The sequence below is a fragment of the Cervus elaphus genome, chromosome 33 (assembly GCF_910594005.1).
Source record: "Cervus elaphus chromosome 33, mCerEla1.1, whole genome shotgun sequence".
Taxonomy (NCBI): Eukaryota; Metazoa; Chordata; class Mammalia; order Artiodactyla; family Cervidae; genus Cervus; species Cervus elaphus.
Window position 1 is genome coordinate 11,698,127 of NC_057847.1, and position 144,179 is coordinate 11,842,305.

Genomic DNA, 144,179 nt, shown 5'->3' on the forward strand with positions numbered 1-144,179 from the left:
AGCCCCAAAATATAAAGTCTGATTAGTTACCCTTTATTTCCAGATCATAATGACCCAAAACATTCAGAGTTGGAGCAAACACATCTATAAAAGCCATTAGCTCCTGAACAAGCCCTATTCCATACTACTATCAATCATGTTTACCAGTAAGTGTCAGCTGCTCAGCTGTGTCTGACTCTGCAACCCCATGGACTGTGGCCCACCAGACTCCTCTGTCCATGGGATTTCCCAGGCAAGAATACCGGAATGGGTTGCCATTTCCTACTCCTGGGTATCTTCCCCACCTAGGGATTGAACCTGTGTCTCCTGCATTGGCAGTCAGATTCTTCACCACTGTGCCACCCAGGCAGCCCCAAGACTTCTTTAAGAAGTGTCATTTTACAACTGTATGAAGTGACAGATTTATCTAAGATTATTTTGAAGCTGTTTGTTGTTGTTGTTGTTTTTACTTTTGAGTGGTTTCCTTATCTTACTGGGCTTTGGAATCAGTTTCTTTTCAGGGGTGTAACATTACAGCTTGCTGACCCTCAGTGAGCTTTCTTTCTGGTTTAGAGAATTCTTCAATGGAAGTGTCCAAAATCTCTTTGTCTTAGGCTTTCCAAAGATTCTGTCTCCAGGTTTTCTCCAGGTCACGGCACATTTAGACTGGGGGGTCTCTGGGCGTGCTGGCCCTCAGATGCTCCCTAAAGGCACTGGTGTTTCTTTTGAATTCCAAGGCCAGGACGTATTTTCAGCTCAGGACTCATTTTAAGCCCAGGGCGGGTGCGAGCCTCTGGCTGGGCTGGGGCATCCGGCAGATGGTGGCACTTCCGCTGATGGCTCAGCGGCGTCACGTGTGCTGTGATGACGTCTAGCTTGGCCGACAGACACACCAAGGCCGAGAGCAGCTGGTTCCCTTCCGGTGCTCTGCTGACCTCGCGGATGCCATGGCGTCAAGGCTTCCTGACGTCCGCGGGAGTCCATCCTGACGCCTGAGGGTCACCTCCTGTCTTTTCCACCTTCTGCTCCTCACCAGTGTTCACATCCATGCTAATCTTGTTTCCACTTTATTTTTCCAAAGGTGGCTGCTTTTTCTTTCTCTTCCTGTCCACAACCTTCTGAAGCTGGAGAGATTTAATTCTGTCCTCCCGGGTCTGCAGTATGAAATTCATATCCTCCCTGGCCAGGGCACCCCAGCCGATGCTGCGCTGGGTTATTCAGCCTTGCCTTCACAGGTAAAGGCCTCTTCTTCAGCCTGGAGCCCCTCCTTGGCACTTGGGGGCTGCAGTCATTCTGAAATCAGTTCTGTGCTTTGGGCATCAGCTCCATCGTCAGGAGCAGCTGTCACATTCAAAGCAGAGGGGTGGCACAGTTAGAAAGGTGGCAGAGAAAGATCTTTGTGGACTCCAGCCAGGAAGAGTCCTTTGCCAAGACTGGAAGCATCAAAGAGGTTCCAGAACAGTCTATCGATGTGCGAGCACAGAGTCCTTGCGTTGGGGTGGGGAAGAGGGAAGGTGCAAAACCACTCAGAGAACACTTCTCATTTTTCTGCATCCTGTGTGCTAAGTCGCCTCACTCGCATCTGACTCTTTGTGACCCTTTGGACTGTAGACCGCCAGGCTCCTCTGTCCATGAAATTCTCCAGGCAAGTTTACTGGAGTGGGTTGCCATGCCCTCCTCCAGGGGGTCTTCCTGACCCTGGGATAGAACCCACATCTCCTGTGGCTCCTGAATTCCAGGAGGATTCTTTATTGTTCTTCTGCATTGGGACACTTCCAGACGGGAAAGTTGACCCAGGATGTCACAAAAGAGCAAGGCCCGATCTCTTAAAAACCCTGAATTTAAGAGGGGAGAGGGGAGGGCCCTGGTCAAGGCCCTCCCGGTCAGTGGAGAAAGAGTTCTAGCTAAACGTTTATTTTTAGAGTAGTCTTTGTATCAGTTCGGTTCAATTATCAGTTCAGTCGCTCAGTCGTGTCTGACTCTGCTACCCCATGGACTGCAGGACACCAGGCCTCTCTGTCCATCACCAACTCCTGGAATTTACTCAAACTCATGTCCATTGAGTCGGTGATTTACTTTAAAGTATCTTTTGTTTTTCTTCCCCTTCTTCTCCTCCTCATTCAGGATCTCTCCTTCCCAACATCTATGTGGTTTGCTTCCTTGCTTTCTGCAGATCTTTGCTCCAATATCACTGAGTACTTCTTTGACTATCTCATTTAAAATTTCACATCCTTACCAGCCCTCTGCTATCTCTTTCCTGCTTTGTTTTTCTTCTCACCACTTACGATCCTCTGATAGACTATATATTTTACTTACTTTTCTGCTGTTGTCTTTTCAACTGGATTATAAATTCCATAAAGACAAGACTTTTGTCTCTTTTGTTCTATCCTGTAACTCCAGCACCTAATACTCAAGTATCAAGTATTAGACATAGTAGATATGCAGTGAATATTTGTAAAAATAAATGAATGAATAAATAAACTGTAATCATTTACTTCACTCTGACCTCTTTCTTAAGTGCCACACTTTTTACTCTGGAAATCAGCATTATAGTCCATCTCTTGCCTGGATCAGCTAACACCCTTCTAGTTTCTTGCCTTCTAGGCTTTCTTCTTTTTACATTTATTCTCTATACTATCTCTTGAGAAATTATTTTAAAGTCCAAATCTTATCCTGTCATGCACTAATTTATGGTTTTCCAGTGGACTTCACCACTCTTAGAAGAAAAACCTACATTTTAAGAAGAATCAGATCAGCTTTCCTCATCTCACTTTGCTATCTCAGGTCTAACACTCCAAGTCTTCACTCTGACCATCCTAAACTACTTTGACTTCCTCTAACTCATCACTTTCTTTTGATCATCACCTATATTCTGCTTGACACACTCTTCTCACAATCCACACTATTAGCCTAACTCTCATATAGTCTTCAGTGTCAGATGCTCTTGCCCTGGGAAACTTTCCCTGAAGGACAAAAAAGCCAGTTGTTCCTGATAAGTACTTCCTTAGTACTGGCATTTTCTCAAGGCAGTTGTCACATGTAATTTAAATTGATTATTCCTCTGTGCCCTTTGTTGGGGGTCTCAGTGCCATGCAGATGGTCATCTCATTTGTTTCTTTCACATCCAGATCCCTGGAGCTTAGCATGGTGCTTAGCTTATGGTATGCATTTGTTATTTGTTGCAAGTAAAAGAGAGAAAGAATGAATTTAAAAAGTGTGGAAAGGGAGGAGGTGGGGGAATTACACTTTATTCTGTATTTAAAAGGAAACTAGCTTAGATTGCCAATGGAGATAAATGTTCTTAAAAATTTAAATTGAATAATAAAAACACATTTAGGATCCAGCAGAAAATGTTTCAGTGTTATCTTTAAATCACTCTCTTATTTTATTTAACCCAATATGCTTCCCAGGCCATAAAAGTTTCTAAATAAATATCTAGTAAATAACACACTTCCCAAGTCTGGTTCCAAATTGGGAAAGGAGTACATCGAGGCTGTGTATTGTCACCCTGCTTATTTAACTTCTATGCAGAGTACATCATGCAAAATGCTGGGCTGATGAAGCCCGAGCTGGAATCAAGATTGCCGGGAGAAATATCAACAACCTCAGATATGCAGATGACACCGTCCTAATGGCAGAAAGTAAAGAGGAACTAAAGATCCTCTTGATGAATGTGAAAGAGGAGACTGAAAAAGCTGGCTTCAAATTCAATATTCAAAAGACATGGCATCCAGTCCTATCACTTCATGGCAAATAGATGGGAAAAAATGGAGTCAGTGATGGATTTTATTTTCTTGGGCTCCAAAATCACTGGACAGTGACTGCAGCCATGAAATTAAAAGATGCTTGCTCCTTGGAAGAAAAGCTCTGACCCTAGACAGTGTATTAAAAAGCAGAGACATAATTTTGCTGACAAACATCTGTCTAGTCAAAGCTATAGTTCTTCCAGTAGCCATGTATGGATGTGAGAGTTGCACCCTAAAGAAGGCTGAGTGCTGAAGCAATCACTCCTAAAGGAAATCAACCCTGAATATTCATTGGAAGAACTGATGCTAAAACTCCAACGCTTTGGCTGCCTTATGCGAAGAGCCAACTCATGGGAAAAGACCCTGATGCTGGAAATGACTGATGGCAGGAGAAGGGAGTGACAGGGGATGAGATAATTGGATAACATCACCGACTCAGTGGATATGGGTTTGAGCAAACTCGGGGAGATACTGAAGGACAGGGAAGCCTGGCGTGCTGTAGTCCTTTGGGTCACAGGTAGTTGGACCCAACTTAGGAACTGAACAACATCAACAAAAAATAACACACAAGACTATTTTTTTTTTTCCAGCCAGATAAGATATAATCTGTGTGAATGTGCACAGAATGTTCGTTTAGTAAATTTTTACTCTATTTTAGTGAGAGCATTTAGAATGCTCTCCAGGCCAGGACCTGGTTCACCCAGCCCTGTTCACCATGAAAATGACAGTGACTCCATGGAACGAATGGGATGGGAGACCTCTCAGAAGTCATTTCCATGTGATGGATTTTTAATCAAGTACTTCTAAGCTAATCATAATTTATTATGGACATATTCCTCAAAATAGCTATTAAATTGTTCCATCTTCAAACAACACCAACCCTCAGGCAATCAAGTTCCACAAATTATCAGAAGTATTAAATGTTTTCAGTTGTTGTAACACTACCTATTCAAAAGTTTCCAAGTTGCCTAATACTTCTAATCTTTCCAAACTTCTTGAACCACCCAAACTACAAAGTGATTAACTTCCCTGTCATTTTTCCTAACTTTGATCAAATTTTTCTGCGCTTGCCTTTCAAGGGTCCTGAGACAATAATCAAATTCAATCTGCTTGGACCTAGAAGTTTGCTGTAGAGAGGGCCAGGTGGACCCTCAGACATTCACAGCCCAGTAAAGACATTCACAGCCCAATAAAAGGATTCTCTGTCCATTCATCTCAAATCTGCAACAATAACCACTCTGAAACAAAGCTGGAAATGTAGGTGAAGAAAAAGGGTGGAATCAATCTGAGCTTGAAACTGCTGCAAACATCATGTGTACTGATTTTTCCTTGCCGAGGTATTATTACCATCTTTCAGAGCTCTGCTAAGGATTTGGAATCCATCTCTTTGCTGACTCTACCACATGTTATCATTCTCCGCAGACCATGAGCTAATGCTGCAGGATAGTCCACCATCTGGTCTCTTTGCAGGACTAAACTCCATCTTCATGCTTAAGATAAGAATGCTAAAGAGGAGCTCCTATTAAGTAGAACTTAAGTACAACTTTCTCTTTCATACCATATTGGCAAAATTAAACACACACTGAAAAAACCAAGCAATAATAACAACAAACTTTAAAAAATCACAGGAAAAAAATTTACATATGAATATTTTATTCCTTGTTTGTTTCATTGTGTTTGTTTTTTTGGTCAAATATGGCATCATCCACTAAATGGACATGAGTTTGAGCAAACTCCAGGAGGTAGTGAAAGACAGGTAAGCCTGGTGTGCTGCAGTCTATGGGCTCAAAAACATTGGACACAACTGAGCGACTGAGCAACAACAAATGCTCAACTCACATTTTAGTGTAACACTTTACTTGTTGTTCTGCTTACATAAGGTATCTATAACAATCATTCCCTAACTGAATAAAGGAGTAAAATGTAGGAGAGAGGACTTAATAAGTGTTAACCTAAGAAAATGAGAGCTTGTCAAATATGATTTAAAGCCAGATATTGGTTATTAATTCTGTGTGGTAAGTCACTTCAGTCATGTCTGGTTCTTTGTGACCCTATGGACTATATCCCATCAGGTTCCTCTATCCATGGGATTCTCCAGACAAGAATACTGGAGTGGGTTGCCATACCCCCAGGGGATCGTCCCAATTTTCTGCTTTAACTGCAACAATGAAAATGATTCAATAATAGGTTAGATGTTAATTAACCACAGAACTGTCAATTTACTGCAATGATGATTCCTAGAAATATGAAATGAACAAGTCTTGGTATGTTAAAGTGAGGTCTGAAAAGTAAGACAAATGAATGTGAAATTAAAATATGGCATAACTTGGAAAAGGAATTGATTGAAGTAAGATTTTGAGATGGAAAAAGTATTGAGCAAGTTTGTTATGTATGCGCCAGCATCCTGGCTCACTTAGGAGTGAAATAGAAGAAAGGAGAAAGAGTTGTTAAGAAAATGGGTAGTTGAAATAATAAATAGGCTTCCCAGGTGGCTCAGGGGTAAAGAATACACCTGCCAATGCAAGAGACGCAGAAGACACGGGTTCTGTCTCTGTGTTGGGAAGATTTCCTGAGGAGGAAATGGCAACCCACTCCAGTATTATGGCCTGGGAAATTCTACGGACAGAGGAGCCTGGTCCGCTACAACCCACGGGGTCGCCAAAGGGTCAGACATGACTGAGTGATTGAGCATGCACACACAATTTAAAAAAAGGCAAACCCTATTTTATATTCACAATTTGATTATTATTATTGAATCTCTTCTCATTCTTCAGTTAATAAGTAATCCTTTATAATGAGTGTGTTTCAAGTGGTGCCAAACAATAGTCCTTGTCTTTATGTTCACAGCTTTTGGATAACAAATAAAAGTACTCTAACTGAGTTAAGCTAAGAGAACAGTGAAAAGAGCAGGAGTCAAATTAATAATTAGTAAACAACTGTTGTATTTTCCTCAAGTTCATTTGAGTCAAAACCATCATGTTTTGATTTATGAATTGAACTTTCACAGTAGTTTGAAAAGACAAGGTGATGGGAAAACTTGAGCGAAGAATAAAGTAAAAGTTATAAGGGACAGAGAATAACACTTTCTTGAGTGTATGCTTTTATATAATTTTGACATTTGAAAGCTCTAATTTTAGTTCAATATATAGGCCATTCATATTTAAAGCTATTAATGTTAAGCTTAGTTTTAAATTTCTACAAAATTTAAATATAAATTAATATAAATGGGAAAGGAAAAAAGTAACTCAAAAACTGAAAGAACACTGAATCAAAAGGACCTAATTGCATTTCAATTGAATATCATAACCACACTACAGGGACAAATAAACAAACTCAACTAGATGCTGCCTATTTGAAACTCAAAATATAGGAGAAAATAAGTAAGCTTTCCTAATAAGTGTATTAGGAAGTAAGAACACCATACAAAATTTAAAAAAATATGAAACAAAAAGTTGCTTGTGATGTGATCAATAAAATTAATAAAACTCTAGTCAGGATAATTAAGAAAAGAAAAAAAAGATACTGAAAAGAAACCAACTACTCATATTAAGAATGAGAAAGCTGATAGTACTACAGATGTTACAATTATTAAAAAGATAAGAAGGTGATATTATGAAAAATTTATGTCAGCAAATTTGAGAATTTATATTAAGCAAATAATATGAAAAGCACAAATCAAAATGTTTATTCAAGACAAAAACAGGTAACCCAAATGTCATAGGTTTATTTTAAAATATTTAGTTACAGTTAAAATCATTACAGAAATGTTTGCAGTTAAAGTTTATTTCTAGAAAAGCAGTGAATTCTAATAGCAAAGAGGAAAGTAATATTTATGCTACTCTGTTTCACTGAGAAAAATACACAGGATGAAATATTTCCCAACTCATTCTATGAAGCTAGTGTTACTATGATCCTAAAACCAGATCAAGATAATACACAAATAAAAAATAGCAAACATATACCTTGTGAATATGTGCAAAAAATTTTAACAAAATGATAGCAAATTGAATCTGACAATACTTTTAACTGTATAATATACGGACCACCTGGGTTTTAACCAAAGAATGAAAAGTTTTAGAGTTTGGAAATCAATCAGTAGAGTTAACAATATTAACACAGTAGAAAAAAAGAAAAAAACACATAATTATTACAACAGATGTAGAAAAAGCATATGGCAATATGCAAATCTAGTCCTGACTAAAAACTTTCAGCTTGGTTGAAATAGAAGAGAACTTTCTCAACCTGATGAATGGCTTCTATGGAAAATCTACAGCTAAACTTACACTTAGTGAAAAAAAAATCTGATTACATTGCCCCTAAGATAAGCAAGAGAGAAACACAGTTCCATCTCATTGCTTGTATTCAGCCTTGTGTGGAAGGTTCTAGATAGTGAAGTAAGGTAAGAAAACTAAAGGAAAAGCATATAGTTTGGAAAATAAAAACTGGAACTACTGTTTAAGCACAGTGCAGAATATCAGATAAATATACTAAAATTAATTTTATTCTATATGCTAGCAAGATTAATTGAAAATTGCAATGTAAGCAAAAGCAATATGTAATGGCACTAAAATATAAAATGGTGGTGTGGTTTAGTCACTAAGTCATGTCCGACTCTTTGCAAGCCCATGGACTATAACCTGCCAGGCTTCTCTGTCCATGGGATTCTCCAGGTAAGAATACTGGAGTAGGTTGCCACTTCCTTCTCCAGGAAAATATAAAATACTTAAGGGCAAATCTAAAAACATGTATAAGGCCTGTGTACAGTCAATATAACAAAACTGATAAAAGATTTCTAAGAAAATCTAAATAAATGAAGATATATGCCTGTTTACAAATTGGATCACACAGTAATGTTGAGATGCCAGTTCTCCCAAAAAGCTATAGATTTAAAGCAGTTTCAGTCAAAATTATAGCAGATTTTCTGTCATAGAAACTGGCAATGTCATTTGAAGTTTTATACAAAACTACAAATGATCTAGAGCAGACAAAACAACTTGAAAAAAGATTAAACTTAAATGTCCAGGGATATGACTTTAGGACTTATTATAAGTTATAGTAGGCAATATAGTATGGTGATGGTGTGAGGATAAGCAAATTGGTGAAATAGAATCCCAATTATAGAAATAGACATACATGTAAATAGTTAACTGATGTTCATCAAAGGTATAAAGTCAATTTCACAAAGAAAGAATATAATTCTTATACTGTACAGGAATAATTGGATATCCATTTATAAAGAAAACAAGCTTTGATACATATTATTCAAGTACTGGGATTAAGTAAGAACTTGCTGATGCATACTAATGCTAAAGGGATGTTCCCACAGATACCATATTGATTCCTTTAATTACTTAGTTAATGTTTATCTGTAAGTTCCTTCACTAGATTCGGATCTTTTCTTTTTCCTTCCTTCAAAGCTTATTGAGATAGAACTGATCCACAGGACTATATGAATTTAATGTATACAACATATAGATTTGACTACATACCTCACAAAAAGATTATCAAAATAGGTTTAGTGAACATTTAGCATCTCATATAGATACAAAAGTAAAGAAATAGAACATTTTTTTCCTTTGTGATAAGAACATTAAGGATTTACTCTCTTAATGACTTCATATATAACTTATAACACTGTTGATTATATTTATCATCTTGTACATTACATTGTTGTGCTTATTTATAACTGGAAGCTTGTACACTTTGACTGCCATCCTCCTACTGTGCTTCCCCACAACCCATCTCTGCTAGCTACAAATCTGATCTCATTTTTTTCTAAGTTTGTTTGCCTTTGAAGTATAATTGACCTACACTATGTTAGTTCTTGTTATAAAACATAGAGATTCGGTATTGTTATATATTTAAAAATGGTCACCATATTGGTCTATTTGCCATCCATCACCGTACAAAGATATTACATAATTATTGCCTGTATTCCCCACACTATGCATTTTATAGCTGTAATTCATTTATTTTGCAATTGGAAGTTTGTACCTCTTAATCTCTTTCACCAATTTCTTTCTCTTTCTCTCTATATAAAATACATATCTTTCTTTATATACAGAAATAAACTCAAATGATGCATAGAGCTAAATGTAACATCAAAGATCATAAATTCACTTGAAGAAAATGAGATAGAATTTTTTGATTCTGTGTTGGGTACAGGTTTCTTTTGTATCAAAGAAATAACTGATAAATGGAATATCATTAAAATTAAGAACTTTGGGTCTTTGAACAACACTGATGAGGAGTTGAAAAGTCACACATGGGGAGAAAATATTTGTAAATCATTCATCTAATAAGAACCTTTTATCTAGAACATATATAGAACTCTCAAAGGTCAATAATAAGACAAGCAACAACCATGTTAAAAAAGCAAAAGATTTGAACACTTTGTCAAAGGATATATATAGATTGGCACAAACATGTGAAAAGATGTTCAACATCATTTGTCACTGGAGAAACAGAAATTAGAGCAATGAGATAAATCTGCACATGTATTAGAAAGTCAAAAATTAAAGTGTAGATAAGATGTTGAAATGTTGATAGTGTATAACAACTAAAACTCTCATACATGGTTGGCATAAATGTAAAATAACACAACTGCTTTGAGAAACAATACTTCAGTTTTTTGAATTAAAAATACCATAGTTATTTCATTCTTAGCTATTTACTCAATGTAAATAAAAGCATATGTTTATACTTGTTCATGAATGTTATTTTTAATAATCCTAAACTAGAAACAATCCATATTTCCAACAACAGATCAATGGATAACAAATTATAGAATTTGGCATACAATGGAATAGTACTCAGTAATAAAAAGCAGTGAATTATTGAGCCACTTAGCAGTCTTGATGGATATCAAAATAATCATACTGGGTAAAAGAAGCCAGACTAAAAAACTATATAATATATGATTTCACTTGTATTAAATTCTATAAAATGCAAATTCACCTACAGTGACATAGAGTAAATAAATGATTTTCCAGGATGGAGGGGCTGGGGAGGTGCAGAGAGAGGGGTTACAAAGAGATCTAAAGAAATTTTGGGGGTGATTGCTTATTATCTTAATTTTGATAATAGTTTCATAAGTATATACATATATCAAATCTTATCAATTTTAAACTTTAAACATAAGCATTTTATTGTATGTCTATTATTCCTAATTAAAGTTGTTAAAAAAGAAAAAGAGAAGATGACTACACACAGGTGTAGAAAATGGCAGAGGCTGGTGAGAGTGATCAACAGACAATGGATTTCTTACAAGAGAGAATGTGGATAACATTCAGTTCAGTTCAGTGGCTCAGTTGTGTCCGACTCTTTGCGACCCCATGAATCGCAGCACCCCAGGCCTGCCTGTCCATCACCAACTCCTGGAGTCTACCTAAACTCATGTCCATTTAGTCGGTGATGCCATCCAACCATCTCATCCTCTGTTGTCCCCTTCTCCTCCCGCCTTCAATCTTTCCCAGCATCAGGGTCTGTTCAAATGAGTCAGCTCTTCACATCAGGTGGCCAAAGTACTGGAGTTTCAGCTTCAGCATCAGTCCTTCCAATGAACACCCAGGACTGATTTCCTTTAGGATGGACTGGCTGGATCTCCTTGCAGTCCAAGGGACTCTCAGGACTCTTCTCCAACACCACAGTTCAAAAGCATCAATTCTTTGGCTCTCAGCTTTCTTTATAGTCCAACTTGGTGGCTCAGACGGTAAAGCGTCTGCCTACAATGTGGGAGACCTGGGTTCGATTCCTGGGTCAGAAAGATTCCCTGGAGAAGGAAATGGCAACCCACTCCAGTACTCTTGCCTGGAAAATCCCATGGATAAGGAGCCTGGTAGGCTACAGTCCATGGGGTCACAAAGAGTCGGACACGACTGAGTGACTTCACTTCACTTCACTTCTCACATCCACACATGACTGCTGGAAAAACCACAGCCTTGACTAAACATACCTTTGTTGACAAAGTAATGTCTCTGCTTTTAAATATGCTGTCTAGGTTGGCCATAACTTTCCTTCCAAGGAGTAAGTGTCTTTTAATTTCATGTCTGCAATCACCACCTGCAGTGATTTTGGAGCCCCGCAAAACAAAGTCAGCCACTGTTTCCACTGTTTCCCCATCTATTTGCCATGAAGTGAATGGTCCAGGTGCCATGATCTTAGTTTTCTGAATGTTGAGCTTTAAGCCAACTTTTTCACTCTCCTCTTTCACTTTCATTAAGAGGCTCTTTAGTTCTTCTTCACTTTCTGCCATAAGGGTGGTGTCATCTGCATATCTGAGGTTATTGATATTTTTCCCAGAAATCTTGATTCCAGCTTGTGCTTCCTCCAGCCCAGTGTTTCTCATGATGTAATCTGCATATAAGTTAAATAAGCAGGGTGACAATATATAGCCTTGACATACTCCTTTTCCTATTTGGAACCAGTCTGTTGTTCCATGTCCAGTTCCAACTGTTGCTTCCTGACCTGCATACAGTTATTCATACATTAAACAAAGTTAAGTACACGGTGCCCTGGGGACAGGATCATACATTGACTAGGGAGAGATACCCTCCCATGGACACTCTGCTTTGGAGGGCTCACATAAGCAAACACACAATAAACAAATGTATATGTTTATAATATGAAAGCCTAAGAAGAAGTTAGATCGTTCCCTAACAGTTTTTATTGAAAGAATTCATTTTAAAATTCTAATTAATATAAAAACTTAATGACTTAAAAAGAAAAGACTTTTATGGCGTTTAGGCAACCTGCACTGTCTCCAGGAATAATACCCCAAGAACTGTCCTCACTTGAGGCACCAGCCACACATCTGGAGACCCCAGGGCCACCTTCACTTTGGACCAACTTGACTACAAGTTCAGGTGTTCCCAGAACCACACTGAGGTTTGAGAATTTGCTAGATAGCTCACAGAATGTGAGCAAGCACTATACTTACAATTATACTATTTTTTTAAGTTAAAGTACATAAATTTGAACTAACTGAAAAAAGAGACACACAGGTCAAATCTGGGAGGGTGTTGACCATGAAGTTCCTGTTGTCCCCATGGACGGTGTGACGGTGCGATGGTGTTGCAGTGTGATGCTGCTTAGAGTATTTCAATCAGAAAAGTTCAGTCTAGTCTTTGGTGTACAGACTCTTAACTGAAGCTCACATACCACCCATATGGGTGATCCTTTAGACTCCAGTGCACCCTTCATTCCAGAGGTTTAGCCAATATCTTTAGTGTCCAGTTTTCTCTTGAAAGTCTAAACTCATATGGTGTGGTCTAAAGCCCCCTTCATGAATTACATTGTTGGGCTGTCTGGTGACCAAAGCCTCTGATAACAAAGATGTGCTTATCAGCAACGCATTCTTGTAGCTTGAAATCACTTCCCAGTAGCTAAGGAAGAAGACCAGACCTCCTTTTGGATAAAGTTAATTCTTCACTACAGTAAGGAATGCATGGACTTCTGTCACTTAGGATTCAGTACTTGGTACCATGGCAAAGCAACCCAAACAATGCTTACTCTGAGCACCCACAGTCTATGAAATAAAGCCATTCTGACCCCTAGGAACTTCTTCTGCTTCCCTTGCCCAATGTTCAGAAACTAAAGTCAATCCAGTCCTAATCCTGTGAAAATTTTAGTTTGTGTGAGGCTGAAGTTGGGAACTGTCAATGCTTACAAGTGCCCAGAGGATTTGAGTGATAGAACTGCTCACACAAGAGAAAAGACAAATTAACGCATCATATGCTTCCATTAAAAGAGCATCATTACCATAGATTCTTGCCTAATGAGGCATACTTTCCCAATGGTGCTAATATCTATTTTATTTTGCTTTTCTTTTTGTTCCATCTGTGGTTTTGGAGACACTTGCAAATTAGCATGATATTCATGGGTATTGCTCATGATAATGAAGGGATACTGTGTAATTTTAAACAACTGACATATTACTTTTTTGCAATATTAAACATATTATTTTTACTTTTTTCTGGGACCTGCATGCATGCTAAATCACTGCAGTTGTGTCTGACTCTTGCCACCCTATGGACTGCAGCCCTCCAGGCTCTTCTGTCCATGGAATTTTCAAGGCAAGAGTACTAGAGTGGGATGCCATTGGTATCTCCAGGGGATCTTCCCTACCCAGGGATCAAACCTGCGTCTCTACATCTCCTGCATCAACAAGCAGATTCTTTACCACTAGAGTCACTAAAAAGCCCCTTTCTAGGACCTAGCCAAAGCATAATAGAAATGTATTAGTTCTTTGAATTGGCAACTAGATGGACATTAAGTAGCATAACAGTATTTAATTAACAAAGTTTTATGACAAATTTAGCTTGACGTAAATAATTTTGATTCACATTTTTTCTATTTGCTGACTATAATAGTATTTGCCTCTAATTTCTAATAGATAATTTAAAATAATTTAGAAAAACAACGTTTTGGAAAAATACATAAGTATAATTTAGTCATTTTGATGTTTTATATTTGCTTTTTTAATAGTTTCATTTTTACATATTTTTAAGATTACCATATAATAACATTATGCTAAAATGAAAATAAATAAAAGCAAATGCTCTGGACTAAATGTATGCACATTTATTATATTTTTATTTTATCTTTTCTCCAAAAATTTCGGGTCATCAACAGAATGCCTACATGCAGAGTAATAATCAATTCCAGTCATCTTTGGTATTATTTTGACTTTCAAGATATACAAATAATACAATATGCAAATAAAGCAATATAATATGCAAATAAAATAATATAAAAACAAAGAAAAAAAGAAAGCTGAGAGCTGAAGAATTGATGCTTTTCAACTATGAGGTTGGAGAAGACTCTTGAGAGTCCCTTGGACTGCAAGGAGATGAAAACAGTCCATCCTAAAGGAAATCAGTCTTGAATATTCATTGGAAGGATTGATGCTGAAGCTGAAACTCCAATACTTTGGCTACCTGATGATAAGAAGTGACTCATTGGAAAAGACCCTGATGCTGGGAAAGATTGAAGGTGGGAGGAGAAAGGGATGACAGAGGATGAGATGGCTGGATGGCATCGCCGACTTGATGGACATGAGTCTGAGTAAGCTCTGGAAGTTGGTGATGGACAGGGAAGCCTGGCATGCTGCAGTCCATGGGATCACAAAGAGTTGGACATGACTGAGCGACTGAACTGAATTGAACTGAATATACAGATCACTGTACATGCATGCTCAGTCGTGTCTGACTCTTTATGACCCCGTGGACTGTAACCCTCTGGTATTTCTCAGGCAAGAATACTGGAGTGAGTTGCCACTTCCTTTTCCAGCGGATCTTTTCAACCCAGGGATAGAATCTGTGTCTCTTGCATTTCCTGCGTTGGCAGATTGATTCTTTACCACTGAGCCACCAGGGAAGCCCCAAACCATAGCTTTACACATATTTCTTTAAATATATTTTTGTGAATGTATATTTGTTAGGCACAGGGATAAGTCATAATTTATTTGCAGTTCGTTACTTGGTTTATAATCTTTAAATGTTTAACCATATGCTACATGGACCTCTGTTCATTCACATGTCTGCTGTGTTGTTCTGTGCTCAGTCACTTCAGTTTGTGTCCAACTCTCTGTGACCCTATGGACTATAGTCCCCCAGGCTTTTCTGTCCATTGGATACTTGGATGGGTTGCCATGCCCTCCTCCAGGGGATCTTCCCAACCCAGGGATCAAACTCGGATCTCTTAAGTCTCCTGCATTGCAGGCAGATTCTTTACTCCTGAGCCACTGGGGAAGCCCCATTCTCATGCTTAGTGAAATCACTCAGTTGTATCCAACTCTTTGTGACCCCATGGACTGCAGCCTACCAGGCTCCTCTATCTATGGGATTTTCCAGGCAAGAATACTGGAGTGGGTTGCCATTTCCCTTTCCAGGAGATCTTCCCAACCCAGGGATTGAACCCGGGTCTCCCTCATTGTAAGCAGACACTTTACCGTCTGAGCTACCAGGGAAGTCTCATGCTTAGGGCTCCACAGATGAGAACATAAGTGTCCAAGAAATGCCATAAGGAGACTTAGTGTCTGAAGATACAAAGAGCAGAGTGATTTGTGGGGTTATTATAGAATAGTTGAGATTTGTGTGTGTGTGTGTGTGTGTGTGTGTCTGTATGCAAAACAACTTGGAGGCCTCCAGGAGATATGTCTTCAAGAAAATCTGACAATTTTGTTGAAAAACTGACCAATTGAAAGGGCACATTATTATTATTATTATTTTGTCAAAAATATGAAGGCAGTTTAGAAACTGAAAAATATACAATGCTCACTAGGAAGCCATGGATCAAATTTTTAATATAGTGATTTTGAGCAACTGATAGAATAAGGAGATTACTTCTATCACATTGATATCTAAATGCACATGACAATTTAAATCAGTAATTTAGATGAACCTCTCACACTCTGAAAACAATTCTTTTGAATCTCATCCTAGATTCTTCTTAGTTTCTTTTGGCCTCTATTTCTCATCCTAATGTTCTAGTTTTTAATTTTGTACACTCTCTAGCAAATAAACAGAGGTGAGGGAGCCTTTTGACTAATCTTAGTAAAATATCTCATTTTTGTGATACATTTTGTGACACATTACTCTTGAAGAGATGGAAAATCAATGAAGAGTGAAAAAGTAAAACTGCAGTGGTGGATAATTAAGTATTCTGGACAAAATCACAATCTCTCCCTCTTTCAGATTTCTTCCTTAATCTTTAGAATAGATCCTTATGGTGCCTGTGATAAATACCAGTGCAGGTTTAGTTTTACTTTAATTTGAAGTTAGACTATTTATTTCTTATGTTTTGTTTTGGTTTTATAATCAAGTCTTCACATTATTAAAAGCATGAGGGTATGCATACCCTATATAATATGTATTAGAAGCAAATGCATACACATGAAGATATAGATTTGATTTTGTGTGTGGCAGCTGGTTGGTAATATAAGAGTTCAAGAGAAGTAATATATCCATCAAGCCATATCTCTTTGAATGGTATTAGTTGTATGTGATATATGGAAGTGAAAGTGAAAGTGTTAGTCACTTAGCCATCTCCAACTCTTTGTGACCCCATGGGCTGCAGCCCGCCAGGCTCCTCTGTCCATGGGATTCTGCAGGCAAGAATACTGGGTTGGATTGCCATTTCCTTCTCCAGGGAATCTTCCTAACCCAGGGATCGAACCTGGGTCTCCTGCATTGCAGGTGGATTCTTTACTGCCTAAGCCACCAGGGAAGCCCTTGATATATGGAAAGAGCGCTACAAAAGCATTATAGGTGCATAAGCTTCTTTATATGAGAAAACTGAACTTTCCAGTTCTTGAGAGAAATTAGAACAAAAACAGAAGGGAAGAGGATTACAGAAATTGAGAAGAGGTCATGATTATTTTTCATAACTTCTAGAAATATCAGGACATGGATAAAATGTGAACAGCAACTTTGGCAGGTTTTTTTTTTCTTAGATATACAAAAGAATATTGTACAGAGAAAAAGCAAGTAAACATAAGTGACTTCAAATTTAATTTTGAGCTTAGGCAAAATTTTTGAAATTCAAAATAAATATCTCCATTGGATAAAAAATTAGTATCTGTGGTTTTGCAGTTCAGTTCGCTGATTCCTACCAATGTTTTCAGCATTATATTAATAAATACAAGAGATTTAGAAAAACTCCTTAACATTCAGTTTTGCTAAGTTATTTTGCATAATGTGTTAACATTAGTTATGTCTTTTTAAACATGAAATTAAATTTTAAATCAGTATTATTTTTGACTATGTTTGTACTGCAACTCATACCAATTATGAATGTAAGGAGATAAGGTACATATATATTTAAATACAGTGGTTCACAACAGGTTTAAGTCATATAATAATAATAAGCAAAATTATAGAAATAATGCCAAGTGACTGAGCTTATTATGTCAGAAAGCTGAAACACACCTATATACATTCATTTCTACTGAACATTCAGAAATTCAGTCTTATGATTATGTAATCTAATCTTATTTGTATTTTGAAAAGAATTTGTCCCATCAGATTTTACCAGGTTAACAAAAGCCATGGTTCAAAGCACCATTCACCATAAGTTGTCAGAATCCCTGGGCTGGAAAGCTCTCTGTGATAATGTATTTTAGTATATTAGGCACATTTTTCAGGGAGAGTACTGTAGATTTGAGGGTTCCTTATGAATCAGTCATTATTAAAGACTCAGAAATTCCAAGGTGCTCCAGTAGTTAGAATTCCCAGCTTCCATTGCAAGAGGCATGGTTGGAGAACTAAGATCTGACAATGTAGTATGACCAAAAAAAGGAAAAAAAAACAAAACCTCATTCTATTGAAACTATTGCTGAGATACATGCCATTTTTAAAATATGGAAATTTCATAATGTTTTCCACATACCTCTCAGTTAATTTTTAGGCCTGAATACATTTCTAACAAGTAACTCATTTAAAGAAAGTAAATTTTTTTTGAAATAACTTTTTTATCCAAAGAAAGAATATGTTAGATATAATGAAAACGTGCCTTTCAGAAAAGAAGCAGATGGTTTTTATTGCTGGGAAAATTCGTGAAACTATATTAATGACCACATGTTTCACATTGAAAATCACCTCCTTAAGATATTCTTTTTCACAAATGTGTATAGAATAGCTCTGTAGCAGGCAGCAAAATAGACTACCAGAGATGTCATATACAAATTTCCAGAACCTGTTGATATGTTGGTTTCCATGACAAAGGAATTAAACAAGCAGATGGAATTCAGGCTGCTAATCAGTTGACTCTGAAATAAGGTGATTATCCTGGATTATCTGCATGGGCCCAAGGTAATCACATGGGTTCTGAAATGCAAAAAAGGGAAGCAAAAGATTTAATGTCACAGCGATACCATATGAAGAAACTCCACCAGCTACTGCTGGCTTTGAAGATGAAGGGAAACCACAAATCAAGTAATGTAGGCAGCCTCTAGAAACTGGGAAGGGCAAGGAAACTTTTTCCTCTAGAGACTCCTGAGATGAATGAAAGCTGTTCTTGATTTTAGCCTGTGAGATCCATTTTCAACTCCTAATCTCCATAACTGCAACCTAATAAATGTGTGGTTTTTTTTAAGTCATTACGTTTGTCATTTGTTATAGCAGCAATACAAAACTAATACAATCTACATGTTGTTGTTCAGTAGACAAGTTGTGTCTGACTCTTTGTGATCCCATGGACTGCCAGCCTTTCCTATCCTTCCCTATCTCTCAGAGTTTGATCAAATTCATGTCCATTGAGTTGGTGATGCTATCTAACCTTCTCTTCCTCTGCTGCCCCTTTCTCTTTTTTTGTCATCAATCTTTCCCAGCATCAGGGTCTTTTCCAATGAGTTGATTCTTGGCATCAGGTGGCCAAAGTACTGGAGCTTCAGCTTTGGCATCAATCCTTCCAATGAATAATCAGGATTGATTTCCTTTAGGACTGACTGGTTTGATCTCCTTGCTGTCCAAGGGACTCTCAAGAGTCTTCTCCTGCACCATAATTCAAAAGCATCAGTTCTTCAGTGCTCAGCCTACTTTACTGTCCAACTCTCACATCTGTACATGACTACTGAAAAAACCATAGTTTTGGCTATATGAACCTTTGTTTACAATGTGATGTCTCTGCTATCTGTGGTCTAGTTTTGTCATAGGTTTCCATCAATATAAAAGACTGTGGCTTTGCCTACCAGGACATTATCATCCTAGGTTTTGATGTTACAAGAATAAGTGGAGGGAATGACAATTTTCTTTAATCACAAAATAAACTAAATATTCTCTATACCTGTGAAGATTAAATCAGTTACCTCAAATTAAAATTTATGAGCTAAGAGAAAGAGACAAAAATGGCAAGTAATCAATATCACTTCAGAAATCCTTTAATTTATTAACTAACAGGAGTGCTACACTTAGTGCTCTTGCTTAATAGTATGGTGGATTTTGGCAAAGGGGCTTTAGTAAACATGGAAAGAAGGCTTAACTTTTAATGAAAAATAAATCTTGCTGTTACCTCCCAACTGGACAGAGATATGCTATTGTGGCACTTGCAATTTGTTTACAATTTTCATGATGCTTCTGTTTGCCAAATATAACATTATTATGATGATAATTACCACTACTACTACTTTAATGCCTCAATTACCCATAGAAAGTTGTGTTTTTTCCTTTGAGTTTTTTTTTTTTTTTATATCAAAGTCAATAGCACCACTAAAGGTTGTAAAATTCTCCAATTAACTTATTTAAAACTAAGTGGTTTATTTTGGAGCAGTGCACATATTTTTGAAACATTCTAAAACCATAGCAAGACAAAGAAAACCATACAAGGTCCTCCCCACCCATTGGTCATCATCACCAAAGACTGAATTTTTAACTGACACTATGAATGGAAATATGTTAACTTTTCATTCTTTTATCCAGAAGTCATGACTACCACTGCCAATGTGTAATACGTGTTCTGACCACTGTACTCTTGACCTCATATGGCACCTGTCCTCAAATGAAGTGGAAGCATTTACAAGGGAACTAGAAATGGTGTGTGTCATCAGGTTGTGACAGCCAGAGACTATTTTTTTGGAGGGGGAAATGTTGCTTATCCACAAAAAAGCATACCCTTTGCTATTGCAGAATTATTTCTTAAATTTTTTCACATAAAAATTAGGACATAGTGAGACTACCTTTCCAATGAGTTGGATATATTTGTATATGGATCAATTTTTATACCCATACGCCCAAAAAAACAATTTACCAACCCCTCCTGAGAAATGCACCTCAAACAATACTTTTCTAATGAGATATAGTTTAAAAATTTGCATTTTTCTCTTTACAGAAAGCCACTTGGTCTAAGCATACTAGAACTGGCCTTTAGTTTTATACTACTTTTTCATAAAGGGTGAGAATTGAAGAACATTCATGTATATTCTCTTGATTTGATGATATAGCCAGTCATTACCACTCCATATCCTTTATTGTCAAGATGTTAATGAGTTTGGTTAAACTTTTTCTTTCTATTCTATTCTCACAGCCATATTGTATTTTTCTGTATAAAGTCATATATACTAACTTCTAGTCAAGTTCAATGAACTATAATGAAAAATACTAAGAAAAAAATAGATTAGAGAAAACCAGCTTCTGTGGGGCTATACTAGTGAATATGAGAATAAATTAAATGCAACTTTCCAAAAAGTTGAAAAAAAAATATAGTATCAGAGTTTGAGGTCTACAATGAAAGAAATTATATATATATATATATAGCATAAAATATGCATCACTTTTCTTTCATCAACCCATCTCTTCCCAGTGTCAATAAAATTACATAGATTTATACCTTTCTAACCCTAACTTCACTTTAGTGCTAGCTAGACTCATATTCTTACACTTACCATACATAAGAAGAAAGATTAAAAGAAATGTGTTCACTTTTATTGAGGGACAATTCAGAAAGAGTCTCAACCGGTGACAGATAATTCAATTCAAAGTTAGAAAGGAAAATATAATGATCAAGAAACTGGCAGTGGTCCACAGGAAAAGATTGTTCATGAGCCGACAGGACTGGAACATTTAAAGAGATGGAAGCTGTGGGTGGAAAGCCACTGCCTACATTAAATAAAGTGGGTTTTGGCACTGCTTTAAACTTGATGTCGAATTCCCTGTCTGTACACTTTTGTCTTCCCAGACAGTCAGTTTCACTGAGGGCAGCAGGGTAAGGTGGGGGCAGGGAAGCCAGTTGCAGCAATCTTCTCTGGACTTGCCAGCTCCCTGGAGGGGATTGTTAACAGCCCAGCTGAGTCTCATCACAGCCGTGGAAAAAAGCCCTCAGTCAATAGTCTGGTCCTGGGAACAAAGTCCTGAGAGACTCAAAACGCCTATTACACTAAAAGTTTTTCTTTGTTTTGTATACTCTGAGTTGACACTTTATGGCTCTTTAAATTCATACTTTTAAAATTATTTTCTTGAAATCGATATGTACTCCATTTAATGTTGACATGTTATTGAAAAAAATGATGTTCACAAACAGGGGTCTGATAATTTCTTGTCACTGAAAATTTGCACATTATGGATTGAATTTCTTATTCCCAAAGGACATGGGGCACTTTAGACCATATCTAGGTATTAAAAACTTTGCAAGAAATGTTTTCTGGGTAGTAATAGATCTTGGGAAATAGGAGAACTGGGATGTGTGTCTTAAAATATCTGCCTTCATTTCAGAATAAAATGCTAATGTTTATTTCCTTTAACATTTAGTGAAAATGCTCAGTATAATGAGTAGCATACTTCATGCTTATAAAATTTGAGATCCTACATTACTATTTAGTTGCATTTGTTTCTACCGGTTAGAGCCCCTTAAGTTCCCCGTTACCACAAAACTCCAGGCAAAAGAACTTCTTTGTCTTTCAGTTTTCAAATTCTAAAATAGAATTTATTCTGATTCATATATAAAATGGAGATGTCTTAAAATATATGTTTCTGTGAAAAATAACCTTAAGTGAACACATCAACACATATATTTTCCTGATATCACACCAGCTATTGCTTTTTATTTTAAAATTATCTTTTTGGGGCATAGTAAAAGGAAAAGGAGAAAGACTAAAAAAAAGAGAGAGAGAGAAAAGAGGGTAAGAAAATAAGGTGAACCTGGTACATTGAATCCTGCTTCTGCTGGAGATGTGTATAAACCTGTTCATTATTTTTCATGTCCCATATCATTTTCTCCAAGTTTTCCAAACAAAATAATAGAGATAATTTGCACTAACTTCAAATGGCACCACTTTTACATTATTGTGCTCTAAGTTGTGTACAATTACATGTTTAGAGTTTGGAGTCCATGGGTGGAGCTAAGAACTCCAGAGACTGAATAGCAATAGAGAAGGAAAGCAGAAAGATTCACAAAACAAATTTCACAAGGTTGCCTTGTTCCAGATCTGTACATCTTCTTCTTCTTAGGCACTTATGGCTACTGCATTTTGGAGGGATACAGAAACTTAACTAAAAATCATGATTTTTTTTTTTTTCCTGAGAAAGTCATGCAGAATCTGGACAGTTTAGCTTATCTAGAAAGTTGTCGAGTTTTAATCCATCAAAGTGTCAGATGTTATTAAGCAATTTACTCGGTGCAGTAATCAGGATAGATTCCCTTTGGTTGCAAAACAAAGAGTCACCACACTTGAGTGGTTTAAAAGAGCAGAAATCTATTTATTTTTCATGCTGCATGTGTTATCCAGGTTGGCAATGGAAAAGAGGCCCATTGAAGTTTCTCAGAAGACTACCTTGATCAAGGCATTGTCATCGGAAGGTGAGATTTCAGGTTTAGTCATGGTAGGATCAAAGAATGCGTATAATTGAATGTCTTAAGTGCTTCCTCTCAGGAATGACACATCACTTTCATTTACATTCCATTGACCAAAACAAGTCCCACAGCAATGCATAATTTAGAGTGAATCTTTGTGGAATGAGAGAAGAACCAGAAATCTCTGGGAATAGTAGTAGTATTTATCAGAGTTTGCTTTTTTTTTTGATCAGCAAGTATTATGTTCACTCTCTTTTCCACTTGTAGAACTTACACATGATCACCTCAAAAATGAAAATCCAAAAGTCTATTCTAGTCATGGTATGAATCTTAAAATCCAGATCTCTGAATAATGTGTATTAGTTTATTCATCAGGTCATAACGTGGCTTCCCTTGATCTGGAGAATAGTGAGCTAAAAGGAGCTAAAATGCATCACCTTTCTAACCAGATACACACACAATGTGCAATGATAGACAAAACAAAACAAAACAAAAAAACAAAAAACTGACTCCCATTCAGAAAGAGGAAGAATGAGGGACTTTCTACAGACTCTGGCTCACAGCAATTCTAAAATTCCAATAGGAAGATATTATGAGGCTCCCTTCCCTGGGGGTATGGAATGTTCCTTGTTTATGCCCTGATTCTTCTGTTCCTTAGGAAGAGCTTCTTTGTTCGCTGTTTTTCAAGTCACTAGCTACACCCTCTGGGAGAGTAGTCTTTTTCCATTATATTTCTTGGCCACATCTGAAATGGACACTGGGGAATATGCATTTCTGCTTTCTTAACTAATTTCCGGCCTATATATGGTTGGGTGCCCAAAGAGCATTTAAAGTCTAGAAGAGGAACAGACTCCTTAGAAACTCAGTAAGATTATTATCTTTAGTCAGCTTCTTGGGCCAGTAACCAGACCAATGACATTTTTTTAAGACATAGTTCCCAGAATGCTAAATTATTTTGTTTTTTCTTCCATGTTCTTTTTCTCTCACTCTCTCTCTTTGGTGTCAAGTGCTGTGAGACCCTGGAATCTAATAAAACTTTTTTCCTAACTAAAAGGACTTAGGAACTTGATACTCCTAATTTGCTACTGGCCCAGAGGTAATTTAATCAATTGAAAGGTTTTAATGGATTTTTTCACAAAATATTTCTCAACCTTATCTTTCATAGTTTGGGAAGGAAAAATAGTTTCTGGACTCATTCTATTCCTTTTTTTCTCTGTTTTGGAAACTGGCTAGTCCTTTTCTGAGTTCATTTGTTTCTTGCAATTTATTGCCAAACCGTCCAGTGGTAACCAAAACACACAACCAACATTTTGCTTTCCAATATAGTCCCCTAGAGCTGCAAGTGCATTGGGAACATGATCTACCTTTCATGTTATTATAGGTCTAAGCAAATGTTTCACCATGCACAAATCTCCATCATTTCAGTTTCCAGTACTTCTTCCCACCACCAGCTATTGGGTTCCTCAGACCAGTAATACATATTTTAGGTTTTTATTAGGGAACTAGCATGCTTTAGGTGCAGCTGTAATATTCATCATGATGATTAATTGGTCACAAATAACCCCAAAACTTCAATGGTTAAAAGCAACCGAGGCGAGGAGCAGTTGCTTTTCTATAGACCAGCAATTAACAACTAGAATTTGAAACTAAAGAAAAAATAGTATTTACAATAGCACCAAAATGAAAAATGAAGCAATTATATGTCTACAAAATACATGTGGAATACTTCCGGTTATTGATGAAAGAAACCAATAATATTGGGTACATGGAAAAGAAAGATATTCCCGTGTCCATGAATTGGAAAATTCAACAAAGTTAAGATGTCAGTTCTTCCCAGTTTGATCTAAAGATAAACATAATCACAATCAAAATGCCCACAAGCTTTTTCGTAGGTGTAAAAAAATATTCTAAAATTTATGTTGAAAGGCAAAAGGATTAGAAGAGCTTACACAATTCTACAATAGAAGAATAAAGTTGGAATACTCTGAAAACCAGATTTATTATAAAGCAACCAGAATCAAAACAGCCTGGTATTGACAAAAAATAGACATGTTGACTAATAGTACAGACTAGAAAGGTCAAAAGTAGACCTGCACAGATATAGTTAACTGATTTTTGACAAAAATTCAAAGGCATTTCAGTGGAGATATGATGGTCTTTTCAACAAATAGTGTTAAAATAATTGGATGCTCTTATGCAAAAATATGACCCTACATGTAGATCTCACATGTTACACAAAATCAACTCAAAATGAACCAAAAATATAATGTAAAATACATATAGTGTTAGTCACTCAGTCATGCCCGACTCTTTGCGACCCCATGGGTTGCAGCCTCCCCCCAGCCTCCTCTGTCCAAGGGATTTTCCAGGCAAGGACACTGGTGTGGTTTGCCTATTCCTTCTCCAGGGGATTTCCTGATCCAGGGATAGAACCCAGGTCCCCTGAACTGCAGACAGATTCTCTACAAACTGAGCTACCAGGGAAGCCCATAATGTAAAATACAATGCTATAAAATGGAGGAGAAAATCTGCATGACCTTTTTATTTGGTGATGAATTTTCAGATACAACACCAAAATTACTATTCATGAAAGGAAAAATAAAGCACTAAAAACTTAAGTTCTTAAAACTAAGAACTTTTCTCTGTGAAAGATACTGTTAAGGATGTAAAGAGATAAGCCACAGGCTGAGAGACAATATTTGCAAATCACATATTCAATAAAAGACTTGAGTCCAGAGTAGACAAAGCACTCAAAAAACAACAAATTTGTTTCATACTTATGCTACATGTCAATGGAGATTGATAGGGGGTTTGCTCACCATGGTCACTCTTGGAATCAGACTGATGGACCCTCTGCTGTCATATTAACAGGGGATAAGTGACAAGTTTCCCCTTGTCAGCTGAAAAGAATATGAAGAAGCAGACAACTTTTAAGTATTCTCACTGGTAATTGGAATGCCAGTCTTTCATGGATTAAAGAAAATAACATGACCTGAGATGTGCCCTTAGAAGAAAACTTCCAGAAGAAAAAAAAACTGGAAATGTTGTTGAATGCTAGTAAATATTCCAAATCGAGTTATTGACATTCACACAGATAGTTGAGAGGTCATTTAGATGATACTTACTGAATACTGTGTAAGTAAAATTAGATATTTAATTGTATAAGGAGCTAGTTACTTCCAATATTTGCAGGAAATTGAACATCTAAAGCATTAAACTTTCATTTTAAAGTGTTGGATTGTAATTTAATCTCTAGGTATATATTTTAGCAAATTATAAAACCTTTAAGAAGACAGAGAAAGATGAAAGAAAACAAATATGCATTTTGAAAGTGAACTTATACAACAAGGGTCATTAGAAACAAAACAAATTTAGAGGAATGTCTAATACAGCCATGTAAACCTTGGTGGTTTCCTCTAGGGTTGCTGAATTCTTCAGTTCAATTAGACATCTCTAGTGAACTTAAAGACAATGAAAACATAAGAAGACCACATGAGGGGTTTCCAGAATCAAAGGAAAACCATCATATTCAACCAAGTTATAGAAGTTCTTATGTTCAAAGAGCTTCATTTGAGAAATACAAATTATATAAAATTCACTCATTTCCATAGATTTTTTAAATAAAAAATTAATCTACTATCAAAAACCACTGTCATTTAAATAGGTCAGTACCTCTAAATATTTATGCAAGCTTTGGTGGTCTTACTTCTTTGAGGTCTTTCCAAATTTCAGTTAAATTCAGTACAGAAGTAGATAATGAAAACTTTTCTCTTTCAACAAGGAGTATAAACATATCATTGGAATAAAATACATTCAGTTCAGTTCAGTTGCTCAGTCGTGTCCAACTCTTTGCGACCCCATGAACTGCAGCACACCAGGCCTCCCTGTCCATCATCAACTCCCAGTGTTTACCCAAACTCATGTCCATTGAGTTGGTGATGCCATCCAGCCATCTCATCCTCTGTCATCCCCTTCTCCTCCTGTCCTCAATCTTTCCCAGCATCAGGGTCTTTTCCAATGAGTCAGCTCTTCGCATCGGGTGGTCAAAGTATTGGAGTTTCAGCTTCAACATCAGTCCTTCCAATGAACACCCAGGGCTGATCTCCTTTAGGATGGACTGGTTGGATCTCCTTGCAGTCCAAGGGACTCTCAAGAGTCTTCTCCAACACCACAGTTCAAAAGCTTCAATTCTTCGGCTCTCAGCTTTCTTTATAGTCCAACACTCACATCCATACATGACCAATGGAAAAACCATAGCCTTGACTAGAGGGACCTTTGTTGACAAAGTAATGTCTCTGCTTTTTAATATGCTGTCTATGTTGGTCATAACTTTCCTTCCAAGGAGTAAGTGTCTTAATTTCATGGCTGCAATCACCATCTGCCGTGATTTTGGAGCCCCCAAAAATAAAGGCAGCCACTGTTTCCACTCTTTCCCCATCTATTTGCCATGAAGTGACTGGACCGGGTGCCATGATCTTAGTTTTCTGAATGTTGGGGTTTTAGCCAACTTTTTCACTTTCCTCTTTCACTTTCATTAAGAGGCTCTTCAGTTCTGCACTTTCTGCCATAAGAGTGGTATTATCTGCATATCTGAGGTTATTGATATTTCTCCTGGCAATTTTGATTCCACCTTGTGCTTCTTCCAGCCCAGCATTTCTCATGATGTACTCTGCATATAAGCTAAATAAGCAGGGTGACAGTATACAGCCTTGATGTATTCCTTTTCCTATTTGGAGCCAGTCTGTTTTTCCATGTCCAGTTCTAACTATTGCTTCCTGACCTGCAAATAGGTTTCTCAAGAGGCAGGTCAGGTGGTCTGCTTTTTCCATCTCTTTCAGAATTTTACAGTTTATTGTGATCCACACAGTCAAAGTCAATAAAGCATAGTCAATAAAGCAGAAATATATGTTTTTCTGGAACTCTCTTGCCTTTTTGATGATCCAGCAGATGTTGGCAATTTGATCTCTGGTTCCTCTGCCTTTCTAAAACCAGCTTGAACATCTGGAAGTTCTTGGTTCATGTATTGCTGAAGCCTGGCTTGGAGAATTTTGAGCATTACTTTACTAGCATGTGAGATGAGTACAGTTGTGTGGTAGTTTGAGCATTCTTTGGCATTGCCTTTCTTTGGGATTGAAATGAAAACTGACCTTTTCCAGTCTTGTGGCCACTGATGAGTTTTCCAAATTTGCTGACATATTGAGTGCAGCACTTTCACAGCATCATCCTTTAGGATTTGAAATAGTTCAACTGGAATTCCATCACCTCCACTAGCTTTTTTCGTAGTGATACTTCCTAAGGCCCACTTGACTTCACATTCCAGGATGTCTGGCTCTAGGTGAGTGATCACACCATCACATAATCACCATGACCCAGTGATTATCTGGTTCGTGAAGAATAATTAAATGCCTAGTGTCCGATGGGCCAAATGGAGTGGTCAGGAAGTATGCCTCTCCAGCTTTGTGAACTTAACTAATGAAAGAAAGCAAGTTCAATGTATATTGTAGCTAAGCACAAATTTAGAAAAAAAAAAAGTCACTAATTGCTAATCAAATTGGTGTTTGTTTTTCCATCTTAGTGCTATCACGAAGCCCAAGCAAGCACTACATAAAATGGTTTTTTTCTCACAATAATCAGCTTTTTAATTTTGTTTTTATGATTAATTCTATCACAAATCATTGGCCTGAAAAGAACTGACAAGACATTTCCATAGATCTCAGTTAAAAAAAAAAAAAAAAAAAAGCAGATTAAAGAAACCCCAGTTAAATCTGAAAAAGAATATTCAAGTATGTGGTCTCTGAGTGATAAATTGTGGGAACTAGGACAAATGACAGCTCAGAATTATAAAATATATGCTCTTTGAAAAAAATTACATATTAAACATTGCCTTGGATATTCAAAGTATTTCAGGGTTTAAAAGACTCATAAGCCAATTTGCCTACAGAGCATTGTTGCTTATTAGTTTTTAAAATGAATTTTTAAGAAATGAATATTGTTTTTAGTTCACTAATTTTGTGTTTGGTCCAATACATTGCATGTTGCCATTTTCTCTCCTATTAACTCTTAAAGTGATAATAAAAGAGAAATATCCTCATACATTGGGCTTCCCAGGTGGTGCTAGTGATAAAGAACCTTCCTGCTAATGCAGGAGACATAAGAGACACGGGTTTGACCCCTGGGTCATGAAGATCCTCTGCAGGAGGGCATGCAACCCATTCTGGTGTTCTTGTCTGGAGAACAGGAGAATCTCTGGGCAAAAGGAGCCTGGCAAGGCACAGGGCATAGGATCACAATTGGACACAACTGAAGCAGCTTAGCACACAAATCCCCACATGTTTCCACAATACATGTTACTATATTGGGTTTCTTTTTATACTATAGCCAATTCTTTCTTTTTTTTATAGCCAATTTTCTTAAAATTGAAAAAAAAAAAACCCAATAGCATCTATCTCAAAGAATTTTGATGAGACTTGCATATCATATATATATATACATATATATATATATGCACTATATATATATACACACACACACACATATATATATATACATAGTTGTTCACTTGCTAAGTTGTGTTTGACTCTTCGCAACCCCATGGACTCCAGCATTCCAGGCTTCTTTGTCCTTCACTATATCCCAGAGTTTGCTCAAACTCATGTCCGTTGAATCAGTGATGCCACCCATCTATCTCATCCTCTGTCTCCCCCTTCTCCTCCTGCCCTCAATTTTTTTCCAGCATCAGGGTCTTTTTCAATGAGTTGACTCTTCAGGCCAGATGGTCAAAGCATTGGCACTTCAGCTTCAGCATCAGTCCTTCCAATGAATATTCAGAGTTGATTTCCTTTACAATTGACTGATTTGATCTCCTTGCTGTCCAAGAAACTCTCAAGAGTCTTCTCCAGCACCGCAATATGAAAGCATCAATTCTTCGGCACTCAGTTTTCTTTATGGTGCAACTCTCACATCCATACATGACTACTGGAAAAACTATAGCTTTGACAATATGGACATTTGTTGGCAAGTCTTATATCTGCTTTTTAATACATTGTCTAGTTTTATCATAGCTTTTCTTCCAAGGAGCAAGTGTCTTTTTAATTTTATGGTTGCAGCCACCATCCCCAGTGATTTTGGAGCCCAAGAAGATAGAATCTGCCACTGTTTCCACTTTTTCCCTTTCTGTTTGCATGAAGTCATGGGACTGGATGTCATGATGTTAGGTTTTTGAATGTTGAGTTTTAAGTCAACTTTTTCACTATCCTCTTTCCCCCTCATCAAGAAACTTTTTAATTTCTCTTTACTTTCTGACATTAGAGTGGTATCATCTGCATATCTGAGGTTGTTGATATTTCTCCTAGCAGTCTTGATTCTGGCTTGTGATTGATCCAGCCTGGCATTTCTCATGATGTACTCTGTGTGTAAGTTAAATAAGCAGGGTGACAGTATGCAGCCTTGATGTACTCCTTTTCCAATTTGGAACCAGTCCAGTGTTCTATGTCCAGGTCTAATTGTTGCCTCTTGACTTGCATGCAGGTTTCTCAGAAGAGAGGTAAGGTGGTCTGGCATTCCCATATCTTTAAGAATTTTTTATGGTTTGTTGTGATCCACACAGCCAAAGGCTTTAGCATAGTCAATGAAGCAGAAGTAGATATTTCCCTGGAATGCCCTTGCTTTTTATATGATCCAATGAAAGTTGGTAATTTGATCTCTGGTTCCTCTGACTTTTTTAAATCCAGCTTGTACATCTGGAAATTCTCCATTCATGTACTGCTGAAGCTTATCTTGAAGGATTTTGAGCATTAATTTGCTAGTGTGTGAAATGAATACAGTTGTGTGGTAGTTTGAGTATTTTTTGGCATTGCCTTTCTTTGGGATTGGAATGAAAACTGACCTTCTTCAGTCCTATGGCCACTGCTGAATTTTCCAGATTAGCTGGCATATTGAGTGCAGCACTTTAACAGCATCATCCTTTAGAATTTGAAATAGCTCAGCTGGAATTCCATCACCTCCACTATCTTTGATTGTAGTAATGCTTCCTAAGACTCCCCTGATTTCACACTTCAGAATGTCTGGCTCTAGGTGAGTGATTGTCCAGGTCATTAAAACTTTTTTTTATACAGTCCGTGTATTCCTGCCACTTCATAATCTTTTCTGCTTCTGTTAGGTACTTGCCATTTCTGTCCTTTATTGTGCTCATCCTTGAATGAAATGTTCCCGTGGTATCTCCAATTTTCTTGAAGAGAGATATTCTTTCCCATTCTGTTGTTTTCCTCTATTTCTTTGCACTGTTCACTCAAGCAGGTTTTCTTATCTCTCTTTGCTGTTCTGCATTCAACTCTTTCTCCTTCCTCTTTCACTTCTCTTCTTTTCTTGAGGATTTGTGAGGCCTCCTCAGGCCTCTTTCTTTTGTTCTGGGATGGTTTTGGTCCTCGCCTCTTGGGCAATGTTATGAACCTCTGATTCTATTCATCTTATCTACTGTGTAATCATAACAGATTTAATTTAGGTCATACTTAAATGGCCTAGTGGTTGGTTTTCATTACTTTCTTTAATTTATGCTTGAATTTTGCAATAAGGTTTTATACACACACACACACACACACACACACACACACAAAGTAGGCCCTTAATAAATAGTTAAAATAAAGCCTGGATAACTGTCTGTCATTGTTATTAAATGTGTTGTCTGATATTCAAGAAATTGTAACCATTTATTTTCCATCTTTCTATCCATACCTCCTTTGTACTGATGGTTCAATCTAGTACAAATCAACTTCTAAAACACTTTAGGAATGCTTTCTCTCCAGGCCTTTTGTTTTTAATACTAATTCATTAACTTATGGCTGCGCTGGGCCTTCTCTCTAGTTGCAGCAAGTGGCTGCTCTCTAGTGCAGTGCCCGGGCTTCTCACTGCGGTGTCTTTCTCTTGTCAGGGAACAGGGATTCTGGGGCCTGCAGGCTTTGGTAGTTGCGGCACATGGGCTCAGCAGTTGCAGGTCCTGGGCTCTAGAGCATAGATCCAATATTTCTGGCACACAGGCTTAGTTGCTCCATGGCATGTGGGATCTTTCTGGATCAGGGATTGAACCCCTGTCTCCTGCATTGATAAGTAGATTCTTTACTATGAGCCAGAGAAGCCCATTCAGGTCTTGTTATTATGTCAATTGGCATTGTTATTCTCTTAACTGTCATCCTTTTACTCAAACTATGATCCCTCTGGCAATGCATTTCTCACCGATTTGCATGCATCCAAGAATTATACACTACCCAGAGGTAAGATCAACTTCACAGGTTGTTATAAGCTGCCTTAGAAAGCAGTGACATCTTCCTTTGAGTTTATAGGGCATTTACTATATTCTTGAAATTTAGAATGGTCTGATTAGAGCATCTGTCAGGCTAAATAGGTGACTTTAATATCAGCTGTGTAAAAATCAAAATTCCAGTCTGTTGGCAAATATCTTTTGAAGGATTGTGGGCACAACTTAGTAACTTTACTCCCTGCTCAGTTCTGATTATCTGCTGGTTTCAAAATTGACTTTGTCTTAGTATTCTTTCTCATCTTCTTCCATAGATATAATCATAGTATAGCTACAGTAACATTCAAGTTTTTTTTTTTTTTTTGAGTAACATATTCTATGGGAAAACTAGTTGCAGAGTAATTTCTCAAAAGATTGTTCTTTTGTACCTATACCTTCCACCTATCAGATAAGTATGGTTTCCTTTTATCCCAGTAAGAGGAGATAAGGTAAATTTTCATCCATTTTATTTTATACACACATGGTAAGTTGCTTCAGTCATGTCCAGTTCTTTGCGACCCTATGGACTGTAGCCCGCCAGGCTTCTGTGTCTGTGGGATTTCCCAGGCAAGAATACTGGAGTGGGTTGTCATTTCCTCTTCCAGGGCATCTTCCTATTCCAGGGATCAAAGCTGCATCTCTTATGTCTCCTGCATTGGCAGGTGGGTTCTTAATCACTATCACCACCTGGAAGTCAGAGGAAGAAAAGTGAGGTTTCTACTAGAGCCGGTGATTTTGGGGCAAAATCTATTCTTACACATTGATACCTCTGCTGTCTATTTAAGCAACCATGTTACAATTTGTGATCCCAACCCTCTGTTGCCTCAGGGATCCAGAAGCAGCCATCCTTAAGCTGGCTACTAGCCTTAGCCATGGACTATTGACACAGTGTAAGTGTACTAATCCAATCAGGTCCTTCTTAAAACTCTAAATCAGACTATAGAAATGATTTACCAATTAAGAAAAGGGGCTAAACTTGAAAAAATGCTATGCATGTGGGCTGAGCACATACATAGATGAAACTAAAATGATGAGAAATCAGAGAAAATTGGTTGTGAGAAATGCATTCAGAGAAAAACCTGCAGCTCATGAGAGAAACAAGTTGTCGCTAAGATTCCCTGTGTCCTTAACACCATTCTGAATCCCAGTAGAGTCCTTCCCCTTGCATCTCTAACAACTTCAAGGAGTTTATTTTTTGACAACAGTATGTATAGATCATTGTATAAGGGATAATATGCCTCGGTATGGACAGCAGATAGTGTGAATAAATTATACTAATTTTTGCTATCTGAAGGAAATGAAGACCAAGAACAAATTTCATAATGATGCATTATTTAGCACAGAATGTATTAGATTTTTTTGGAATGGCTTAGAAATAAAATGGTTTATCATGTAGGAGACTTATGTTTGCTAAGGAAAGTATGTTTACTTAAGGAAAGTATGAATAAACGCCATAGCAAAGCTCTCCCATGAAAAATGTTTTATTTATTTTTGAATGATAGCTTTATACATAGCATGCATCTATAATTGTTAACTTTACCTAAAGAAACTTGAGGCCAAGCTGGAATGTATTAGTTTGCTGTTTCATGTAATAAATTGCCACTAACTTAATGGCTTAAAACAATGTGCATTTATTAGTTCAGGTTTTTCAGATACAGTCTGGTCTGGTGTGTCTGGGTTCTTTGCTCAGATTGTCACAATGCTGACATCAAGATGTTGGCTGGTTGAGTTCTTAGCTGGAGGCTCAGTGGAAATATTACTTCCAAGCTCATTCTCGGCCCTTGCAATTCAAGGGTTGAGGTCTTCATTCCTTTGCCATCAACAGAGAAATGCTCTCAGTCCTAGAGGTCACCCACATTCTTTGTCAAGCGGCCTCTTCCATCTTCAGACCAGCAATGGTGTGCAGATCATTCTTGGGTTTTGAATTTCTGACTTCTTCTTCTGTAACTAGCCTCAGAAAGTTGTTATTTATTATTTTTTTTAACTTGGCTACACCACACAGCTTGTGGGATCTTAGTTTCCCAATGATGGACTGGACCCTCTCCCTCAGCAGAGAAAGCATAGGGTTCTAACCATTGGACTGGCACAGAATTCCTGGAAAATTCTAGGCTTGTTAAAGATCCTTTGTGATTAGATCAAGCTTACCTCAACAATCTCTTTTAGAGTCTAGGTGTCTCAGTCTTAAAGAATCAGCCTGAATGCAGGAGACGTGGCAAAAGCCGGGAGTTTGATTACGGGTTGGGAGTATCCCCTGGAGAAGGAAATGGCACCCCACTCCAGTACTCTTGCCTGGAAAAATCCCATGGACTGAGGAGCATGGTGGGCTACAGTCCATGTGGTCACAGAGAGTCAGACATGGCTGATCGACTAACACTTTTTACTTATGGATTGAAGAAGAAAGTACAAGAAATTCTTAGTCTACACATTCTTATTTCACTGTTAAGGAAATTGTGATCCAAAAAGACTGTGATTTTCCCAAGATGATACAGTCATTTGATGGCAGAATTGAGACTACAGTTTCTATCTCTGATCTCAGAACTTTGTTTCTCCTGCTACCCTTACGATGACTGACATCCTTGTTGTCTCTTATACCATTTCCCCAACTGGACTCCAAGTACAAGAGTGAGAATCTGTTTAGTCCCTTCTTCTGCCTTGAAAAAAATCAAAGAAGTAGCCACCGTAAACCAAATTAAAAACCGAGTCTATTTAAAATAAAAATAAAAAGAACAGCATGACTAAAAATGTGTCTGATTATGATGGCTAGGCATAACAAGAAATATCCAGGACTTGAGTCAAGAACACAGAATACAAGTCTTTGGCCCTGCCACTGACTAACTTTGGACACAGAGACTGGCACTTAACCGCATGAACAATTATGAAAGTATGAAGGAAAGATGAAAGATTAAATATGATATTAAGCTTCAGAATAAAACTTTTAACAATAGGCTTAATTTTATGCTTAACTCTGAGGTATTTATCTTAATATACTTCGTGTTGTTTTGCCACACATTGGTGACAGCTAGAATTCATCCTCAGAGATCTCTTTAGTTGGCAAACTGCTTTCTTGCTCAGAATCAACCTTATTGCATTGACTCTGATTTGCAGAAGATGATAGCCAGCAGTGTTGGAATTATTCATGTGGACTATGGGCAGGGATTTTGGTATCTGGACTCAAGCTTGAAAAATCTGAGCCAAGGAAAACCCTTCATCAAAATCAAAGGACTCTAGATTTATTATTTTTTTTTATTTAATAGAGCTCTCAAGTATAAAACAAAGAATATTTGTTGCTACAAAAGACCTATTTCATCATAGTTATAAAGGATACTCCCTTAAATGAAAAGCTTTACTTTAAGAAACATTCAAATGATCATTCAGAATGCTCCTCAAACCAGCTCTAGAATCTTGGGCTGGGGAGAATCATGGAGATCATTTATTGTAAACTGATCCTTTTACAGGTGAGGAAACTGAGAACCACAGTTTAATTTATGGATGAAAGTCTTGAAAATCCAGGAAACCTCCCTCAGGTTTAATGTATTTTCTGTCACATCATGCAAAATTTCATGTACATATACTTTCATTTGTGGATCTGAAAATAACCTGTATTTTAGGATTGAGGAACTGAAATATTAAAATCATTCTACCCCAAGAAATTCTGTTTAAATTATTTCCATTATTATCAATCTAGAAATTAGTTTAGCTGTTTTAAAATGTATATATCTATAAAATAATTGTATTCTTCAGGTTTCTCTACATAAGTGTTTTTCAGACTTAATTGCACATTGAAATCAACCTGGGAGCTTCAAGAAATACAGATGCTTGCTTCTCACTTTCAGAGATTTTTATTTATTTAATCTAAGTTGCAATTTGGGAGGGATCTTCTAAAGGTTCCCTAAGTGATTCTAGCTAAAAGTGAACCACTGCAAGATCAACAAAGTAGACAGTTGGTAGCAAGGATCTAGGCCTTCAGGTGATACAATTCTGATGTCTTTCTTCTGTCTGTTGTGAGTTCCTTTATTAATTGATTAGAATGTTACACGGAGAACTGGCCCATTTTGCCTTTACTTTTTTTGTTTGTATTTTGCTCCTACTTTTACAAACACTTTTGTCTACTGAGAGTCTAAGTATTTGCTAAATACTGATAATATAATTACAAATAACACATATTCCCTGTCCTTAACGAGCTTCCTGTCCTGGTAGGGTCAGATTAGGAGGGAATCATGTTACTGAAGATTATACGACACATGAAAAAGTGTCAAGACAAGGCATGCATGGCTGATTTTGCCCACTGACATTATTCATCTATAGTAATAGTTGTGCATGGAGCATTCTATGAGGACATACATAGTTCATCTGAATGCAGGATATCATTTTGTGATGAACAATTAAAACAGTTCTTGGATAGGACTGCTGGTTTTCCAAATTCACTCAAATAACATGGATGAAGAATAGACACCTTCTTCCCTCATCATGCTGAAAGCGTGTGTGAATTTGTATGAGTCAATGAGTCAACTGGCATTAAAGAACAGTCAATGCAGTTCAAGAAAAACACTTCTGCTGATCCCTGAACACACCCCATTCATTCATGCTTCCCTCCAGCAGCTTGAATACTTCTCTCCAACAACATAACCAGGCAGATTCCTGCCAGCCTTTGGGGTGGATCTAGAAGGTGTATAAACAGTAATGAGGAACAGATGAAAAACCTTGTTTTCATAAATGACTTAGAGTAATTTAAAATATGATGTCTATGCTACTGAAAGGAATCAAAGAAACAATTTCACTTTGAAGCACAGAATCTATTTTTTTATTGTATTATACTATATGTATGTAAGAGGCAAAGCTTAAAAAATACTTGAAAAAATAACACAATCAACTAGCAATAAATCAAAAATGTATTTTCTCTTTTTGGTGTATCTAATAGGAGCTATTGGGGCTTCCCTGGTGGCTCAGCAGTAAAGAATCTGTCTGCAATGCAGGAGAGGCAGGAAATACCAGTTCGATCCTGGGGTTGGGAAGATGCCCTGGAAGAGGCCATGGCAACCCACTCCAGTATTCTTGCCAGGAAAATTCCATGGACTGAGGAGCCTGTGGGGTTGCAGTCCATGGGGACCCAGCATCACACACAACCAAGCGTGCATTCACAGTATGAACTATTACATATCAACTTCACATACAAGCTTGGGTTTAAAGAATAAATCTGCATATGATGGGGATTTACCAAAATTAAGATGAAAATTTTTGGAAACGGTACTAGATTAAGTGCTCTGAAGTTAGAAATAATCTTAACTGTTAGTATAGCATCTGGCAGATTTATTTGTTGAATGAATGAGGAGATATCTTCAGTTTGTAAGTTCAATGTGTATTTGCCATTTTTCTCATTTGAAAGTGCTCAGAATCTGGTTTGAGACTTATACAAAGTCTGCTTCAATGATATTAGCAGTAAAATTAGTAATTAAAACTAGTAATACGTCTTTATTGAATTATAGGACACATTGAACTGAACATTTTATGACCAACAGATAATCTTAAATTCAATGAATACTAATAAAATAAAAATATAAAATAAAATTTTGTATCTCTTGTGATAGTTAAATTCATATTTGCTCTTTAATATTATATATGCATTGGATTTATATATCAATCTCCAAAAACTTGATTATGGTTGGATATTAACTATATAGTTTGTGAATACATATTCTCGGTCAGTGGCCTCTAATTTTTTGAGCTCAAAGTTGGCAGTAATCATTGCAGATTGTATAAACCACTTAAAATGATGCCTTTTCTTTTTTTGTCTGACTGGTAACTTAGCCAACTATACTCAAGTTTTACCATTCAAAATTAAAATCAGATGCTTTCTCAAGAGTGTAGTAAAGCATTGCCCAGAGAATTCCTACTACTTCTCTCCAGTCACATTAAGTATAATGTTCTATCACTGTGGAGCTTACTAGTATCAAGAAGATGTTAAAAATATCTTTTCCTGAATTTAAATAAGATCACCCTAAATCTCAGCTTCACTGTTAGAGATAGGGAGAGTTCAGCTCCCTTAAATATTTCATTTTTGTGTTTATGGTAAAAATATATATTTATAAATATATATATCAGCAATACATTTCAATTAATGATAAATAAAAAGAGCTAGAAGTTCTACATCATTTTTCTTGGCTTCCAACTAGTCATTCAAAAACATTAATATGTACATGGGTGAGAAAATTGGCATTTTTGGAGCCAAATTTTACTTGATCAAGATGTATTCATGTAGACCAAAGGTATAAAACTGAAAAAAAAAGGCATTTAATTATTTCACTGTATCAAATTAATCAATTTCCTTCTTTACAGAATCAGTTCATTTTGTTTTTTATCCCATGAAAATTCACTAAACATGAATTATATGACGGGCCCAGTGACTGACTCTAGGTATTCAGTAGTGACAAAAGTGGCCATGCTGCCTGCTGTTACCATGAAGTATTGAGGGAAGACAGATGTTCTTCGGATTATGGCACCAATTTTTATTTAATATATAACAATGATAAGTGGTATGTAGAAATCGCATATTCAGCTACCAGAGCATATAATATGAGGGTCTTGACCTGCTCTGTGGTGGTTGAGAATTCTTACCCCAAAAAGTAAAATTTGACCTGAATACCTATTCTTCAAACTTGAGACAATACCCTATGCAGAGAGAGGAGTTCTAGCAAAGGTCCTGCAGTGGGACAGAGCATGACATTTTTAGAAAGTGAGAAAATGCTAGTGAGGCTGGAACAAAAGTCAAGGGTGGATGGTGTAAGATGAACCTGCAGATGTAGGTGATTGTGAAACCACGTAAGGTATTGTGTGCAACATGAAGGCTGTAAGTCTGTTCTCCACAGGCTGAAAAGCTATTGAGGAGTTTCTAAGCAAAGAAGAGAACAGTGATGAAATTTTAACTTTGAAAACATGCTTTGATGGTAGTTTGATGAAAGAACTGTATTGGAATAAGAATGAATGTGAAGATACCAATCGTTAGGCAATTCAGAAATCAAGTCTTGGGCAAATGGAGGCCTGTACCAAAGTGGTGAAAGGCAGGTTAAATAAGTATGAATCCATTTAAGATATATTTAAAGACTGAATCTAAATAATTCATTGAATATGGAAGTAAGGGAAAAAACTACATTAAGTTTCAAATTTATATGACTAGAATATGGATTATCAATTGAATTGAGATAGAAAACAACAGAAGAGAAACAGGTAGTTGTTTCTGTAGAGGGGAATTTACTTTGTTATTCATTCATTTGTATAGTTTTGTTTTGGTAGGGAGAAATCAGGGATTTGGTTTTGGCTATGTTGAGTTTGAGGTGCATCTAGGATATGAGGAGCTATATGGTTTTTCATTATAGTTCTATACTATACACTTTTCTCCTGCTGTCTGAAAGTAGAACATTCCTATGAAAGCTTTTATAAGCTGAAATGGCATAAAGCAAAGACACAATTACCTTAGGACATGTCTTGCTAATGGATGCACACAACAAATTGAGATAAAGCACAGATGCTCCCAAGAGCAGTTCAAAGTTGTGGTGTCTTAATGCTGAGGTGCTGAGTGTAGATCCTGGGGAAGGAGGTTGGCACTGCCACTCATTGCTCAGAGTGTAGGCTGCCTTGGTAACTGGCTCGCTGTAATACCAATGCTGAACACTGTTTTCACTTTTCACCTTTTTTTAAAGTAAAAGTAAAAATCCTCTTTCTTTTGGTTAGCAAAAGAAGGTACTAACATAGGTTTGGGAGACCTGTGTATCTAATCACCAGTTGACTAGATCAATAAATGAAATCTGTAGATATAGATGAGAGTGTAGAATAAGAAGTCTTACAGTCTAGGCATGACGAACTCTAATAATGGGTTGAGGAGGCTGAGAGTTGATCTGAGTTGGGAGTATAACCAAAAGGGTGCTGTTATAGGCAAAGGAAAGAGAATGCTTGAAGGAGGAGCTGACTAAAAGACACAGTTGAGAGGTTACAGTGACAATGATTTTTTTTAAATTGAAGGTTATTTCAATATAAAATCTGGCCAATAACTCAGAAGTCTGGAGAAGAAAGTCTGACCGATCAATTTAACAATGTAGATGTCCTTGGGGGTGAGGATAGTTTTGCTTTTGTTTTTTAGGTTGATGGAGTATACTTAAGGATTTTATGTTCTAGTAAGAGGGATCCAAGTGAGAAAGAGTGTCAACTATATTAGAATATTTCTATGTATCTATTTTGTGTCCACAGTGCATTTTTAATCGGAATATGATTGCTCTACAATTTTATATTAGTCTCTGCTATACAACAATGGGAATCAGCCATGAGTTGCTAATTTGCTTTAGTCTTGTCTGACACTTTGCTACTCTATGCACTGGGGCCCTCCAGGCTCCTCTGTCCATGGCATTCTCCAAGCAAGTACATTGGAGTGGTTTGCCATGCCATATGTGTACATATATCCTCTTCCTCTCGAGCCTCCTTGTTACCCCTTCCATATCATCCCTCTAAGTCAGTGGCTGTATAGCACAGACAACTCAGGAGTTCAATTTGGTGTTCACTGTACTTTTCCATTTCCCTTCCCAAGGAGACAGCCAGGCCTTGGCAATCCCTTTCCCCAGGGGAAAGTTTATTCTGCCTTTTAGAATATTGTTTTCCCTAAAGCTCCTTGAAAGGATCATTTTATAGGGGTAGAAAGTTGATGGGAGGGGCTCTATCTACTATATCAAGGGGAAGGAGGGTGAGAAAGGCTCTCAAAGCTTGTAGGGGTCTTATCAAGAGCTCCTCAAGCATTCATAGTGGAATTTGTGTGGGTAGGAGCTGACGTCTTGAGAGTCCTGTGACTGTTGCCAGAAAATTATGGGAATGAGCCAACAGATGATTTGGCAATTATTGTCGAGGATAAGAATGCTGTATGCTAATTGCTTGCTTGTTGTTTTATCTCCCCAGAAGCAAAAGTTACCATGTTCAGCTTGTAGATTCAGTATTGTCTGAAAGCATTCTTAATTATCTTAAAGGACCTTTCTTCATCTTTTGTGAAGTTCATCTGTTATTTTTCATCAGCTTTTTTCACAGTAAACTTTTAGTTTGATTATTGAACATATTTTTTTCTCCCATTTGTGTTACTTCTGTCTAGTCAGGATTTTATGGTTTATACTAGATGTGTACTCAAAGATTTAGCTATTTGTTTTTCAGTTCAGTTCAGTCACTCAGTCCTGACTCTTTGCGACCCCATGAATCGCAGCATGCCAGGCCTCCCTGTCTATCACCAACTCCCGGATTTTACCCAAACCCATGTCCATCAAGTCAGTGATACCATCCAACCATCTCATCCTCTGTCGTCCCCTTCTCCTCCTGCCCCCAATTCTTCCCAGCATCAGGGTCTTTTCAAATGAGTCAGCTCTTTGCATCAGGTGGCCAAAGTATTGGAGTTTCAGCTTCAACATCAGTCCTTCCAATGAACACCCAGGACTGATCTCCTTTAGGATGGACTGGTTGGATCTCCTTGCAGTCCAAGGGACTCTCAAGAGTCTTCTCCAACTTCACAGTTCAAAAGCATCAATTCTTTGGTGCTCAGCTTTCTTCACCGTCCAACTCTCACATCCATGCATGACTACTGGAAAAACCATAGCCTTGACTAGATGGACCTTTGTTGACAAAGTGATGTCTCTGCTTTTTAATATGCTGTCTATGTTGGTCATAACTTTCCTTCCAAGGAGTAAGTGAAGTTACTCAGTCGTGTCCAACTCTTTGTGAGCCTGTGGACTGTAGCCCTCCAGGCTCCTCCATCCATGGAATTTTCTAGGTAAGAGTACTGGAATGGGTTGCATTTCCTTCTCCAGGGGATCTTCCTAACCTAGGGATCGAACCTGGGTCTCCTGCATTGTGGGCAGATGCTTTACCATCTGAGCCACCAGGGAATCCTTTCCAAGGAGTAAGTGTCTTTTAATTTCATGGCTGCAATCACCATCTGCAGTGATTTTGGAGCCTAGAAAAATAAAATCAGCCACTGTTTCCACTGTTTCCCCATATGTTTGCCATGAAGTGATGGGACCAGATGCCATGATCTTAGTTCTTTGAATGTTGAGCTTTAAGCCAATTTTTTCACTCTCCTCTTTCACTTTCATCAAGAGGACCTTTAGTTCTTCTTCACTTTCTGCTATAAGAGTGGTTTGCATATCTAAGGTTATTGATATTTCTCCTGGCAATCTTGATTCCAGCTTGTGGTTCTTCCAGACCAGCGTTTCTCATGATGTACTCTGCATATAAGTTAAATAAGCAGGGTGACTATATACAGCCTTGATGTACTCCTTTTCCTATTTGGAACCAGTCTGTTGTTTCATGTCCAGCTCTAACTTTTGCTTCCTGACCTGCATACAGGTTTCTTGAGAGGCAGGTCAGATGGTCTGGTATTCCCATCTCTTTCAGAATTTTCCACAGTTTATTGTGATCCACACAGTCAAAGGCTTTGGCATAGCTAATAAAGCAGAAATAGATGTTTTTCTGGAACTCTCTTGCTTTTTTTGATGATCCAGTGGATGTTGGCAATTTGATCTCTGGTTCCTCTGCCTTTTCTAAAACCAGCTTGAGCATCTGGAAGTTCATGGTTCATGTATTGCTGAAGCCTGGCTTGGCTTTATTTTTAGGTAGAAGTATTTTTCACTGTTATTTTGCTAACAGGCAGGACAGAAATGTTTAGCACAGGACAAAGACTGGTCCAGCCTCCAGCAGCTAATATGAGTTTATAATAAGCTTATTTAACATTAGACCTTGAACTACAGCTTGAATCATTCAGTATTCAGAACTTGATCGTGATATATTCAATTGCTATTCTTGAATAATAACAGTACATTATAAATGTAGATTAAAGGAGTTTTAATGCACTGAATCCTATAATTTTTTAGATAAAACATGAAATATTTCTATTTTTATTCTCTATTATATATTTGCATAATAGGACATTTCCATCAGTCAGTAATTTTGGAATTATATTCGGTATTCATCTCCTCAGCAGACTGCAGTCATTCGAAGTGGACCAGCATGAGTACTGAGCACAGTATTCACAGTGGTTGCCTGGAAAACAGCAAGCTCTCAGTCAATATTTATTGAATGAATGAGTGGGTGGATGGATAAGTTATATTTTCTACTGAAACATTTTCCCAGTTCTCTAAGGTACTAAGATATTTTCCCCCCCAAAAAAAGGACTTAAAAAATTGGATTCTTATCCTTTTGATTATTCATTCATTTAATATTTATTTAAAACCTGGTTTATGCCAGGCACAGCACTGGTAGCTGCTTTCACAATTCACAAATGCAGTGTGTATTCTCATCATACTTAGAAACCTACTGCATTGACTGCCAAAGGAAATTTCTGGACACAGAAGATGTTTGGCTGTGCAAACAGCGGCTTTCCTCCTTTCCATGTGTCCTAGAAAGAAATTCAGAGAAGGAAATGACAGTAACTATTCAATGGCAAGTATGTTTTAGAGATTATATGTAAGAAGAACTACACTGGTTATGGTGTAGTTATAAATAAGGAGTCCTGGGAAAGTTTCAACATGAACACATGTTTGGATCAAACAGTCCTGTTATGCAAAAGACAGATTGCTGGAAAGGTACCCCAGCCAGGAGATTCACTCACTAGTGACTGTTCTTATTAAAGCAGTAATAGTCAAAAATATTTTACTTAGTGTGGTATTTATATTGCCCTTGCTATTTATGGAGACACAGTTGGACTTTTCCACTGTAATTCAGGAGAAAGGCCACCCTGATCCACATGAAAGTAGATATATGTGCTATGCTGTTACCTTGTTAGCTCACAGAACAGGTGAATTGACATTTACTGAGAGCAGAGGTCCTGGTGAGGGTTTATATATATCTTTTCACACTTTATCCTTTAAGAGTTTCAGTGCAGCAACTTACAGTAGTTCTCAGGAAAGATGGCAAAACTAAGACTCAGTGAATTTAATTTGCCTAGTCATTATTAGTAAGCCATGAGGTCAGAATTTGATTGCAGTTCCCTGAGAGTTGACGTCTCATGACCACTCCATTACGCACATTGGCCAAATAGGCACTTGCTATACATGTTCTTGGAGAAGGCAATGGCACCCCACTCCAGTACTCTTGCCTGGAAAATCCCATGGATGGAGAAGCCTGGTGGGCTACAGTCCATGGGGTCACTAAGAGTCGGGCACGACTGAGCGACTTCACTTTCACTTTTCACTTTCATGCATTGGAGAAGGAAATGGCAACCCACTCCAGTGTTCTTGCCTGGAGAATCCCAGGGACGGGGGAGCCTGGTGGGCTGCCGTCTATGGGGTCGCACAGTGTCGGCCACGACTGAAGTGACTTAGCAGCATACATGTTCTAGTCCTTAAAGAAAACCCAAGTGTAAAACAAAGTGAATAAATCAGGACATTTTATCTACTGCCTAAACAGGCTTATCTCAGGAATGAAAAGGTCATTCAACATTGGGAAATTTACCATAATAACTTACATCATTAAAACATTTAAGGAGAAAAATCAGACTTCCCTGGTGGTTCAGTGACTAAGAATTTGCCTGCCAATGCAAGAAACAGGGGTTCAGCCCCTGGTCCAGGAAGATCCCACATGCTGTGGGGCAACTTAGGCCATGAGCCCCAACTGCTGAAGCCCGTACACCTAGGGCCTGCGCTCTGCAATGGAGAGTAGCCCCTGCTCACCACAGCTAACGAAAGTCCACACGCAGCAACAAAGACTCAGAGAAATTAAATCAATAAAGGAGAAAAACCAATTATATCAGAAAATGCTACCCTCCAATAAAAGCATTTGCTAAACATCAGCAGTATCTAGTCTTGGTAAATAAAGAAATAATAGGAGAAACCTTCTTAAACATAATAAAAAAATATTAGTAATTTTTAGGTTATATCCTTAATTCTTACACTGAAACTATGAAGTAATTCTTGGTCACACTAATTTCGAGATGTGAAATTGTGTCTATAAAATGTTCACAGTTAAGGGATTTGCCCACAGTTCACTGATTTGATGCTATAAGTTTAACCACCAGCTTTGTGGAAAAATAAATGCATACATATATACTGACACATATGTTAATTGTATGTGTAGGTAAATTTCTGTTTACACATAACCTTACTGTAATTTTTACTTACACAAAAGATGTATAATATCTGCTTTTTAAATTTCTCTCAGTGGAAGTAGGGAGCAATGTCACTGATTAACAGTGAAGGTAGGGAGATATTGCTTTGAGGAGATTGGATATGTGAAGTAATCATTTATGGCAGTGGGAGAGCCAAGGCACTATGCAAGCATATTAGGCTTACTGCTGAAACAAGTATGTGGGAGAATAAAAAATGAGAGCTAGCATCATATAAAATATTTTCTAACAGAGTAATTCTGTCTTGTGTCTTGGCCCTTTCCTTTTCTCTTTACAACATCCTATGGTGGTACTTCCTTCTCTGAATTAATAACTATCATGTGCCTCATACCCCATATTTCTCACTTTCTTCCACAGATTTTTGCTTTAAGATTGTATCATTCTAGGGCTTCCCAGGTGGTTTGGTGGTAAAGAAGCCACCTGCCAATACAGGAGACAAGGGTTCGATTCCTGATCCGGAATGATCCCACATGCCAGAGAGCAACTAAGTCTATGCAGCACAGCTATTGAGCCTGTGCGCTAGAGCCCAGGAGTTGCAACTCCTGAAGCCTGGGCATTTCCCGAGAGAGCTCAGCAAGAAGAGAAGCCACAGCAATGAGAGGCCCCCGTGCACAACTACAGAGTAGCCCTTGCTCTTGGCAACTAGAGAAAGCCCAAGCAGCAACGAAGACCTGGTGAAATCAAAAATAAACAAATGAAATTTTAAAATTGCATTGGATTTAAAAAAAATGTTTAAAATGAAAAGATTGGATCACTCTATCTCTTCCTACCACTATCCCATTCACTCCAGGTCTCGCACAGTATCCATTAAGCTGCACACTACAGGTGATAGATCAACTTACACTGGTTAAGAGATGAAAGAATTTGTTATTTTGCCTAACAGTCCAGACGTGAAGAGGGTTTCAGAATTAGCTGACCTTGAGACTCAATGATGTAACTGTGAATCTAGTTTATTTTGGTCTCTTCCCCCAGCCCCCATTCCCATCCATTTCTCCAGCTTCTAAGTCAGCATTTCTCATCTGGGAGAGATTTTACCCCCAAGGGGACATTTGAAAATATCTAAAAGTTTTGTCACAGCTGGAAGGCTTCTACTATCATCTAGTTGTAGAGGACAGGGATGCTGCTAAACATTCTACAATTCTCCACAATAAAAATTATCTGGCCCAAGTAGCCCAGAGAATTCATTGAATAATTGTTTCAGTAGCAATAAGGCTACATGTTTATTCATGTCCAGTGGTAAGAAAGGAAAAGGAAATTTACTTTTTTTTCGCTGTCACTTGTTTTTGAGACTTCCTAGAAGTCCTTCATGACATTGTACAGGAGACAGGGATCAAGACCATCCACATGGAAAAGAAATGCAAAAAGGCAAAACGGTTGTCTGAGGAGGCCTTACAGATAGCTGTGAAAAGAAGAGAAGTGAAAAGCAAAGGAGAAAAGGAAAAATATTCCCATTTGAATGCAAAGTTCCAAAGAATAGCAAGGAGAGATAAGAAAGCCTTTCTCAGCAATCATTGCAAAGAAATAGAGGAAAACAACATAGTGAGAAAGACTAGAGATCTTTTCAAGAAAATTAGAAATACCAAGGGAACATTTCATGCAAAGATGGGTTCAATAAAGGATAGAAATGGTATTGACCTAACAGAAGCACAAGATATTAAGAAGAGGTGGCAAGAATACACAGAAGAACTGTACAAAAAAGATCTTCATGACCCAGATAATCACGATGGTGTGAGCACTCACTTAGAGCCAGACACCCGGGAATGTGAAGTCAAATGGGCCTTAGAAAGCATCACTATGAACAAAGCTAGTGGAGGTGATGGAATTCCAGTTGAGCTATTTCAAATCCTAAAGGATGATGCTGTGAAAGTGCTGCATGCAATATGCCAGCAAATTTAGAAAACTCAGCAGTGGCCACAGGACTGGAAAAGGTCAGTTTTCATTTCAATCCCAAAGAAAGGCAATCCCAAAGAATGCTCAAACTACCTCACAATTGCACTAATCTCATACACTAGTAAAGTAGTGCTCAAAATTCTCCAAGCCAGGCTTCAGCAATATGTGAACCATGAACTTCCAGATGTTCAAGCTGGTTTTAGAAAAAGCAGAGGAACCAGAGATCAAATTGCCAACATTCGCTGGATCATTGAAAAAGCAAGAGTTCCAGAAAAATGTCTATTTCTGCTTTATTGACTATGCCAAAGCCTTTGACTGTGTGGATCACAATAAACTGTGGAAAATTCTGAAAGAGATGGGAATACCAGACCATCTGACCTGTCTTGTGAGAAACCTGTATGCAGGTGAGGAAGCAACATTTAGAACTGGACATGAAACAACAGACTGGTTCCAAATAGGAAAAGGAGTACGTCAAGGCTGTATATTGTCACCCTGCTCATTTAACTTATATGCAGAGTACATCATGAGAAATGCTGGGCTGGATGAAGCACAAGCTGAAATCAAGATTGCTGGGAGAAATATCGGTAATCTCAGATATGTAGATGACACCACCCTTATGGCAGAAAATGAAGAAGAACTAAAGAGCCTCTTGATGAAAGTGAAAGAGGAGAGTGAAAAAGTTGGCTTAAAACTCAACATTCAGAAAACTAAGATCATGGCATCTGGTCCCATCACTTCATAGGAAATAGATGGGGAAACAGTGTCAGACTTCATTTTCGGGGGCTCCAAAATCACTGCAGATGGTGATTGCAGCTATGAAATTAAAAGATGCTTACTCCTTGGAAGGAAAGTTATGACCAACCTAGACAGCATATTAAAAAGCAGAGACATTACTTTGCCAACAAAGGTATCTCTAGTTATGGCTCTGGTTTTTCCAGTGGTCATGTATGGATGTGAGAGTTGGACTGTGAAGAAAGCTGAGTGCTGAAGAATTGATACTTTTGAACTGAGGTGTTGGAGAAGACTCTTGAGAGTCCCTTGGACTGCAAGGAGATCCAACCAGTCCATCCTAAAGGAGATCAGTCCTGGGTGTTCATTGGAAGGACTGATGCTGAAGCTGAAACTGCAATACTTTGGCCCCCTCATGGGAAGAGTTGACTCATTGGAAAAGATCCTAATGCTTGGAGGGATTGGGGGCAAGAGGAGAAGGGGCCAACAGAGAATGAGATGGCTGGATGGCATCACCGACTTGATGGACATGTGTTTGAGTAAACCCTGGGAGTTCGTGATGGACAGGGAGGCCTGGCGTGCTGTGATTCATGGAGTCGCAAAGAGTCGGACACGACTGAGCGACTGAACTGAACTGAACTGAACTGAGATGTCCTTTGAAAACCTTCTTTTGTGCTCCTCAGATCAAGTTGATTAATGGACTTATCCTTTAATACAACCACAGGCAAAGGGGCTGACACTACTAGGAGTGCCTTTAAAGATGAGTCAAACCTTGGTCACGAGACGGCGTTCATGCTACCTGTTGGTGTTAGGTAAACTAGATTTGGGGTATCAACCACAGTTGTTATCCGAATTAAATTTGTAACTAATTTTACTAGTAAATATATGGATAAATACAGTTGTAAAAAGTTAACAGATGATTCTGTTCAGATGGAGTCATAGATATTTGGATTTTCTCTTAATATCTAAGAGCTGCTGAGTGGGCAAGACAGCCAAGAGATGGCAGTTAGATTATGCTTCTCATACTATACTTAGCGCTGGCATTTTCCTAGGGTTGAATAGATCGATCACTTTGTGACAAAGAAGGTTAAGATGAGAAATAAAATGCTACAGAAGGACAAGTTCCAGATGTCCACCGAGATCATTCTCCAGATGCGTGATAAAGTGTTGCCTACCAATAGGACTGCAGAAAGCATGCAATTAGCAGTTTCCTGGCAACCAAAACACTAACAGCAGAATCAACTCACAAAAATTGTGAGAAATCAGGCCATCATTCTTTTTCCTTCTTTTAAAATCTTGAGTATCTGCTGACTTAGTTTGTTTACATGATTAAAAATAACATCTGTATTAACTCTTCTAGAGAAAAGGCTTTGAGTTTCTTTTCTTGGCTGTAAGCAACTTTCTTTTAACACATTTTGTTAAAATCTCCCAGCATGTAGCTACATTACTATTAAAAGGTTTGATGTCATCATTGGTGCTCCATCAGTTTTATTTTTCATAAATAATTGTTCAAGGCCTTCTTAGTATGTAGAACTATTTCATTATATTGAGGCATTATAGTATGTTGGTTAAGCCCATGAATTATGGAACTAGGCTTTAGGACTGAATCTTGACTTTGCATTATGATAGCAGTGATTTTGTGTGGGTTATGTGAAAGTCTCTGTGTCTCACTTTATTATGCATAAAATCTGCATAGGAATAACATGCACTCTATAAGGATGTTGTGAGGGGTAAGGAAATTTTTTCTATTGGGAATGCTGAGAATAGTGCATGGCACACGGTAAGAACTCAAGAAACATTATGTTATTATTATTTCCATTTTTTCCTGATTTTATTTTATAATGGAAGGCAGTGGAAAGATAGAACTCATAAACCTACTTCGACTCGAAAGTATTTTTGTTAAATACACTAATTTTATTTAGAAGTTTTGTTATATATATATATGGTATGGATTAATACTATAACAAATCAAAATTGGGTAATTTTGACCTTGATAAATAATATTGCCGAGTGATGGATCATTGCATGCAGGTGTGACACCTGTTTACCTATGAAGGCCAAAAGTTTTAATTATCTTATTTATGTAAAAACTTGGCTCTTCAAAAACAGAAAGGAATTGTCCTGCAAAAACACCTTTTGGATCCGTGATTTACTTCACATTGCAGCGGGAAGAAGAACATGCAAACTATGATTTAATGATGCTCTCTGCAGCTGGGCAGCTTGCCCTGGAGGGGAAAAGAGGGATCAGCTGATGGGCTACAGAGAGCAGCAGGTGTGTGTACTTGTGTATAGTGAACGCAGTAGTGGGGCAGAGAGCAAGTGGATGTGACACGGTGGGCCGGGAGCATACTTGAACAGTCAGAAGTGTGTTTCAGGGTGAGTGGTATTGAGGAAAAGGATGGTGAGTGGTTGTTTCCAAATTCACCCTAAGAGTTGAGACAAGGCAGCACCAAGAAGTGCTGCTGGGCGCATTTGGGAAAATTGTTTGCAAATGCTTCATTTTGTTTAGACCCAGACACAGGCTCAGAGCTGGAAGGGACCTAAAAATTCTGTCTCCAAAATCATACAAAACAGATGATGGTTGGCTATGCTAATTATATAAAACTTCCCAAGGGAGATTTTCCACCATCTAAAGAAACTTCAGATGATAAGTGACAGCCATCACAGACATGTGTACATCTCAGCAGCCATTAAGGCAAATATGAGAACAATGGTAAATTAACATTTGCATTAAACTGGACAATCCTATTATATCCCACTGTCTCTTGCCCAAATTTGAGTCATCAATTTAAAATAAAAACAAGGATTTTCCTTCCTTTGTTTTAAATTAGAGAATGTAGGGGATTTGTGCCTCCCTTCTTTGTCCTGCTGGCTTTGATATCATTACTTTTTGTTCTCAAAAACTCAGTTTTAGTATTAGGCTCCTGGGCCAAATGCATCTGTCATTCTCTAGTCATGATAATTGTTAAGGGATGGAAAACTGTAATGAAGTTAAGATGTTGCTTTGTCTATCATCTTGAATTATTTTCTTACAGAATTTTACAGAGGAGGTAGAGATGAAAAGGATAAAGAATAAATCAAAGGGCCGAATTTAAAAAAATCAACAAAGATGTAAGAGTGAGCATATATTAAAATAAGTTTAAAAGTTATTTCACCCATGACATTTTATAGATGGTTTTCTATAAAATTAATGTCATATTCAAAAAAATTGTTTGTAGCCTGAGCCATTCTTTTCTTTAGTGAAGTTTATTACCATCTTGGCTGTAAGACTTAAGACCAGAGTCCAGACTTCTGGCTGACTCCCACAGGTACCCTCTCTGAATTCCTAGATACAGACTAAAACATTAGGTGTCCACTCTAGCTGGTCATTTTATTACATTTCATGAGAAGTAAGGATATAAAGACATAGTAAAGTTCCTTTTATTGGGGGTTAAAAACTGGATAATAGGGAATGGCATGGAGGTTTCTCTTAGCAAAATCTTGCTTCACATTTCTACTCCTACTATTCTAATTTATTCATCTGAAATTTGTATCTTGCCACTGTATAGCTAACTCTTTCACCCTGCTTTTCAGTCTATGGGGGTAAACTGGGCACACACATGAACCTCTCTTCCATACATAGATCTCACTAAATGGTGGTAAAAATGTCAACATAATGAGTTCTTTTTAATACTGTGAACCAGAAAGGATTCCTCCAGGAAACCAGTGATTTAACAAGCTTTTAGAATTCTGAAAGTGGGAGGGATTATACAATAGATAAAGTGGATGGGTGAAAAAACTCACAGATTAGAACAGCTGCAGGGGGAAGATATTGTGGAGCTCTTCCCAGGTGAGCTGCAGAGAAATTCAGTTTGGAACTGGGGGACAGTGAAAAAGCAGGACTGGAAAGAGTCAAATGTACATGGTCTAATTTGGCTCCTCATCCTCCTATGCATTTTGGGAACAGCATTATAGAACATTTGTTCACAGATGGAAATCCCAGATTTACCTTCTATATAGAGTAATAAATTTGGCGAAGGGTTGATCACAGTCTGGGCTTCCCAGGTGGTGCTTGTATAATGAGGACAAAGAACCTGAAAGGATTTTCTACAATATTATAGGAAGGGACAAGGCTTCCCAGGTGCCACTAGTGGTAAAGAATCAGCTTGCCAATGCAGGAGATGCAAGAGATGTGGGTTTGATTCCCTGGTTGGGAAGATCCCCAGAGTTAAGAAATGGCAACCAACTTATTATTCTTGCCTGGAGAATCCCATGACTAGAGGAGTCTGGTGGGCTACAGTCCTGGGAGTTGCAAAGAGTCAGGCATGACTGAACGTGCACACACATAGGAAGAGACAGTGCCTGTCAGAAGTATATTGACAAAGTTGTCTACTTCCAAAGTAGCATACACCTTACTTGGCATTTGTGGAGTTTTTGAACTAGCCGTCCTACACTCAGGTATGTAGCATAAAGGAAAGTTTTGTTTCAACGGGAACTATCAGCTTACAATAATTAGTACTTCCTACATAGATAGTCTGATATATACTACTGAAAAGGATAGCAAGTTATTTATACTGAGTTGAGTCAAATTTTATTCATAAATATGAATTGTTAATGAAAGGTTATTAGACCTTTAGAGAACACTTAAAAACCTTGGGAAAGGAAGACAAAGATGGACAAACAAGCAACAGATCCAAGGTATAGAAGTAGTACAAGAAATAGTAGAGAATTAAACATTTCTAATACATATTCTTAGAGATATTTGAGAGATTATATCATCCATAAAGCAAAAAGACGTTATTAAGGAATAGGAGTAATCATAGACCAAGAAGAAGTCTTTAAAATTTTTTTAAATGCAGAAAAATTTAAACAACATAGGGTTAATTTTATAAAAAGTTGAGCAAAAGGCTCAGACCTCAGTAAAAAGAGAAAAAAGGTGGAAAACAGTTAATAGGTATGGGGGACACAGAGAACCACATTCTAAAACATGCTATAGTTGGCAAGAACAGGGAAAATGGAATAAGGAAAAGGGTAATCAAGTAAATATTTAGTTAGAGGAGGCCACAGGGAGAAGGGATATTTGTGCAAGAAAATGAGAGAATGAGTCTTGCATTCCCGGCAGAGGACGGGCTCTGTGAAGGCCCAGAGGTAGGGATTTGCCTGCTTATTTGACGGCCAGCAAGAAAGTTACTGCAACTAGAGCTGAGTGACCAATGCTGAGGATAGTCTGTCATGTGATAAGAAAAGTAACTAGGGCCAAAATTTCTTGCCAGAGTTTCTTTTCGACCAATGTCATCACATCCTAAGGTGAATGGACAGGGACGGGGAGTTTTGAGCAGAACAATGACATGATCTGAGCTACATTTTAAAAGGATGACACTGGCTGCTTTCTTTGGATAGAGTATGTTTTGAATAACTTTTTTTTTTTTCCTGGTGAAGACTATGTGGGTTGCACTCTGGGTACTTGAGTATTTGAGTTCTTTCTATTATTTGTATTGCATGAGTAAAAACATCCTGGGTCCTAAACTTTTCAGTTGAAAACTCAGCGCATGTCATGCTGGTGTCTTCTACATTTACTATGGTAGAGATGAGATGATTTTTATTTTTCTATTTGTGTGCATGTTGTGCATGTTGACTCTTTGTGACACTACGGACTATAGTCTGCCAGGCTCCTCTGTCCGTGGGATTTTCCAGATAAGAATCTTGGATTGGGTGGCCATTTCCTTCTCCATTCTATGTGTGTAGGTCACATTATTTTGTCTTTTTAGAGAACTCTCTGATTTTCTTTAGTGTTGAACTGCAAATATTTCACTAGGGATATCTAAGCAGTGGTCTTTTATCATTAATTTCATACACAAATCTAACCTTTTTATAGTGTGCTGCAATGTTGATTTGGCTTTATCATATGTGACTATCTTATATAATCCTCAGAACAGCCCAGTGAAGCAGCTATTTTTATCTCCATTTTACAGATGAGGTAAGGGAGGCTTAGGGAGATCCGTGTCATGCTAGAATTCTGAAGACAGTATGCTATGTACTTAATACCTCCACCAGCTGGTTGAGTCTCCCCCAGACTGGCTTGGGATGAGTCTTGCTCATGTATGAAACTTGTTGAGAAGAGAGGGTTACAGCTGGAAGGGAGGCCAGACCTGACTATGGGGAAAACATGATCACTGTAGGGAATGGGACATTAGGAATGTCAGGGGCTTTCTCAGCATCCGCCCAGCCCTCCAGAGACCCTAGTAACCTTCACCTCAGGCGAAACATTGATGTGGGGCCTGAAAACACAGTGATCCCTTTAATTTCCATATTCCAGCCTTTTTGTAGATCATCCTTTTAGATAAAACTGTCTGATGTTATTTCCTGAAATATATCTTTGCCAAGACATGTTTGGTTATAAGTGGTGCTTGTTTAAATACATTAAAAGCTCAGAAAGGATGAGTACTCTGGTAGGCATTTTTGGCTGCCTACCAACAACCACTCTCAAACTTTACTTTTTTGCTAACTGAAGTCCAATTTATTTGAATGGTGGCTTGAAAGATCTTGACCTCCAGAAAATAAGGAAACCTGTCATATCTCGGAAATGAATCGTGATTTGTTTAATCTTCATAATTTTATTCTAATTTGATAGAAGCACAGATTTTCAGACTTCCTCCAGATGGAAATGACTGAGTGATTGAGGAAAAATTCTCCTAGAAGGAAGTGATTCAGGAAAAAATATTAGTTTCCGAGTAAAAGAAACAAATTTGAGACAAATGTCCGATTAGCCTCTTCTTTCCTCTTCTTCCTACTCTGCAGATGGATATTGTGATGTCTTGAGCTATGGCAGACACCTATCCATCAGAAGACAAACGGGAAGACAATATGAAAATATGGCAAAACAGAAGGGGAGAAAAAGCCAGGATTTTTGATAAAATCCCTAAGCTGCTGGACCAACATTGAGAGAGTTTTTGTTAGTGTTAGTCATTCAGTTGTATCAGACTCTTTTCAACCCCATGGGCTGTAACCCACTAGGCTCCTCTGTCCATGGAATTCTCCAGGCAAGAATACTGGAGTGGGTTGTTATTCCCTTCTCTCAACCCAGGGATCAAACCTGCACTGCAGGTACTTCTTTACCATCTGAGTTACCAGGAATTCAATAAATACAATAAAAACAATAAATACTTTTATAGTTTAAGCCACTGTCAGTCAGGTATTCTGTTATTTGTATCCAATAGTATCCTAACAAACCTAAATGTTTAGAGAATAGTATTTGATGAAAGTTTTGAAATACTAGATACTTTGGACTAAAAAAATCAAGGCACCTATTTCCTCATTAATGGGTATATTTGGAAAACCTGTTTTAGCTATAAGAAGAGGTTATATGAGATAATAATAATAAATATGGATATGTATTTATTGTAAGATAGACTGCTATGCCTTTGAACTTGTCCTTAATAACAAATGTCAATTTGGAGCACCAACTGTGAAGAGTACTGGTTCTAGTTCTTTGTGTTTGTTAGAGATAATTTTATAGCAGAGCCCACTGGGAAGTCTAATTCCAATTTGATTTGGATCAATAGTCACAGGGCAATTCATTCTTGCCTATTTGATTCTGAAATGTGCTTTTCTTTTTAAAATTTTTCATTCTTTTATTTAATGATTAAGGTGAATTCAGATGCTTTGGCAATTTTTGCCGTGGGTGGTGATACTGTTTTAATGCCCTTCATATATAGACAGGCATGTAGATATCAGAACGTTGTAGACATTGGGTTGGTATTAGACAAACTCAAATGTAAATCTTTAGCTTCTTGATTGGAGCTGGGGTGAAAATAGCAGACATGGGAAGAAAATATATACCATTAGCATGCTCACAAAACATTAGCGGAGATGGTTGAAATAACAAACTCAGTTTGAGCACATATGTCAACCATGTGTCATACTTGCTATAGAAGTAAGATAATATGCAAAAATCTTTAAGAACCCCAAATAAATTCCTTAAACATTTGTCCTTTCAAGACTACTGTTGCTTCTAATCCTACAACTTAAGAGGGGAAAAAATTAGGAACGTTTCAGGGGTTGGTCATCCACTTGATTATTAATGAGCTGGGAATAAAAGTGATGAGTAACGTCCAAAGGATCCTTATTGTTTAGTCTTGGTTAATCACTGAGAGATGTGCCTGGTCTCTAAGTATATAAAAGATGAATATACAAAAGAGAGGAACCAGCTGTTCCCCTTCTTCACTGGTGACTGAAAAGGCAAAAATGGGCTCCAATCGTAACTGTCCTGTGGACATAAACTAGGCAAAGTCTAAAGCTTCTGTGACAGGTGATTAACATGCCACTCCTTTCCTCAGAAGGATATTCGAAGATGTTTTGACCTTTGAAGGACAGAGATTTTCAACTCTACTTCATGATTCTAAAAGAACAAAGTTATGTTTGAATGAGTAGGATGAGGAATAGAGAATAAGAAATAAAGAATAAAGTAGAAGAAAAAAAACTATCAGAATGTTTTCACAGTAACACACAGCCCACATTAGTCATAATCTTTGTTTCTTTTTTTGGGACAATCCACAATTCTAAAAGTGAAAAATAAAGTTTGGTAGGAGGAGATCAATTTGACAATGAACAAAGTTTAAAGATAGTTATAAATTACAGAAATCTCAAATATCCTATTAGTAAAATATGGGTTGGCATGCTGCTAAAGCTTAAATGGATATTTGACCATTGGCATGCTTTCTTCTCACTAGATGTGGGTGATAGACTATTAGTAAAATATCTCAAAAACCATGGCTAGGATATTCCATCTGCAGTAGTTTTGGTCACATATTAGGTGAGAGGTTACCCTCGGGTCAACACTCCTGCTTGGGGACAACATATCCACTGAGGCATGTTTTGATGATCCATTTCTCTCACTTACCAAATGTTTTTGACTTTTGGCAGTATCAGCCCTCCTAAAAGCTCTGCCCTCACAAATTTGGATTGGGCATTTCCATCATGCTTTAAAAAGTTTCATAGTCTAGCTCTAGTTCATGTTAAGGGCTGGGTCTAACGTAACTTGACTTTTCAAACAGTCAAAGCTGGACAGAAGAAAGGCAGGCTCACGGGAATGCTGGCAGATTTATTTCTAGTCCAAGCCAAAAAACAGCCTTTCTCACATTATTTCAATGTGTCCAGTTCAATCCAGGTCAGAAACCAGAAATGCAAAACATTCACCAATGTTTCTGAACCTTCAGAACTCAGACGACAGTTTGGGTGGCTGAGAATGTATTTATTTAAGCATGATCCTATTTTAAAACCATTTACCCTGCCTGGCTGTTAGAGACTGTGGGAAGTAAAGTGCCTGCAGAGGATGGCTCTGTAATGCAATCTATCTTCTTTTCTCTTCTGTATATTTCTGTGTCATTTCATTTTCTAGAGCTTTGTAAGATCTCATCATATCACAAGACTTGAAAACATATGCCTATATCAAGTATTAGTCAAAATAAAATGTAAATATTTAACTTCATGATTCAATAAGCATTAGTGAGAAGGAAGTATACTTTTATATAAAATACAATTCAAAAAGCCTTACAGAAAATGTAGTGGTTTTTGCTATTTCAGCAAAACGTATGCAATGGATGAAAATGATCTTGGTTCTAAATACATAGCCAAGTCAAGACTATAAAGGAAAAGACTATAAGGGAAAACATATCAAGTATTTTTGAAAGTCTCTTCTCAGTTTAAAAAAAATATACTTTCCCATTTTCTTTATGTTTACATAAGTCTTCTTTTTCAAGTCAAGAGAAGTAGTTTTTAGTAATACATGTACTATATTGTATTACTAAATGGTGGCTCAGTGGTGTGGAATCCAGTGCAATGCAGGAGATGCAGGTTCGATCCCTGGGTTGGGAAGATTTCCTGAGGAGGAAATGGCAATCCACTTTAGTATTCTTAACTGGGATATCCCATGGACAGGGGACCCTGGCAGGCTGTAGTCCATAGGGTTACAAAAGAGTTGGACATGACTTAGTGATTAAACAACATAGTCTATATGGATTAGTGATTTCACTTGCACACAAACTGCATGCTATCATTTCCTTCAAATGTACAAGTAACAGAAACTTTATCCAGTTTAAACATAAAATGAATTTTATTAGAAATGTACCTAGGCATTTTATAGAATTTCAGCAATTTGAATAACCAGGAAGAAAGTTGGGGAAATCTGATGACGGTAGCAATTCCATCTAGGGATCATGAGGGGTCTGGGGACAAGAACAACGGTGTTTGAGTATTTCAAGGACTTTCTTCTAATGTTTCACTATTAATGGGACTCACTGGTTGTTTTCTCTAAGACCCTCGATTCAAAATCTTGAACAAAACTATCAAATTGGCCACTGGCTTAGTGAAGGCAGAAGGAATATGAACTTGGTACTCACTCTGTAATTTACTGCATGTCTTAACTTTAATAATGTGTAATGAAGCAGATGCTCAGTATCAGAAAAAAAAGAACAAGAGCACATCAAGATGTGGTATCAGGCAGAATGACATATTCAGTAGATACCCACATACAAAAAAACTACAAAATGATTATTTTTTGGATCAGTAACATTATTCATTTGATTCTCCATCCATGAGAAGGAAAATACATCACTTAATGGGTTGCCTAGTAGTCATTTATGGATGTGAGAGTTGGACTATAAAGAAAGCTGAACACCAAAGAATTGATGCTTTTGAACTGTGGTGTTGGAGAAGACTCTTGAGAGTTCCTTGGACTGCAAGGAGATCCAACCAGTCCATCCTAAAGGAGATCAGTCCTGGGTGTTCTTGGAAGGACTGATGTTGAAGCTGAAACTCCAATACTTTGGCCACCTGTTGTGAAGAGCTGACTCATTGGAAAAGACCCTGATGCTTGTAAAGAATGAAGGTGGGAGGAGAAGGGAACGACAGAGAATGAGATGGTTGGATGGCATCTCTGACTCAATGGACATGAGTTTGGGTAAACTCTAGGAGTTGGTGATGGACAGGGAGGCCTGGTGTGCTGCAGTTCATGGGGTCGCAAAGAGTCAGACACGACTGAGTGACTGAACTGAATTGAAATGGGTTGCCCTATTGTTACTTGGGGGCTAGCCTGCAGTTATGAGACATGACAATGATTTACTTAACTCATTAGCTCAATAACATTTTGAAGTCCCTGGATTAGGAAAATTTGTTTTATATTGAACTTTTGTATTATGTACATACTTTTCAGAAATAAGATCATTTAAAGGTGGAAACACATTGAGTGTGTAGGCGAATGATAACTTCTGTTGAAAAATAACACAAATTTGAGTTTCTTTCCTTCCATCCCTCTTTATTTTTTCCTTTTTGAAAAAATAACTTAAAGCTTATGAAGGAGATAAAAATATTTTTAGCTAGGCTTTCTTAATGAAAGGGAATAAGCCATCATGTACAATATGCTATATACAATAATCTTTTAATATTATCCACTGGTTCTCTAATATTTTTCCTGTGGCAACAAACTCTAGAGAATACATATGATTTGGTAGAAGTATGGATGATATCTACTAGTACAGCAGTTTTTATTTCCTTTTTTAAATATTTATAGTCAAAATGACTTGTTGCCTTGTAAAAAATACATTTTATTCTTGAAAATAATTATCTTTATACTCAAAACATTATTTGCCAGTTTGCCAGTTTCATGTATGAATGTATGAAATAATGATTTCAAGTCTGTCTCAGTTACTAGTATCAATAGTGAAAGTGAAAGTTGCTTAGTCGTGTCCGACAATTTGTAACCCCATGGACTAAAGAGTCCATGGAATTCTCTAGCCCAGAATACAGGAGAGGGTAGCCTTTCCCTTCTCTAGAAGATTTCCCCAACCCAGGAATTGAACCCAGGTCTCTCTCAGGTGGATTCTTAACTAATAGAGCCACAAGGGAAGTCCAAGAATACTGGAGTGGGTAGCCTATCCCTTCTCCAGTGGATCTTCCAGACCCAGGAATCTAACCAGGATCTCCTGCATTGCAGGTGGATTCTTTACCAACTGAGCTATCAGGGAAGCCCTATTCTCTTATAATTACACGAGATATTGCTTTATTCAACTACTTAGTAATTCTGAAGTAAACCAAAGTAGAAGAAAGTCAGCCATGTCAGCATTAGTCCACATTTAATAAGTAATTTCATAAATTCTCAAATATCTCAGAAATTATTTTTGTACCATATTCTTGTTTAAGCAGTAAGGTTAATGACTTAAAATTATTCAAGAATGTTTTGTGATAATAATGGCTAACAAAAATGATATATATTGGCAAGGAACTCTAATTAAATTTAGTCTTTTGAATTTATAATGTTGGAAAGCAAATAATCTGTTGACATACTTTATCATAAAACTCTTTTCTTATTTCCCTAGGAGAAGGAAAAGGGGAAGAATGTATTTACATGTATTTCTAAGTTCCTCATCAATTTGCCATACTGGTACAGTACAATTAAGAGTTATTTTTCAACTTTAGAAGATTATTTCATTTTTCCTAAGAGAAGTAGGGGGTTGGGAGGAGCAGTGGGCAAGTTTACTGGCAGTACTACCTAATTTCATCATTGTTTTAATACAAATCACATATGTCTGACAAATTCAAAAAGCAGCTTTCCCAGCAAGACTTTTTGTTGGTAATCCCATGAGGATTTAACCTGTCTTAGTTGAATCATCAGAGAAAATATTACTTTTCCCTTCTCTATGTTTTTCCCTTTTTCTTCTTTCAGGTCTCTTATGTTATGCCAAATGCTTTTACTTAAATACTTCTTCAGATCACTTCTAAATGGCAGAACTGATTTTGAACATGATCATTAGGCTTCATCAATAAATGACAATATGATCATGGATCTAGCTGATTATAATGGTCAAATTGCCTGGGAAGGCTTTTTGTATAAACAGACTAAGTATGATTTTTTACTTTTTTCAAGTTGCCTAAAAGCCCAATCATGTTTAATAATGATTTCAATTTATTCCTGAAATTTACCTGTTACATTTAAACATCTTTGTATTGTATTTACTTTGTTAATGATGGTGCTTATTTGCCCATACAAGTGGCTTTTTAAAAAATGAGGTCAAGTTCAACTTGCTAACAGGTTTTGACTGATATTGGCTCTCTGTTTTCATATTACTTCATTTATTGCATTATTAAATCAATTCTTAGTTTATAAGCCAAGAAAATGTTTTATACTGCAATATGGTTGTCTCCCTAGAGTTCATTAGCTCATTTTCCTTCAATTAACTCTGTATGCACTGCACATCTCTCCTAGCTTTTCTAATGGTGAAGTTGTCTTATTGCTCATCCAGGCAGGACCTCCAGTGTAGCCTTGAATTGCTGAAGAAAAAAAGACAGAAAATGACTTTTCAGGTCATCTATCCTAGACTTCTGATTGTCTATCAATGTTGTCTCTGGAAGGAGATGAACTACTTTAGGCAAGATCATGCCATGTAAGTCTGTGGCTTAATGTATATTTTATGATTAGCTTTGGGATATGGGAAAGTTTGGTCTGCCTTTTCAACGATCTGTTCACTGGGCTGGGCTTAACTGGTGGCTCAGTGGTAAAGAATCCACCTGCCAATGCAGGAGACTCTGATTCAATCCCTGGGTCAGGAAGATCCCCAGAAGGAACTGGCTACCCACTCCAATATTCTTGCCCGGGAAATCCCACAGACAGAAGAACCTGGTGGGCTACAATCCATGGGGTCGCAAAAGAGTCAGACATGATTTAGTGACTAAGCTATTATATTTTTAGTGCTTTTGAAGAATTTTAACATGAAAAAAAGAGATTTTGCTCTTTCCTTGGAGTTGCATAGCTAGTTAGTTGTGGTGCTAGAAATGCATTCCTCTGACTGCTACCACATTTTTCTTTCAATTGCATCAAGATGGATAAATAACCAAGTTATATTTTCATATATGCTTGCATATTGGCATAAATTTAGTTCAGAAATGAAAGCCAATGAATACCCCTAGACATAATAAATTGAGCTTTCTACTCAAAACCCATCAACATTTTGTCAGTAGATTTAATTTAGCTCAAATTTTTTAAAAAATGAGTTAAAAATACACATAGACTAGTATTTTTAAATCCATTCTTCCTGAAAGATCATTGCTAGTTTCTCTAACCTTACATATTAACTGTTCAGTGAAACTGATCAATGTAGAGAACTTCTCTAAATGAAGAACTCATATTTTCAACAAAGAAATTTAGATCTGTTATCTGAATAATAAATCAATAGTCAGAATCTATGACTTCACATAATTTACATTTTATCTAGGTCAACAAAGCAATCACTTATGCTTGTGGAGGTAATGACTAGTGAACTCAATTTTAAGCCTATTATCTCTTTTAGATAACATCCTGTGTTGAGCAATAAGAATCCTCTCCCTGCCTTTTTCCAGGAAATCTTTTCCCACCGAATTTAAGACCAGAAGTTTATTTTAATGTTTTAAAAGTTTATAACTTTATTATATAAAGCAAGGAAAAGCAGATGAGGGTTACTGGTAATCAAACACAGATTCTTCTGGATACAACTGATGTGGATACAAAAGTTTTCTAGCCAAAATAGCAATTTGCTCACATTGCCATGCTTCTCTATCTACAAGGGAGGCTGCATATGGTAGGCTGTCAGCTTTTCCAGCAACACTCACAAATATTTTCCTTATGCTGCAAATGAAACTCTTGACTCAGTGTCTCACCCAGTAGACGTTATTCATTTTGAAACAACACAGCTGTAATTCAGATTTTACATCTGATACGTTTCCTCCATGAATAAGGTTCCAAAAGTAAGCCAAAATATTGAGAGAAGTACATTTAACACATCTCATCAAGAGAGAATCTGACAATGCAATCAACTTTCAAAAGCTGAGAGTAAGGGTATTCTTGTTAGTAGGAATTTTTGTTTTTTAAAATACCACTGACTAAATTGGTATATTTATCCTTAAATATCACACCTTTGAGAAAATATGCATTCAAATAATTAAAGCAACTAATTAATTTTTATCTTTTTTTCTTTACCCTTCACTGACAAATGGTGAAGGTCATGTCTTGTGACATGGAAGTTTATGAAATAGTTTGTGAAGCTGATAGATAGCATCATCAAAGAGGGACCAGAATATGAGACCACATTTAGTCCATGAGAGGGGTGACTTCTGCAGGTAGACTGTGTTTATGGCTGTAGGAGATGGGGTAAAATGAGTCGGCTAGGAAAACTTGGCATTCAAAAAGTAGGCTAAAAGGAGGTAGCTATTAACAATTGACATTGAGGAGGTTCAGAAAGTGGCACTGAGGTTTCCATGAAGCCAATGAAACACTGTAACAATGATTTACATCAAAAATAACATGAAGAGATAAAGGTCAGACATCTGAATCAAGATGGTGTTTTCTAAACAAACATAACATTAGCCATGAGGTCTGAAGAGCACAGAAAGGATTTCAGCAATGAAAAAGGAGTGTGTTCCATGCTAGAAAATTTTCCAGACTTTCTAGATAAGGTCTTTTGCACAGAAGAGCTTTAAAAAAAAAAAGACTAGGAAATCAGGGCCCAAGGCTAGGGTTTGTTTGAGGATTTGTTCTCCATAAAAGCAAAAGATGGAGTCAAACTAACAGCAACACTGACTTTCTGCTGATTTAGATTTTGCAAATGTAATTTGAGTCAGGATTGATTCCAGTGCAAACATGTAAGATAGTGGAAAGAGCAGATTGAAGAAAAGAAATTAAACAGAAAAAGTTGTATAAAGAAAAGGCCTAGAAAGACTGTGAGACACTTCCTGTTTCTGATAATGATGGACTAGTTTATTCAGAGCACTTATCCTGCTAACAGGAATTTAAAACTTAGATAAAAGATTAAAAAAAAATTCCTCTTTTTTTTTTTTTTTAAATTCCTCTTTAAAACACTTCAGAAAATTACAAAATTGTAAACAATTACCAATGACAAAATAAACGAAATGCTATAAATCAAGTAGGAAAGCAAGTATAGAAGCTAATTTTGCCTATTGGTGTTTGTTGACGTATAAATTTAAAACTGACTATAATGAAGAGGACAGGTTTCAAAACTGAGAGCATATGTAAGGTGGAGAGTCTATTGGGAGATCGTCAGGTCAGTTTGGACTAAGGGCTACAAGCTCTTGGTAAAGAGAACTAATCTTTAGTTAGGAAGAGAACTAATCTTTGCATAGAGTTACAATCTATCCCCTCCAGTGTTCTTGCCTGGAAAATTCCATGGACAGAGGAGCCTGGTGGGCTACAGTCCATGGAGTCATAAAGGGTCGGATCTGACTGAGGATGCAGACACACAGGTGACCCAAGAAATTGGAAACTTTTACATTGCTTAAAGTGGACATGGACAGGTAGTGCTCCTAGCCATCTGCCGGAAGAGAACATCAATCTTGTCTGAAAAAAGGAATCTTTTCCATAGGTCCAAATTTTTAAAAATGTAGCAGTGATAAAAGATAATCAGCCTTAAAGAAAATGACTGTGAACTAGAAGAAATAAGAAAAAGGAAACTGACTATAAGGACTTCAGATTATGAAGTTATTAGACACAGACTAAGAAATCATTATCCTAACTATAATTGAGTAAAAAATAGTAAAAGACAAGATTGAAAATAGAACTCTATTAAAATGGCATATCACACTTGGAAAATAATTGAAATTATAGGAAAACCTCCTTAGATATTTTTAAAATCAGATTCAACACATTTGTAAAAGACATTTATGATCTGGAATATAGATTAGAAGAAATTATATGAACTACAGAGTTATCAAGAGATGGAAATATTCATTTGTGACTAAAAGAATAAGGTGTGGAAAGGTTTAGTATATGCAAAGTTGGAAGACAGAGAGAGAGAAAAGAAAAAGAGATAATGGCTTAGAATTTTCCAAAATCAATAATAGATATTGTACCACTCAGAAACGGGCATCAATAATAGTATGTAACAGATAACTTTTGCATGTCAATAGCCTACAGTAAAACACATATACTTTTTTTTCACAGTTCTTCAAATTGTTTGAGGATCAAATTCAACACTGCTCTCTATGACTCTCATTTTGGGACCAGCAACTAATTTGGACATTCTTTTCTGATGGTAGTTGTCAATAGCACAACAGCAGTAAACAGAAACACTTCATATTTCATAGAGCTTTGGCTAGGTACTGACACATTCTCACTTCCTTCTGCATTTTCTTGATCAAAGTTTAGTATATGGACAAGCCTATTAGTGAGATGAGAATATTTATTCTACTCATTGTAAACAAAAGTATTCTTAAATAGGAAAGGAGGCATTGTGAGGATATAATAAAACATGCCATAGATATCCTTTACAATTTCAAGGAGCTTAATCAACCTCAAATGAATAAATGAATGAATAAATAAATGAAATCAAAGACAAAGAGAAAATTTAAGTGTAGCAAAGGGAGACCTATTTCCATCAAAATTGTGATAATTAGCTGATTTTCAACCTTTTACAGCAAAAATATTGTATTTTAGTATAAGTGTACCAAAAGTGTACTAGTGAAAAGACAAAGATTGTCTGACAAATGAACAACAATCTAATTATAAACTATTTAGAAGAGATACATCTAGAACAGAACATACAGAAAAATTAAAATTTCGAAGATGAAAAAATATACTATAAAAACACTTAGGTAAATGAAAGATGTGAACTCAACATCTGTCTTCTCAAGATAGATTCAAAAATGGTGATGAATATACTAATCAGTCATGTGAGAATAGCTTTCATTTTTAACCTTTTTTCTTAATTATGTGTTTGCTTCTTTTGAATGAATCTTCTCCATGCTTAATAAATTACCTGGGATTTTCTCAAAATACATCTATTATTAAATGTCCATTTAACAGTTGTAAAAATCCTCTTTTTCTTTAACCATGAAGGTAAAAGTATTTCGTTTTACAATTGTAAAAATGTATTTTGTCATTTTCAAGCATTTCTACTGAACAATTCTTGCCAGGAAAATTCCACGGACAGAGGAGCTTGGTGGGTTACAGTCAATAGGGTTGGCAAAAAGTTAGACATGAATAAGTGACTGAGCACTACTAGTGTACAACAACGTATCACGTATCTTTACAGATTCAAATGCAATTCAACATTTCCCAAGAGCTGTTATCAATTCACGTTCAGTTCAGCTCAGTTCAGTCGCTCAGTCTTGTGCGACTCTTTGCGACCCCATGAACCGCAGCACGCCAAGCCTCCTTGTTCAACACCAACTCCCGGAATTTACTCAAACTCATGTCCATTGAGTCGGTGATGCCATCCAATCATCTCATCCTCTTTCGTCCCCTTCTCCTCCCGCCTTCAACCGTTCCCAGCATCAGGGTCTTTACCAATGAGTCATTTCTTCGCATCTGGTGGCCAAAGTATTGGAGTCTCAGCTTCAGCATCAGTCCTTCCAATGAATATTCAGGACTGATTTCCTTTAGGATGGACTGGTTAGATCTTCTTGCAGTCCAAGGGACTCTCAAGAGTCTTTTCCAACACCACAGTTCAAATCAATTCTTTGGCGCTCAGCTTTCTTTATAGTCTTAATTATATTTCAATTGTCCTTCTTCTGACAAATCTGGAATGCAAGCAACTCTCATATGTCATGTCATCTTTTTTCTGGCATTAGACAAAGTTAAATCATTTTTTACTAAAAACATTGCAAAAACACTAATCCTAGATTTTAGGCACATGTTAGCAAATCTAAATATTAATGAAAAACAGAGCTGAAGAGTTTAGATTGGATTGCATGAGCTAAAGTGCTTATAGTCCTAGAAGGTGGTGGACCATTGGTTTTTTTAGGCTTTATTCATATTCTGGACTTTTCAAAACTATGTAGCTTGACATGTGCAAAATTGTGACATTTGCAAAGTTGTTCCTGTGATTGCAATCTGAAGAGAAATGGAGGCAGGAGACGGGGATTCCAGGTCTGATTCTGTCACAATGTAATGTGACCTTGGATAGGTGAAATCACCACTTGGAAACTTGGGCTCTTCACTGATGAAATAGAAATAACACAATGTCCTGAGGTGGGTGTAAAGATCAAATGGAATATTATATATGATTAAAAATCTTTGTGCACTTTAAGTAAAAATAAACATTAATAGTACTACCCCTCAATATCTCTTTCCTTTAATTTAAATATCTTCTCTCATGCTTTGGAGTTTCTCCCTGTCTGAATAGCCCAAGGTCCTGACATTTTAACTGGACATGCTTAATCCAATACTCTATCTGTATTCATTTTCTCTAGGAATACCCATATATCAGTCTCCTTCCTCCTTTCCTGCATGCTATGTTTTCCAAGTTTTATCTAGAAGTAATTGTCACATACCAAATAATCAATATATACTCAATTGCTAATAGCTATCAGTTGCATCTCTTTTGCTAAGAGTCTTCTGACAAAAGGCATCAGTCATTAATCAAAGATTTTCAGATGTCTAGTAATCCAAAAAATATATATGTGCTTGAGGACAGACAGTTTCTGGGACAATGGAGAGTTCTGACCTCATCTATTCACTCTACTTACCTCTTCTTTAAATAAAGGATCAACTTTGCAAAAAAAAAAAAAACAAACCTATTGAAGGATGAGAAACCAAAATAAATGATGCACAATTATTTGATTGAAAAATTACTCACTTCGTACTGTCTGTGCAGAAAAACTATACAATTCCCTTACCTTCTAAAACTGATTTGCTATCACTCTCATCTGCTAAGCAGTTGCAAGGCAGGGGTTGGGGGGAATTAAATATAGATCAATTTAGTTAAATATTTAGAATACATAGTTTGGAGAGTCTCTTTAGACGTAACTTGATCATTTTGAGTAAGAGCCCAATCCTTTCAGATTCCTCCCCTGAGATACATCAGAGAGACACATCAGTTTTTGATGACAAGAGAAAAAGAATCCCCTCACTTTATGTTACTAATTAGGTGCATACTGGGATTTTCCCTTAAAATATGGGTCATCTGACTGGCCCACGGTCTTTCTGTTGGGATTGGTGACTAAGCTGAGGCCTTTTTTTTCTTGGTCTGCTCAGCCCTGGCGTCTCCTTCTGTGCTGACTTGTCCTCCCTTGGATTCCTGCTGATGCTGAGTGGCTCTCTGAGTCTTTGCCTCATCCTCCAGTGTTCTCTGGCCCTCTGATCTCTCACTTTGCCACAGCACGCCAGGCCCCATGACAGATCTGCTGGCTCTAAACTGGTTATCTATGATCCTTATAAAATGAGGATTTTCCCCAGCTTGAATACACCATGCCTCCCTTATAGTTTCACTAGCCAAGGACTTTTGTTGGCATGAAATCACATTGTAGATCAGTTACTTCTCCAAAAGCCTCATTCCTTTGGCATTCTCCTCAATTTATCCAACACATTTGTCACATTCTGGGCCACTGTCCAAAGAGGGGAGGCTTGGACCCATATAGCCCACCCACCAGCTATCTCTTCACTCTCTCCTCTGTTTTATCACAGTTCCTAAGATGGGAAGTAGTTGGTTACACGCCATGGTTTTCTCTGATTCCATGAATTGACATCTTCTCTATCTACTTCACTGAAACTGAAATATCAGCGGGAGTATGGGGAGAAAAACTAGTTTCCAGTAAAATAAAGTAAATTGGGAATTATTTTTAAGATACTTACTCTTGTTATGCAGAGGAGAAAAAAAAAAAGAGACAGTTTGGTGAAATCTAGCCAATATCCTTCACAGCACTCTTTTGCCCCTCTTTTCTGATGCCACTCCTTCCTCTTTTTCACCCATGACCACTCCTCAACCTTTTTGGGGATAATATTCTACTGGTCCTTTAAATGTTACTGTCACCTGGGAATTGCAAGTCAAAATTATGATGAGATATCACCTCCCACCTGTCAGAATGTGTATCATCAAAAAGACCACAAAAAAATTGATGAAGTCACTATGCAAAACAGTATGGAGGTTCCTCAAAAAGCTAAAAATATTACTACCATATAATCAAAAATTTCCATTTGTGGATATTTTTCCAAAGACAATAAAAACATTAATTTGAAAAGATACAGATACCCCTATGTTCACTGAAGCATTATTCATAATAGCCAAGATATAGAAGCAATCTAAGTGCCCACTGATAGGTGAATAGATAAAGAAGATGTGATATATGTACATACAACAGAATATTACTCAGTCATAAAAAAGACTTAAACCTTGCCATTTGAAACAACATGGATGGACCTAGAGGATATTATGCTAAAACAAGTTAGAATGACAAATATAGTATGATGTAACATGTACCATGGAATCTAAAAAGAAAGCAAAAGAACAAGAACAAACATAATAAAACAGATTCAGTCACAGACACTGGGAACAAACAGGTAATCACTGAAGGGGAAAGACTGAGAGAAAGAGTAAGGTAGGTGAGGAAAATTAAGAGGTACAAACTTCCATTTACAAAACGGGTCATGGGGAAGAAATGTGCATCATGGGGAATATAGTCAAGAATATTACAATATCTTCATATGGTGACAGATGGTAACTAGACTTATCATAGTGATTATTTTGTAACGTGCAGACATATCAAACAATTATGTTGTACATCAGGAACTTACACAGTGCTGTAGGTCAACTAGAGTTCAACAAATAAATAGAAAAGGAGATCAGATTTGTGGTTAACAGAGCATGCAAGGAGAAGGGTAATTGGATGAAGGTGGTCAAAGGGCACAAACTTCCAGTTAAAGATAGACAAGTACTAGGGATGTTATGTACAACATGGTTAAGACTCCACCTGCCAAAGCAGGATACGCATGAGACTCAGGTTTGATTCCTGGGTCAGAAAGAGCCCCTGGAGGAGGAAATGGCAACCCACTCCAGCATTCCTGCCTGGAGAATTTCATGAGAGTTGGACAGGACTGAGAAACAGCATGCAGCACAGTCAAAGGACACAAACTTCCAGTTACAAGATAGATAAGTACTAGGGATGTAATGTACATGATCAATGTAATTAACACTGCTCTATGTTATATATGAAAGTGCTCAAGAGAGTAAATCCTAAGAGTTCGCAACACAAGAAAAAGATATTTTTTCTTTTTTTAAAAAAATTTTGTGTTCATATGACCTGATAGAGCTTCAACAAACCTATGGTGGTAATCATTTCATAACGTATTCGAGTCAAGTAATTATGCTATACGCCTTAAACTTAGGTAGTGCTGTATATCCGGAGAAGGCAATGGCAGCCCACTCCAGTGCTCTTTTTTTTTTTTCCATTTATTTTTATTAGTTGGAGGCTAATTACTTTACAATATTGTAGTGGGTTTTGTCATACATTGACATGAATCAGCCATGGATTTACATGTATTCCCCATCCCGATCCCCCCTCCCACCTCCCTCTCCACCCGATTCCTCTGGGTCTTCCCAGTGCACCAGGCCCGAGCACTTGTCTCATGCACCCAACCCAGGCTGGTGATCTGTTTCACCATAGATAATATACATGTTTCGATGCTGTTCTCTCGAAACATCCCACCCTCGCCTTCTCCACAGAGTCCAAAAGTCTGTTCTGTACATCTATGTCTCTTTTTCTGTTTTGCATATAGGGTTATCGTTACCATCTTTCTAAATTCCATATATATGTGTTAGTATACTGTATTGGTCTTTATCTTTCTGGCTTACTTCACTCTGTATAATGGGTTCCAGTTTCATCCATCTCATTAGAACTGATTCAAATATATTCTTTTTAACAGCTGAGTAATATTCCATGGTGTATATGTACCACAGCTTCCTTATCCATTAGTCTGAGAAATCAAAACCACTCCAGTACTCTTGCCTGGAAAATCCCATGGACGGAGGAGCCTGGTAGGCTGCAGTCCATGGGGTCGCGAAGAGTCAGACACGACTGAGCAACTTCACTTTCACTTCTCACTTTCACGCACTGGAGAAGGAAATGGCAACCCATTCCAGTATTCTTGCCTGGAGAATCCCTGGGACGGCAGAGCCTGGGAGGCTGCAGTCTATGGGGTCGCACAGAGTCGGACACAACTGAAGCGACTTAGCAGTAGCAGCAGTGCTGTATATCAGTTACATCTCAATCGAATCAGAAGAAAAAACAAGTTAGTGTTACCTGCATTTTGTCATTCCTGACTCCTATTCTCAATCTTGAATCTCTCCCTATATGATCTCAGCTAATTCCATGGCTTTGAGTAGCACGTGTTGACTTATAGTTTACTGGGAAGAGAGATAAAGTTAGGTTTTCTTATGACTCTTTTGCTAATATAGTTTTCTAGCAGGTGTTAAGCACTCAATAAATAATTGTGAGTGAAATGAGTGAGGGTTCTACAATAGCTGAGAAATCCTAGAGCTTGTTCTGTTTACTGCAAATGTAGGCAGAAATTTAATGCAAAGAAAATGAAACATACACGTATACTCCATGGTCTTAGGAAACTTTTTTTTTGGCCAATATAGAGAATTTCCATATAATAGCAGGCATTTTAGGAAAAATTAAGCTTCTCATTATAGAATTTGGGGCTTGACTGTCCTTCAATTTATAAAACTGCATGATGAATAGTTATACACAGATCGACCACACATGGTTCTGAGTTATTCAGGGAAAGTGAATCCATTCATTCCATGTTTAATCATCTTACCCGAAATAAAAAGAATAGCAAGCAACCAAATTGTATTGCTGATCCTGTTCGTGACACCAATTGTCTTGCGGTTCAAACTCTTCGCTGAACTCAAGGTAGGCAAGGTTCAAGCTAAGAGGCTGGAAGAAGACTTCAAGGAACGGTAGGAAGTGCAGACACAGTTATTCATTCTCTCCTGGCAGGCATGACAGCCATAACAGCCTCTCTCCTGGCTGACACAGCAGTTGTAGCAGCAGACATAACATAATACAGCATAACTACAAACAACCTGGGCTTTTCCAGGTGAAGCTTACACAGGCAAACCACGCAAAGTAACCCAGGACCGGGTGAGCACCTGTTGACACGCATGCACAGCGCTGTAAGCGATCCCAGCTGCTGCATAACCGTGCAAGGTCATTGTTGATAGAACGTGGGGTGAGAGGGTGAGAGAGCCTGACTGACGCCATCTTGTTAATTTCCCCACACAAATGCTAAAAATATATTTTTTTCATTTTCAGAGCTTCTTAGAGTCCAGAACTATTTAGATGGTCAATTTCAAAGAGTGAAATAAAACAACGACCACCAGCACTGATACAGCACTAATGAAAATAATAAAGCAAATCACAGAAGACATTTTTAAAGTATTTGTTAACTAGGTATCAGAGACCATTTTACTATGAAGTCTGGTGTTGGAAATCTTCTCCTTAGACCCTACTTCCTGCTCTTTGACAAGGAAATGAATTGACTATCTAACAATTTAAAAAATCTTGGTCAAAATTGCTTAATTTTCAAGGAAATGTCGTTTAAAAGCTAAAAAAAGAAAAGTCTTTGAAACTAAGTAGAAATAATTCTCCTTCTGCATGGTAACTGAATAAAGCAGTATTGACTAGTAAAAGATTGAAAGTTGGTGGTATCTTCTGCTTACTTGTATTTATGTTTTTAAGGAATTCAAGTTAGTACATTTTTAATTGTGAAGTAAAAAATAAAATTTTGAACTACATTTTCTCAGCACAGAAGGGAGGTACATATGGCTTAAGAGCTCTGTTTTGAGCATTGTTCTATCAGTTCTTGCTTTAGTTTTAGCCCTCATCAATGCATGAAGATTAGTAAGTCTGTACTACACGTGCAGGTCTTCTCTGGTGGCTCAGACAGTAAAGAATCTACCTGCAATGCAGGAAACCAGGGCTCGATCCCTGGGTCAGGAAAATCCCCTGGAGAAGGAAATGGCTACTCACTCCAATATTTTTGCCTGGAGAATCCCATGGGCCGTGCCACCTGCAGTCCATGGGGTCGCAAAGAGTTGGACACAACTGAGCAACTCACATATATACACACACAAGTGCAAAAAGCAAAGAACCAAAAAAAGTTGACTCATACTGTTTAAAATGTTTGTATATCTTCCTCTTTTAAGATTTCAATATGCTACATTTTTTTTTCAGAGACAGTATCTGATAATAAAAGGAGGTACTTATGAAAGATATAGAAATTATTCTTACAATAAAAGGGATACTTCCAATACTTCCAAGTGTGAGATTTGATATGTGATCCCAAGTTGCACCAACAATTTCCATTCAAAAGTTCCTTGAATTAATTGAAATAGTTGCAGAAAAATACCACAAAACCACCCATGGGAAAGGCACAGATCATGTGAATGAGGCCACTTATTTTAGAGATTACTTTACAGATTGATTTTTCTGTATTTGTCAGCCAAATAGCATTAAATTGATTTTTAACAAGTATTTATATTCAGAGACTCAACAAATAAATTTTGCACAATTTTAAATAATGTAATCTATGCAAATATGAATTCTCATCTGTTTCTTTTATTGTTGTACAGTAAATGATCTCTATTAACTGAGTCAATGATCAGAACACAGAGTTTATTTAGCTAATAGGAAACTCTTACAATATATTTCCAAAATTTTCAGTTGATATTTTCTTCAGACAAGCTTCAACTCCATAATGCTGTGACTTCTTGTGAAGAAAGCATATAGATTCTATGTTGCTGTCTATATTATATGTTGTTTTTGAACTATTTTGCAACTCCATGGACCATAGCCCACCAGGCTCCTTTGTCCATGGAATTTCCCAGGCAAGAATACTAGAGTGAGCTGCCATTTCCTTCTCCAGGGGATCTTCCTGACCCAGGAGTCAAACCAGCACTTCCTACATCAGCAGGCAGATTCTTTAAGGCTGGGCCACCAGGGCAGCACCTCTATCATATAGTGCTATAGTAAAACTTCATATATTTAAAATTTTTTATTATATACATATATATGTATATATATATTTGGCAAAGAGAATATAAAATGCAGTTTTGGTTTACTTGAAGTGAAGCTGCAGATTATTAATGCTTCAAAGATAATTTATTTTAAGGAGGGTTTCTTTGTGTGTTTGCTTGTGTCTATGTGGGAGTGGAAGAGAATAAAAAATGATTAAAGTTGACATCTTTAGCTTTCTCCATTTTAAAAAGTAGTATGCTCTGTATGATCTTAGCTGCATATATCAAAGAGTTTTCTGTTTTCACTTGATTTGAGAGTTTATTTGTTTATGTTTTCTCAGGAAGTTTTTACAAACACAAAATTGCAGTGACCTAACATATTACAGATCCAGTTTTTGTTTACTTTCCCCCTACTTGACCACCCACAAGTTGAGTCAGAGATGTACTTTATACATTTTTCTATAACCAAAACCACATGGAGGAAATATGCCTCTTTAAAATGATGAAATTAAGCCCTTCTTGAATTCTGTCTACAGCAAGTAACAGATGAATCTTCTGCTTGTGAATATTGTGTTGTGCCGTGCTCAGTCATGTCTGATTCTTTGCAACCCTTTGGACTGTAGCCAGCCAGACTCTGTCCATGAGATTCTCCAGGCAAGACTGGAGGGGGTTGCCATTTCCTACTCCAGGGGATCTTCCCAACCCAGGGATCGAACCGGTGTCTCTTGTGTCTCCTGTGTCTCCTGCATTGGCAGGTGGATTCTTTACCACTGTGCCACCTGGGAAGTCTCTGCATGTGAAAGAATCCAAGTTATTAAGCACACAGACTTGGTGATGAACAGGAAAACTTGGTGGACAGGGGAAACCCGCAGTCCACTGGGGTTACAAAGAGTTGGACCTGACTGAGCAACTGAACTGAACTGTACTGAAGGAATGATGTAGCTAACCTAGAAAAGACATATCAGAGATTTTAGAGCTGAAAAGAGTCCTAGAGATCAATTAAAACCAAGCACTATTTGTAGGTGGGAAAAACTAAGGCTCAGAGAGGTTGAGCTTTTGCTCATGGTTAGCATAAGAATCAAAATAAGACTTGCTGTCTTGGTTTTCAGCCAGAATCCACGCTAATGAACCACCATGTTCCTACTGAATTTATCACTAAACACTGAAGCCAACAAAGGCTCCATTTTCTGAATTGTGCAGGTGTTCCATTCCATATCATCTGTTAGTTGAATGTGTCAAATAATGTTAGAATCCACTTTAAATATTTAACACTAGTAAGCCTTTTCCACCTGGAACATAGTTCCTCATCTTCTGATCCAAAAGAGCTGCTGAAATGTTGCCTTGTCCTGGCATGAGAGCAAATTTTCACTGATCTTTCAATATTTTGTTGGATACAACACTGTTTTGCTGAGAAATCTCTGGTGATTAATGCATGAATTTTTGTGATATGAGTATATATTTCAATTATTTCTGCATAAGATCTCTGAATAATAATAGTAATTATGAATTTTTATACTCAATATATTATGAAAAATCCATCTATAGGTAATGGCACTGAGAAATTTCTTTCCTATGTTCTGAAATTTAAAGCTGCAGCACATTAAAATTTGGTGTTCCAAATAAACAGTCCCAGATTTTAAACCCCATATCTAGAGTAACTCCAGGCTATATATACAAAATTTCCCTCTTCCAGGAGAAGAGTAGCAGTTACTTTTCATGCTAAATCCCTGGGATTTGATCACATATCAGGGATTTGATCCCTGATTTGAGATCACACAGGGAATATCTCGAGTGTTTCAGAAGTTAGAGGATTAAGGTCACATTAGCTTGACTCTCTCACCAAGAGGATCTTGGCATTTCAAATCAAACTATGACCTCTTTCTTTAAACAGTAACATTGAGGCTCATTTTTAAACTTAAACTTTTACTGAAAGTCTAAACAGATTAATTGAATGCTCTTCTACTCTTTCTCTTTCTGAAAATCTTCTCAATTGCTCCACTCTTTTCCATGTGGCAAGTTCCTCTTCCTGTGGGTAGTAATGCCAGATTAAAGCCCTCTTTTTTTCCTTCCTTCCTTCCTCTCTCTCTCTATTTCACTCTTTCTTTCTTTTTTCTTATAATATCTCAAGGAAATGATCTTATCCTGAGGATATCACCTAATGGGCTTTCAAGCAGTCAACTGATGCATCTAGAGATTGTCATACTGAGTGAGGCCAATTCTGACAGAGAAAGACAAATGTTATATGATATTGCTTGTATGTTGTTAGGGAAATTAAAATGGAGGAAGTCTTGTTCAGGCTTCAGAAGCAGGAGAGCAGGCCTCTGATTAGCAAGAGTTGAGAACAATCATGGACTCACTGGCAGCTTCTCGGGGTCTTGCTGGTGGTGTGCATTGCTTTGCTTGCTGGGACTCTCCACAGTTGAGCATGTTCAGGTGCATAGCTAGATGGGCCAACTGCAGGTTAGTGCAGGCCAGTGGGAGAAGATAGGGCCTGATCCAGGCCCACCAATAGCTGCTCTGTATGTTTGCATGCTCTCCCGTGGCTGTCGCCTTCGCCTGGGCATTTACAGGGCACTGGAGACCAGTGCTCAGCTGGAGGGACCAGGCCAAGCGTGCACACGGCTGTGTGGGTCAGTCGTGGAGGTCTAAGCTGGCATCTTACAGCCACACAGCAGCAGAGGTCTGGTTGGCTGCTAATACAGTTTCCAGGCTCCAATCAGAGAGGGTAGGGGAAAGGAACAAGGAGAGAATAGGCTATGAACCATGATCTCCCCAGCATCATGGCTGCCATTGGTCACCCCTGCTTTCCTTCCTTGCTCCTAACTGTCTATACACCTCAGTTTTGTTGGTCTGAGTCGAGTGAAATCAAAGCAAGACCTTTCTGTGGTGCTCTCAAAAACTGAGGAAACTGGTTGCCCACTTTGTTCTTCCTTTCTTCCCAAGGGGAACACTTTCTAGTCGAGAGTTCCCTCTTGGTACTGAGCAATGCCAGCTTGGTGGACGGAATGGTTTAAAGCAAAATGAAACTGTCTTCCTTCTCTTTTTGTGTAGTAACTCTCAGATTTTTGTTTTTGTTTGTTTGTTTTTTGGTTTGAATTTTTCCCAGTGTGTTGCTGAAGTTTCTTGAAGGGACCCCAGAGTTCTCCCAGAGCTGCTTTTGTTCATCAGTAGCCATCTAACTGTTGATCTTAAGACAGAGCTTCTATGACACCATTTTGGAAACATCATCTCACATCATTATTGTTTGTTTGAATAACGTTAAATTCTATTTTAACTGACACAGTTCAGTTAAGTTCAGTTGTTCAGTCATGTCCGACTTTTTGCAACCCCATGGACTACAGCACGCCAGGCTTCCCTGTCCATCACCAACACCTGGAGCCTACTAAAACTCATGTCCGTTGAGTTGGTAATGCCATCCAACCATCTCATCCTCTGTCGTCCCCTTCTCCTCCCACCTTCAGTCTTTACCAGCATCAGGGTCTTTTTCAATAAGTCAGTTCTTCACATCAGATGGCCAAGGTTTTGGATTTTCAGCTTCAACATCAGTCCTTCCAATGAATATTCAGGACTGATTTCCTTTAGGATGGACTGGTTGGATCTTCCTGCAGTCCAAGGGACTCTCAAGAGTCTTCTCCAACACCACAGTTCAAAAACATCAATTCTTTGGTGCTCAGCTTTCTTTATAGTCCAACTCTCACAGCCATACTTGACTACTGGGAAAACCATAGCTTTCACTAGATGGACCTTTGTTGGCCAAGTTATGGTTCTGATTATTAATATGCTGTCTAGGTTCATCATAGCATTTCTTCCAAGGAGCAAACATCTTTTAATTTCATGGCTTCAGTCACCATCTGCTGCGATTTTGGAGCCGAAGAAAATAAAGTCTCTCACTGTTTCCATTGTTTCCCCATCTATTTGCCATGAAGTAATGGGACCAGATGCCATGATCTTAGTTTTCTGAATGCTGAGTTTTAAGCCAACTTTTTCACTCTCCTCTTTCACTTTCATCAAGAGGTTCTTTAGTTCTTCTTTGCTTTCTGACATAAGGGTGGTGTCACCTGTCATTTGCATATCTGAGGTTGTTGATATTTCTCTCAGCAATCTTGATTCCAGCTTGTGCTTCCTCCAGCCCAGCATTTCTCGTGATGTACTCTGCATATAAGTTAAATAATCAGGGTGACAATATACAGCCTTGACATACTCCTTTCCCAATTTAGAGCCAGTCTGTTGTTCCATGTCTGGTTCTAACTGGTGCTTCTTGACCTGCATACAGATTTCTCAGGAGGCAGGTAAGATAGTCTGTTATTCCCCTCTCTTCAAGAATTTTCCACACAAAGTGGGTTTAAATCAGAGCCAAAATGTAATCATCTTGACAAGAAAAAGATTCCCTCATTGTTATTATCTGTGGTCATTGTAAAAGAGGTCCCTCTTCTTCGTCTATATCCAACATCTATCTCCATCTTTATCCAACCTTATGTGAACACAGTGCATACAGTTTTCTGCCATAAGCTTCAGCCCCTTTTGCTCAATTGTATTTTTGCCTTACCAGTCTGTCAGGCAAAACCCAGAGTGGTTGCATTCAAATTTCTACTTTCTCTGCTGCTGTTCCTGAATTGCTAAAAAATGCTGAATAGAGTAGCCTGGGTCCATTACAAATTTACCATCTCAACCTTAAAAGGGCTCCCAACATCACCAACAACCGTACTACCCCTCTGGACTGCTTTCCCACTCTCAGCGGTGACATGCCCAACCCTCTGTCCTGTCACAAAACCTCCAACCCTCCTCTTTCACCCTCACCCTCAAAAGATGACCTTAACCTATGGTTCAGAAAGATAACAGAGATAAATGCATGGGCATCATGCTTTCTGTTTGTAAGTTACTAGTCTGTAAAACTTAACATGGATTCGCTAACTTAATAATTATAACAGCCCAAGGAAACGGGGATTATTTTGATCACAATTTATTCTGTTAAACAACCTAGCAAAACGTGTTCACATTCACATTTCCGTCATTCCCAGAGCTGACAGTCGACTTAGTTTGCTAGGGCTTCCGTGATGAACCGCCAGACTATGTGACACTGTATTTTCTCACAATTCTAGAGTTAGAAGTCCAAAATCAAGGTATTTGCTAAGTCAATTCCTCCTGAGGCAAATGTTTTGCTGAAAGTTTTACTTTTGTTTTAGGTTTGAAGGGTTCATTAAAAAAGAAACCACTCCTCACCCACAGTAAACAATTTCAACATTTAATAGAGGATTGATTAACTTAGTTACCATTTATTGTCTTTCAGATTTCAGGGCAAAACCTCATTTCCTTGAGAAGTCCACCCCTGTCCAGATCAAGTCTCCTTCATCACATTTGACAGAGGACATTTTTACACTTGATTCTGGGATTAACGTTTTTCTCTTCTCCTAGAATGCAAGCTGCATGAGAGTAAGGACCTCCTCTGGTTTTCTTCAGCATGGTATCTACCATGACTGATCCAGCACAAAATAAAATGTGCTAAGCAAACAAACAGAATGTTAAATACCATTCGTTTAGTTCTATCGCTTTTTGTGGATCTCCCAGCCAACAGCTTTACCTGTTGGAACTGCAAGTTCAGAGTTGTACGGTGCTACTACCTCCTACAACCTGAATTTCTGCCAAGTGTTTATGAGACTAAGTTATCTTTTTAGTACAAGAGTTATTTAGGGACAGACTACAGAAAACATTTCTTAATTTATAATGCCATTTAACTCTTCTGCAAGGAGTCAGACACAACTGGGCCACTGAAGAGCAACAACAGCAACCCTTTGGATTCATGGCAAAACCATAATGGACTGAAAGGATAAAACTTAGCATTTGATATGAATTAATCTATCAACCATTTATCCAAAAAATTAAAGTTATTAAGATATTTTTAATTTGAAAATAGCACTTCTTATTTTTAGAAAATCTATTTTACACAGCTGGGTGACAGATGTATATGTGTCATAGTCTTATAGGGGAGGAAGAGCATGTTTGCTTTGTCATCACATTGTTCTGAGTGGAAAATTTTCAAACATTAGCTAGTAGCATCATGCATTCCATCTGGATGTTATGGCAACCAGCTTGCCTATGTGGCACATTTTTTGTGTGTGCAAATCATTAAATTTTTGATACATTTTTTTCTTACCATTTGTGTATACCTAAATTTTGGCAGTTATACTTCCATCACATTAAAACTATAGGCAAATATGTATTCAGAGTGAAAGGAGATTCTCATCATGTTTATTAACTACTTGGTGGTAGTTAAATGAAAACTTCATTTAAATATGTCTATTTTTTCAACTCTGGCTTCCTCTCCTATTTTCAGGTTAGTTGTTTTCACGTGAATTTAAATGACGCTATGTTCTGTGCTGTGCTTAGTCACACAATCGTATCCAACTCTTTGTGACCCCAAGGACTGTAGCCAGCCAGACTCCTCTGTCCATGGTAATTCTCCAGGCAAGAACACAGGAGTGGGTTGCCATGCCCTCCTCCAGGAGACCTTCCCAACCCAGGGATCCAACCTAGGTCTCCCACATTGCAGGCAGATTCTTTACCATCTGAGCCCCCAGGGAAGCCCAAGAATACTGGAGTGGGCAGCCTATCCCTTCTCCGGGGATCTTTCCAACTCAGGAATCAAACCAGGGTCTCTTGCGCTGCAGGCAGATTCTTTACCAGCTGAGCTATGAGGGAAGCCCAAATGAAGCTATGCATGTAATTTAAGTAAGCTGATTGGACTGGGTGCTATTCCAGTAATCTAATGGCATAGTATTTGGTATTTTCATACAATAGATACTCATATGCATTGATAGAGTGGTAATAAAGGATAGTAGGGACTGGGATGAACTGGATAATATATGTCTGTTTTAAAGGGAAAATGACATTATTTAATCCCCTAATTTTGGGGTTGGCATTTCTAGATCTTCTGACTTTTTTCTGGAGAAGTCAGAAATTTGGATCTTATGTCAAACACCCCAGTGTTAAAATAGTCTTTTAAAACTTTGAAAAATGATTCAAATAAATCCATGGGGCTGATATGAAATAAAGGTCCTTGGACTTTTCTGGTATAGTGAAAATATTGTGTATAGTAAAATGCATGGAATTTGGAGATAGAGCAGAGTTGAAATTTTGGTACAGACAGTGACTTGTATGGCTGGACAGTTACTTTAGCCATTTTGAAATGTTGTGTCCTAGTTTTTGAGATGAAAACATTATAGTGTTTTTTTTTTTTTAACATCTGTAATAGAAGTAATCAATAAACAGCAATGTTTTTATTATGGTAACTCAATTATCTTCTCTTTTCCAGACAGTCTCCAGTCTTTAATTATTTGCATCTAGACTTCTTCCAATAACCTTAAAGTATGGTGACCCTAAGGTGACATAATCATAATTATTCATTTTATCTTGTGCATCCAGCCAACATATTCCATACTTTGATAACAGCAAATAAGTTTTAAGTTGAAAAATGAAACAGATTCTTTAATTGATGCCTCTGGAAGATGCTTTCCTAAGGGGAAACATCTTCAAGTACTTCAGTTCTTTTCATAGGGAGGATGGTGACCTAATGTGTTTTATCATCAAGAAGGAATGATCAAGTGGGATGAACAAGCTGTGTCACTAAAGAATAAGGAAAAATATGCTTGGATGAGGAGTACAGGTCTATGAGTTGTTAAATATCAACTGTAGTTATTGGTAGCATTGGAGTTTATTTTGCCAAGGATCCCAAAATCAAAAATTAAGACTTTTATAGGAACCAGGTTGTTTGTCTCATCCTCAAGTTCAACTAGGGCATTCATAGGATCAGTTAGTGAGATAAATCTTTCTATAAACTAGGCTCACCAAACTTTTGCTGTTTCATTAAAATTTCAACCAGCTCTTGAGAAATTACAAAATAGTTGCAATTCAAGCACACATATTAAACAGAAGACTCATTAACAAAAAAACAGTTACTGGAACCTAGATACAAACTAATATGTTGATCGGCCAGGCCTGTGCAATGGCGCTTAAAGTGTCAGTTCAAATATGTCCAAAATCCAATTCTTGTAGGTGTTTGGAGTCAAGGAGACAAAACACTTCGATGACTGGATACATGATTTTATTAAATTGATTCAACATTCAACAGATATATCCTAAAGTAATCTTGTTCTATGTAAAGTGTAAATAGCAAACTCAACAAGTCTAATTAAGAATTCTTAAAGTAAACTAAATTTTAGAAACATTCTGGTTTAATCCCTATATTTTACAGAGGGGAAACAGAGTCTTAGAAAATTAAAGGCTTATCCAAACATCAAATAACTTAGAACCCTACCTCTTATTTTAATATGCTTTCTATCATAGTTGAGCTGATCATATTGATAGAAGAGGGCAAAAGATTAATGGAAACTGGGTCTCCTCCACTACAGGCAGATTCGTTACCATCTGAGCCACAAGGGAAGCCCTGAAAAGAAAAATAACCTTTCCCAAAGGAAACTGATTAGTGAATCTGAGTGGAAAAAATAAGATAAACATGTAGGGAAAAGAGAAGATGAAAACCAATGAGTGGAAGGACTGGAGAAAGGGGGAAAGAAAACCACAATAAGGGGAATAATAAAATTATGATTAACCTGAGGTTAATCACTATGTTGAAACATTTCCATTTCATGATTTGAATGAATCTTCTCAGTCAAAACATGGAACTAAAACAGGTCAATATAAGCGCTATAAACCAAGACACCAGCACAGGAGTTAACTTGTATAGTTTAAACAAGTGCAATATTTTTTTAATGCCATATGGAAACCACCCAAAATACATTTTCCATGTTCAAACATAGACTTGATCAATTCAATAAAAAATTCTTTTCTTCATCCAGACATTTTTCCTACCTGGTGCCAATCAACCTACTTGACACACTTTCAGACCTAGTGAACAGTGTAATAAAACCAAAGTCTTAAAGCCAGTGATTTAAAAAACAAGCTTTGTAGTCAGGATACCTTGGTTGGAAGCCTGATGCTACACCTTTGGTAAATGATTTAACCATTCCCTGCTTGATTTTTTTATCTGAAAAAATGAAAATAATAACAATATCCTCACCAGATTTTTTGTGAAGAATAAATAGTCTATCTCATGTAAATAAATTTGGACAATATTTAGCACATAATGTAGCATTTGTTATTATTTTTATTAATTTTCATGTAAGTGATAACTAATAAATATAATGTAGTAATAGATCAAAATTTAAAAATACATAATCCATATTCCCAAATTAATATAACTGAGGGCATATTTACAAACAATAGCACTAAGATATAATTGGACAGTTTTAGCACCTTTATTTGGCCTATAAAAATATGGTCTTCCTCATGTGTCTGCACCTTGCTAAATAAGAAGCAAAAAAACCACATGACCGTCTAATTTCTAATCTAATTGGCAAACGCAGTCCCTTTAGTTATTTTAAACAGATTTTCTTCATATCTCCATCCCCAATCCTGTTCTTCTTCAGGACAAAATTTGGTTTAGTGGCAGGAGACCATGAACTCTTCTGGCATTGATAAGGTAGGGTCCTGAGATCTACACCTTGTCCTCTGGGTCTTCTGGCTTCTAAATACCTCTAGCTACCTAATATTCATCTGCCAAGGCAACATCTGTGTTAACTGTGTCTTGATCGCTCCTGTCTTGACCCAAGACACAAAGTCCCCACTGACTGATTCAGCTTTACTGAAGAACTTGTTGTGCCTGACTGTGACACCCACTGACCAGGTGACCCCACACATGACCCCTGCCTCCTCCTTGAGAGCGGCCTCCTCAGAAATCTGCCTTTCCAGGTGCTCATCTGCTTCTTTTTTAAAAAATTAAAAAAAATTTTTTTATTGACATATAGTTGATTTACAAAGTTGTATTAGCTTCAGGTGTATCAGTTCAGTTCGGTCACTCAGCATGTCCGACTCTTTGTGATCCTATGAACCACAGCACACCAGGCCTCCCTGTCCATCACCAACTCCCGGAGTCCACCCAAACCTATGTCCATTGAGTAGGTAATGCCATCCAACCATCCCATCCTCTGTCATCCCCTTCTGCTCCTGCCCTCAATCTTTCCCAGCCTCAGGGGTCTTTTCCAATGAGTCAGCTCTTCACATCAGGTGGCCAAAGTCTCGGAGTTTCAGCTTCAGCATCAGTCCTCCCAATGAACACCCAGGACTGATCTTTAGGATGCACTGGTTGTATCTCCTTGCTGTCCAAGGGACTCTCAAGAGTCTTCTCCAACACCACAGTTCAAAAGCATCAATTCTTCAGCACTCAGCTTTCTTTATAGTCCAGCTCTCACATCCATACATGACTACTGGAAGAACCATAGCCTTGACTAGATGGACCTTTGTTAACAAAGTATATGCTGTCTAGGTTGGTCATAACTTTCCTTCCAAGGAGTAAATGTCTTTTAATTTCATGGCTGCAATCACCATCTGTAGTGATTTTGGAGCCCCCCAAAATAAAGTCAGCCACTGTTTCCCCATCTATTTGCCATGAAGTGAATGGACCAGATGCCATGATCTTAGTTTTCTGAATGTTGAGCTTTAAGTAAACTTTTTCACTCTCCTCTTTCACTTTCATTAAGAAGCTCTTTAGTTCTTCACTTTCTGCCATAAGGGTGGTATTATCTGCATATCTGCGTTATTGATATTTCTCCCAGCAATCTTGATTCCAGCTTGTGCTTCCTCTAGCCCAGCATTTCTCATGATGTACTCTGCATATAAGTTAAATAAGCAGGGTGACAATATACAGCCTTGATGTACTCCTTTCCTGATTTGGAGCCAGTCTGTTGTTCCATGTCTGGTTCTAACTGGTGCTTCTTGACCTGCATACAGATTTTTCAAGAGGCAGGTCAGGTGGTCTGGTATTCCCATCTCTTGAAGAATTTTCCACAGTTTGTTGTGATCCATGCAGTCAAAGGCTTTGGCACAGTCAATAAAGCAGTAGAAGTTGTAGAAGAGGGATAGAAGTAGGCTCTATAGTGGGGTTAATGGCAACCTCCTCCAAGAGGGCTTATGCCGCACACTGAGTGACTCAGGTCTGCTACACTCAGAACCTCTGCCCTGCAGCAGGCCGCTGCTGACCCATGCCTCTGCAGGAAATAGTTAAATACTTAGAGGCAGGTCAGGCTCAGTCTCTGTGGGATCTCTGGGTCCTGGTGCGCACAAGTTTTCGTTTGAGCCTTCTGAGTGTCTCTGGCCGGTATGGAGTTTGATTCTAAATGCGATTTCCCCTCTCCTACTGTCTTGTTGGGACTTCTCCTTTGCCCTTAGGCATGGGTTATCTTTTTTTGCTGGGATCTAACATTCTCCCGTCAATGGTGGTTTAGCAGCAAGTTGTAATTTTGGAATTCTCGCAGGAGAAGATGAGCACACATCATTCCACTCTGCCATCTTGCCAGATCCCAGATAGCTCTGGGAGACTGTTCCTCTAAGTTGTTACAAAATAGCAAAATACTGAGTATAGTTTTCTGTGCTATGCAGTGGGTCCTTGTTGGTTACCAATTTTACATACAATAGTGTATAATACTAATCCCAAACTCCTAATTTATCCCTTCTGTCCCTGCTCTTTTCCTCTTTGGGAACCATAAGTTTGTTTTCTATGTGGCTCTATTTCTGTTTTGTATCTAAGTTCATTTGTATCATTATTTTTTTAGAGTCCACATATAAGCAATATTATTCAATATTTGTCTTTCTCTGTCTGGTTTATTTAGCACGATAATCTCTAGGTCCATTTGCATCTGCTTCTTGCTTCCATCCATTCAAGTCAGAAAGATGAATATCAGGGACTTTTCTGTCCAAACACACAAGTCACTATCAAGTTTATTTTCACCTTGCAGAGGCTGTCCAGGAAGCAATATTACTCCAGAGTCCTTTGTACGGGACATCATAGCGAAAGCATTCTGTCCTTAATTTCCTTTGTTTTTCTGTGTGTGTGTGCGTGTGTGTGTGTGTGTGTGTGTGTGTGTGTGTTCAAACACTCATCTGTCCTGGGGTCAACCAGAGAGTGGGAGAGACAAAATGTGCCATTTTCCTGTACTCCTTTTTTCCTGTTCCCATTCACTTCTCACAATCAGGGCAGGTTGGAAATGGATTCTGTCTGTATCTCTTCCTGTGGGAAAATTCCCTGTAAACAACTCTGTAATTAAATCAACCAAGATTTACTTTTGATAGTTCAGGGGGAAATATGAGGTGTGGGGGGGCATAGATGGAGAAGAAATTTAGAAAATTCTTTCTGTCAACAATACTATGCTGTAAAATTCCATTTTGAATGTAAGAAGCAATATATTAACACTGCTTTTACATTCTTGCTCTAAAAATCTTAAATATTTCAAGAGATAAGATCAGGTACACAAAAATACAGAAGAGAAAAGAACATTAATATATATATATATTTTTTTAATGGCACAGCACTTTTTATTTTCTTTAATCAGAAAAATATGCCCCATGTTTCTGGGAGGGAGACCAGGTATCTGCAGGCCCTGCTCTGGGTGTCAGGGTCTGCAGGACCAAGCAGGGAGGAAGGCTTGGGCCTGGAAACCGGGGTGGGGTGGGGTGTGGGGAGCGGGGTGTGTGTCTGTCGTCTCCGGGAACCAGGTCACTGCTAGAAGTGGCCATCACAGCCGCGTGAGACGGGCGCACACAGCACTGAGCCCGGGTGGCCGACGCTGCTCTCCCACCTATGCCGGGACTCCAGGGGCAAGGGGTGGATGACCCTTGAGTGCAGACGTGGGTCTGGTGGCGGGGTAGGACATTAATAATTTTTTTAAAATATCCATACATTGTATTGAAAGGCTTCCAGGTGGAAGTCCATCAATTTACCCATGCTTAAATGCCTTCTAGCTACTCAACTATTTCTAGGATCACCGAGTTCTAGAAAACAGCTGCCTGCATTTAGGGCCAGTTCTTTTTTCAAGATGAGTTCTATTCTTTGTACCCTGAAAAGAAAATGCCTGCATGCAGTGATGCTCATCTTGAGGCCAGATGCAAGGAGAATATAATTTTTAAATCCCAGAAGTAGACTAATATTATATATATAGAGTTATAATTTTATAAATGGTATGAAAACCCTTGGGGAAAGCAAGACTCATTCAATGAAGAGGCAGTGAAAATACTGTCTTGCAGCATCCTCCGCATGTAGTTATGTTTCAAAAATTTATGCTAGTCTAATGAATGATTAAGCCACTGATTTTGCTGTTGCTATATGGTGTTTCTTTATATAACTCAGTGTTTCAAGAAAGATTTGCCAAATTCATGATTGGATGATTTTAAGTAGAATCATTTATCATGGATTTACCTTTATAAATAAAGTAATGAAAACTATATTTTAGCTTTATGATTTTACTAAGCATGAATACAAATGGACGTGAGCATCTTCCACTAGCCTCCACTTTTAAGGGGGGGTTGACAAGTACAAACTGATCTGTGAAGCAGATTGAATGGAGGCTGGATACAAGCATTTCTATAACCACTGAAATATAATATAAAAAATGCTAAAATTGAACACAAAAAAGAAGGCAGCAAAATATAGGATAAGAAAGGCATTAGTAAGAAAATACCTAAGTTTGAGTGATTCTGATAAGATGCATGATAGGTCAGTCTGTATCTACTACCCTAAAAAGCTACTCTATAGCCATGTATAAAATTGATTACAGAAGGAAGAATGGAAATAGAAATTTAGAAATCAGACATAGTATTCACTTGAAAATGATAAAGGATTTTCAGTTGTTAGCTTTATGTATTTTTTTAAAACTATTATGGTAACTTATAGATAATTGAGTCCTCTTTTTACCCTCCTACTCTAATTGTTGGTTAAATACCTTACTTTTGATGGACAAAGTTTGACTTCTAAAGCATAAAAACGTATTTATATATGATTATTTAGAAGTTCTTATTACTCACATATACAATGAATACATGCAAGAAATGTAAATTTAAGGTATTATGGTAACTTAAGAATTGGATTTGATAAAACTTAGTACAGTTTTATAAGACTGTAGTTGAAATTTTGGAAAGATTAACTTTCTAGTTTCTTAGACTGATGTCTTATATTCAGTCACACTAGTGGTTCACTAGGTCATTTAATTGTGGGAATAGGTTGCCAAATATTTTTGGTAAAGATACAATTTACTGCAACTTGAAAGGGTGAGTGTTTTACTATTGCTTGTGTTCGTGTTTTTGATTTTTACTATTGATTATATGTTTGACCCAGTGTTTACCTTAGAATAGATTGTTTTGCAGTATGGAATCACATGTATTATTTTCCAAGTAGGGCTGACTGATGTTAAAATTATTGACAAATATTCTGTGTGAAAAGGAATGTACACATATGATCATATTTTTTTAACTATCTTATCATAGCCTTTTTATTTCAAACATATTTCATATGGAATATAAATCTGTTTGCCCTTTGTTAGCTATCATCTAAAGTTGTTTCTCAATTCTTTTCTCTCCAAAGGATTTTTCTTAATCTCACACTCACCACACCCATGTCTGGTCTCAAGCAAAAGGAATTCTTTTTTTCTTTTTTTTTAAACAAAGTGATTAGGTTGGGAACTTTCTGGTAGTTAGAATGTATCTTTAGGATAAGTTCTGATTTTTGGAGTGTCTCTCAGCATAGTTGTGTAGGGTGAGTATTAGATATCATTAAAGTGGTCCTTTACATGTAATTTATGGGTATAATACAAAGTTGGAAAAGATTTGTTTGGCTTATAGCATTGTTCTTTTATTGTTTGAAAGGCACAACTGTAAAAGAATGAAAGCAATATAGTATAATACAAGTGTATTTTCTCCTTGAGAATGATAAATTTAAAGATGTGCACAATTTGGCTTTTTTCATATGTGACTTTGTCTCTATTCCATGAACATCTTTCCTTTCATTTCAGAATAAAGATAAATGATGTAAGGGGAAGAACACAAGCAGGAGAGAATGTTTCATAAGTCAGCAGTTGAAAAAATGACTCTATTCAGTACATTGTCAGAAGAGTCACTCCTGATCTTTATCAGCATCATAACAAGAAATAATGCCTGATAGTTAAGACAACTAGTTACTCTAAATTGCAATTGAAGTAACATAATTCAAGTTTCTTTCCAATGAGAAGAAACTCATAGGGAAGAGTTTATTGTATCTATACTATATATATAAACCATTATCTGTGGCTTGAGCAAATTCCTTGACCACTTTTTGCCTCAATTTGCTCATCAGTAAAACGGAGATAAAAGTTGTACATAACTCATAGACTTTTGTTTTGTTTTGATAAGGACTAAATATAAAGAACTAGAATAACACCCGGAACATACAATGTACTACTTGAGTATTGGGCTTCCCTTGTGGCTCAGCTGGTAAAAAAATCCGCCTGCAATGCGGAAGATCTGTGTTCGACCCCTGGGTTGGGAAGATCCCCTGGAGGAGGGAAAGGCTAACCACTCCAGTATTCTGGCCTAGAGAATTACATGGATTGTATAGTCCATGGGGTCGCAAAGAGTCAGACACGAATGAGCCACTTTCAGTTTCACTTGAGTATTACATCAGGCTTCCCTGATGGTTCAGATGGTAAATAATCTGCCTGCAATGACGGAGACCTGGGTTCAGTCTCTGGGTTGGGAAGATCCCCTGGAGAAGGGCATGGCAACCCACTCCAGTATTTTTGCCTGGAGAATCTCATGGACAGAGAGACTGGCAGGCTACACTCCATGGGGTAGCAAAGAGTTGGACATGACTGAGTGACTTTCACTTTACTTCATTCATTATTGTCAGCTACTCAGTTGTAATAAAAATGGATTCCTTAGATGCTGTTCATGATGGTTTTCACTTTGATTTACCAATGATCAAAAAATTAAGCTGAGCAATGTATTCTTGGGATATATACCTTATCAAAGGTACAGGTGGGTACCACAGCTTCTTCTATCTTCTGTTGTTCATAGAGGAAACACTTGATGTTTATGGGTTGGTTTTAGACATGAGATGTGAGGATTCTTCCACATGAGAGGATTCCGGGTTATCCTTGTGTATTTCATGTGTGTGGTATAGAAAGAGTTGTGTGGAACCTAAGACTTTATTCTTTTAGCATTTAAGGAAATTCTTGCTCAAGAAAAACAATATACCTCCATGACCTATTTCTTATTGCATTAGTGAGCCTGATCAATTTTGACCAGAGTAAACAACAGAAGTGACTCAAGCCTCACTTTATTGAGTACTTCCTGGCAGAGGTAATTCGACCATGTTAGCTCTAAACAGATGCAGCAAGACTACAGAAGACTGAATGAGCTGACTCTTGGTTCCAAGGGCCTCTTTGTCTGTCCGTGTTCCTAGTGTATCAAGGTAGGGGTTATGCCCGAGTTATGAGAATCTATTGGGGAGAGAGAGATACCTGAAAAGAGAAAATCTGAGGCCTGGGAACTTTGTTGCATGCTTGTTTCTTAAGTTATATTTATAGAACCTAAAGATTGAAAAATGCTCCATATGTACTTAAAAACCTTTCTGTAACTTGCTTTTCTCTCCTTAGCTTTCAGTTGGAGTCTTACTTCCAGTTTAGATATTGGAAGCTGTAAGACTGTTGTGTGTGCTTTGTCACAGAGTAATGTCTGATTCTTTGTGACCCCATGGTCTGTAGCCGGCCAGGCTCCTCTGTCCATGGAATTCTCCAGGCAAGAATACTGGAGTGGGCTGCCACACCCTCCTCCAGGGGATCTCTCCATCCCAGTGATCGAACCCAGGTCTCCAACATTGCAGGTGGATTCTTTACCATCTGAGCCACCAGGGAAGACCCCAAGACTGTTATCCTCGCTCTTTCAATTGAGACATTGGAAAAGTAGATAATGATAAAATTTTTAAAAAGCACATCACAAAATAGAGAATACAAAATAACCTTAATAAACTAAAATCCAGAAAGTGATAAGCCTTTCATAAGAGAAAAGAGTGAAGAGACCTCTCATAACTGACATGGGGGGAGAAAAGGAATCCCCCATAAATGGGCAAAAGGGAAAATGAGCCCACCCCAAAATTTCTAATGTGAGTTGGCATGACAGGTTAAATTCCACCAGAGTCTGAGACATGAAACAAATCAGCATTACTGCCAATCCTGTCCTCTGATCTTTACTGAGTGCTAAAAATATGGGTGGAGAAAGAAAGCTGAGGGGAAGTCATAAAGATGACAGTCTTGGAGCTAAGGAACATTGGAGGAGAAATGGGAAGCTCAGAGAACCCTTGACTCCTTCTGGCCCTCTGAGCTTAGCTCAGAAGTCCTGAGTTGGAACAGGAGCACTGAGTGAAACCCCTATAAGACAACTTCTGCCTTTTCAGAATATGGGGTCCTCAGTTGACCTCTGAGGCCAAGGGCAGGGTGGAAGAGTGAGAACAACTTTCCCAAGACCAGAAGCAGGACTGGAGAGCCAAGAGAAATCCTCAGTGACACAAAACATTGTCTGAAGAATGTAAAACAGAGATGCTCAACCTAAAGTGCATTCGTTCAGCATTCATCCTAGAAGTCTGGCAAGAAGGGATGTGCTCCTATATGGAGAAAAATATAATTTACTTTATTGTATACATTAATAGCTTTGTTGAGTTTTACTTCATATGCCATACAAATGACATATTTAAAGTGTATAATTTAATGGCTTCCAGTATATTCATGATATGAAAGTGAAAATGAAAGTCGCTCAGTCATGTCTGATTCTTTGCAACCTCATGGACTGTATAGTCCATGGAATTCTCCAGGCCAGAATACTGAAGTGGGGAGCCACTTCCTTCTGCAGGAGATCTTTCCAACTCAGGGATTGAACCCAGGTTTCCCACATTGCAGGCAGATTCTTTACCAGCTGAGCCACAAGGGAAGGTCAAGAATACTGGAGTGGGGAGCCTATCCCTTCTCCAGAGGATCTTCCCAACCCAGGAATCAAACTGGGGTCTCCTGCACTGCAGGCAGATTCTTTACCAACTGAGCTATGAGGGAAGCGCATATTCATGATATGGGTAACCTCTGAACAGCAAGGACAACAGTGGCTAGATAACAATAATTCACCACTGGTGAGTGAAGGGGCAATAGTAAGAGGTGATATTATTTGTTTTATGGTATTTTAAGGCTCCAACGTCTTAAAGTCTCTTTGGGAATTATCTACCTCTAGTGTGTTTTGGAAATATATATAACATTCACTTTTATTCAGGTCCATGCTGTACTTCTTAATCTGTGTCTATTTGTGACACCCACCTCAAGCATTTTCTTTTTTTGCTGACATAATCAGGGTGCCCCCTAATCATCAACTCAAAGACGTAGTGAATTTAATGATGGTTTGGCGATAAATGAAAGGACTATGCTGTAAAACAGCCAAGGAGTTTCCAAAGCTTAAATGTCTCTGAGAACTTGGACAAAGCTGTTTACCTTCTGTAACCTCAGTGACTTCATTTTGAAGTGAGGTTAGATTGAGTGGCACTCAAGTTCCTTAGTATAACTAAAATTCCGTTTGAACATTTACCATATAGAGTCGTCCCTAGGTATTCATGGGGAATTGGTTCTAGGAACCCCTGATGGTACCAAAATCTGCAGATGCTTGAGTCCCTCATATAAAATGATATAGTATTTGCATATAATCTACAGCTCCCATACACTTAAATCATCTCTAGGTTACTCATAATACCTAGTACATTATAAATGTTATATTGTTGTTCAGTCACTCAGTCATGTCTGACTCTTTGTGACCCCATGGGCTATAGCATGCCAGGCTTCCCCATCCTTCACTGTCTCGTGGTTTGCTCAAACTCATGTCCATTGAATCAGTGATGCCATCCAACCATCTCATCCTCTGTCATCCCCTTCTCCTCCTGCCTTCAATCTTTCCCAGCATCAGGGTCTTTTCCAATGAGTCAGCTCTTCACATCAGGTGGCCAAAATATTGGAGCTTCACTATTAGTTTTTCTGATGAATGTTCAGGGTTAATTTTCTCCCTGGTGGCTCAGATGGTAAAGAATTGGTGTGAAATGCAGGAGACCCAGGTTTGATCCCTGGGTGGGGAAGATACCCTGGAGAAGGGAATGGCAACCCACTCTAGTATTCTTAGCTGGAGAATTCCATGGACAAGGCAGCCTGGCAGGCTAAAGTCCGTGGGGTTGTAAAGAGTCAGACATGACTGAATGGCTAAATGCTGCATAAATGGCTATAAATACAATGTAAATGCTGCATGAAATAGTTGGTGCACAGGAAAATTCAAGTTTTGCTTTTTTGAACATTCTGGATTTTTTTTTTTCCTACTATTCTGATCTGTGGTTGGTTGAATCAATGAACCCATGGATACAGAGGGCCAACTGGTATTCTCTTTAGCAAGCACAAAAAGGAAGATTGAAATAGAAATTTTTAATGTTTTCCTAGGTCTGAGAAAAATAGTTTTAAAAATATTATGCCTAAAAAAGCAAGATTTTTCAAAAAATGCTAACTTGATCCTGATGTTTACAAACTTGGTCTGAGAAATTAAGAAATTGACAAGTTTAAAGAGAAAATATCAAACAACTAATCTATGTATTAAATAGTTCTCTGTCATCCAAAATCACGGTCCATAAATCAGAGTGCTCTGACTCTGAGAAAAATATTGGCACCATAAAAATGTCACAAATATTTCATTTTATTTAGAAGTACAGCAAAAGCGATGCTGGAAAATATAAATTATTTAGTGACTGATGAAAAGCTCATGTAATTCTTTCTCAGTACATCTTCATATGGGCTTCCCAGGTGGCTAAGTGGTAAAGAACCCACCTGCCAATGCAGGAAATGCAGAAGACACAAGTTCAGTCCCTGGGTCCGGAAGATCCCCTGGAGTAGGAAACGGCAACCCACTCTAGTATTTGTGCCTGGAGAATTCCATGGGCAAAAGAGCCTGGTGGGCTACCATCCATGGGGTTGCAAAGAGTTGGACACGACTGAATGGCTGAGCATGCACGCATGCACATCTTCACATGACCCATTGGCCTAAAGAGAGAATTGTACTCTCACTTAAAGAAAGAAACAGCAGAACAAAATTACTGTTTAATGCAAGGTATACTATGCTAGAGAAAGAAATGGCAACCCACTGCAGTATTCTTGCCTGGAGAATCTCATGGACAGAGGAGCCTGGCGGGCACCAGTCCATGGGGTCGCAAGAGTCAGACATGACTTGGCAACTAAACCACCACCACCATACTATGCTAAGTTCTTTCCCTTTCCAGAGAAAACCTTTTCACTAGTTGGAAATATACACTTTTCATTTTCTATCCTATGAGTTATAGAGTCAAATGCCTACAGCAGTCAGAAGGGCCACACAGATAAGTTGAGCAGGGTGGGTGAGGATGTAACAAGTGGACACGCACCCTAATAAAGGGGGTAGGGACTACTTACCTTCAACCAGCTGTCATGTGTTAAAAGTTAACTAATTATTCATAAGTCATTTAATTTTCCTTTTTGTGCACAGTTAAAATATATTTCCCAGGCTTCATTGCCATTAGGTGAGGCATGTGGCTGACTTCTGGCTCATGAAACATGAGTAAGAGTGACAAACACCACATCTAGGCCTGAACGTAAAATCCACCTGCACAATTCTCTCTTGTCTTTCTTCTTTCCTCTGCTGAATAGAAATAACTCCAAAGACCCAGACTAGGGTGAAACTATAAAATAAAATAAATTTGTGCCCTTGATATATCACTCAGTGGAGAGCTATTCAGAAAAGACACAAGACCAGGAACACCTTTGTTGAACCATTATTTTGGGAAGAAATAAATGCTAATTGTGTTAAGTTATTGAAAATTTACACTTATTATTGAATTAATCCTGGCCTAATAAATGTATCTTGCCATGCTGAAAAGCAAGCTCAGAGGTTCTATTTCAGTGTTTCAAGACAAATCAGGAATCTGAAGTGTAATATGAAATCTCCCAGTTATTAAATAGTGACAAATAATTCAAACATTTTAAAAACCTCACTCTGCCTAAGCATTTTATAAACTAGATCTGATTTTCATGCAGTATATTTAAGCCTGTTTTAGTCATATAGGATTATTCACTATTTCCTGAACATTCCTTGCACATTCCAGACACATGCATGGATTCACATTGCTCTCTCAGCCTGGAATGTCTCATTTCTTTCTTCAGGGAAGGCATCCCTATTCCTTTAGTTAGCATGAATGGTTAAGGCTTTATTTGGCATAGAAATAAAATATATCTTGTATACTACTAAATTGACTTGGTATATAAATTTAAGAGATTCATGTACATAGTAAAAGAAATGAATAGCAAATTCTCATCAAGGAAAGTTGTTTACATTTTGAGGAGTATGTAAGTGGTATAAAGAGACATAGAGGGAGATTAACAAAGGAATCAAGAAAACATACAGTAAACAAAATTTGAAAATAAGGTATAATCTTCTAGATTAAAATGAATACTTTTATCCCTCAAATTAAAGTCAGAAAAGTAGATGAAAATTTCTCCCTTAAAATAATTTTGTAGGGGGAAACCATAATTCAAGGACATTTCACAGTCCAGATTTATCATCATTTTTCAGAGAAAAGGGGTAGAGTAGGTTTGCGTTGGAGGGAGGTAGCACCTTCTTTTCTTCCGCATGATGGACTTGTGCCATGAGAGTTGACAAAGGAGAAAAGCTAATACAGTAGAGCAAAGACAGTCTTCTCAACAGATGGCTCTGGAACGCTGGACATCATTTTTTGAAAAAATGAATTTAGACACAGATGTTATATCCTTTATGTGCATGCTAAGCCACTACAGTCATGTTCAAACCTTTGGGACCCAGTGGAGTAGCCCATCAAGCTCTCCTGTCCATAGGGTTCAATAGGCAAGAATACTAGAGTGGGTTACCAGCCCTCCTCCAGGGGATCTTCCTAACCAAGGGACTGAAACCACATCTTTCAAGTCTTTTGCATTGCTAGGTGGGTTCTTTACCACTAGCATCACCTGGAAACCTGCCACATCCTTTACAGAAAATTAACTCAAAATCTATCACAGATTTACACATAAGTAACAAAAGTATAAGAAAAACTTATAAAAGATAATATAGGAGAAAACCTAGATGACCTGTGGATGGTGAGGACTATGTAGATACAACATCAAAGGCAGGATACATGGAAGAAATAACTGATAAGTTGGACTTCATTAAAATCAAAACTCCTGCTTTGTGAAAAACAACGTCAAGAATGTGAGAAGACAAGCTACAGACTGGAGAAAATAATTGCAAAAGACACATGATTAAAAAAATTGTTATCCAAAATACAAAAAGAACTCATAAAACTTATCAATAAGAAAACAATGCAATTGAAAAATGATCCAAAGTTCTTATTGGACACTTCATAAAAATAGTTATGCAAATGGAAAATAGACATATGAAAATATTCTCCATATCATACATCAATAGTTCAGGTCAGTCACAAAGCCATGTCTAACTCTTTGCAACCCAATGAACTGCAGCATGACAGTCTTCCCTGTCTATCAAAACTTCTGAAGCTTGCTCAAACTCATGTCCATTGAGTCAGTGATGCCATCCAACCATCTCATCCTCTGTCATCGCCTTCTCCTCCTGCCTTCAATCTTTCCCAGCATCGGGGTCTTTTCCAATGAGTCAGTACTTCACATCAGGTAGCCAAAGTATTGGAGTTTCAGCTTCAGCATCAGTCTTTCTAATGAACGCCCAGGACTGATCTCCTTTAGAATGGGCTGGTTGAATCTCCTTGCAGTCCAAGGGACTCTCAAGAGTCTTCTCCAACATCACAGTTCAAAAGCATCAATTCTTCTGTGCTCAGCTTTCTTTATAGTCCAACTCTCACATCCATACATGATCACTAGAAAAACCATAGCTTTGACTAGGTAGAGCTTTGGTGACAAAGTAGCGTCTGTTCTTTTTAATATGCTGTCTAGGTTGGTCATAGCTTTTCTTCCAAGGAGCAAGCGTCTTTTAATTTTATGGTTGCAGTCACCATCTGCAGTGATTTTGGAGCCCAAGAAAATAGTCTCTCACTGTTTCCATTGTTTCCCTTTTTATTTATTTGCCATGAAGTGATGGGATTGGATGCCATGATCTTAGTTTTCTGAATGTTGAGTTTTAAGCCAACTTTTCCACTCTCCTATTTCACTTTCATCAAGAGGCTCTTTAGTTCTTCTTTGCTTTCTGCCATAAACGTAGTGTCATCTGCATATCTGAGGTTATTGATATTTCTCTCAGCAATCTTGATTCCAGCTTATGCTTCATCTAGCCTGGCATTTCGCATGATATACTCTGCATAGAAGTTAAATAAACAGGGTGACAATATACAGCCTTGACGTACTCCTTTCCCGATTTGAAATCAGTCTGTTGCTCCATGTCCAGTTCTAACTATTGCTTCCTGACCTGCAAACAGATTTCTCAAGAGGCTGGTCAGGTGGTCTGGTACTCCCATCTCTTTAAGAATTTTCCACAGTTTGTTGTGATCCACACAGTCAAAGACTTTGACATAGTCAATAAGGCAGAAATAGATGTTTTTCTGGAACTCTGCTTTTTCTATGATCAAACGGATGTTGGAAATTTAATCTCTGGTTCCTCTGCCTTTTCTAAATCCAGCTTGAACATCTGGAAGTTCACAGTTCACATACTGTTGAAGCCTGGGTTGGAGAATTTTGAGTATTACTTTGCTAGCATGTGAGATGAGTACAATTGTGTGGTAGTTTGAACTTTCTTTGGGATTGCCTTTCTTTGGGATTGGAATGAAAACTCACATTTTCCAGTCCTGGGGCTACTGATGTGTTTTCCAAATTTGCTGGCATATTGAGTGCAGCACTTTCACAGCATCATCTTTTAGGATTTGAACTAGCTCAACTGGAATTCCATCATCTCCACTAGCTTTGTTCATAGTGATGCTTCCTAAGGCCCACTTGAGTTTGCATTCCAGGATACCTAGCTCTAGGTGAGTTATCACACCATCGTGGTTATCTGGGTCATGAAGGTTTTTTTTTTCTTTTTTTTTTTTGGTATAGTTCTTTTTGTATTCTTGCCACCTCTTCTTAATATCTTCTGCTTCTGTTAGGTCCATACCATTTCTGTCCTTTATTGACCCCATCTTTGCATGAAATGTTCCCTTGGTATCACTAATTTTCTTGAAGACAGCTCTAGTGTTTCCCATTCTATTGTTTTCCTCTATTTCTTTGCATTGATCACTGAGGGAGACTTTCTTATCACTCCTTGCTGTTCTTTGGAACTCTGCATTCAGATGGACATATCTTTCCTTTTCTCCTTTGCGTTTCACGTCTCTTCTTTTTTTAGCTATTTGTAAGTCCTCCTCGGACAACCATTTTGCCTTTTTGCATTTCTTTCTTGGGGGTGGTCTTGGTCACTGCCTCTCGTACAATGTCATGAACCTTCGTACATAGTTTTTCAGGCACTCTGTCTATCAGATCTAGTCCCTTTAATCTATTTGTCATACAAATAGATGATCTGATCATACATCCTTGGGGAAATGCAAATTAAAACAACACACCATTATATTCCTACTAGAATGGCCAAAATTTGGAACACTAAATGCTGTGTCACGAATGTGGAGAACAAGGAACTCATATTCATTGTTGATGGGAATGCATAATGGCTCGGCCACTTTGAAAGACATCTCGAAATTTATACAGAACTAAACATATTTTCAGGTGACTCAGTGGGTAAAGAATCCACCTGCAGTGGGTGAGATACAAGTTTGATCCCTTGGCTGGGAAGATTCCCTGGAGCAGGGCTTGGCAATCCACTCCATTATTCCTGCCTGGGGAATGCCACAGAGAGAGGAGCTGGCGGGCTCCAGTGCATAGGCTGATGGAGTCTGACATGACTGAAGTGACTGAGTACACATGTGCAAACATACATTTAGACTTCCCTGTGGCTCAGTGGTAAAGAACTTGTATGCCAATGCAGGAGACTCGGGTCTGATCTGAGGGTCAGGAAGCTCCCTTGGAGAAGGAAATGGCAACCTACTCCAATATTCTTGCCTGGGCAATCCCATGGACAGAGAAGCCTGGTGGACTACACTCCTAGGAGTCACAAAAGAGTTGGGCACAACTTAGTGACTAAACAACAACAACAATAGACACTTTTACCACGTGATTCAGTACTCATGCTCTTTGGTATTTACCCAAAGAATCGGGTATGCCCACATAAAAACCTATACATGACTGTTTTATCAGCTTTATTGAAAATCGCCAAAACTGGTGCAATGAAAATGTCCTTTAGGGCTTCCCTGGTATCTCAGTGGTAAAGAATCTGCCTTGCAATGCAGAAAACACAGGTTCAGTCTCTGGTCTGGGAGGATCCCACACGCTAGGGAAGGTCACACACCACAACTTCTGAGCCAGTGCTCTAGAGCTTGGGAACTGCAACTACTGATGCCCACGCACCTGGGAGCCGGGCTCTGCAGCCAAAGAAGGTGCTGCAACGACAAGCCTGGGCACTGCAGAGAAGAGTAGTCTGCTCACCATGACTAGAGAAAAGCCTGTGCAACAGTGAAGACCCAGCAAAGCCAAAAATAAATAATAAAAAAGAAATGTCCTTTAATAGGTGGATAGATTCATAAACGGTGGCTCATTCAAACAATGGAATATTATTTAGAGCTAAAAAGAAATGAGCTATGAAGCCAAGAAAAGACAAGGAGAAAGCAAATACACATTACTAAGTGACAGAAGCCAATCTGGAAAAGCCACATACTGTATGACTCCACGTATAGGATATTCTGGAGAAGGCAAAGCTATGGAGACAGTAAAAAGTTCAGTGGTTGCCAGTGGTGTGGGTGAGGGGAGGTATGAAGAGGGAGCAGGAAGGACTATCAGGGCAGTGAAAATACTTTGTTTGATGCCGTAATCATGAAACTCGAAGAGTGAACCCTAAGGTAAACTACAGGCTTTGGAAGTTTATGATGTATTAATGTAGGTTTGTCAGTTGAGACAAATGTTGCAGTCTAGTGGGCAATGTTGATAATGGGGCAGAAGATTTATGGGAAATCTCTGTATCTTCCTCTCAACTTTGCTGTGAACCTAAAACTGCTCTAAGAAATAGTCTTTTACAGAAAGAAGATTCTTTTGTGTAGGAAAGACTAAATTTAGAGTAATTTTGCCTATCAGATGGTTAATATCTTAGCCTCAATCCAAGGATTCCACAAGTACTGTATGAACCAGTACCAAGCACAGAACATAGTCCCAGGTACTGAAAAGTCTTGATTCCATGACTAGTGTTTAATATAAATGCAGCATTAGCTAGACAGTAGATTTATGCTTCTGTGGCAGTTGTTGTCACGGAGTGATTATATATTTAGGTCAAGGAAAATTGTAATTCTATTAGCCTTGGGCTAAAATGGATAGGGTAATTAGCAGGCACTTCTACAGTGCATACAGTTTTGAAAAGGCACTTTAAAGGTTTAATAAAGATGTGAAAATTACATTTTACTTTCACATCTCAAAAAATACATAAAACTGTTAAAAGACCATATTTAATCATGTTTTTTCTTGCAGCATTAAAATTTGTCTGTTCTACATGACAAAGATATTTACAGGCTTCAGAGAAGTCAACCTATTAGGAAATCCTCAACTGGCCATATGTGTGCTATTAAGCATTTTCATTTGGCACTTCTTTGCAATTAGAATTCCAAAGATTATGCTGACTGGTTGTGGATACCATATGTTTGGCATGAGTCCTTACAGTTCTGCCACGTGCTGGTTTTGATAGCACAAGCACTGTGGTGAAGGGAAACAAAAGATTACCAAACATTTCAAACCCACAACCAAGTCTCACATTTTCAAATCAAATTAAGTATAAAGATAATGACAACTACAATTATTTGCTGTTTAATAATTGATAAATGTACATATTGTGCTCAAAGCATATCTTCCAAAACATATGTTCAAAACAAATAACAATGACACTTGGAATAAACAAACTGGTCTTGGGTGGTTTAATTTGTTTAGAAACAAAGTTAAAGTACAAAGTTTCAAGTTTGCCTACGATTGAAAGACTGCATCACAGTCATTTGGGTCTTCAAGTCTTTTGTATCGTGTCTTTTTCGAAGAGGGCATATAAGAATTCAACTTTGTGGGTATACAATGCAGTAGCTGCTTAACTGAGAAATCAAGAGAGAATTTGGTCTTAGTCTGTTTCCACTAAAGCAAAGGAATATTGTCATAAAATGGCTCTTTAGAGTCTAATAAAATGGCTCAAAGGATTTGCTGTCTTTGCCATCCTTGTCTTTGGCTTTTTTCATGATCATTTCTCAATGTTTGGCAAATAGCTAGACTCAGTTGATGACTGCCTCAGTATAATTGAGTAATCAGAAGGAATGAAAAGTTATTAATATGTGCAATAAGACCTAAAAATGTATGATTGTTGGTAATCTCTTTAACTGAAATGGTGAAAAGGAGAATTAAAGAAATGTCCTATCCATTTTGGGTTTCACCAGTGGCTCAGCAGTAAAGAATCTGCCTGCAATGCAGGAGCTGTAGGAGACACTGGTTCAATCCCTGGTTTGGGAAGATCCCCTGGAGGAGGAAAATGGCAACCCACTTGCTTGGAGAATTCCATGGATAGAGGAGCCTGGTGGGCTACTGTCCATGGGGTCGCAAAGAGTCAGTTATGACAGAAGTGAGTTGGCACACGTGCATGCACCCATTGTTTACCGCCATTTGTTGTCAGTTTCTAGAAGCAGTGGGAGCAGTAATTACAATTTTGCACTGTTGAATTTTTCCATTTGATATTGGAATACATTCTTTTAAAATGTGGTTATATTATACATCATTTTAATGCACATTTCTTGCTTTATGTTTTTTGCTGATTGTTACTTACTGTTTATTTTAAATGTATTTTACACCATGGAAATGGTGTTAGACAAAAAGCAAATTCGAGCAATTTTCTTATTTAAGTTCAAAATGGGTCTTAAAGCAGTGGAGAAAACTAGCAACATCAACAACACATTTGACCAGAAACTGCTAATGAGCACAGTCCAGTGGTGGTTCAAGAAGTTTTGCAAGAGAGACAAGAACCTTGAAGATGAGAAGTGCAGTGGCCAGCCAACAGAAATTGACAGCTTAGAGCATCACTGAAGCTGATCCTCTTACAACTACCCAAGAAGTTGCCTAAGAACTCAACATCAATCATTCTACTGTTGTTTGGCACTTGATGCAAATTGGAAAGGTGAAAAAGCTCAATAAGTGGATCCCTCATGAGCTAATCACAAATTTAAAAAAAAAATCATCATTTTGAAATAACTTCTCTTATCCTATGAAACAAAAACAAACTCTTCTTTGATTGCATTGTGATGTTGATGAAAAGTGGATTTTATGTGACAACTGGTGATAATCAGTTCAGTAGTTGGACTGAGAAGAAGCTCCAAAGCACTTCCCAGAGCCAAACTTGCACTAAAAAATAGGATCATGGTCACTGTTTGGTGGTCTGCTGCCAGTCGGATTCGCTACAGCTTTCTGAATCCCAGTGAAATCTTCATATCTGAGAAGTATGCTCAGCAAATTGATGAGATGCACTGCAAACTGCAACACCTGCAGCCAGGATTGGTCAACAGAAGGGGCCTGACTCTTCTCTGCGAAAATGCTTGACTGCACATCACACAGCCGATGCTTCAGAAATGGAATGAATTGGACTATAGAGCTTTGTTTCATCTGCCATATTCACCTGACCTCTCGCCAACCAACTACCACTTTTTCAAGTATCTTGACAACTTTTTGTATGGAAAATGCTTCCATGACCAGTAGGATTTAGAAATGCTTTCCAACAGTTTATCAAATCCCTAGGCATGGACTTTTTTTTTTTTGCTATAGGAATAAACAAACTTATTTCTCATTGGCAAAAATGTTTTGATTGTAATGTTTCCTATTTTGATTAATAAAGATGTGTTTGTACCTGTTATAATAATTTTAAAATCCAGGGTCCAAAAACTCTACTACTTTTGCACCTGCAATGCAGGAAACCTCAGTTTGATTCCTAGGCCAGAAGATCCCCTAGAGAATGGATAGGCTACCCACTTCAGTATTCTTGGCCTTCCCTGGTGGCTCAAATGATAAAGAATCCACCTGCAATGTGGGAGACCTGGATTCAATCCCTGGGTTGGGAAGATTCCCTGGAGGAGGGCATGGCAACCCACTCCAGTATTCTTGCCTGGAGAATCCCCATGGACAGAGGAGCCTGGTGAGCTGCATTCCATGGGGTCTCAAAGAGTTGGACACGACTGAGTGACTAAGCACACACACAATAGTGGCTGCAGGGACTGAGCACTGAGAATATAACCACCTCTTAGGTCTACGCGCTAAAAGTATTTGTTAAATCTGAGAGTTGGTCCATCAGAGGGTGTCATATGTACAAAACACAGGTCCTCTCTACACAGCTGCAGATTTGGCAATTAGCTTGAAAAGATTGGGAGAATTAATACATCCTAAAATGTGTTGGAACTGAGGCAAGACTCAACAGCAGACTTTCCTGCCTCCTTTGCTTCTACCTGTGGTCATAAATATTCCTGATTTTATTCCAGGTGTCATCAGGATACATGTTTTAGGTTCACCAGGAATTGTGTGCAGGGAGATGTTGGTTTGTTCATTCTTCTTTGAGCTACTCTTTGAGTGTCAGGTGCTCCGGTAGACAAAGGAAAATTTAGCAGTGTTCAAGACCAGTGTTCCACCTGCCCTCATGGAGCTTAAGGTCCAGAAATGGAGCCATTGAGTTCTCACAGACAATTATACAACTGGGTATTTACTAAGATAAGAAAGCTGAGTGCCGAAGAATTGATGCTTTTGAACTGTGGTGTTGGAGAAGACTCTTGAGAGTCCCTTGGACTGCAAGGAGATCCAACCAGCCCATTCTAAAGGAGATCAGTCCTGGGTGTTCATTGGAAGCACTAATGTTGAAGCTGAAACTCCAATACTTTGGCCACCTGATGCGAACAGCTGACTCATTTGAAAAGTCAAATCTTTCCCTGATGCTGGGAAAGATTGAGGGCAGAAGGAGAAGGGGACGACAGAGGATGAGATGGTTGGATGGCATCACCGACTTAATAGACATGGGTTTGAGTAAACTCCAGGAATTGGTGATGGACAGGGAGGCCTGGTGTGCTGTGGTTCTTGGGGTCGTAAAGAGTTGACATGACTGAGCGACTGAACTGAACTGATTTACTAAGAACAGTAAAATTTGACATGATCCTAACATACTGGCACCTATGTGTGTATATTACAGAAAGACCTGAACTATTCCTAGAATTTATGGGAAGTTTCTCTAAAAAGGGGACATTTATTTCACTTCAGTTCTGAAAAAATGGATGAAGCCAGACAAGTAGTGGACCAGAGTGGAAAATGCAAGTGTTTGGCTCAAGCACTGACTTTGGAAGTAGGGGAGGTCATTTTCTCAGAGTATTGCAGCTAAATAAAAAATTTGAAAGGGAAAATATTATTTAGAAAAAGGAAAACAATGTTTGAAATCCTTACCACCTGTAGTAGCACAGTAGCACTGGTTTCCTTTCGGATGGACTGGTTTGATCTCCTTGCAGTCCAAGGGACTCTCAAGAGTCTTCTCCAACACCACAGTTCAAAAGCATCAATTCTTTGGCACTCAACTTTCTTTATAGTCCAACTCTCACATCCATACCTGACTGAGTGACTAAACAACTGCAAAAAGCTTGTCAAGGGGATTTAAAGTGTGAAATGGAAAACACTGGCTCTTTTTCTCATTTACACATTATGGATTTCTTATTTAAAAAAATCCTAAAATATGATGCTGTTAAAGTGCTGCACTCAATATATCAGTGAATTTGGAAAACCCAGCCATGGCCACAGGACACGAAAAGTTCAGTTTTTATCTGAATCCCCAAAAAAGGAAATGCCAAGGAATGTTTAAACTACCTTACAAATATGCTCATTTCACATGCTAGCAAGGTAATGCTCAAAATCCTTCAAGCGAGACTTTAGCAGTATATGAAGCAAGGACTTCCAGATGTACAAGCTGGATTTAGAAAAGGCAGAGGAACCAGAGAATAAATTGCCAGCATCAGTTGGATAATGGAGAAAGCAAGGTAATTCCAGAAAAACTCTACCTCTCCTTCACTGAATACACTAAAGAAACTGATGCTTTTGAACTGTGGTGCTGGAGAAGACTCTTGAAAGTCCCTTGGACTGCAAGGAGATCCAACCAGTCAGTCCTAAAGGAAAGCAGTCCTGAATATTCATTGGAAGGACTGATGCTGAAGATGAAATTCCAATACTTTGGCCACCTGATGTGAAGTATTGACTCATTGGAAAAAACCCTGATGCTGGGCAAGATTGAAGGCAGAAGGAGAAGGGGATGACAGAGGATGAGATAGTTGGATGGCATCACCGACTCCATGGACATGAGTTTGAGCAAGCTCGGGAATTGGTGATGGACAGGGAAGCCTGGCATGTTGCAGTCCATGGGGTTGCAAAGAGTAGGATACAACTGAGTGACTGAACTGAACTGAATTGCTCAGTCATTTCCGATTCTTTTGCAGCCCTATGAATTGCAGCCCACCAGGCTCCTCTGTTCTGTTCTCCTCCTCCTCTGGGATTTCCCAGGCAAGAACAGTGGAGTGGGTTGTCATCTCCTTCTCCAGGGGATCTTCCTGACCCAGGGATCGAATCTGAGTCTCCTGCATTGGGAGGTGGGTTCTTTACCACTGAGCCGCGTGGGCTGTCCTTCCATACTGTGGCTGCGGGCTGCGCCAGTCTGCTGGGAGCTCCGGACAGCTACTTCTCTGATAATGCTGCTAAGAACTGGTCCGAGGGATCTGAGGGTATGGTAACAAAGTTCTGAGGACTCCAAAAGGTCATTGTGACCTAGGGCACATGAGTCAGCCCATGTCAAAACTCTAGGAGCCTTTCCATAAGCCTTTTTTACTCTGTGAATCCAAGTCTAATAAATGGAAATAGCTTGAGACACTCAAACACCGCCACCGGATGAAGGACCAGGTTGAGTCTGCTTTTTGGAAACCTCAAAGCTTTGGCATTTAGAGGCCAGCAAAGAAGGGTGGGGAGCACCACTAGAGTCTGGAAAAGGGAGAGCCTGGAGATGGGTGCTGACTTGCAAGGGGAGCCAAATTGTAAGGTCACAGGGAAAAAGATCTGGAAGTTACTCAGAAGTAACTGAACTAGAGCCAATATCTTTCAGCAAATGGCCTTGGGTGCCCTCTGGTAGCACATTTACAAGGGAGAGCCCCTCTGCTCTAGGCTGATACGCAGAGGTTGCCAGTGCTTCAGATTTCATAAGAGACACCTCCCCCTGGTTTTTGTTTTTTTTTTTTTTTTTTTAATCCTAAAACTATTTAAAGCAAATGATTGGGTAGTCTTTGCAAACCACTTTCACCCAAATAAACTTAGTTTCAAAAGTTTTAAATAAATATTCCCTACAGGATAGATTTTTGAAGTTTCCAGGTCCATCAAAAAATAAATTCGGTGTGAGTGATGTGACATGAATCTGGCAGAGGGACACCATGTCAGAAGTCTAGTTCTAATAAATTATAAAAGTAGTAGTAATAACACCTTCCATTTGTGTAATAGGGGTTCACAGAGCTTTCACATTTACCTCAGTTGTTCACAAAAACTAGTGAGGTAAGTGGAATAAGTGTCATTATCTACACTTTACGAATGAGGAAACTGAGACTCAGAAAGACTGAGGTGCCCAAAGAAATGTTGAAGTGTAATGCCAGGACTGCAAGCCAAGATTCCAAATTCCAAGTTTATTCATTTTTCCATTACTCAATACTGCCTCTTTCTTCATCTTACAGGAGTCATCCAGGCTTATTTTTAATTTGAAAGAAGAGGGGAAGATAAATATTTGAGGAATGGAAAAAGAAAAAAATAAAAGCAAAAGCTAGTGTGGGGCATTATATAATGAGGTAGTGCTTGGCTCACCAGTATGTAAATCATCTGATGCTTGAGACTGGGTGAATGATAGAAGCCTGGCAAAGACTGATACAATTAACATTTTACAATGTATAGTGTGCAGCCCAAGAGATTGCAATAATTCATTTTTTTGGGCAATAGTCATATATAGTCTGATGCCCACAAGCTATATTAGTATGGAACACTTCCCATATACCACAAAACATGGCTCCCATTTCTCATTTCAGTTTCAAAACCCAAGATATACACTGGTGCTTTTCAGATTATTTTCTATTAACCAATTTTTTTTTCTAGAGAATAAAATATTTTGATGAATTAATGCATTCAGTGTACATAACTATTATAAAGTGAGTTTGGTTGTTATTAGTCAATTAGTAGGGCGAAACATCAATACTAAAACAAATCTGGGGTCACTTTGTCCCCAAAATAATGAAAAATATTTTTGTGAGAATTCACTATTTGAATTAGAATTCTACTTACTATATGTTAATACAAGAATGCAGTTTGTTGTGTAGCTACCTGGAGAAAATCCTTAATTAAATAAATTACTTGCACTTTAATATCTAATCATCAAGGACCAGGTACATTTATTAAATTGTAATCTGATTTAAAATTTTATACTTTCTTATTTTTTGTATGGACCAAAAAAAAAAAAAAAGTCATCTTAAGGTTAAAGACTAGTCAAACTTTATTAATGCATTAAGGTAGATTAGATACACTTGTAAGAAGAAACACAGGAGGTTAAGCCAGCAACTCTGAGGACCCTGGCCTGAGCTTACAGAAGTCAATGACAGGAATTTCAGCCCATTTCTCTGACATTGGATGGAACATCAATAACCCCAAAAAGAAACCAAAATTTAAAAAGAATTTTACAGAAGGATATTTTTCTAAAACTGCAGAGGACACAGAGAGGTCATTTATTATTTAAACAAGACTCTTTCCTCTATCAGACAGGAAATCATGTATTTTCTTGAAGTGTAAACCAAACTTTCAAAATGAAAACTTTATTTTTGTCTGCTAAAAAGTCGGAGTTGACTAAAACATTTCTTTAAATTTCTCAAGACTATGTTAATGCCTTAGATGACATGGAGCCTTAAGTCTTGGAAGAATAAGGACTATATTCCACATCATGAAATTTGGTATTTTATCTTCAATTTTTAAAATAAAACCTTTTTTTCAAGATGAAGCATGCTATGGAAAACATATAAAATCAAGTGCATTGGTTGCTGAATTGTCACAAAAAGAATTGTTCATGTTCCCAGCAAAGTCAAGAAATAAAACATCACCAGAATCTTAGAAACACTCTTTAGGCATCAGTATCACCCGACTTATCACTCTATCCTTCTCTCCCGTGTGTGTGTGTGTGTGTGTGTGAGTCGCTCAGTCGTGTCCACCTCTTTCTGACCCCATGAACTATAGCCCATGAGGTTCCTCTGTCCATGGGATTCTTCAGGCAAGAATTCAGGGGTGGGTTGCCATTCCCTTCTCCAGTAGATCTTCTCAGTCTAGGGATAGAGCCCAGGTCTCCTGCATTGCAAGCAGATTTTTACCATCTGAGTCACTGTCCCTCTCAAAGGTAACCACTATTCTGCCTTCTCATTATTATTATTTTTGCCTCTTTTTGAACTTTATATGAAAGGAATCACATTTGCATTGTTTTGGGTTCAGTCTTTCATTAAGGCTTTTGGTTTGAGACTCATTCCTGTTGTTACATGTAGCATGTTTGGTTATTTTCTCTGCTAATCGTGTCCCTTGTGTTATTGTGCCCCAATTCAGTTATGTTTTCTACTCCTGAGGGGTACTTAGATAAGATTATGTTCTGGTTTGGGTATTATGAATCAATCCATGAAAATTCCTGTACTTAAAAAAATTTTGATATATTACTGCTTGGTATATTCCTTGAAGAGAATGTCTTGGATCACAATGTATGCACATATTCAAATACTGTCAAACAATTTTCCTAAGTTATCATACCAGTTTATTCTCTCATCAGCATTCCAGTTGACTTCTGTCCTTCTTATCACCTAAAACTGTCATTTTAAAAATCTTATCATTTTACTTTGCATTTCTCTGGCGACTTTGTTGAGGAATTTTTCACATATTTACCAGCTATTGGAAAATCCTTTCTTGTGAACTGTCTGTTTAAGGTTTTCTCCTCATCTTGTTAAATTCAACTTGCCTTTGCTTTTTATCTCTCACGAGGATTTTTAAATTTCTCTTGAAACTCCTTAGACCCTTGGGTTATTTAGAAGTATATTGTTTAATTTCCAAATATTTAGTAGGATTTTCTAAGCTATTTTTTGGTTATTTCTTTCTAGTTTAATTCCACTGTGGTCAGAGAGCATAATTTGTATAATTTCTAGTCCTTTAAATGTGTTAAGGTGTGTTTTATGGTCTATATGAGTGAATGTTCCATATGAGCTGGAGAAGAATGTGTCTTGCTATTGTTGGATGGAGTATTCTATAAATATGAAGGAGTAGTCTATAAATGGTGAGGTGTGAGTGAGTGGAATATTCTTTGACTTCCAATTAAATCTTAATCCTTTTCATGGATCTGTGTCTCAGGGCTGTGACATTCATAAATTCTATCTCCAGTGATATATATATATATATATATATATATATATATATATATATATTTTTTTTTTTTTTCCCATTCCCTAACTCCCTCCTCTGCCTGAGGCATTCTCAATCCATTTCCTCTAAGAGCTAACACCTGTGACTACATTTTGTTGCCAACCCACACTGCCTCCTACACACACACCTTTGGAGAAGCAGAAGGGCTAGGGGGAGAAGGGCTAGTGGGAGACTGATTTGGAGGAACTCTCCCCAGATAGGATAACAATAAAGCACTTTTTGACCTTCCCCGGTGGTTCAGCAGTAAAGAATCTGCATGCAATGCAGGAGACCCAGGTTCAATCTCTGGGTCGGGAAGATCCCCTGGAGGACAGCATGGCAACCCACTCCAGTATTCTTGCCTGGAGAATCCCATGGACAGAAGAGCCTGGCAGGCTACAGTCCATAGGGTCGCAAAGAGTTGGTCTCAACTGAGCACACACACAAAGTATTTTTCATTTTAGATAGACTTTTTGTTATGGAGAAGACTTTAAGAGAGTATTTCAAAATTGATTACTCTTTCTTTCTTCTTTCCAGATTGAGAGGGTTGTTTTTTTTTTTAGATATTCACAGTGAGAACCTGGTGGGCTTCCCGGAAGTAAAGCCTCCAAAAGACTGGAGGCCTCCAAGTGTTTCTGGCTCCTACATTCAGCCTCCAGCAATTCACATTTATCATTTAGGAACTCTTACCAATGTCTGGCTCCTGCGGCTTCTATTCCAGGTGATTGGATCTTGACCTTGATTTTCTGGATTTGCCCATCCTTCCAGACTGTGATCGCATAGAGTCAGACACAACTGAAGCGACGCAGCAGCAGCCAGATTGTGGTGGTTGTTTTCCCTGAAACCTCAGTTCTCTGATGGGTCAAAGTAAAGTTGTTGATTGTCAGATTGTCCAGCTTTTTCTTCTAAGGATGGGAGTGATAATTTACAAACTCTTTACATGTCAGAAACTAGAAGTTCAATGTGTGTTTGGGGATTCTTTATATGTTGTATTCTTTGTTTATTTTGTATATTAAAAACATTTTCTTTCACTGTGGCTATGAATTTTATCTTTTAATGGTTTGGGAGATGAAGTTTCTAATATTGAAACAGGAAGGAATTGGACAGGGCACAAATTTTAAAAAATGACATAGCCTGATAGGACTGATTAGAATGACAAACATAAATGGTTTAGAACCAAATAGTTCCCAGATGGTGGACAAATCAACTTCCACTAGATCTGGAGCCTGAGTATATAGTCATTGAAACACATGAACAAGCTAAATGACATACCCCAAAATGCCCCGACTATTCTGAGGTGAACCATTAAAGACCAAGAATTGGGCAGTGACCCAATTCCTGGAAATTCCCTCCCCTTCCCCAAAATAGTTGGAATCCTCCCCCTCATTAGCCTATGAAATAACCCAGCCCATAAAAACTAAGCATGTTCTATTTCAGGGCTGGTCTCGCCTTCGGAGATGGCACACACTCTGTGAAATGTGTTTCTCTCCAAATAAATCCACTTCTTACCTATCACTTTGTCTTTCACTGAATTCTTTCTGCTGAGGTGACATCAAGAACCTGAACTTCATTAAGTCCTAAAACCAGGTGTGTGATCTCAGTTGGAAGACTGTGGGTTTTAGCCACGTTAAGTCCCTGCCGAGTGTGTTCAAGTCCCAGTCAGAGTTTTGCCTGGGTTTGAATCCTGGTATGTGGGTTTAAATCCCAACCTGAGTTACACTGTTTCATATGCACCTAACAAAACTTTTCCCGAAACTTTTGCCTTTGAGTAATGATATAAGTTATATCATATTTTCATAAGTACTCTATTCCAAGTATTTTCTAATTTTCCTTTATGGGGTGAATTGATTATTAAGAATTGTACTGTTTACTTTCCAAATATTTATGGATCAATTAGTTTCTAATATTTAGTTTGTTCTATATTAATCTAACAATATTTAGAGGACATACTCTGTAGCATATTAGGCTTTCAAAATTTGTTGAGACTTGCTTTATGGGAAAAATAATAGTCATTTTGGTAAATGTTTTATATGCATTTGAAGATAATGCTTATTTTGCAATTATGAAATGCAGCTTTCTAAATTGGTTATATTAAGTCAAATGTATTAAATATTGCTTAAAGTGTTATACATAACTGATTTTTTTCAAGGATGTATGAAACAACCTGATACATTAAGCCATACATGTCAGACCAATAGGAAATAAATGAAAAACTAACAGGAAATAAATGTAAGCCTTATAGCTTTTCATTCCCGAAATTCTATAGTTTAATACTTACCACTCTAAGACTACATCTTCACTCAAAAAAGTAACTCTAATGGTGAGGCTTTCAAGCATAACCCTGTCAGTAAAGAGATGATTTTAGCATCATAATAGCCAATAATTGTGGGAGGTAAAAATCTGGGGATTTCTGATAATTATGTAATATATATACTCCTCATTCCTATTCTATGAACGATATATCTATTTAAATATGTTTCAAGGAAGTGTTTGATAATAATATATTCTAATGTGTAATCTTATTGAAACCATTTTGATGTAATGATATTATTACATCATAGTTGATGATAACTCCAGAAACAAACAGTAGACATTCCATTAAAATAATATCTTTTGTCTTGTCTTCTAAATTAGTTAGAGAGTTTGGAGTTGTATTTTCTAGAGGAGAGTGTTTTTTCAATCCTAAGAGAATCTAAAATCTGAATTATCCACAGATTTTCCCATACTTGAATCCCGTCAACCACAGTCTTGTGAAATAATTTTCCAGATATTACTACTCGATGTTTGGCCACAATCTAATCACGGTTTTCCTAAGTTTAGATGACCTAGATCCTCACTTGTTGCCCCAAATACTTGTTACTTTATTACATCCAGAGATGAAATTAGGTTACTCTTTACATCTTTTAGTGTTATTTTGAGACTTGTTGAAAGATTTGTACAGATGGGATTTCCATCACTACCTGACTTTATTGATTTCTCAGGAAAGCAAACAGAAACCAAGAGGCAGATTTGGTCTACTAACACTAGACATGCTGGAAAGAGCATTCTATGGTACAAACACAGCAGAAACTGATTCCATAACTGCAGCATTGAGAAGGAAAATATACCTTGGCTGTCACACCAAGCACATAGTGAACATAACCAATCTCTCCCTCGCCACCAAACAGATTCTCTCAGAGGTAACGACTCAACTCAGGCAGCTGGAGAAAGCGGAAATGTCTTTAGGCATAAAAATTTTGCTGTAATTGTGTTACTGGTGTAAATACTAGACCTGAAGGATTTCATTCAAGCAGTCAGAAATTTGATGTCCCACTTTTATTTTCTTTGTAACTTTAACAATAAAATTCATTCTGCCAGTTGATCCTCAGATATAAAGCACCAATCGCAACCAGTTTCATTATTGTTAATTATTTATATTGTGAACACTCCCAAGCACTCTTAGAGAAGGAGAATACAAGATTTATATATCAATTGAAAATTCATAACTACAGTAGTCATACCACGTACTGCATCATGTTCTGCATACTTAAGCTGAATTGTGTCCTTATGATATCATATCACATAAATGGGGAGAAAAAAATAAATTTATGCATCTAGATATAAGAACATGATAAGCTTTTATTTTTTGGATAAATTCTGTTATACAAAATTGTTTACAAAGTTATGTTCACTCATACATTTGATCACACATATAATCACAATTCTTAATCATAATGGGTGAAAGATATGTATCTACTTTATTACAAACACTATAATGAATTATTATACACTAAGCCTTTGGAAAAGGATGTTATAAGAAAAACAAATTGTACAGAAAAATTTGGAAATATAAATTGATACAGCCACTTTGGAAAACAGTATGGAGATTTCTCAAAAATTTAAAAATTGAACGATCCAAAAACCCCACTTCTGGGTATATATCCAAAGTAATTGAAATCAGTATTTCATAGAGATAGTGGCCTCCCATATTCATTGAAGCATTTTTTTTTAACAATAGTCAAAACATGAAAATATTATAAATGTCCCTCAGTGAACAAGTGGATAAAGAAAAGGTGGTATATACATACAGTATCATTCAGGATATCATTCAGAAAAAAATCCTGCTATTTGTAGCAATATGGATGTACCTGGGGGACATTATGCTAACTGAAATAAGCCAGACAAGGGGCAAATACTATGTGATACCACTTAAATGAATAATGTGAAACAGTCAACCTCATAGAAGGAGAGTAGAATGGGAGTTACCAGGGGCTGAGAGAAGGGGGAAGTTGGGAGTTATTAGTCAAAGTGTACAAAGTTTCAGTTATGTAAGATAAATATGTCCTAAATATCTCTTGTACAGAACTGGGCCTATAGTCAATAGACTGTCTGGTATGACATGTTCTTGTGTTAAGAACAAGCGCTGGAGCAGTGGCTACATGGAGCTGGAGCAACTCTGAGGAGATACTCCATGTCCAAGGGCAGAGAAAACCCAGCAAGTCAGTAGGAGGGGCAAAATCACATTTAGAATCAAACTGCATACCCAGCAGAGACGCTCAGAGGGCTCAAACATACCTTGTGGACACCAGGACCCAGAGACCCCCACAGAGACTGAGACAAAACTGTGTCTGAGTGTCTCCTGTGGAGGTACAGATCAGCAGTGGACTGCCACAGGGGCAGGGGCTCTGAATATGGTATAAGCCCTCTTAGAGGATGTCGCCTTTAACCCCACTGTAGAGCCATCAGAACTTACAGAGGCCTGGGGAAACAGACTCTTGAATGGCACAAACAGAACCTTATGCATGCCAGGACCCAGGAGAAAGGAGTAGTGACCCCACAAGAGACTGACCTAGACTTGCCTGTGAGTGTCCAGGGGTCTCGGCGGAGGTGCAAGTCAGCAGTGGCCTGCTGCAGGGTTGAGGGCGCTGACAGCTGCAGTGCATGCATGGGACCTTTTGAAGGAGGTTTGCGTTATCTTCATTACCTCCACCATAGTTTGGCCTCAGGTCAAATAACAGGGAAGGAACACAGCTCCAACCATCAACAGAATATTGGATTGAAGATTTACTGAGCATAGCCCCGCCCATCAGAACAAGACCCAGTTTCCCCCTTAGGCAGTCTGTACCATCAGGAACCTTCCACAAGTCTCTTATCTTTCTCCATCAGAGGGCAGACAGACTGAAAACCACAGTCACAGAAAAGTAACCAAGCTGATCACACGGACCACAGCCTTGTCTAACTCAATGAAACTATCAGCCATGCAGTGTAGGGCCACCCAAGATGGACGGGTCATGGTGGAGAGTTCTGACAAAATGTGGTCCACTGGAGAAGGGAATGGCAAGCCATTTCACTATTCTTGCATTGAGAACCCCATGAACAGTATGAAAAGGCAAAAAAATAGGACACTGAAAGATGAACTCCCCAGGTTGGTAGGTGCCCATTATGCTACTGGAGATCAGTGGAGAAATAACTCCAGAAAGAATGAAGAGATGGAGACAAAACAACACCCAGTTTTCAATGTGACTGGTGATAGAAGCAAGGTCCAATGCTGTAAAGAGCAATACTGCATAGGAACATGGAATATTAGGTCCATGAATCAAGACAAATTGGAAGTGGTCAAACAGGAGATGGAAAGAGTGAACATCAACATTTTAGGAATCAGTGAACTAAAATGGACTGGAATGGGTGAATTTAACTTAGATGACCATTATATCTACTATTGTGGGCAAGATTCCCTTAGAAAAAACAGAGTAGCCATCATGCTCAACAAAAAAGTCCGAAATGCAGTACTTGGATGTGACCTCAAAAATGACAGAATGATCTCTGTTCATTTCCAAGGCAAACCATTCAATATCACTGTAATCCAAGTCTATGCCTCAACCAGTAATGCTGAGGGAGCTGATTTGAATGGTTCTATGAAGACCTACAAGACCTTCAAGAACTAACACCCCAAAAAGATGTGCTTTTCATTACAGGGGACTGGAATGCAAAAGTAGGAAGTCTAGAAATACCTGGAGTAACAGGCAAATTTGACCTTGGAGTAGAGAATGAAGCAGGGCAAAGGCTAATAGTGTTTTGCCAAGAGAACACACTGATCATAGCAAACACCCTCTTCCAAAAACACAAGAGAAGACTCTACACATTGACATCACCAGATGGTCAATACTGAAAACAGACTGATTATATTCTTTGCATCCAAATATGGAAAAGCTCTATATAGTCAGCAGAAACAGGACTGGGAGCTGATTGTGGCTCAGATCATGAACTTCTTTTGCAAAATTCAGACTTTTTTTTTTTCCATTTATTTTTATTAGTTGGAGGCTAATTACTTTACAATACTGTAGAGGTTTTTGCCATACATTGACATGAATCAGCCATGGATTTACAAGTGTTTCCCATCCCGAACCCCCCTCCCACCACCCTCCCCATCCCATCCCTCTGGGTCACCCCAATGCATCAGCCCTGAGCGCTTGTCTCATGCATCCAACCTGGGCTGGCGATCTGTTTCACACTTGATAATATACATGTTTTGATGATATTCTCTTAGATCATCCCACCCTCGCCTTCTCCCATAGAGCCCAAAAGTCTGTTCTATACATCTGTGTCTTTCTGTTTTGCATATAGGGTTATTGTTACCATCTTAAAATTCCATATATATGCATTAGTATACTGTATTGGTCTTTATCTTTCTGGCTTACTTCACTCTGTATAATGGGCTCCAGTTTCATCCATCTCATTAGAACTGATTCAAATGAATTCTTTTAATGGCTGAGAAATATTCCATAGTGTATATGTGCCACAGCTTCCTTATCCATTGGTCTGCTGATGGGCATCTAGGTTGCTTCCATGTCCTGGCTATTATAAACAGTGCTGCAATGAACAATGGGGTACATGAGTCTCTTTCAGGTCTGGTTTCCTGCGTGTGTATGCCCAGCAGTGGGATTGCTGGGTCATATGGCAGTTCTAGTTCCAGTTTTTAAAGGAGTTTCCACACTGTTCTCCATAGCGGCTATAATAGTTTGCATTCCCACCAACAGTGTAAAAGGGTTCCCTTTTCTACACACCCTCTCTATAGGGTAGACTTTTGTTTGTACACTTTGGATGGCAGCCATTAAGACTGGCATGTAATGGTACCTCAATGTGTTTTGATTTGCATTTCTCTGATAATGCGTGATGTTGAGCATCTTTTCATGTGTTTGTTTGCCATCTGTATGTCTTCTTTGGAGAAATGTCTGTTTAGTTCTTTGGCCCATTTTTTGATTGGGTCATTTATTTTTCTGGAATTGAGCTGCAGGAGTTGCTTGTATATTTTTGAGATTAATCCGTTGTCTGTTGCTTCATTTGCTATTATTTTCTCCCATTCCAAAGGCTGTCTTTTCACCTTGCTTATAGTTTCCTTTGTTGTGGAAAAGCTTTTCAGTTTTATTAGGTCCCATTTGTTTATTTTTGCTTTTATTTCCGATATTCTGGGAGGTGGGTCATAGAGGAACCTGCTGTGATTTATGTCAGAGAGTGTTTTGCCTATGTTCTCCTCTAGGAGCTTTATAGTTTCTGAGTTTATTTTTGTGTATGGTGTTAGAAAGTGTTCTAGTTTCATTCTTTTCTTTTACAAGTGATTGACCAGTTTTCCCAGCACCACTTGTTAAAGACGTTGTCTTTTTTCCATTGTGTATTCTTGCCTCCTTTGTTGAAGATAAGGTGTCCATAGGTTCGTGGATTTATCTCTAGGCTTTTTATTCTGTTCCATTGATCTATATTTCTGTCTTTGTGCCAGTACCATCCTGTCTTGATGACTGTGGCTTTGTAGTAGAGCCTGAAGTCAGGCAGGTTGATGCTTCCAGTTCCATTCTTCTTTCTCAAGATTGCTTTGGCTATTCGAGGTTTTTTGTATTTCCATACAAATTGTGAAATTATTTGTTCTAGTTCTGTGAAAAATACCGTTGGTAGCTTGATAGGGATTGCATTGAATCTATAGATTGCTTTGGGTAGTATAGTCATTTTGACAATATTGATTCTTCCAATCCATGAACATGGTATATTTCTCCATCTGTTTGTGTCCTCTTTGATTTCTTTCATCAGTGTTTTATAGTTTTCTATGTATAGGTCTTTTGTTTCTTTACGTAGATATACTCCTAAGTATTTTAGTCTTTTTATTGCAGTGGTGAATGGTATTGTTTCCTTAATTTCTCTTTCTGTTTTCTCATTGTTAGTGTATAGGAATGCAAGGGATTTCTCTGTGTTGATTTTATATCCTGCAACTTTACTATATTCGTTGGTTAGTTCTAGTAATTTTCTGGTAGAGTCTTTAGGGTTTTCTATGTAGAGGATCATGTCATCTGCAAACAGTGAGAGTTTCACTTCTTCTTTTCCTATCTGGATTCCCTTTACTTCTTTTTCTGCTCTGATTGCTGTGGCCAAAACTTCCAAAACTATGTTGAATAGTAGTGGTGAGAGTGGGCACCCTTGTCTTGTTCCTGACTTTATGGGAAATGCTTTCAGTTTTTCACCATTGAGGGTAATGTTTGCTGTGTGTTTGTCATATATAGCTTTTATTATGTTGAGGTATGTTCCTTCTATTTCTGCTTTCTGGAGAGTTTTTATCATAAATGGATATTGAATTTTGTCAAAGGCTTTTTCTTCATCTATTGAGATAATCATATGGTTTTTATCTTTCAATTTGTTAATGTGGTGTACATTGATTGATGCGTACATATTAAAGAATCCTTGCATTTCTGGGATAAAGCCCACTTGGTCATGATGTATGATTTTTTTAATATGTTGTTGGATTCTGTTTGCTACAATTTTGTTAAGGATTTTTGCATCTATGTTCATCAGTGATATTGGCCTGTAGTTTTCTTTTCTTTCTTTTTTTTTTTTTTTTGGCATCTTTGTCTGGTTTTGGTATTAGGGTGATGGTGGCCTCATAGAATGAGTTTGGAAGTTTACTTTCTTCTGCAATTTTCTGGAAGAGTTTGAGTAAGATAGGTGTTAGCTCTTCTCTAAATTTTTGGTAGAATTCAGCTGTGAAGAGATCTGGTCCTAGGCTTTTGTTTGCTGGAAGATTTCTGATTAGAGTTTCGATTTCTGTGCTTATGATGGGTCTGTTAAGATCTTCTATTTCTTTCTGGTTCAGTTTTGGAAAGTTATACTTTTCTAAGAATTTGTCCATTTCTTCCAAGTGGTCCATTTTATTGGCATAGAGCTGCCAGTAGTAGTCTCTTATGATCCTTTGTATTTCATTGTTGTCTGTTGTGATCTCTCCATTTCCACTTCTAATTTTGTTGGTTTGGTTCTTCTCCCTTTGTTTCTTAATGAGTCTTGCTAATGGTTTGTCAATTTTGTTTATCTTTTCAAAAAACCAGCTTTTAGCTTTGTTGATTTTTGCTATGGTCTCTTTTTTTTCTTTTGATTTATATCTGCCCTAACTTTTAAGATTTCTTTCCTTCTACTAACCCTGGGATTCTTCATTTCTTCCTTCTCTAGTTGCTTCAGGTGTAGAGTTAGGTGATTTATTTGACTTTTTTCTTGGTTCTTGAGGTAAGCCTGTAATGCTATGAACCTTCCCCTTAGCACTGCTTTTACAGTGTCCCATAGGTTTTGGGTTGTTGTGTTTTCATTTTCATTTGTTTCTATGCATATTTTGATTTCTTTTTTGATTTCTTCTGTGATTTGCTGGTTATTCAGAAGTGTGTTATTTAGCCTCTATATGTTTGAGTTTTTAATAGTTTTTTTTTTTTCCTATAACTGAGATCTAACCTTACTGAATTGTGGTCAGAAAACATGACTGGAATGATTTCAATTTTTTTGAATTTACCACGGCTAGATTTATAGCCCAGGATGTGATCTATTCTGGAGAAGGTTCCATGTGCACTTGCGAAAAAGGTGAAATTGATTGTTTTGGCGTGAAATGTCCTATAGATATCAGTGAGGTCTAGCTGGTGTATTGTGTCATTTTTTTTTTATTTCATTTTTTTTCCATTTATTTTTATTAGTTGAAGGCTAATTACTTTACAGTATTGTAGTGATTTTTGTCATTCATTGACATGAATCAACCATGGATTTACATGTATTCCCCATCCCGATCCCCCCTCCCAACTCCCTCTCCACCCGATCCCTCTGGGTCTTCCCAGTGCACCAGGCCTGAGCACTTGTCTCATGCATCCAGTCTGGGCTGGTGATCTGTTTCACCCTTGATAATATACATATTTCGATGCTGTTCTCTTGAAACATTCCACCCTCACCTTCTCCCACAGAGTCCAAAAGTTTGTTCTGTACATCTGTGTCTCTTTTTCTGTTTTGCATATAGGGTTATTGTTATCATCTTTCTAAATTCCATATATATGCATTAGCATACTGTATTGGTCTTTATCTTTCTGGCTTACTTCACTCTGTATAATGGGCTCCAGTTTCATCCATCTCATTTGAACTGATTCAAATGTATTCTTTTTAATGGCTGAGTAATATTCCATGGTGCATATGTGCCACAGCTTCCTTATCCATTTGTCTGCTGATGGGCATCTAGGTTACTTCCATGTCCCAGCTATTATAAACAGTGCTGCAATGAACATTGGGGTGCACGTGGCTCTTTCAGATCTGGTTTCCTCGGTGTGTATGCCCAGAAGTGGGATTGCTGGGTCATATGGCAGTTCTAGTTCCAGTTTTTTAAGGAATCTCCACACTGTTCTCCATAGCGGCTGTACTAGTTTGCATTCTCACCAACAGTGTAAGAGGGTTCTCTTTTCTCCACACCCTCTCCAGCATTTATTGCTTGTAGACTTTTAAACAGACAAGGGTGCTGACTCTCACTACTATTCAACATAGTTTTGGAAGTTTTGGCCACAGCAATCAGAGCAGAAAAAGAAGTAAAAGGAATCCAGATAGGAAAAGAAGAAGTGAAACTCTCGCTGTTTGTGGATGACATGATCCTCTACATAGAAAACCCTAAAGACTCTACCAGAAAATTACTAGAACTAACCAACGAATATAGTAAAGTTGCAGGATATAAAATCAACACAGAGAAATCCCTTGCATTCCTATACACTAACAATGAGAAAACAGAAAGAGAAATTAAGGAAACAATACCATTCACCATTGCAACAAAAAGACTAAAATACTTAGGAGTATATCTATGTAAAGAAACAAAAGACCTATACATAGAAAACTATAAAACACTGATGAAAGAAATCAAAGAGGACACAAACAGATGGAGAAATATACCATGTTCATGGATTGGAAGAATCAATATTGTCAAAATGACTATACTACCCAAAGCAATCTATAGATTCAATGCAATCCCTATCAAGCATTGTGTCATTTAAAGTTTGTGTTTCCTTGTTAATTTTCTGTTTAGTTGATCTATCCACAGGTGTGAGTGGGGTATTAAAGTCTCCCACTATTGTTATGTTATTGTTAATTTCCCCTTTCATACTCGTTTGCATTTGCCTTGCATATTGCAGTGTTTCTATGTTGGATGCATACATTTTTTTAATTGTTATATCTTCTTCTTGGATTGATCCTTTGATGATTATGTAGTGTCCTTCTTTGTCTCTTTTCACAGCCTTTATTTTAAAGTCTATTTTATCTGATATAAGTATTGCAACTCCTGCTTGCTTTTGGTCTCCATTTGCGTGAAATATTTTTTTTTCCAGCCCTTCAGTTCCAGTCAGTATGTGTCCCTTGTTTTGAGGTGGGTCTCCTGTAGACAGCATATATAGGAGACTTGTTTTTGTATCCATTCAGCCAGTCTTTCTCTTTTGGTTGGGGCATTGAACCCATTTACATTTAAAGTAATCATTGATAGGTATGGTCCTGTTGCCATTTACTTTGTTGTTTTGGGTTCACGTTTATACAACCTTTCTGTCTTTCCTGTCTAGAGAAGATCCTTTAGCATTTGTTGAAGAGGTGGTTTGGTGGTGCTGAATTCTCTCAGCTTTTGCTTGTCTGTAAAGCTTTTGAATTCTCCTTCATATCTGAATGAGATCCTTGCTGGGTACAGTAATCTAGGTTGTAGGTTATTCTCTTTCATTACTTTAAGTATGTGTTGCCATTCCCTTCTGGCCTGAAGGGTTTCTATTGATAGATCAGCTGTTCTTATGGGAATCCCTTTGTGTGTTATTTGTTGTTTCTCCCTTGCTGCTTTTAATATTTGTTCTCTGTGTTTGATCTGTGTTAATTTGATTAATATGTGTCTTGGGGTGTTTTGCCTGGGGTTTATCCTGTTTGGGACTCTCTGGGTTTCTTGGATTGTGTAACTATTTCCTTCCCCATTTTAGGGAAGTTTTCAGCTATTATCTCCTAGAGTATTTCCTCATGACCTTTCTTTTTCTCTTCTTCTTCTGGGACTCCTATGATTCGAATGCTGGGGTGTTTCACATTGTCCCAGAGGTCCCTGAGGTTTTCCTCACTTCTTTTGATTCTTTTTTCTTTTTTCCTCACTGCTTTATTTATTTCCACCATTTTATCTTCTACCTCACTTATCGTATCTTCTGTCTCTGTTATTCTACTGTTGGTTCCCTCCAGAGTGTTTTTGATCTCATTTATTGCATTATTCATTTTTAATGGACTCTTTATTATTTCTTCTAGCTCCTTGTTAAACATTTCTTGCATCTTCTCAATCCTTGTCTCCAGGCTATTTACCTGTAACTCCATTTTGTTTTCCAGATTTTGGATCATTTTTATTATCATTATTCTAAAGTCTTTTTCAGATAGATTCCCTGTCTCCTCCTCTTTTGTTTGGCTTGGTGGTCATTTTTCATGTTCCTTTACCTGCTGGGTTTTCCTCTGCCTTTTCATCTTGTTTAGATTGCTGTGTTTGGAGTGGCCTTTCTGTATTCTTGTAGTCTGTGGTTCTTTTTTATTGTGGAGGTTTCTCCCAGTGGGTGGGGCTGGACAATTGGCTTGTCAAGGTTTCCTGGTTAGGAAAGCTTGCGTCGGTGTTCTGGTGCATGGAACTGGATTTCTTCTCTCTGGAGTGAAATGGAATGTACAGTAGTGAGTTTTGAGGTGGGTCTATGTGTTTGGTGTGACTTTGGGCAGCCTGTATGTTGAGGCTCACGGCTATGTTCCTGCGTTGCTGGAGAATTTGCGTGGTATGTCTTGCTCTGGAACTTATTGGCTCTTGGGTGGTGGTTGGTTTCACTGTAGGTATACAGGCTTTTGAATGATCTCTTATTACTTAATGTTCCCTGTAGTCAGGAGTTTTCTGATGTTCTCAGTTTTTGGTCTTAAGTCTCCTGCCTTTGGATTTCAGTCTTATTCTTCCAGTAGCCTCAAGACTTTTCCAACTATACAGCACTAATAATAAAACTTCTAGGTTAATGGTGAAAAGATTCTCCCCAGTGAGGGACACCCAAAGAGGTTCATAGAGTTACATGAAGAAGAGGAGAGGGAGGAGGGAAATAGAGATGAGCAGGAGGAGAAAAAAGGGGGACTCAAGGGGAGAGACACAGATCTATGCAATACTCTGCTCCCTAAGTGTTCTTCGTAGCCCAGGACACCCACAGAGAATCACAGAATTGAATTGAGAAGAGAAGGGGGAGGGATGAAATAGAGATGCTCTGGGGGAAAAAAACGAGAGTCAAAAGGGGGAGAGAGTAATCATCACACTCCTGAGTAAAAACGAATACTGAATATTGGATTCTTAAATGTCCAAAATTGATATCAAATACGAAAAACAAAGATTGAAAATCTAGAGTAGAGATTAGACTCTTAAAAATACAATATTAAAAACAAAAACACAAAAAATTTAAGAAATATATATGAAGTTTGCTTTAAAAATATGGTCTTTTTTTGTGTGCAAAGTTATAGTGAAATGAAAATGAAAATTAAGGAGTAATAGAGGAGTAATAGAGGACTTTAAAAGAAAAATTAAAAAATGTTTTAATTTAAAAAATAGTAAAAATATATGAAAATGAAAATTAAGGAGTAATAGAGGAGTACTAGAGGACTTTAAAAGAAAATAAAAGATAATGAAATTAAGGAGTAATAGAGAATTTAAAAAAAAATTAAAAGATAAAACATTTAAAAAAAAGGAAAAATATTTTTAATTAAAAAAAATAGTAAAAATATATCTAGGAATGTCCCTGGAGCTGTTGTGGGCAGTGTGGGTTCGTTTCAGTTTCAGATAGTTCCTTGTTCCAGCTTACACTTCTCGATATCTATAGGCCCCTTCCGGTGTAGTCGGTGTTAACTACAGGGATTTTAATCTGTTGCACCAGTCAGTTCTGAAGCGGTTCCCTTTGTTTATTTGGCTTCTGTTTGCCGGTCTCTTCAGTGTCTAATTTCCGCCCTGACACAGGCGGGTGGAGGTGGTCTCTTGTTCAGGTTCGCTTGTTCAGTCGTGCTGCGGGGAGGGAGGGGCCCTGCAGACAAATATCACTGGCCTGTGTAGGGAGCACTCGCAGTGTTCCGGCCACACGGGGTTTGCCCCCGCTCACAGGTGTGTGCTTTCCCTGTCTACACTGCTCAGGCTCCCGGCTGCTTTATAGGGGGCAGGCCCTGCGTGGCATGCGGTTCCAGTTTTTGGGTCCTCCACAAAAGCGCAGACTCTGTTGGGCCTGCGTTTTGTGTCTTACCCACCAGAGCAGCTCAGGCAGCCAGGAGCTTGATGAGCACACTCTCTCTGGGTGTGGTGCACCTTATCCCCTCCGTGGTCCCTGCCTCAGTTTCCACGCGCGTCTGTTTGGTGCGCCTTGTGTCTGTTCTGGGGAGCTGGTCTCTAGCCGCGACCCTCCTAGAGCATGTCAACCATCCAGAATCTCAGGAAGTCTTTGGTTAGAAACTGGGAGCCTATCTGCAGTTTGGTAGGGGGTGCCATCTCTGGGGCCGAGTTTGCCCCTTTCCCCTCCCCCCTGCCTCCTGCCTCGGGGGGATGGGCGGGTCCACAGCCAGCTAGCTCTCCTCTGGTATTGCTCAGTCCTTTGTTCTGTGAATGGGCTGGCAGTGCTTTAGGTAAGGGCCCGCTCCTCTCTGTTCAGCCCCCACTTGCTGGTTGTGGATGTGAGTGTCTGGGGTACTTTACTGCTGGGAGTTGCTTTTAGGCATGTAATCTGTGGGTTTTATTTATTTTTCCTCCCAGTTAGGTTGCCCTCTGAGATTCAAGAACGTCCCCCAGACCCACCAGTGAGAGGGTTTCCTAATGTTTGGAAACTTCCTCTATTACAACTCCCTTCCCCGGGACGGGTCTCCGTCCCTAGCTCTTTTGTCTCTCTTTTTATCTTTTATATTTTGTCCTACCTCCTTTTGAAGACAACGAGCTGCTTTTCTGGGTGCCTGATGTCCTCTGCTAATGATCAGAAGTTGTTTTGTGAAGTTTGCTCAGTGTTCAAATGTTCTTTTGATGAATTTGTAGGGGAGAAAGTGTCTCCCCATGCTATTCCTCCACCATCTTAGCTCCTCCCTCCCCATAAGCATGTAATTTAGCCTCCATATGTTTGAATTTTTAATTTTTTTTTTCCTGAAATTGAGATCTAATCTTACTGAATTGTGTTCAGGAAAGACGACTGGAATGATTTCTTTTTTTTTTTTTTTTTTAATTTACCAATGCTAGATTTATGGCCCAGGATGTGATCTATTCTGGAGAAGGATCCGTGTGTACTTGAGAAAAAGGTGAAATTGATTGTTTTGGGGTGAAATATCCTATAGATATCAATTAGGTCTAGCTGGTCCATTGCGTCATTTAAAGTTTGTGTTTCCTTGTTAATTTTCTGTTTAGTTGATCTATCCACAGGTGTGAGTGGGGTATTAAAGTCTCCCACTATTGTTATGTTGTTAATTTCCCCTTTCATACTCGTTTGCATTTGCCTTGCATATTGCGGTGCTTCTATGTTGGATGCATATATTTTTATAATTGTTATATCTTCTTCTTGGATTGATCCTTTGATGATTATGTAGTGTCCTTCTTTGTTTCTTTTCACGGCCTTTATTTTAAAGTCTATTTTATCTGATATGAGTATTGTGACTCCTGCTTGCTTTTGGTCTCCATTTGCGTGAAATATTTTTTTCCAGCCCTTCAGTTTCAGTCTGTATGTGTCCCTTGTTTTGAGGTGGGTCTCTTGTAGACAGCATATATAGGGGTCTTGCTTTTGTATCCATTCAGCCAGACTTTGTCTTTTGGTTGGGGCATTGAACCCATTTACATTTAAGGTAATTATTGATAGGTATGGCCTTGTTGCCATTTACTTTGTTGTTTTGGGTTCACGTTTATACAACCTTTCTGTGTTTCCTGTCCAGAGAAGATCCTTTAGCATTTGTTGAAGAGGTGGTTTGGTGGTGCTGAATTCTCTCAGCTTTTGCTTGTCTGTAAAGCTTTTGAATTCTCCTTCATATCTGAATGAGGTCCTTGCTGGGTACAGTCAAAATTCAGACTTAAACTGAAGCAAGTAGGGAAAACCACTAGACCATTCAGGTATGACCTAAATCAAACCCTTCACGATTATACAGTAGAAATGACAAGTAGATTCAAGGGATTAGATCTGATAGACAGAGTGCTTGAAGAACTATGGACAAAGGTTCATGACATTGTACAAGAGGCAGTGATCAAGACCACTGCCAAGAACAAGAAATGCAAAAGGGAAAATGGTTGCTTGAGGAGGCCTTACAAATAGCTGAGAAAAGAAGAGAAGCAAAAGGCAAAGGAGAAAAGAAAAATATATCTATTTGAACGTAGAGTTCCAAAGAATAGCAAGAAGAGATAAGAAAGCCTTCCTCACTGATCAATGCTAAGAAAAAAGGAAAACAGTAGAATGATAAAGACTAGAGATCTCGTCAAGAAAATTAGAGATACCAAGGGAACATTTCATGCAGAGATGACCATAATAAGTTATAAGATGGTTTTTTGAAAAGATAAACAAAATTGACAAACCGTTAGCAAGACTCATTAAGAAACAAAGGGAGAAGAACCAAACCAACAAAATTAGAAGTGGAAATGGAGAGATCACAACAGACAACAATGAAATACAAAGGATCATAAGAGACTACTACTGGCAGCTCTATGCCAATAAAATGGACCACTTGGAAGAAATGGACAAATTCTTAGAAAAGTATAACTTTCCAAAACTGAACCAGAAAGAAATAGAAGATCTTAACAGACCCATCATAAGCACAGAAATCGAAACTCTAATCAGAAATCTTCCAGCAAACAAAAGCCTAGGACCAGATCTCTTCACAGCTGAATTCTACCAAAAATTTAGAGAAGAGCTAACACCTATCTTACTCAAACTCTTCCAGAAAATTGCAGAAAAAGGTAAACGTCCAAACTCATTCTATGAGGCCACCATCACCCTAATACCAAAACCAGACAAAGATGCCAAAAAAAAAAAAAAAAAAAAGAAAGAAAAGAAAAGAAAACTACAGGCCAATATCACTGATGAACATAGATGCAAAAATCCTTTAAAAAATTGTAGCAAACAGAATCCAACAACATATTAAAAAAAATCATACATCATGATCAAGTGGGCTTTATCCCAGAAATGCAAGGATTCTTTAATATGTACGCATCAATCAATGTACACCACATTAACAAATTGAAAGATAAAAACCATATGATTATCTCAATAGATGAAGAAAAAGCCTTTGACAAAATTCAACATCCATTTATGATAAAAACTCTCCAGAAAGCAGAAATAGAAGGAACATACCTCAACATAATAAAAGCTATATATGACAAACACACAGCAAACATTACCCTCAATGGTGAAAAACTGAAAGCATTTCCCATAAAGTCAGGAACAAGACAAGGGTGCCCACTCTCACCACTACTATTCAACATAGTTTTGGAAGTTTTGACCACAGCAATCAGAGCAGAAAAAGAAGTAAAGGGAATCCAGATAGGAAAAGAAGAAGTGAAACTCTCACTGTTTGCAGATGACATGATCCTCTACATAGAAAACCCTAAAGACTCTACCAGAAAATTACTAGAACTAACCAACGAATATAGTAAAGTTGCAGGATATAAAATCAACACAGAGAAATCCCTTGCATTCCTATACACTAACAATGAGAAAACAGAAAGAGAAATTAAGGAAACAATACCATTCACCACTGCAACAAAAAGACTAAAATACTTAGGAGTATATCTATGTAAAGAAACAAAAGACCTATACATAGAAAACTATAAAACACTGATGAAAGAAATCAAAGAGGACACAAACAGATGGAGAAATATACCATGTTCATGGATTGGAAGAATCAATATTGTCAAAATGACTATACTACCCAAAGCAATCTATAGATTCAATGCAATCCCTATCAAGCTACCAACGGTATTTTTCACAGAACTAGAACAAATAATTTCACAATTTGTATGGAAATACAAAAAACCTCGAATAGCCAAAGCAATCTTGAGAAAGAAGAATGGAACTGGAGGAATCAACCTGCCTGACTTCAGACTCTACTACAAATCCACAGTCATCAAGACAGGATGGTACTGGCACAAAGACAGAAATGTAGATCAATGGAACGGAATAAAAAGCCTAGAGATAAATCCACGAACCTATGGACACCTTATCTTCAACAAAGGAGGCAAGAATACACAATGGAAAAAAGACAACGTCTTTAACAAGTGGTGCTGGGAAAACTGGTCAATCACTTGTAAAAGAAAAGAATGAAACTAGAACACTTTCTAACACCATACACAAAAATAAACTCAAAATGGATCAAAGATCTAAATGTAAGACCAGAAACTATAAAACTCCTAGAGGAGAACACAGGCAAAACACTCTCTCACATAAATCACAGCAGGATCCTCTATGACCCACCTCCCAGAATATCGGAAATAAAAGCAAAAATAAACAAATGGGACTTAATAAAACTGAAAAGCTTTTCCACAACAAAGGAAACTATAAGCAAGGTGAAAAGACAGCCTTCAGAATGGGAGAAAATAATAGCAAACGAAGCAACAGACAACGGATTAATCTCAAAAATATACAAGGAACTCCTGCAGCTCAATTCCAGAAAAATAAATGACCCAATCAAAAATTGGGCCAAAGAACTAAACAGACATTTCTCCAAAGAAGACATACAGATGGCTAACAAACACATGAAAAGATGCTCAACATCATGCATTATCAGAGAAATGCAAATCAAAACCACAACGAGGTACCATTACTGCCAGTCAGGATGGCTGCTATCCCAATGTCTACAAGCAATAAATGCTGGAGAGGGTGTGTAGAAAAGGGAACCCTCTTACACTGTTGGTGGGAATGCAAACTATTACAGCCGCTATGGAGAACAGTGTGGAGATTTCTTAAAAATCTGGAACTAGAACTGCCATATGACCCAGCAATCCCACTTCTGGGCATACACACCGAGGAAACCAGATCTGAAAGAGACACATGTACCCCATTGTTCACTGCAGCACTGTTTATAATAACCAGGACATGGAAGCAACCTAGATGTCCATCAGCAGACGAATGAATAAGGAAGCTGTGGTATATATTCACCATGGAATATTACTCAGCCATCAAAAAGAATTCATTTGAACCAGTCCTAATGAGATGGATGAAACTGGAGCCCATTATACAGAGTGAAGTAAGCCAGAAAGATAAAGACCAATACAGTATGCTAATGCATATATATGGAATTTAGAAAGATGATAACAATAACCCTATATGCAAAACAGAAAAAGAGACACAAATGTACAGAACAGACTTTTGGGCTCTATGAGAGAAGGCGAGGGTGGGATGATCTAAGAGAATATCATCAAAACATGTATATTATCAAGGGTGAAACAGATCACCAGCCCAGGCTGGATGCATGAGACAAGCGCTCAGGCCTGATGCACTGGGAAGACCCAGAGGGATCGGGTGGAGAGGGAGTTGGGAAGGGGGATTGGGATGGGGAATACATGTAAATCCATGGTTGATTCATGTCAATATATGGCAAAAATCAGTACAGTATTGTAATGTAATTAGCCTCCAACTAATAAAAATAAATGAAAAAAAAAAAAAAGATGAACACAATAAAGGACAGAAGTGATATGGACCTAACAGAAGCAGAAGATATTTAGAAGAGTTGGCAAGAATATACAGAAGAACTATACAAAGAAGATCTTCAAGACCCAGAAAATCTTGATGGTGTGATCACTCACCGAGAGCCAGACATCCTGGAATGTGAAGTCAGGTGGGCCTTAGAAAGCATCACTATGAACAAAGCTAGTGGAGGTGATAGAATTCAAGTTGAGCTATTTCAAATCCTAAAAGATGATGCTCTGAAAGTGCTGCACTCAATATGTCAGCTAATTTGGAAAACTCAGAAGTGGCCACAGGACTGGAAAAGGTCAGTTTTCATTACAATTCAAAAGAAAGGCAATGCCAAAGAATATTCAAACTACTGCACAATTGCACCATCTCACATGCTAGCAAAGTACTGCTGAAAATTCTCCAAGCCAGGCTTCAACAATAAGTGAACCATGAACTTCCAGATGTTCAAGCTAGATTTAGAAGAGGCAGAAGAACCAGAGATCAAATAGCCAATATCCACTGGATCATAGAAAAAGCAAGAGAGTTGCAGAAAAACATCTATTTCTGCTTTATTGACTATGCCAAAGCCTTTAACTGTGTGGATCACAGTAAACTGTGGGAAATTCCTAAAGATTTGGGAGTACCAGACCACCTGACTTGCCTCCTGAGAACTCTGTATGCAGGTCAAGAAGCAACAATTAGAACTGGTCATGGAATAACAAACTGGTTCCAAATAGGAAAAGAGTACATCAAAATTGTTTATTGTCACCCTGCTTCTTTAACTTATATGCAGAGTACATCATGAGTATTGCTGGACTGGATGAAGCACAAGCTGGAATCAAGATTGACGGGAGAAATATTCATAATCTCAGATATGCATTTAACACCACCCTTATGGCAGAAAGCAAAGAAGAACTAAATAGTCTCTTGATGCAAGTGAAATAGGAGAGTGAAAAAATTGGCTTAAAACTCAACATTCAGAAAACTAAGATCATGGCATCTGGTTCTATGACTTCATGGCAAATAGGTGGGGAAACAATGGAAACAAAAACTTTATTTTTTTGGGCTCCAAAACCACTGCAGATGGTGACTGCAGCCATGAAATTAAAAGACGCTTGCTCCTTGGAAGAAAAGCCATGACAAACCTAAACAGCACTTTAAAAAGCACAGAGATACCTTAGCCAACAAAAGTCCATCTAGTCAAAGCTGTCATTTTTTCAGTAGTCATATATGGATATGAGAGTTGGACTATAATGAAAGCTGAGTGCCACACATTGATGCTTTTGAACTGTGGGGTTGGAGATGACTCTTGAGAGTCCTTTGGACTGCAAGGAGATCCAACCAGTCCATCCTAAAGGAAATCAGTCCTGAATATTCATTGGAAGGACTGATGCTAAAGCTGAAGCTCCAATACTTTGGCCACCTGAAGAGAAGAAGTGACTCATTTGAAAAGACCCTGATGCTGGGAGAGATTGAAGGCAGGAGGAAAAGGGGATGACAGAGGATGAGATGGTTGGATGAATCAATGGACCTGAGTATGAGTAAACTCCAGGTGTCGGTGGTGAACAGGGTGACCTGGTGTGCTGCAGTTCATGGGGTCGCAAAGAGTCAGACACAACAGAATGACTGGAATGAACTGAAATGAACTGAACTGTGTTGAGTGTTCTTGTCACATATACACAAACACACCATAAAAAGATTAACAATACAGTAAAAATAGACAGAATATTTGAAAGATGCTTTGCAAATCATCAGGAAAATGTAAAATAAAATAGCATTGAGATATATATCAATTGGAATGACTGAAGTTAGATATAAAATAACCCATACTTATTATAATTATTATAAAAGTTATTTAATGCTCTTTCCGTATTTGAAAAAAGGTGCTCAGTTATTCAAAGATTAAACATATATCTTCTATAAGCTCAGAAATTTCATTCTTGTATTTACCCCTGAAAAGAAAGCAAATGTTCTTAAAGAGACTTGCTTAAGAATTTTCATATCAGTTTTATTAATCAGCAAAAATCTGTCTGAAGCTCAGGTATCCATCAAGAGGAAAATAAGAAAGCTGTGTTACAGTAATACAAATGAATAACTATATAGTAATAAATCAGAACAAACTGCAAATATTTGCAATAACATGGGTGAAATTCAAAACAGTATGCAAAAGAGTACATACCTATTATATATTCCATTTATATCAGGCTTCAGAATAGGCAAAACTGATCTGTAGTTAAAATGAGCCAGAAGAGTGGGAATGAAGGCAAGGAATCACTGGGTAACAACATAAAAGAATGTTGTGGAGGTGATGCATATATTTTGTGACTTGATAAATGTCTAGCTCACTTAGTAAATACATTTTCCAAACTTATTCAGTCAATGGAGCAATCCATATTTGTACTTTTTACATTTGTATATTTTATCACAAAAGGTTTTTTAAATATTGAGCCATAGTTAATGACTCACATGTTGAAAAATGTAGCAGTGACATGTACTGACATTTACAGCTTTGAAACATGTCAAAAATAAGGTAGATATCTGCAAGAATAAGGTGGAAATATGGATAGATACATAATTAATATTACCAAATGCTAATCACAAATCAAAGTTGAGAATATGGGTGTCTATATATAATTCTTATAGCCTTTCTGAATATTTGAACAATTCTATAATAAAATTTTAAAAAATATGTAACTAATTTGCTTACCATCCTATTGGACTCCTGTCCAAGTTTATGCCTTACTTTTTGATCTGAATTAGATACCTTCCTTAATTTTGAGGAATCTTATAGTAGCAATTACTCTTGATTCACTTGATATTTTCAACTTCTCTGCCTCCTTTTACTGTTTAAACATGCTCAACCTTCTTTATTTTGTAATTAAAATTTTTAACTTTAATTTTTCCTTATTTATTTTTGGTTTCCCTGGGTCTTCATTCTTTAGCTGGGACAAGCGGGGCTGCTCTCTGGTTGCAATGTGCATGTTTCTCATTACGGTGTCTTCTCGTGAGGCGGAGCACAGGCTCTAGGTGCAGTGGGTTTCAGCATTTGTGGTATGGGGGCTCAATAGTTGCAGTTCCCAGGCTCCAGAGCAATGGCTCAATAGTTGTGGAGCATGGGCTAGTTGCTCTGCAGCATGTGGAATCTTCCCAGACCAGGTATTGAACCTGTGTCTCCTGAGTCCTCAGGCAGATTCTTTGTCACTGAGCCACCAGGGAAGCCCCTTGAATTTCTTTATTATAAAGGCAATATTTTCAAAAATTCCTTGAATTTATCTACTGACATATACATGATTTCTTCATTTCCAGTTGTTTTGGAAGACCTGTTGTCTCCATTTTGTCCCCCTTTCATAACTGTTCTACAATCTGGCCTCCATCTCCAACACTCTACTGAAAGTAATCTTAAAGTTACAAGGAATTCTATTGCTAAAGCCAGTTGGCTATTCTCCTTCCTTAATTGGCCTCTTGGCAGCATTTGTCAGAGTTGAAGGCTGTCCTCCCTGCTAGTTTGTATAATATATCAGATGTCAGTTTCTGAATAATAAAAAGTACTCACAAATATCTAAGCCAGTCACTCCACCCAGATCATCCTCCTATCTCACTACTCATCCAACTCACCCATATGTCAGGATAAGTTTTATGTTTCAGTTTACTCACAACAACCTCCTTGATCATATCATGGGAACCATTATCCCTTGAACTCATTCAATATTTGTTTAAAAGTAACATTTATTGTGTATCTGAGTGGCTCTGATCTACATACATGGTCTACATGCATCAGTAAAAAAAAAGACAAAAGTCTCTGTAATTAAGGAGTTTCCTAAGCAGGAGAAGACAAAAAAAAAAATAGAACATTATTTTTTTTTTTCTAATAGCCAGAAACAAATGTCAGTTTTTATTAATTCCAAAGGAGTTAAGAGTTGCTGATGGGATTTCAGAGAACACCACCATGAGACTGTAGTGTTTCATTTAGTCCAAGGAATGGCTGGTTGTGATGACGGGTGAAAATCAAGATGCTGGTACCTAAAGGCTGTTCTCAATTTATGCTGAAGGTGGGGAAGAAAAGAGAACTATTGCTTAATAATCTAAGGAACTCTGCACCAATCTCACTCCAAAGCAGTACAAAATACTCAAGAGGTTAAAAACCATGACACATTCCTATTTTCCAGGAAACCCTGTCTGTGTCATCTGTTAGGAAGAATACTCTGTTTATTGGCCATTTAAAAATTAGCATAATACTCTTTGCTTGTCCTTCCTTTTAAAAATAATCTGCTTCATATATTTTTGTAAGCATAAATCTTATATTGAATTTAAAGCCTTTCATATCCTTTAGTTTTAATACTTCAAAATCATTTGTATGATGAAATGTTTTACATATCTGCCTTTCACTAGATTTCATAATCAGTTCATGAAAGGATCAAATATCAAACGTTATATAATTCTCATGCATTTAATAAAGTAATATGCAAATGATAGATAATAAAATAAATACAAATATAACATAGAATTATATGTTGTATATTCTATGGTTTTATTATACAAGAGTTGATGTTTGGGGTAGGGCAGAATGGGAGGATCAGGAAAGAGCAGGTATTAAGTGCCTTCTATGTTTTCTTGGGCTCCAAAATCACTGCAGATGGTGACTGCAGCCATGAAATTAAAAGACACTTATTCCTTGGAAGAAAAGCTATGACAAACCTAGACAGTGTATTAAAAAGCAGAGACATCATTTTGCTGAGAAAGATCTGTCTAGTCAAAGCTATGGTTTTTCCAGTAGTCATGTATGGATGTGACATTTGGACCATAAAGAATCCTGAGCACCGAAGAACTGACATGTTCAAACTATGGTGGTGGAGAAGACTCTTGAGAGTCCCTTGCACAGCAAGGGGATCAAACCAGTCAATCCTAAAGGAAATCAGTCCTGGATAATCACTGGAGGACTGATGCTGAAGCTGAAGCTCCAATACTTTGGCCACCTGATGCAAAGAGCCCATTCATTGGAAAAGACCCTGATGGTGGGAAAGATTGAGGGCAGGAGGAAAAGGGGGCAACAGAGGATGAAATGGCTGGATGGCATCACCAACTCAATGGACATGATTTTGAGGAAACTCTGGGAGACAGTGAAGGACAGGGAAGCTATAGTTCACAAGATTGCAAAGAGCTGGACACAACTTAGCAACTGAACAACAACAATATATATGACTGGGTCTTTCCAGGTGACTCAGTGGTAAAAATTCCACCTGCCAATGCAGGAAATGCAGACTCAATACCTGGGTCAGAAAGATCCGTTGGTGTAGGAAATGGCAACCCATTCCAATGTGCTTGCTTATTTCCATGGACAAAAGAGTGTGGTGGACTACAGTTCATGGGGGTCTCAAAGAGTCAGGTCATGATTGAGTGACTGAGCATGAAGGCATGTGTGTATGACTATGAGTTAATCTCATTTAATCTTTACAGTCAAAGTCATCCAATTTGCAAATGAGATACTGAGATTTCATAGGATTAAGTTATCTGTTAACAGTAAGGTCACACAAACAATAAATATCAGAGGAAAACTTCAAAGGCAATGTATGCATGCTCAGTCACCTGGAGAAGTGAATGGCAACCCACTCCAGTATTCTTGCCCGGAGAATTCCATATACAGAGGAGCCTGGTGGGCTACAGTCCGTGGGTTGCAAAGAGTCAGACACGACTGAGAGACTAACACTACTATGCTCAGTCACATTTGACTCTTTGTGACTCCATGACCTGTAGCCCACCAGTTTTCTCTGTCCATGGGATATTCTCCAGCAAGAATACTGGAGTGGGTTGCCATTTTCTCCTCCAGGGGATCTTCCTAATCCGGGGATCAAACCCACATCTCCTACATCTGTGACATTGGCAGGTGGATACTTTACCACTGACCCAACATGTTTTTACTCTGTCACATTAACTTCCTTACTGAATTCATACATGGTTCTTAAAACTAAATAAACGTGGAATCCTCTTATTCTTTCCCTAACTCCTTTTTCAACTTTTAAAAACAGACATCCATCAAAAATACCCACATATGATAATAATTTGGATAGCAATGACTTGACTTTCTGTCTTGCTGGTCTTCAGCAAATAAAATACATATATTATAAAATATATTAGCATGTTGTAAGAGAAGAATGTTGCCCTCAGAGTAAGGAACACATATATACCTATCTTGGTTCTGGTTGATTAATAATTAAATAATTAAATCATAAATGGGCTTCCCTGTGGCTCAGCTGGTAAAGAATCCTCCTGCAATGCAGGATACTTGGGTTCGATCCCTGGGTTGGAAAAATTGAAAGATCCCTGGAAATGGAGTGGGAAATGCTACCCACTCCATTATTCTGGCCTGGAGAATTCCATGGACTGCATAGTCCATGAGGTCGCAAAGAGTTGGACACGAGTGAGTGACTTTCACTTTTGCATAATGCCTACATTATTTTAGCTTTAGATTTTGAATGTCCTTTTCAGTATAATATTTGACGTGATATTAAATTGTTAGATGGCATCACCGACTCAATGGACTTGAGTCTGAACAAACTCCAGGAGATAATGAAGGAAAGAGAAGCCTGGTGTGCTGCAGTTCATGGGGTCACAAAGAGTCAGACAGAGCCTAGCAACTGAATACCAACATATCAAATATTTCATATAATCATTGTTTCTATAACACCAGTGATGAAAATCTTTTTGCTCATCATCATGTTTAAGTAGTACTTCTTTAATAACACAGCTAACTAGCAATGTTGGAAATCCCTAATAATTGCCAAGTTGTTTTGTGGCAGATGAATGAAGCTTAAGGTCAATATTAAATATTTTATACAACAAACAGGAAAAACAACTGAAATAAATTTCTAACATTTGTCTTTCCAAAGTGAAAATTGTTGGGATCTTTGATATCATTGAACAGCTGTGAAATTATACATTTCAAAAAATTATACGTTTCAACTTTTCCACTTAATATATTTTGAATGTATATTAGGCCAAAGGAAGGAATAGATTTTATAACCTTTCTTAGAAGGAAGTTTAGCATGTTGCTGCCATGATATTAGCACAATGATATGCAGGCGTTGCTTTTAACTGAGGGCAAGAGGGGGGTTCTTGAAGATTTGTAGTTGCAGAGTGGACACAGGGATCTGGGTTCTACCCAACCACGGTGACTTTGGTAATGGGGCCAGAGATTCAATCCTTCTTCTTCTTCTTTTTTTTTTTTACTTAATTTGAACCCCCTCCCTGCCTCAACATGTCCTCTATCACAATGAACTCAGCTTATGCTTTCCACACTGTCAGGACCTACAGAATTTCACAAACGTCAGATTATCTATAACTGTTGATATAAACCAAATTCCAGCAGAACTCCAGTGCAAAAACAGAGGAAGGGAAAGCTTAAGAACAGGCTTCCCTGTGGTTCAGTGGTAAAGACTCCACCTGCCAATGCAGAAGGTGAGGATTCGATCCCCTGGTTGGGAACATCCCCTGGAGAAGGAAACGGCTACACACTCCAATATTCTTGCCTGGGAAATCCCACAGACAGTTAATGAAAAAGAGCCAAAGGATACAGAGAACTTAGGTGAAGGACACACACAATTTTTCTCAGAATAGAGAAACTCCAATACCAATGCTAAGTGCCAATGTTCTGAAAACAGTTTGGGACTTCATTGCTTGGGGAAGGTACTTAAAGTAAGTGGAACCATAAATCATAGTTTTGGAAAAGGATTGCTTCTAGGGAAGATTCATATATAAGAAGTGGTGATATCCTGTAGTAATGTGGCCACATAGAGAAAGAGGGAAAAGTTAGTTCTCCAGTACTAACAAATAAGAAACAGCATGCAACTTCCTTCCCCCTGACATTACCCTTTAAGGAAATCATATAAAAAAGCCCAGAACTGATATAGGAAGCATGTCTCAAGACAGGGCAATCCTCCACTCCCCCCAAAATAATCATGGAACAGAAGAAAATGATACACTATATTCCACTATACTCCATAACACTTAAACAGGCTTTTAAGAATATGAGAAAATACTTCAAATCAGAAATACCAAATATGTTTATGTTTGAGTTGTGTATGTTGTCATTCTCCTTCCTTGATGATTCAGTCAATTCAGTTCAGTTTCTCAGTTGTGTCCGACTCTTTGCGACCCCATGAATCGCAGCACACCAGGCCTCCCTGTCCATCACCAACTCCCAGAATCTACCCAAACCCATGCCCATCGAGTCGGTGATGCTATCCAGCCATCTCATTCATTTTGGGAAGGTCTTTGGAGTGATTCAAAATTAGAAGTCTATGGCTTGTTTTTGGTCGTTAAGTTTCATATGTTATCTATTATCTTTCCATTCTGGTTCAATATTAGTGTTTGGGGTAATTTCTAAGTCTTGTGGTTGGCTTCTATAGTCTTCAGAATGCTCTTCGTCAAAAACTGTTGCAATAAGTGACTGTCTGATTGCCTATTTTTGTGGCTACCCACAGAAATACAACTTCTTTGTGTAGTTTTATGAGTAATTATTGCATTCTTCAGTGAATAGTCTATGGGAAAATAGAAATTTTGCAATAATTGCAAGCAGTAGATTCTTTATACTTATACTTAGTAAATTTACTTATACTTAGTAAATGTCATATATGTATACATATATATATATATATATATATATATATATATCCTAAAATAAAAGTAAAATCCAACACTTAAAATATAAGGTTTATCTACACATGCAAAATTAAAATTGGTAGGCAATTTCTATAGTTAATCATGTAAAACAAAATATAGTATTATTGAGAAGATATTTCTGATTATATTTTGAATGTGTGAAAGTCTGCCAGTAGTGTTGACTCTAATTTGGTCATAAATATGTTATTTTCAATATGAAATATGAAAAATAAAGGACATTAGAGACCATTGGATCTCATAGTTAATAATCAAAATGTGAGTAGAGATTCCACTTCCTTTAATGAACTTATATGATAGAAATAATTGGAATATCACGTGGTTGACTTTTTTAAACTTTTTAAAACATGCCTGCCAAGACACTGATCCCTTGTTTCTGATTCACAAGATTTAGAACAGAGTGTATACATGAATATTTCTATTGTAGGTCCCTGGTTCACAGCCACTGTCAAGTCAACCCCTTCCATTTATAGTCACAGGAATTCAATACTAGAGGGATTAAATATTTTACAAAATTAAAGGTATTAATATAAAAAAATTACAATACTGTAGAGTCACTTGTACTAGAAGGCTGTTAAATTACATCATTGAAAACATAAAGTATATATTGATGGCTTTAGCTCCCCAGGTCCTATTGAGAATACATAGTTTTCTTGAAGATGTTTTGGTATGCTCATAGGCATGTATATTAAGTGCTCTACAAATTGTTAAAAATTTTTAATAATTATGTATTTTCTATGACAGGCAATATTTCTTTTCCTTTACAATAGCTAATATACTTTGCATCTTACTAACTAGAAGCATTACTTTAAAAAATAGTTAAAGAACATTTTAACAGGTAAAATTTCACATAATATAAAATTAGCCATTTTAAAGTGAACAATCCAGTAATATTTAGGACACTAATGATGTTGTACTATCACTACCTCTATCCACTTCTAAAATATTTTCATCACCCCAAAAGAAAAGTCTATACCCATTAAGAAGTTGCTTCCATATCCCCATTTTCTACCCCTGGCAACCACTGCCTTTTGTCCCCAAGAATTTGCTTCTTTTTTGGATATTTTACATAAATAAAATCGCATGTTACTTTGTATTTTTTGATACATCCACTTTTTTGGATATATCCATGGTATATGATAAGTGCATTACCAGGACTTCTTTTTTATGGATGGATAATGTTCTATTGTGTGTATACGTATTTTATGATTTGAGTTCCTGTCTCGTTGGTTGTATTTAAAGTAGTGTAGTGTTGGTACTTTTCACTTTCATGCGTTGGAGAAGGAAATGGCAACCCACTCCAGTGTTTTTGCCTGGAGAATCCCAGGGATGGGGAAACCTGGTGGGCTACCGTCTATGGGGTCACCCAGAGTCGGACACGACTGAAGCGAGTTAGCAGTTAACACCATCATTTGTCCGTTTGTTTATCCGTTTATACAGTGGCTGTTTTCACCTTTAGGTTACTGTGAATAATGCTATGATGAACACGTGGATACATGTATCTGTCTGAGTACCAGTTCTCCATTTTGGTGTGTGTATTGAATGACTACTTTTATGGTAAATAATATAAGAACTCCTGAATGAGCTTCCACAGATCTAAAATAAGAAACAAGCAATTAAAAGAAATATTGAAATAAAGACTTATCACACTGGACAGATCTAAATCAACGAACAAAACACTGATTGCCTTCCATCTCTGAATTATTCTAGTTTTGCACATTTTGATTCTTTCCATCCCACTTCCCTTCTCCCTTCCACCATATTGCTTCCCATTCCCACCCCCATGTCACACCTTATCTCTAAGGCGACGAATGAGGGTAAAATGGTAATAAGTTCTCTCATTTGTCAGAATAACTTGCAAATTTCTTCAAGTCACTCAAGACACAACATCTGTGATTTTATGGAACGTGGTTTTGCTTATTTTAGCTAAACTGCTCACAAACCCCCAGTAGAATGCCTTGCTAAATAATTGGAAGTGTGGATGAATGCATTTAAAATGTATTAAGATGTATCATGTTTTATGGCCACCTTGCAATGAAACTAAGCTTCATCTCAGTGAAATGTGAAATCATGGTTTTCACTTCCTTTAATGAGCTTACATGATAGAATTAACTGGAATATGGCATGGTTGACTTGTTTTTTAAATTTTGTTCTGGATTTGACTAATGAATTTTAGAGATGATCAACTTTGTCCAAACTAACTAAAAACCATAGAATACTAATGATCTCTGCTAGAAATTATAAATGTTCATAGAAGTAATGATGCTTCAACTATTCTGGGACCTGAACACTGAAGAAAGCTTAAGATGTTATGTTTCTATAAACAAAGCTGTCTGTAAAAGAAAACAAATATTTCAAATTTTAGTGTTTTGCTCATTTTTATTGGAAGAACTAGTTAGCTCTGTGATCTTAAGTTTTCAGCTCAATAAAATCATGTTTCAGGATTTTTGTCTCATTCACAGAATGTAATGTTTCTTTTTCTGTATAATATTGGCTCATGTACATGAAGAAAGTTTTCTACTTTATGTCCTTATTAAGTCATTCTTTTAAATTACAGAGAAAACAAATCATAATGATTTGCATTAGAATTTGGGGGCTTCCCTGGTGACTCAGATGGTAAAGAATCTGCCTGCATGCAGTAGACTCGGGTTCAGTCTCTGGGTTAGGAAGATCCCCTGGAGAAGGGAATGGCTACCCACTCCAGTATTCTTAACTGGAGCATTCCATGAAGGAGGAGCCTGGCAGGCTACAGTCAATGGGGTCACAAAGAGTAGGACATGACCAAGCAACTAATACTTTCACTTTTTACTCACTTCTTTGGGAGAAAGCTGTCTGGAATTTACCATCAAAGCCACTTTACTTTCAACTTTTATCACTGCTACTGCTTCTGCATACATAGTTTCTGTTTCATCCTTAAACTTAATAAAGTGGGAAGCTGACTAATTTTTTTAAATCTTTTGGCCATGCTGCACAGCACGTGGGATCTTAGTTCCCTGACCAGGGATTGAACCCTTGCCCCTTGAATAAGCAGCACAGAGTCATTCATTGGACCACCAGGGAAGTCCTAAGAGTTGACTATTTTAAATGTAGTATCTCTAATTACAGATGGATTATTAAAAATAAGAATAAGCATCTTTTAAAATTAAAGCAAAATGCACTTCTCTAAACTTAAAATTTACTTAAATTTTTAAAAATATGTAAATATTATGTACAAAGTTGTAGTAAGTATAAAGCAATAATATTTTATGTATATATTAGATACATGTATATTGCATATGTGTATATATTTTCCATGTGTACAATATACACATATGTGAATACATTTTAAATATCTCAGTTTAAATATTTCCAAGTGCTAAAGTATACCTGAAGACTTTTTTTTTCTTTCAGCATTTTCCTCTCACCATTTTAATTTTAGTCTGGATTTTATTACACAAAAATAGTCTCCTTGCCGGATTTTTCTAGCCTGCCCCATGTGATTAATGGTGTTCCCTTTAGTCATGATATCATTGCAGTCTCAAATTCAGAGACAGGGCACACGTGGTAGACTTCTGCTTTTCTACTTACCAAAAGCCAAAATACACTTGGTAGCATTTAAACACAACTAAGGGCGAGAATTCCTATTAGGTCAGAAAGCAGGAAAGAGAGGCTTAATGTTAAATTTAACAGTTGGAGCTATAAAGCCTCAAGTACCTTTTGTGATTTCTGCACGTCTCAGACCCAACTAGGTCTGACCGAATGGCTTCAGAGCACACATTTCCTGTTTTAAGTCAGAGTTGGACCCAGCCCCAGACGCTCACACTGTTATATTGACTCTCAACTCTTTCCAGACTTTGGCCAGAACTAAGCCTTGTCTCACTGACACATTCCTAGCCTGATTCCCTGACTTAGAAGAGCTGAAGGTGCCTGGTTTGTTCACTTACTTTAAATTTTACTGCTAAGAGTGAGAAATACATGTCACTCCAGCCTGAACCACATATGGTCTAAATGTTGAGAGCATTGGGTTTCAGTTATCTTTGTTCTACCTTTAGTTTTGTAGAAATGTTAGTTAAGCACAAGATGTTTCTCTGGGAATAATGGTTTTCCAAAGTCTTGCTATAAAAGTTGAAGCCAAATTGGAACTTAGTCATTGGGAACCAGGGAGGGCATTTCAACATTTAGGAAAATCCTTCACAGACAATTACAACTTCCCACAGAGTTTTGGAAAAACACATTAACCACTTACTTGTCATGGTAAGAGGATCTCAAAGTTAATTTAATATTGTTAAAGAGACTAGTTAGAAAGTTAATAAATAAGGAGATGCTTAGTCAAGATAACCACAGTTAGTCATCAAAATATTTTCCTGCCTATGACAGATCAGTGTGGGTTTAAAATTATCTACTAACGGCTATATTCCTTACCCACCCCACCCGGTGAAACCAACATGCGAGCATTTTTGCAGCATACTTTATTCATAGAGATATGCAGTGCAATATTAGAAAAAGCCATCATAGCACTAGTGAAAATTCAGTGCTCTCCTAGGAAGAAAGCCTCAGACATAAAGAACAGACTTATGGACATGGGGAGAGGGGAGGAGAGGGTGAGATGTATGGAAAGAGTAACATGGAAACTTACATTACCATATGTAAAATAGATAGCCAACGGGAATGTGCTGTAAGGCTCAGGAAACTCAAACAGGGTCTCTGTATCAACCTAGAGGGGTGGGATGGGAGGGAGATGGGAGGGAGGTTCAAAAGGGAGGGAATATATGTGTACCTATGGCTGATTCATGTTGAGCTTTGACAAAAAAACAGCAAAATTATGAAAAGCAATTGTCCTTCAATAAAAAATAAATTAATTTAAAATAGAAAATGCACATCACTCATTTCATTATTGGTCATCAGTTTAAAGTCTTATCAATACAATTTCCTGCTGTACAGCCAAAGAAATAAATAGTACTGTACTTCAGTTGTCCCCTGTAGCCTCAATCTATGCTCAGTGAGAAGAAAAGCATTTGAACAATTGCAGGACATTTCATTTATTAGAAAAAGCAACAGACAGCCCCATTTTCTATAGTCATAGACCCTCAAAAGTAAAAAAGTAATGCTATTGTACTAAACATCCTCTAAGTCAGTAGGTCTTCATGATAGTCTCTGTTAGGGCATGATGAAACTAAAAAAGTCACTTTTACTTTGGGTTACCACTGCTTCTCTCTTGTGGAAGGTTCTCTACAACCTTCCTTTAAGGGGCTGCCAAGGAATTCCTTAGGAATCTGTGAGGGAAATCAGGCCCATGATGAAAAGACTCCACCATTATCCTTTTTAACTTGTGTGGATTTCAGTAATGTGGAAAGCAAAGAATACAGCAGTATTTCAATTAAACTGGGTAGAGGCAACATCTTTTGATTACTTGGTCTAGTTTCATTTCATTTAGTGATGTCACCGAGCTTATAAAATAATAATAAGCTTTGACGTACTTTATTCATTTCAATAAGAACACTGTTAAGCTGCCCATTAAGTATGCGGTCAAACAGCGGCCTCTGTGTGCTGCCCATTGTCTGTGACCAGGAGAAGGTAAACAGCACGGAGGGCGGGCAGTTATAGGTGTGGGTTTCATCGTCAACACTCTGCCACTTGTCTTGTCTTACTTCATCCTCAGTTGTAGCCCTTTCTCGCATCCAAGTTCTGGTTCTTTCTCTGTCTTCAAGTCCACAATCCTAAATCTAAACAGCAAGAGATCTAAATTAGTTGTTTAGAATAGCTGTTGATGGGCTGATTGATTATGTTTCAATCTAAGAAAAAAAAAATAAGAAGACAGGCAGGGAGCATTAGCTTTTTAAAATCACATTAAACATTGATCCAGTTGAATATACTATAAATAATAACTTCTACCTTCTGATATTGTATAAACCATCCTTGTGTCTGCTATAGTTTTCTTCCTTTGGTACCAAAGTTTTAATAATTCTATTATTCTAACTTTCAAATACTTGAAAGTTAAAATGGAGAAAACAAATCTACTAGATTGTTTTCATAGTACTTTGTTTTCATTGTTAGATCCCCTTTTATGGATAGACGGGAACCCAGTGTTTGTACCTGGCCTAGATTAATGTATTTTGAAAGTCTGGCTAAATAAAGGAACAAGAAAGACTTTCACTCAAAGGACAAATAATGTAATTAAAGGTGATTCAGGGACAAAATCAAGTCCAGACATTCCTTTCAACCAGGTCACCAATAAGAAGAGGGCAGAACCAAAAGAATTGAGTATGAACAACAAGAGGAAATGAGAGAA

At 37.8% G+C, this 144,179-nt stretch overlaps 1 pseudogene; it reads right to left on the reverse strand.

Moving 5' to 3' along the window:
* Nucleotides 1-402: 402 nt before the first annotated feature.
* Nucleotides 403-72,055, reverse strand: LOC122688307 (annotated as a pseudogene).
* Nucleotides 72,056-144,179: the final 72,124 nt, after the last annotated feature.